General features: G+C 43.1%; 1 protein-coding gene across 3 annotated transcripts; it reads right to left on the bottom strand.

Annotated features, from left to right (window-relative positions):
* Positions 1-73,980: 73,980 nt before the first annotated feature.
* RADX (RPA1 related single stranded DNA binding protein, X-linked) lies at positions 73,981-135,839 on the bottom strand. 3 transcript variants are annotated; one of them, XM_056539189.1, is made up of 14 exons: positions 133,481-135,839; positions 124,632-124,774; positions 123,288-123,480; positions 109,818-109,926; positions 102,874-102,965; positions 102,285-102,407; positions 96,545-96,652; positions 95,765-95,932; positions 93,015-93,151; positions 92,215-92,399; positions 87,819-87,907; positions 83,827-84,108; positions 79,524-79,673; positions 73,981-75,445 (listed from the first exon to the last, which is right to left on the bottom strand). In XM_056539189.1, the coding sequence occupies exons 1-14, from the start codon at positions 134,031-134,033 to the stop codon at positions 75,312-75,314; spliced, it is 2,466 nt and encodes an 821-aa protein (XP_056395164.1). In that variant the 5' UTR covers positions 134,034-135,839; the 3' UTR covers positions 73,981-75,311. The 3 variants fall into 3 exon arrangements, with proteins under 3 accessions (XP_056395164.1, XP_056395163.1, XP_056395162.1); XM_056539188.1 differs by having other exon boundaries at positions 92,215-92,417; positions 93,015-93,148; XM_056539187.1 differs by having other exon boundaries at positions 92,215-92,417; positions 133,481-135,836.
* Positions 135,840-144,179: the final 8,340 nt, after the last annotated feature.

Below are 144,179 nucleotides of genomic sequence, written 5' to 3'. Positions count from 1 at the left end.
TATATATATATACGACAGTGGTGATAAGATTGTGAACATTAATACAAGAAATCACTTTCATACTGTCCAATAATTTATCGGTTGCACTGCAAATTTATTTAAAAGTGAGCTTTAGTACTAGCCAGTTGTCACTAGGTGGCACTGTTGTCTCAGCTTCTTCTGTTGTCTGTTTATTTCCATGTATATATTGTATATGGGCTTGTAAGAAAATGAGTGTAAAGATTACTTAGTAAAGAAACCTTGATTTGTAGTATATTTTTTAATTTAATCCCTGTCACATACGCGGCCCTTTACATAAATTGCTTTCTTCTGCAATGTGTATTAATTACCATGAAGTTGGCAGCAGGAAGTCTCATTTCTAGAGCTTTATTTAGATGCCATTGCTGCATGCAGTGACCCTATCCTGACACTATGGGCTCGGTAACCAGAGAGAACTACACAAAATAACAAGTCCATTACAGACTGAAACTTTTTGATGGATCTAGTAATGAAAGAACAGGGTTGTATGAGGCATTTGATTAACTATAAGAAATACATTACCCGGCATATCACATAAACATTACTGTATATGTATGCATTCCATAGTAGCCTAGAATAAGGGGATAATTGATACCAGGCCTCCAAAGGAATTGGGTTATAATGGTGGTTGGAAGACATCAGGCATAACATGGAAATGAGGTTTTGTTGATTTGTGGATTTCAATAAAGCTGCAGGGATTTTAATGATTTGGTCAGTAATGGAAGATCCCAGGGTGTCTTTCAGCAGTAAGTGAGCAGCTGCACGGACCTGGAGTTTAATGCATCCAATATGTTTCCTCTGTCCGGCCAGAAGTGGTAAGCTTGGTATTTTGATATAAAGGTAATGCATTAGGGTAAATGCACACTAGACAGATTTACTGCAGGTTTTGTGTGTGAAAAATCTCTTGGCAAATCGGCAGCAGGTTACAGTCCCAAAAAAGTAGGTGAGATTTTCGAAATCTCATCTGTATGCAGCAGAAATTTTCCTGACTGAAATTGACCTATGGTGTGGATTTTAACCCTATTCCAGTGGAGTTACGGCATTGAGGAAGCATTTGCCTGGGCTCAATTGCTGAGCCTACGCCATAATCAGCGGGCATCAGCTGCTGTCTGCAGCCAATATCTGTTGGTAATGACGGACAGCAGAGATCACTAGGATGCCAGTCAATAGCGATCGCAACATCTAAACTGTCTGGAAGTACGTTATTGCTGGTTCAGTGTACCGACCGGCACCCTGGTTGCCAAGCAGTTATCATGGCAGCTCGAGGCCTCTGCTAGGCCTTTGTGCCTGCCCTGCTGATACAGACTGTCTATTGCAGGCTGTACCAGCAGAGTGCAGACAACATACACTGCTCAAAAAAATAACGGGAACACTAAGATAACACATCCTAGATCTGAATGAATGAACTAATCATATGAAATACTTTCGTCTTTACATAGTTGAATGTGCTGACAACAATATCACACAAAAATTATCAATGCAATTCAAATGTATCAACCCATGGAGGTCTGGATATGGAGTCACACTCAAAATCAAAGTGGAAAACCACACTACAGGCTGATCCAACTTTGATGTAATGTCCTTAAAACAAGTCAAAATGAGGCACAGTAGTGTGTGTGGCCTCCACATGCCCGTATGATCTCTCTACAATGCCTAGGCATGCTCCTGATGAGGTGGCGGATGGTCTCCTGAGGTATGTCCTCCCAGATCTGGACTAAAGCATCCACCAACTCCTGGACAGTCTGTGGGGCAACGTGGCTTTGGTGGATGGAGTGAGACATCATGTCCCAGATGTGCTCAATCGGATTCAGGTCTGGGGAACGGGCGGGCCAGTCCATAGCATCAATGCCTTCCTGTTGCAGGAACTGCTGACACACTCCAGACACATGAGGTCTAGCATTGTCTTGCATTAGGAGCAACCCAGGGCCAACCACACCAGCATATGGTCTCACAAGGGGTCTGAGGATCTCATCTTGGTACCTAATGGCAGTCAGGCTACCTCTGGCAAGCACATGGAGGGCTGTGTGGCCCCCCCCCAAAGAAATGCCACCCCACACCATTACTAACCCAGCGCCAAACCGGACATGCTGGAGGATGTTGCAGGCAGCAGAATGTTCTCCACGGCGTCTCCAGACTCTGACACGTCTGTCACATGTGCTCAGTGTGAACCTGCTTCCATCTGTGAAGAGCACAGGGTGCCAGTGGCGAATTTGCCAATCTTGGTGTTCTCTGGCAAATGCCAAATGTCCTGCACAGTGGGCTGTAAGCACAACCACCACCTGTGGACGTCGGGCCCTCATAACACCCTCATGGAGTCTATTTCTGACCGTTTCAGTGGACACATGCATATTTGTGGCCTGCTGGAGGTCATTTTGCAGGGCTCTGGCAGTGCTCTTCTGTGCGGACATTCTGACATGTGAACATAGCCTTATAAAACCCCAATGTCCATAATGATGCATTCCCCATAATGCTTCGTCCAAACGGTGTGTAAACCAATGGTCCTGCAGTGACAACAATGCTCGATTTGATGGATTTTTTACTGTGCAATTTATTTTCAATCATTTGCTTATCTCCAGCTAATAATATTCCCAAATTGTGAATACTCTGAGACATTTAATGGTGAATCATGTGTTGGACTTAAAGGGGTGTTCCAGGAATTTTTATTATTTGACTATGCTTCAGGGGCTGTAAAGTTGGTGTAGTTCATAATATAGTGTCTGTACCTGTGTGTTACGGTTTTCCCTCAATTCTTCTGTGATTTTCAGCCCAATATTTATTTTTACCAGCATACAAAATGACTGTTGTCTCAGATTTTTCCCAGGTTGCAATGTGGCCGAGACCTGACTCACTAGTCATCTGATGACAGGGAGCCTGTCTGCTTCAATGGGTGGAGCGATCACTTGGTGGGAGAGAGATCAATCTGCAACTAATGCAACAACTGTAGGCACCCTGATTGAAAACCACAGGTCTTTTGAATGGATGCAGCTGATTTATGTTTCAATGGGTTGGGTGGCTGATGTGTGGGAGGGAGGAAAAGGGAATTGTGTGATTTGTAGTAAGAAAAAAAGTCAAACAGGAAATACCAGTTCACAAAAAGCTAGCCACAGTGTTATGGTAATCACACAACATAGCCATTTAGCCCAAAGGCAAGCGCAGATCCTTCCTAAGAATGTCCATTACTGTCTGCCAGGTACGTACTAAAATTACCTTATGGTAGATAACCCCTTTAAGTTACCTTCTTTTAATTATTGTTACCTTCTTTTAATTATTGTTTTTCCCATCTCATTAGATAAACATTTATTGCACTCCCCCTGCAACTCCTCCTGTCAGCTCTGTGCCGAAGTGCAGGAACATCTAAAAATATAATTTACAAAAAAGAGCTATTCCAGTATTTGAGACACAAATGCTTTTTTGGACATCACACATAACCTTCCTATATGCAGTTTGCACTCATTGCCCCGGAAGCTGGCTAGGAGCAGTGAGTCAGTTGTAGTTCAGCTACAATTTATAGCCTATGTTTTGCACATGAATTGCCTTCTTGGACTGTGTCTTCCTTTTTATAACATGTATTAGATACACAGCATCATGTTGACTCCCTTCACTTATTCAAGCTACTCTTTAACCCAGTGTTTCCCAACCAGTGTGCCTCCAGCTGTTGCAAAACTAAATCTTGCAGTACCAATTGTACTCCGTAATGACACCTTTCATTTTGCAACAGAATAATTATAAATGTGGGGGAAAATTAAAAAGAAAACGCAATTTTACAAATTTTAGAGTTTTCGCTTTTATACAGTGCACTCTACAGTAAAACGGCAATCTTTCTTTAAATTGAACCAGGATAAAATTTATAACCAGGTTTACATGTTTGTCTGTTACTCGACTACTTTTAAAAATAGTTAAACTTTTTGGAAGAAAATCAGTATGCTTAAAACTGTCCTATTCAGGTCCCTATGACTTTCTTATTTTTCCATAAACAGGGTTGTAAGAGGTTTCATTTATTTGCACCATCATTTCTTAATCCCTTTTTGTTCCATAGATTTTCTGGGATTTCTTGCAACCATATTGTTAACAACTTTTTACTACTTTTTTTCAAATGTTATAATTCCTACAGGAGTCTATTTATAGTAAACTTTTGATTGCTATTACTGTTCAATGATATGCACAACCATAGCCATAGCCATAGTCAAAATGGGGCTCAGTAGTGTGTGTGTGGCCTGAACGTGCCCGTATGACCTCCCTACAATGCCTGGGCCTGGGCTCCTGGACAGTCTGTGGTGGATGGAGCGAGACATGATGTCCCAGATGTGCTCAATCGGATTCAGGTCTGGGGAACGGGTGGGCGAGTCCATAGAATCAATGCCTTCCTCTTGCAGGAACTGCTGACACACTCCAGCCACATGAGGTCTAGCATTGTCTTGCATTAGGAGGAAACCAGGGCCAGCCACACCAGCATATGGTCTCACAAGGAGTCTGAAAATCTCATCTTGGTACTTAATGGCAGTCAGGCTACCTCTGGCAAGCACATAGAGGGCTGTGCAGCCCCCCAAAGAAATGCCACCCCACACCATTACTGACCCACAGCCAAACCAGTTATGCTGGAGGATGTTGCAGGCAGCAGAACATTCTCCACGGCGTCTCCAGACTCTGTCACGTCTGTCACATGTGCTCAGTGTGAACCTGCTTTCATCTGTGAAGAGCACAGGGCACAGTGGCGAATTTGGCAATCTTGGTGTTCTCTGGCAAATGCCAAATGTCCTGCACGGTGTTGGGCTGTAAGCAACACCCCCACCTGTGAACGTCGGGCCCTCATACCACCTTAATGGAGTCTATTTCTAACCATTTGAGGGAAAACATGCACATTTATGGCCTGCTGGAGGTCATTTTGCATAGCCAGAGTACTGATCACAAATATGAGTGATCTACCTGTATAGACTGCCAAAAGGCAGACCATAAAATGTGGCCGTGGAGCAGGTGAGTGGGGCTCCGGACGCCGCCTCTCTCACTGCGGGTGGTCCAATGAGTCTCAGCATATACCGAAACTGCTTTAGGTACTGTGATCAGTTTGTATACATTTTTTCCTAGAGAGCATTGTCTGGCCTGTGAGGCTAAGTTCACATCACTGCTCAGCTCTGTCTTGTTCAGGGTTTGTTGGTGGCAAACAAAGGAGCCGAACGGACCCTTTGCACAACGGACACCTCTGTGTCCTGAAGGATCCCATTGAATAGAATTTGGTTTGTTGAGTGCCCGCTATTTAAGAGGAGATGAGCAGAGAAAATACTGGATATACAGTATTTTTTCTTTGCTCAACTCCCATCTTTTTGCGATGCAGCTCCTTTTAACGGAGATCAGCCATAATGTGAATAAATCCTAAGACTTTCAATGCCAGCTGTTGGTCTCTGCAAGGAGAAACAGTACACCCCATTGGCTAAAAGGCCTAGAAACATGACTTGAGTCATCAGCCAAGCTAGACGCCAATCGGTAACCAGTACTGTATTGTAGTAGTTGCTTATTATTACAGAGTAGGGTTCTGGTTGGACAAATGTGATTCTGCTTGAAAGGAATGCATTGCATTTTACTGGATCTCTGCAAGAAACAAAGCTATAATATACGTTCTGACCTCCATAAGTGAGGTCAGGTATGCAGTGGTGTAAATACTGTCTCCTGTACTAAATGACCTTCTTTATTTTACTACAGCAATAAACAGTCTCTACCAGATTTAGAGAGAAGAGCTTTTGTATGCGGATCACCACCCAGCTTAATATTGAACATTTGGCAATATGTGTCATATGAAATGTTCCAAATACTTGAAAAAAAAAAAAAAAAAACATTTTAAATCCCATTGTATTAAAAGTAAGTTGCATAATCCTTTAACATCCACCAAAGCAAACAGCCCCAGGCTGATAGGGATTAACTATCAGTGATGACTTTATAAAAAGGACTATATTTATAGCAATGTAATTACTGATAGAGGAATATACAGCGAGCTATGGGGAGACAGCTTTATGGTTTACAATGTGTTCTATCTGAGTTACGCTATTGTACTTCTAATAGTGTCTCAACTTCCTTAAGAAAATCAGTTGCAGTTTATAATGCGAATAGCTTGACTTTGTGGCAAATAATGCAATACAAACATTATTGCTGCCAAATGCAGACATTCAGATATCAGAGACTGAATATACACTGCTCAAAAAAATAAAGAGAACACTAAGATAACACATCCTAGATCTGAATGAATGAATTACTCGTATGAAATATTTTCATCTTTACATAGTTGAATGTGCTGACAACAAAATCACACAAAAATTATCAATGCAAATCAAATTTATCAACTCATGGAGGTCTGGATATGGATATAAAAGAAAAAACTTCGCACACCACTTCTCACGGTGAAGTAGATTTAGATTTTATTAGCAATCCAATAGTTAAACAGTATGACGTTTCGGTCCTACCTGGACCTTCATCAGATCTATAAATTATACAAACAAAAGATATCAAAAAAGGGGGAAAAAGAGGTAAACAGAATACCTAGTAACATGATGGTTAAGGAAAAAAAAGGAAAACATAATTGTACAGTAATATCCAAGTGCAGGCCGACTCGAATCCAATCAATCTCTGCAGTAACTACTGGGATCATTAGTTTACAAAGAACTGGTACCTCATCATACAGTGACAAGTCTCATAGGATCTAAAATGCAACTTAGGACATGACAAAGCTGTGGATAGGATCAAGTATCCGTACTAAAGGTGAATGAAGCACCATAAACAGGGCATGTCATAGGTATATGGGGTCTGGATATGGAGTCACACTCAAAATCAATGTGGAAGACCACACTACAGGCTGATCCAACTTTGATGTAATGTCCTTAAAACAAGTCAAAATGAGGCTCAGTAGTGTGTGTGTGGCCTCCACATGCCCGTATGACCTCTCTACAATGCCTGGGCATGCTCCTGATGAGGTGGCTTCTGGACAGTCTGTGGTGGATGGAGCGAGACATGATGTCCCAGATGTGCTCAACCGGATTCAGGTCTGGGAAATGGGCGTGCCAGTCCATAGCATCAATGCCTTCCTCTTGCAGGAACTGCTGACACACTCCAGCCACATGAGGTCTAGCATTGTCTTGCATTAGGAGGAAACCAGGGCCAGCCGCACCAGAATATGGTCTCACAAGGGGTCTGAAAATCTCATCTTGGTACTTAATGGCAGACTACCTCTGGCAAACACATAGAGGGCTGCAAAGAAATGCCACCCCACACCATTACTGACCCACCGCCAAACCAGTCATGCTGGAGGATGTTGCAGGCAGCAGAATATTCTCCACGGCGTCTCCAGACTGTGTCACGTCTGTCACATGTGCTCAGTGTGAACCTGCTTTCATCTGTGAAGAGCACAGGGCACAGTGGCGAATTTGGCAATCTTGGTGTTCTCTGGCAAATGCCAAATGTCCTGCACGGTGTTGGGCTGTAAGCAACACCCCCACCTGTGGACGTCGGGCCCTCATACCACCCTCATGGAGTCTATTTCTAACCATTTGAGTGAAAACATGCACATTGATGGCCTGCTGGAGGTAATTTTGCAGGGCTTTGGCAGTGCTCCTCCTGCTCCTCCTTGCACAAAGGCGGAGGTAGCGATCCTGCTGCTGGGTTGTTGCCCTCCTACGGCCTCCTCCACATCTCCTGGTAGCACCTCCATGCTCTGGACACTACTCTGACAGACACAGCAAACTTTCTTGCCAGAGCTCACATTGTTGTGCCATCCTGGATGAGCTGCAGTACCTGAGCAACGTGTGTGGGTAGTAGACTCCGTCTCATGCTACCACTAGAGTTAGAGTGAAAGCACAGCCAGCATTCAAAAGTGACAAAAACATCAGCCAGGAAGCATAGGAACCGAGAAGTGGTGTGTGGTCACCACCTACAGAACCACTCCTTTATTGGGGATGTCTTGCTAATTGCCTTTAATTTCCACCTGTTGTCTGTTCCATTTGCACAACAGCATGTGAAATTGATTGTCAATCAATGTTGCTTGCTGAGAGGACAGGATTGACTTGTAGTTACATTGTGTTGTTTAAGTGTTCCCTTTATTTTTTTGAGCAGTGTATATAGTAAGCACAGTTGAGAAAAGACATTGCAAGGTCGAAGATGTGGATGAAGGGAAGAGGTAGAGGTCCATATTCATACAACCTTGTGAAGCATGAGCCAGTTTGCCCTTCATGATCAGGGGTAATCAGAGGGCAACACCTTGGCACTTTTTTTTTTTAGCAGGAAAGCCTCAGTGTGCATGCAGTTAATTTCCATGTTCTTCCTCCTATCAGCTTTTCAGATGCTGTGATCCCCTTATATACACAGCAGCGTTGGGTTCCACTTTTGCCCACACTGAAAAAGAGTCCAATCTTTTCCACTTGGCCATAAGGAAACCTAGAAACTCATTGGCCAGCGACACATTAACCTCTCAAGGACCCAGGGCGTATGGATACGCCCTCACAACCTGGGCCTTAAGGACCCAGGGCGTATCCATATGCCCTGGCGTTTTCCGGTCTCTGCCGCTGGCCGGGCAGAGATCGGAACCGGATGCCTGCTGAAATGCTTCAGCAGGCATCCTGGGCAAACGCCGAGGGGGGCCATGTAGGCCCCCATGTCGGCGATCGCCGCAAATCACAAGGGAAATCGCCCTTGTGATCTGCGGCGATACCGGGCTGATCGGGTCTCTGGGACCCGACCGCCCGGTAATTTCGCATGATCCCGGCTGTCACAGACAGCCAGGACCATGCTAACGTATAAGAGCGAGGTGGCAAGCCTGCCACCTCCTCCGATCCCCTGCGATCCGTCGGTTAGTTAACCGACCAATTGCAGGGGGGGGCGTTACTTGCTCCCGTCCTGCCCGGCCCCTGGAAGTCCGGAGAGGACGGGAGGAAGACCGGAGGACGCGGCGGGGGACGGGGGAGTGCTGGGGACCAGGCCCCGGTACTTTACTTACCTCATCCCTAAAGACACGGATCCTGGCGAAGAAGGCGGCGGCGGCGACAGGGGAGTTGATCTTCAGCCGCGGTCGGGCCCTTTACAGCAATGCACGTCGCCGTAAAGCGACATGCATTGCTGTAATGGGACCCTGTAAACTACAACTCCCAGCATGCCCAGACAGCCCTTGGCGTCTGGGCATGCTGGGAGTTGCAGTTTTGCAATATCTGGAGGTCCACAGTTTTGGGACCACTGTGCCCTTCCAGATGTTGCAAAACTACACATCCTCAGCATGCCCTTACTGTCCAGGCATGCTGGGAGTTGTAGTTCTGTAACATCTGGCCCTTCAGATGTTGCAGAACTACAACTCCCAGCATGCCTGGACAGTAAGGGCATACTGGGAGTTGTAGTTTTGCAACATCTGGAAAGGCACAGATTGGGAACCACTGTATTAGTGGTCTGCAAACTGTAGTCCTCCAGGTGTTGCAAAACTACAACTCCAACCATGCTGGGAGTTGTAGTTCGGCAACATCTGGCTCTATAGATGTTGCCGAACTACTACTTCCAGCATGCCTGAGAATGTTTGGGAGTAGTGGTTTTGCAACAACTGGAGGCACACTGGTTGGGAAACATTGTCTGTTTCCTAACTCAGTGTTTCCCAACCCGTGTGCCTCCAGCTGTTGCAAAACTATAACTACCAGCATGCACTGATAGACTGTGCATGCTGGGAGTTGTAGTTTTGCAACAGCTGGAGGTCCCCCCCCCCCCCCTGTGAATGTACAGGGTACATTCACATGGGCAGGGGCTTACAGTGAGTAAGATCAGGCTGCAAGTTTGCGATGCAGCAAATTTTGCGCGGCAGCTCAAACTCGCAGCGGGAAACTGGCTGTAACCCCCGCCCATGTGACTGTACCCTAAAAACACTACACTAACACAAAATAAAATAAAAAGTAAAAAACACTACATATACACATACCCCATACACAGCCCCCCTCCCCAATAAAAATGGAAAAAAAACTTCTGGTACGCCACTGTTTCCAAAGTGGATCCTCCAGCTGTTGCAAAACAACAAATCCCAGTACTGCTGGACAGCCGTTGACTGTCCAGGCATGCTGGGAGTTTTGCAACAGCTGGAGGCACCCTGTTTGGGAAATCACTGGCGTAGAATACCCCTATGTCCACCCCTATGCAAATCCCTAATTCAGGCCTCAAATGCGCATGGCGCTCTCACTTTAGGGTCACATATGGGGTATCGCCGTACTCATATGGGGTATTGCCTAACAAATTTTGGGGGGCTTTTTCTCCTTTCACCCCTTGTGAAAATGTGAAGTTGGGGTATACACCAGCATGTTAGTGTAAAAAAATAAATTGTTTACACTAACATGCTGGTGTTGCCCTATACTTTTCATTTTGACAAGAGGTAAAAGGGAAAAAAGCCCCCCAAAATTTGTAATGCAATTTCTCCCGACTACGGAGATACCCCATATGTGGGCGCAAAGTGCTCTGGGGGTGCACAACAAGGCCCAGAAGGGAGAGTGCGCCATGTACACTTGAGGTGATTTGTACAGGGGTGGCTGATTGTTACAGCGGTTTTGACAAACGCAAAAAAAACAAAACCCCACATGTGACCCCATTTCGGAAACTACACCCCTCACGGAATGTAATGAGGGGTGCAGTGAGAATTTACACCCCACTGGTGTCTGACAGATCTTTGGAACAGTGGGCTGTGCAAATTAAAAATTTCGTACAGCCCACTGTTCCAAAGATCTGACAGACACCAGTGGGGGTAAATGCTCACTGTACCCCTTGTTACGTTCCTCAAGGGGTCTAGTTTCCAAAATGGTATGCCATGAGGGTTTTTTTTGCTTTTCTGGCCCCAAATGCGACATGCCCCCCGAGCAAAATTTTCTCTCAAAAAGCCAAATATGACTCCTTCTCTTCTGAGCATTGTAGTTCGCCCGTAGTGCACTTCAGGTCAACTTATGGGGTACCTCCATACTCATAAGAAATGGGGTTTCAAATTTTGTGGGGTATCTTTTGCTATTAACCCTTGCAAAAATGTGAAATTTGGTGGGAAACACCCATTTTAGTGAATTTTTCTTTTTTCTTTTTTACGTATGCAAAAGTCGTGAAACCCCTGTGGGGTATTAAGGCTCACTTTATTCCTTGTTATGTTCCTCAAGGGGTCTAGTTTCCAAAATGGTATGCCATGTGGGGTTTTTTTGCTCTCCTGGCACCATAGGGGCTTCCTAAATGCGACATGTCCCCGAGCAAAATTTGCTCTCAAAAAGCCAAATGTGACTCCTTCTCTTCTGAGCATTGTAGTTCGCCCGTAGTGCACTACAGGCCAATTTATGTGGTACCTTCATACTCAGAAGAGATGGAGTTACAAATTTTGGGGGGTATTTTCTGCTATTAACCCTTGCAAAAATGCGACATTTGGGGGGAAACACACATTTTAGTGAAATTTTATTAAATTTTTTTACATATGCAAAAGTCGTGAAACACATGTGGGGTATTAAGGCTCACTTAATTCCTTGTTACGTTCCTCAAGGGGTCTTGTTTCCAAAATGGTATGGCATGTGTTTTTTTTTTGTTGTTCTGGCACCATAGGGGCTCCCTAAATGCAACATACCAAATGCAAAAACCATTTCAGAAAAACGTACTCTCCAAAATCCCCTTGTCGCTCCTTCGGTTCTGAGCCCTCTACTGCGCCCGCCGAACACTTTACATAGACATATGAGGTATCTGCTTACTCGAAAGAAATTGGGCTACAAATATAAGTATACATTTTCTCCTTTTACCCCTCGTAAAAATTCAACAATTGGGTCTACAAGAACATGCGAGTGTAAAAAATGAAGATTGTGAATTTTCTCCTTCACTTTCCTGCTATTCTTGTGAAACACCTAAAGGGTTAAAAGGCTGACCGAATATCATTTTGAATACTTTGGAGAGTGCAGTTTTTATAATGGGGTCATTTGTGGGGTATTTCTAAGATGAAGACCCTTCAAATCCACTTCAAACCTGAACTGGTCCCTGAAAAATAGTGAGTTTGTAAATTTTGTGAAAAATTGGAAAATTGCTGCTGAACTTTAAAGCCCTCTGGTGTCTTCCAAAAGTAAAAACTTGGCAATTTTATCCACATCCACACACATTTAGATTTGGCACATGGCCTATACAACAATGTCTGTGGAAAGCATAATATCTATACTCCTGATAAGGGGCACTATTACTGTGGGGATGCACTCCATGGGAATGTTTACTTTGTTAAAACTCAACATAGGTGGCACTATTACTGTGTGGAGTAAATAACTCAATCAAACATCTTTGGAGAAACCTGAAAATGGCTTCCACCGACAGTCCCCATTCAAGCTAACAGAGCTTGAGACTGTCTCCCGAGAGAATGGCAGAAAATCCCTAAATCCAGGTGTGTAAACTTTGTGGCATCATACACCGGAGGCAGTAAAAACTGCTAAAGATGCTTCAACTAAGTACTGAGTAAAAAGACTGAATACGTATGTCCATCAAAAATTTTAGTTTTTCTTTTTTAATAACTATGCATACATTTCTAAAATTCTGTTTTTAATTGTCAGTAAAGATTGATGTGGTCCTAACATAAAGGGAAACTCACAGCCGATTTATCTGCCTAAAACCCAATACACAGGGTTATATTAGGAGTGAACTAAAGTACAAAAAAGTATCACTTACCCAAATCTACGGTCTGGTTCCAGAGATACCCATTGTATTAGCGTCCATTGATCATAGCCGGCTTATCAGAATGAAGGCAGGACCTGCCATACCCTAGCAATGGAGGTTATTACAATGGATATCTCCAGAACAGGACCACGGATCAGAGTAAGTGATACCTTGTTGGAATCTGGTTTACCTTTACTTTAACTCTGTGTATTGGGTGTAGTGCTGGTGAAATCTCCCTTTAACCAAATGTGAAAAAAAAAAGAGTCTAAAGACTTTCCAAATATCTCCACAATGATTAGGGCGGTCTGTATGTAACTAGAGGACCCATATTACAGTGCTCTGAAGATTCAAGCAGGTATGTCTCTGCACGCCAGCATGGTTAATAAGAAATGTGTCGCCTGGACTGGTTACCAGAGGGAGCTGACAAAGAGAGGAGGAACAAGAAGTGTTTGGATACAAACATTTAGGGTGAAGCCATGCAAGTTTCTCGCCCCATACAGCCAAAATAACACCTACATAAGGTGGACATGGTGTTCAGCTAGGTTAGCAGGTGCAGGATTTTGCAGGTAACCTACAGTTATACCTAGAGCCCTGCATGGCCATTAACACGGTTGCTATAAGCTCTGTGGTTTTGCAAATAAGTTTCAGCACTGAAGCGTGTAAAACTATGAATGCAGATCTGAACTTTAATATAGCCTGTAACTCAGGACCAATAAAAAATAAGAAATACAATGTATTTATATTGTAATATAGATTTATTCTACATGTAAGTTGCAGATATTTGTCAAGCACAAAGCTTAGTAATGAAGAATGATATGCAGTACAGTAGAATCTCCCAATCGTGGACACTCAAGGGAAAAAAAAATAAAACTGTCCCCTATTGGGGAAAAAGGCTCCAAAATCTGACTGAATACTGTACTGTAGTCACTTTAGAGTGTAACTACATAAAAACATGATAAAAAGCAAAAGCTTATCACCCCCTGTACCATTTCATCCCCTCTCTTGTTCCCTTTAATGCTAATTCATTCCTCCCCCTTAACCCCTTAAGGACTCAGCCCATTTGGACCTTAAGGACTAAGACAATTTTAATTTAACGTTTTTGTTTTTTCCTCCTCCCCTTCAAAAAATCATAACTCTTTTATATTTTCATCCACAGACTAGCATGAGGGCTTGTTTTTTGCGTGACCAGTTGTCCGTTGTAATGCCATCACTCATTTTACCATAAAATGTATGGCGCAACCCAAAAAATACCATTTGTGTGGGGAAATGAAAAAGAAAACCGCAATTTTTCCAATTTTGGAAGGTTTTGTTTTCACGCCGTACAATTAATGGTAAAAATGACATGTGTTATTTATTCTTTGGATCAATACAATTAAAATGATACCCATGATTATATACTTTTCTATTACTGTTGCGCTTAAAAAAAATCGCAAACTTTTAAACTTTTTAGTACTTTTAAAATCCCCCTATTTTGAAGACTTATAACTTTTTCATTTTTCCGTATGAGCGGCGGTATGAGAGCTCATTTTTTGCGCCGTGATCTGTACTTTTTATTAATACCCTATTTGCTTATACAAAACTTTTATTAAATTTTTCTTAATTTTTTTTGAATAAAATGTTATAAAAAAGCAGCTATTTTGGCCTTTTTTTTTTACGTTCACGCCGTTCACCGTATGGGATCATTTACATTTTTTTTTTATAGTTCAGATATTTACACACGCGGCGATACCAAATATGTATATAAAATAATTTTTTTTACACTTTTTGGGGGTAAAATAGGGAAAATGGGACAATTTACGTTTTTATTGGGGGAGGGGGTTTTTCAAATTTGTTTTACTTAATTTTTTTTACTTTTTTACTTTTATTTTTACACTCTTATAGTCCCCATAGGGGACTATTTATAGCAACCATTCGATTGCTAATGCTGTTCAGTGCTATGTATAGGACACAGCACTGATCAGCATTATTGGTCATCTTCTGCTCTGGTCTGCGGGAAGGCAGATCAGAGCAGAAGACTCCCGGAAGGCAGTGGAGGCAGGTGAGGGGACCTCCGCCTGCCGTGCAGGATGATCGGATCGCCGCGGCAGCGCTGCGGGCGAACCGATCATCCTGTTAAGTGACCGCAATGCTGCAAATGCCGTGATCTGTATTGATCACGGCATCTGAGGGGTTAATGGCAGACATCCGCGGGATCGCGGGTGTCCGCCATTACCGGCGGGTCCCTGGCTGCGATCCACAACCGGGACCTGCCACGCATGATGCCGGCATCGCTCCGATGCCCGCGGTTATGCTCAGGACGTAAATGTACGTCCTGGTGCGTTAAGTACCACATCACCAGGACATACATTTACGTCCTGCGTCGTTAAGGGGTTAAACCCCCTGTGCCACTTTATTTCAACTTTGCCCTGTGCCAAATCATCCCCCCTTACCCCCTGTGCCAAATAATTTCCCCTTAATCCCTCCCTGTGCCACTTAATTCCCCTTTTATTACCCTCTGTGGAAATTCATCACCCCCTCCTTACCACCACCTATGCCATTTCATTTCCCCTTTGATCCCCGTGCCATTTCATCCCCCTTGTGCCATTTCATTCCCCCTGTGCCATTTCATTCCCCCTGTGCCATTTCATTCCTCATCTATTACCTGTGCCACTTTATTCCTCCTGTGCCAAATCACACCCCTCCCCCCCTTATGCCAAATTCATTTTCCCCTTCCCTCCTCCCACTGTTGTTCTTCTTACCTGGCCAGCAGGCTCAGGTGCAGGGGGTCTCAGCAGGTTTGACATTCTCTTGATGGCTTTTGCGCTGCACTCACTGCGGCAACTGCAGCTGCGGACACTGACGAATAACGCTGACAGCCTCTCAGTGAGTGTAGCACAGAGGAAGTGGGGAGAATGGCAAACCCCCTGAGAGCCCCTGCACCTAAGCCTGCTGGCCAGGTAAGAAGAACAACAGGGAAAGAAGAGAAGGGGAAAAGTGATGTAGCACAAGGGGTAAGGGGGGGCATGATCTGGCACAAGGCACAGGAGGAATGAAGTGGCACAGGGGTGGTTAGGAGGGGGTGATGAATTTGCACAGAGGGTAATGAAAAGGGGAATGAAATGGCATGGGGCAATCAAGGGGAAATTATGTGGCACAGGAGGGTAATAAAGGGGGGATGATTTGGCACAGGGGGAATAAAGTGGCACATGGGGATCAGGGGGGGGGGGGGAATTATGTGGCCGGCGGACGTACAGAAGCAGGAGACAACTGTTAAAACAGAGGTCTTCTGCTTCTGTGCTATGGCTGCTGCAGGGGGGTGCAGTGGTGCCACTTACTGGGGTATTGGCTGTACCGCCCTGACAGTGGCACTGTGTACAAGGTAGGGCTGGCACATAAGCCTGGTTGGCCCATAATGGGAGTGTTTTGTCCCCTATTAGGAGTGTCCCCTATTCAAAGGGTGCAAATGTATTATATCTTATGGGACGCGGGGGATAATAAACTGTCCACTATTGGGAGGTGTCCCCTATTGGTTGGTGTTCAATAAAGGAGATTTTACTGTATCCAGCAGGGACAGCTGCAGTCTATTGAGCCACATATGAGAGTGGATGTTACGTCTGTAATAAGAAGATGTCGTGCAGGTAAAGGTTTGAGATCCTGACTATTTATTGCCTCCCAATATCTTGCTCTGTTATGTAAAGCCAGTAAATGCCTCTGCTGCTTGGAAGCCAATGCATGCGCTCACACTAACATTTACAAAGATCTTGGTGTATGATGATATTCTATTTGTGAGATTTTGATATGGTCACAAGGGTGCAAGGATGAAAAGAATCCATTGTGACATGTACTGTGGCCGAGGCTCCAGTGAGGCAAGCAAACGTTGTGCATTAGTGAAAACAAGCCATGTTGTGTTTTATTCCATATCCCCAAGACATAAGGTCACCCCGTAGCATTCAAGGCTTTCAGCAACCTTCCTCTGGACACTTCTGTCATGTTCGTAGCATAGAAATGCATTTGTTTTTTTTCATAAGCACTGAAAGTTTAAAACTAGTGGAAAAGTTAGACATGCTTATAATAGACAGATTAACCTTCTCAACATGTTTGGCCTATATTCGACAAGAAAAGGGGATGCTTTTTTGCAGAAGGTGGGTTCTCTGGATATAGAATAAGAGTGCTGTTCTTTGGCCTTATGTGGAAGCATTATGCCATAAATAGGAACGTTCCTTCAATTTACACTTATTGTATTTGGAACCCACAACAGGCATATTTGTTTAAAGTGTACCTGTCATTTACAAAAACTTTTATATAATGTAGATAACAACATTATATGTATAATTGTAACATACATTAGTTAAGAAGTGTGTATTTTTTCGGTGAAAAAAAAATGCTGTCCCTGCAGCTATTGCATGTGTGTCTCTGTGGTGTCAGCGGGGGGGCAATGCAGGGAAGATGTTATAACCCAATGGGCAGATGTTATTAAGCCCTTCTTGTCGTGATGCCAGGGCGTGGTTTAGCCTTAACCACCCAAAAGTAATACCGCTGGTCCTGGGCTAGATACGGGGGCAATGAAGACACCGATGCCAAGTTACAGACAACGGTAGCTTTACTGAGGATAGACAGATGACACAGTCTATGCAGTACAGCCAATTTCCCAAGGAGGTGACCAGTGACACAGGGGGACCTCGCAGGCTTGCTGGGACTATCAGTATGTAGAGACATTTTAGTGCAGGGCACAGTGACTATATAGCAGAATTGACTTGACTGACTAACAATTGACATGAAGATGACTTTGAGCCTACTTGTGCTGACTTGTGGCTGCAGACTTTAGGCTTGAGGCCTCCAATGCTCTGGACACACAGACTGAGACAACTGCACTGGACCTCAGCAGTAGCAAGAATGCTGGAAGAGAGCTAAGAAAGATATTGCAGCCCCTCCCCTGGTTGTATAGGGGGGCTGTGCAAGGAGCCCATAGGTCACTTGGGGGTCACCTGGTCACTGGAGCCCTCTGGGTAACAATCATGTGGTACAAACATTAAAGCAACAGTACATTAACTCCTAAACGATGCAGGAAGTATATTTACATCCTGCGCCGGCTTCCGCGATATAACGCGGGGTCACACGGTGACCCCGTTTCATATCGGGTCGGTCTCATCGGCCATTAACGACCGGGACCCGCGGCTAATACCGGACATCACCGATCGTGGTGATGCCCGGTATTAACCGTTCAGACGCGGCGATCAAAGTTGACCGCCATGTCTGAAGTGAAACTGAAGGCATCCCGGCAGCTCAGTTGGGCCGTTTGGGACTGCTGCGGTGAAATCGCTGCATCCCGAACAGCTTGCAGGACACAAGGAGGATCTCCACCTGCCTCCTGCGTGTATGATCGCCGAATGACTGTTCCGTGCCTGTATAAAAATATATTGTTAATGAAACCACACGGTCAATGGCGTACAGGTAAAAAAATTCAAAAGTCCAAAATAGCGTATTTTTGATCACTTTTTATACCATAAAAAATTAATAAAAAGCAATCAAAAATTCCGATCAAAACTTTAATTTTTACCAAAAAATGCACTGCGTAGAAACGGAAGCCCTCAAAAGTTACAAAATTGTGTTTTTTCTTCAATTTTGTCGCACAAGGATTTTTTTTTCCTTTTCGCTGTGGATTTTTGGGTAAAAGGATTAATGTCACTGCAAAGTAGAATTGCTGGCGCAAAAAAAGAAGCCATAATATGGATTTTAAGGTGGAAAATTGAAAGGGTTATGATTTTTAAAAGCTAAGGAGGAAAAAACTAATGTGCAAAAACTGAAAATCACTGAGTTCTTAAGGGGTTAAATGAGGCAAACCTATATACATAATGGGGGGGGGGGTATGCTGCAGGGGTGCCCTGGGGACATGCAGAGACTCTGCCTGAAAGGGCAGGAGGACAGTACCAAGCCATATCATCCCATAATGGTACATTTCAAACTCCTGCACTTGAATAAAGTCGCCCTCAACGCCCAGTCCAGCAGGGCAGAGGAGCGAAATGGCCACAGGGGCCGCATGCAGTCCTGGAGCATTACACACAATGTCCACATCCAGGCTGAACTTTAGTATGACCAATGAAATTAAAGAGTTAGGAACATGACACTAGACTATAACACACTTCATGCAACTGTTGACAAAATATAAGACTGGGCTGCCGGAGGCTTTTTATCCAATGCCTTGACTACTGCGGTCCCTTGGCACAACACACTTCTCCCCAGAACATTAGATATATAATTTAGACTAGACATTTCTAACATTTGTTACCTTTGACTGTTTGATACGTGCATAGCAGGTTACAGGTATAACTTCTGGCCAGGAAAGCATCCTGAGCACGAGGACACAAGAGAAAATACATTAGACATATGACAATTTATAGAGACATTAGTGTGGACTGTTTTATGGTTAGTGCTGCAGCCTTAGTGAAATGACGGATATGTGTATATATATGTACTCAGTTACTCTATGTGTGATACAAACAGTTACGTGACACTTAATATTTGTATCTTGCTGGCAATTGGCCCTGTGTAGACCTTTGGGACCTATGCAGCACCACTTCTTGTGAATCAGGAATACTTCCCTCTTCGGGAGCTCTTGTCATGACTGGAATTGTAGGGGATTCTTGGTGATCAAATTCCAGAGTTGGACTATCAGGACTCGGGCAGGCTGGCAAAGACACTGGAGACCTGGAAACCGGAATGTAGACTGGTGCCAATGGTGACAGAAATGGAGCTGGTGAGGTGACTAGGGTTGGTTGCACCAGAACCTGGGATGGCACGACACAGAAGACTGCAGGTTCGCTGGGAGAGAACATGGGGACATCCATGAATGGGTGGATCCCCTCTCCTGGCACGTACTCCCTTGCAGGTCTGACAGCTGGTGGAGGATGTACAGGAGGTTCAGGCAGGTCTTCCTTTAGACATAACTTTATTTGGTTATGGTGGACGACTTACGGCTCATACCCAGTTTTCTGGATCTCGTACACATCAGAGTCTGGATAGGGTATGACCGTTATTGTGTATGGCTCCATTTCCCAGATGGAATCCAGCTTGTGGGACCTTGGAAATTTCCGCAGCCGGACCTTGTCACCTAACTGAAAGGGTTTGGCGGAGGCATGACGGTTATAGTCTTGCTGTTGCCCATCTTTTTATTGACAATCTCTTTTGCTTCCTGGATTCTTCTTTGATGGTCAGAGACCCACTCCATGAAAGCTTGTGGCGAGTTATTGAAGGGAGCTTGAAGTCCAAATGTTCGGTCCTTCGGCAGCTGCCCATGGCGCCCATCATCAGGTAGAAAGGGGTGTATCCTGTGGAACAATTTCCAGCAACTTGGGCAACAATCGAGGCCACTCTTCGTGTTTTGACACAGACGCTGCTTGCAGCATGTGGATAAAAACTTGATTGATACGCTCACAGAGCCTGTTTCCTTGAGGTTGGTAAGCAGTAGTCCGGAGATTCTTACAGGCATGGAACTAACACAGCTAATGGAAGAGTTGGGCCGCGAAGGATGTTCCTCGGTCCAAGGGTTTGCACCCAATTGGAATAGAACATCTGAGCCGCTGTTTTGGCTGTAAGGTCTTTGACAGGCACTACGACAACCCACTTAGAGTAGTGATCCACCATGGTGAGAGCATATGTGTACCCAGACCAGGTAGGAGACAACTTGACATGGCCTAGCGCGACCAACTGGTTAGGCCTTTCACTCTGGATGGAATGGAGGGGTGCTCCTGTGTCATTCTGCACGTTCTTTGTGATGTTGCAGACTGCACACTCATTGCACCATTTCTCGATGTCGCACCGCATCCCAATCCAGTAGAACCTTTGTCTGACAGTAGCCTTGGTCTTGTGGACTCCAAAGTGTCCTGACTGATCATGGTATGTGTTGAGGACCATCGCCGCATCCCTTCAGGGAACCAGAATCTGATGAAGTCGATCCCCAGAGACTGGATCCAAAGAATTTTGGTACAACAGCCCCTTGTCGCTTCCTCTGTCACCACAGACGCTTCAACTCATAGTCACACTGGGCCCGGCGTAGATGGGTTGGTACCTTTTTCATCAGAAGATAGTCCAACAGATCCCCCATGACTCGACTTTCGCCTTGTAGAGTCTTCCAAGTATATAGGTCTTCTTGGACCTTCTCAGATCTGGGTTCACCATTCTCTAGGGTGGTCACAACATTCTGACTCCCAAACTTCCGGTAAAATAGGGGCATCTCCATGTCTTCCCACTCATCTTCGACAGGTGGTCCTTTGCCGGGGGTCATCCGAGACAGTACATCGGTGTTGACATTTGATTTTCCACTTCTGTACTTGATGGTGAAGTTGTAGTTGGCCAATCTGGAGGCCCACGCTTCTCGATGGCACCCAATTTGGCAGTATTCAGATGGGCCAACGGGTTATTATCCGTGTAGAAAGTGAATGGTATGGTAGTCCTTAAACTTTTCATTCACGGCCAATACAAGGGCGAGGAGTTCTAGCTTGCAGGAGCTGTACTTTGCATTGTTCTTCTCTGCTCCTCACAGGTTACGACTTGCATAGGCTATCACTCACTCTTGCCTTTCTTGGACTTGGAATCACATACTATAGACCAATTTGGAACACACACTGACTAAATGAACATAACTTTATACCGCTGTCAGTTTTTAGTTTTTGGTTTGGTTCATAACTGCTTACTGTGCTTCGCTGTATAACTGTCTTCAAGCTTATACATTGTAAAAATTCTATAAAAATTATAAAAAAATAAAAAAAACTGGCATCAGTATACAATTGGAACGGCTGACTGTAATCTGGATACGCCAGGATAGGTGGTTCTGTCAACAGGTGTTTATGAGCTCGGAATACTGTCTCTTGCTCTTCGGCCCATTCAACAGGTAGTCTTTCACTGTAGTTCTCCTTGGTCGCACCCCTGAGAAGAGCTGTGAGGGGTTCTGCAATCTGAGCAAAGTGGGGAATAAAGCGGCGGTAGTAGCTGGAAAATCCCAGGAAGCTCCTGACATCTTTCACCGTGCATGGGGTTGGCCAGTTCTTGACAATCTCTACCTTTTCAGGATTAGGCTGGACTCCCTTAGAGCTGAAAACATGACCTAGGTAGTGTACCTGAGGTTTAAGCAGATGACACTTTGACGGTTTGATCTTCAGCCCATACTTGATCAGTCTCATGGGTGTCACAAAGGTGGTCTTCTCTCGGTCCTCCATGGCCATAGGCACTTGCCAATATCCGCTGATTAAGTCCAGAGTGGAGAAGTTAGCAGCCAAACTGAGGGCTGTAAGTGACTCTTCAATTCTGGGTAGAGGATAAGCAACTTTGTGGGTGACAATGTTCAACTTCCTGTGGTTGACACAAAAGCGAATAGTTCCATCTTTCTTCTTGACCAACACGAGGGGGCGCCGCCCAGGGACTCTGACTCTCTTGAATGACATCTGCCTCTTTCATGTCGGCCAGCATCTTCTTGACAGTCTGATACATGCCTGGCGCAACCTGACGGTGTCTTTATTTAATAGGTGGCCTGTTGCCGGTTAGAATTCTGTGCTGAATCATAGACATGCGCCCAAAGTCCATGGGGTGTTTGCTGAAAGCCTCTTGGTATCATCTAGCAATGTTGCCGACTCCCTTTACTTGATCCCTTGGGGTAGTCTCATCTCCTACTTGGAGTTGCGCCCTCCAGGACTCAGGAGTACTTGAACCAGATTCTTCAGCTACTTGGGCCACACAGTGTTAGGCCACCTTGCGTTCTGTTAGGATGTCCCTTGACTCTAGAAGATACAGCTGGGCAACTGGGGTGTACTTAAGTAACACAATAGCAGCGTCAGACAGATTGACTAACCATACGGGGACTCTCCCTTTGGTAATCGTGACAAGGCTTCTTGCAGCTTGTACAAGGGGATGATCTTCCAGCTGCATAGGCTCCAGCAGGGCTTGATAGTCCTTGTTCCTTACTCCAGGATGTGCATGGCACCAGATGATTGTCTCTGTGTTGGGTTGTAGGGTCACCGACCTGATATCTTGGATTCGTACTCTGCAGATTTCACCTTGTTGGTTGGCAAACTTCTGCTCCACCTGCAGAACTTTCAAGTGGTGCTGTGCAGCCCGCTGGCCTGAGGGAGACATGTATGGGAGAGAGGCCTGCAAGGAATCTACAATTTCAGAGAAACAGTTTTTCAGGATATTGATCCCCAGTATAAACTCAGCAGACCCTTTATCAGACACATTAGTTACAATCTCTCCCTGCCCTCTAAGTACATGCTTCCCCAACTGGATGGTTGGCTCCCAATATTCATGTCTGTGTATTGGTTTCCCGTTACCTGCCACTATTCTAAGATCAACATCATGGGGTTCACACAAAAAAATTTCATTCCAGTGTGTATAGAATTTTTTTTTAGGTATAGTAGACACTTGAAACCCTGTTATCTATCAGCGCCTCCAACTGTACACCTTCTACAACAATCTTTACATGGGGGCAGGAGGTGACATAAAGTGAAAGTCCTGACTTAGGTCGTTTGGGGTTTGAACCTGATGACCTGATGGCCGGTCCGAGTCCTCAGGGGAAACCCGTTTAAATCCCAACACTGCATTTTCCAATGTCCCGGTTTATTGCAATAGGTGCAAAAGGGCCTTTGAGTCCCTGAGGGCCTATTAGGTGGAGGATTGCGGGGATTAAAATTGCGGGGAGCAGGAGCAGGTTTTCTAGGCATGGGTGGTTCAAGGTCAGGTGTAACGGCCCGGGCGGCAAGCTCCTTCACCGCCTTAGTCAATTGTTCAATGTCCTGCTTAACACTGTAATTCTGAGGCTGTAGTAACTGGCAAGGTAGGTGGCACTGGTGTGGGGGCCGGTGATGGTGCCGGTATGGGCCTAGCTACCGCACCTAGTGGCTCTGGGACAGATGAGCAAACTTCCTCTGACTCAGTCCCAATGACTTGATTAGCCAGTCTCTTAAAAGCGGGGAAGGACAGACTGGGATTTTGGACTGCTAACATTCTCAACTGGGCTTTGTCCCACTTATTATGAGCCCCATCAATAAATCTATCCATAAATACCTTGTTGCCCTGCTCGGGAGTTATGCTATCTAGTTTTGACCAGTCCCTAGGGCATTCTGTAGGGCTACGACATAAGCTTTTAAAGCCTCACCTCGCTTTTGTCACCTCTCATACAATCAGAGAGACGTACCTCTGATGGCAAATGTGACTAAAATACCTGGAAGAGTCCTTCAAAGATCTGCTCTACAGTCGCCTTCTCGGAGGCAGGCCAGGTGCAGACTTCCTCCAGTGCTGGTCCCTGTAGTTGTCCTGTGAGCAACTGCACCTGTTGATTAGAAGGGAAAGAATAAAGGACAAACAAACTCTGGATCTTCTCCTTGAAATCACTCAGGGTGAAGGGTCTCCATTATAGGTAGGGAGGACAGAGTTCCCCATGAATACCAGTGCTGATGCTGGAACACCCAGGTTGTTCATGTGAACTGCAGGCAGGCCTGGCAGCATTCTGGCCACTGGGGCAACAGCTTATCCTGCTGCTGGAGATGAAGGGGCACTGTTGTTTGGTTGATCTGGAGGGCTGGGTGATGACATCTTGCAGACTTTTTTGAGTGCACTGTCACTTTAAGATGCTTGGCAATATGCTGCAGCGACTTAGCCTTGACTGACTGGAACCCCCTGAGTGGCGCTCCCCCACTATGTGGCAAATACCCAATAATGCTACTGGGCACTAGGGGGTTAATGTGACTCGTCACCGGTACTGGAGAGTTGCTGAGGGAGATTGTTGGTTTATGCAGAGTCTGCGCTGCAGTGGGTGCTTGATTATAAACCGCAGAGCCGGACAAAGCTGCCAGAACCTCCAATATGGCTGCGTCCAGGGGACTTCCTGTTTTGGTCTGGTCGGGAAAGTCTTCCCCTGTGCAACACATGGCAGATCCTTAGTTCCTCCTCGCAACACTGAAGAGGTGTCACCACTGGGGACTGACCGGGCTCAGCTGCGACTGTTCGCGCGCGAGGGAGATGCCAGGCCAGATTAACTCTTTCAGGTACTGACTTCTCACACTGCACAGTGACGCTTAACAGTCTTTGTCGCTAATAAATACTTTGAAATGACAACAGTTCCATACACTTTTCTGGCCCAGATTCTGTCGCAACGGCACGCGACTATTACAGACAGTCTCGGACACAGTTCAGACTAGGGGGGAGGACTTGTGGCTTGTGGTAAATGGCGCACATCCATATGCTGTTCATAGGATGCCAAAAAGTTGTCAGCAGGGGTGCAATGTAGGGTAGCTGTTATAGCCCTAGGGGCAGATGTTATTAACCCCTTCTTGTTGTGGCGCCAGGGCGTGGTTTAGCCTTACCCACCCAAAGGTTATACCGCTGGTCCTGGGCTAGGCACAGGGGCAATGAAGACACTGACGCCAAGTTACAGACAATGGTAGCTTTACTGAGGATAGACAGATGACACAGTCTATGCAGTACAGCCAATATCCCAAGGAGGTGACCAGTGGGACCTGGAAGGCTTGCTGGGACTTGCAGTATGTAAGGACACTTTAATGCATGCCACAGTGACTATATAGAAGACTTGACTTGACTGACTTGACAATTGACATGAAGATGACTTTGAGCTTACTTGAGCTGACTTGTGGCTGCAGACTTTAGGCTTGAGGCCTCCAATGCTCTGGACACACTCTCTGAGACGACTACTCTGGACCTCAGCAGGAATAGCAAGAATGCTGGAAGAGAGCTAAGAGAGAGATTGCAGCTCCTCCCTTGGTTTTATAGGGGGGCTGTGCAAGGAGCCCATGGGTCACTTGGGGTGTTACCTGGTCACTGGAGCCCTCTGGGTAACAATCATGTGGTACAAACACTAAATGGGAACTGTCAGCTACAAACATTTTTGATATGTTGTAAAGCATTGCAATTGCTTTCATTAGAAAATGAGCCGTGCCAGGGAGCGGAGTCTAAGGTGCCGCTGATTTTCACCAGAAAGCAAAGCGCCACAAAGCTGCATGGACTTGCTGTGGCAGGCGGCACCCAGGTCGCTACCCCTGGCAAAACTTGTCCACACAGGTAGCTGGGAGGTGGCGTGGCACAGAAGGAGACTGGCCAGACGTGGCAAGATGGCAGTAGGTCAGGGCAGGAACACAGGTGCAGGATAGGAAGTTAGCAAGGAACAGGTACACAGTAACAGAGACACAGAACTTTCACAATGGCCATAAACAGCCAAAGATCCGGCAGGGAACCAAGGGAGGAGCTGATATTTAAGGACCAGGGTGCAGGTTTAGACACTTGACTAAATGAGCACTGGCCCTTTAAGAGTGAGAGCTCCAGCGCACGCACGCCCTAGGAGGCGGGTGCACGCGCATCGGGGCTGCAAGGACAGGGAGGTGAGTGATGGGCTGGGATTTGCATGCGGCTTGTCCTGCAATGCGAATCCCAGCCCCGCCGGCAACGGACAGAGCGCTCACGGCCAGCATGTCTGGAAGGAGCACGGGTGTTACAGTCCTCTCCCCCCCCCCCTTTGGTCTCCTCCTCTTCTTTGGAACTCAAAAAGTTCCCCACTACATTAGACCAATGGGTTTCTGGAATGGGCAAAGGCTGTAAGGGACTTGCAGGCTTCTGTCATGGAGTCTTCCGTCTTCTAAGGTGACCAACTGGCAAGGAAGAATGTCCCCAATTCAAAACTTTACATCTGAGTTTAACAGGCACAGAAGATAACACAGAGGAAAGAAGACAGTAATCTTGGAAATATTGTCCCCAACAAGTGATTTCACCAGATTTCCAGTCAAATTGTGGAGTATGACGTTGAAGCCAAGGAAGACCAAGAAGAAGCTCCGAAGTACGTGGTAGCACATAGAACTCAATTTTTTCCTTATGCAAATTTCCTACTTGCATGACGAAGGGTACTGTGCGAAATTGCACCTTACAGTTCCGATTTTTTCCATTAACAGAAGAGATGTAGAAGGGCTTGGCAAGACGAGACACTGGAAGATGGACCTGGGAGGCACCAATAAAGTTACCACCGGAATCGGAGTCCAAAAAGGGTAGAAGCAATAAAAGAGGACTTGGCAGAGGAAAATACTTGAACAGGGGTGGTCAAGCGAGGAGAGGTAATATTAATATCTAAGGAAGCCACTCCTACTTGTCCAAGTTGAAATCGTTCTCCCGGACGTGGAGGACACATAGAACAGTCTTTGAGAAAGTGCTCCGGACTGTCACAATATAGGCACAAATTCTCATTGCGTCGACGGTATTTTTTCCTGCGGCGTTAAGTGAAAACGGTCCACTTCCATAGCCTCTATGGCAAGAGGCAAAGTAGACCGTAGAGGTGAATGTTGGAACACGGGTGCCAGACGAGGTAATTGCCGTTTTGGGGCAGGTTCTTTTTCCAAAGGAAGTTCTTCCTGCCTCTCGGCAAAACGCACATCTATTCGAGTGGCTAAATGGATAAGTTCACTCAGGTTAGTCGGAGAATCTTGTGCAGCGAGAGCATCCTTGATTCGAGAGGAAAGTCCTTTTTTAAAGTTAGCACACGAGGCCTCATCGTTCCAAGAAAGTTCAGAGGCAAGAGTGCAGAACTGAACCTCGTAGCAACCAACGGAGAAGTTCCCTTGGCAGAGGTTCAGTATAGCCGTCTAGGCAGAGGAGGCTTGCGCGGGTTCTTCAAATGCATTGAGGAATTCTACAAGGAAGGCTGACAGGTTCAAGGAGACCGGATATCTATGATCCCAGAGAGGAGTAGCCCAGGCCAAAGCTTTTCCAGACAGTAGACTGAACACAAACGCCATTTTAGCATGCTCCGTCTGGAACATATCCGCCATAAGATGAAGATGGATAAAACACTGTGTCAGAAAGCCTCTACACAGCTTGGGATCTCCGTCATACTTAGAAGGCCAGGACAAATGAAGCTTGGTCCCAGGAGAAGCTGCAGACACAGGAGGAGGCTCAGGAACAGGTGGCTGCTGTTGTTGTTGCTGCTTGCTGTTGCACCATGGCAGTGAGTAGATTCAGTTGTTGCGCCTGAAGATCCGAGACATCTGGCAAAGGCACCCCAGTGGGATCCATGGCCGGATCTTACTGTTATGGCCACGGTAGGTGGTGGATCCTCTGGGCCTGTGTTGATGATGACGTGAGCCGTGCCAGGGAGCGGAGTCTAAGGTGCCGCTGGTTTTCACCGGAGCCCGCTGCAAAGCAGGATGGACTTTATGCGGCAGGCGGTACCAGGTCGCTACTCCTGACGCGACTCATCCTCTCAGGTAGCCGGTAGGTGGCGTGGCACAGGAGACAGGCCGGACGTGGCAAGATGGAAGCAGATCAGGGCAGGGACACAGGTGCAGGGTAGGAAGGTACCAAGGAATTCAGGCATTCAGACTAGTGAGCTAAATTCAAAGTGTAATAAAAAATAAAAATAAAGATGCTAGCCATATAAACATTAGATGTACAAGGTCAGGATTAGATTCTGAGTGATATATTAAATTTTATTTATTTTTTGTTGGATCTGGGTACACTTTAAATCAACAGTATATTAAATGAGGCAAACCTATATATATAATGGGGGTATGCTGCAGAGGAGTCGGGGACAGGCAGGGAATCTGCATGACAGGGTAGTCACTGAGGACAATACGAGGCCACATCATTCCGTAGTGGGACATCACATCTCTATGCAGAGACAAAATACAGGAAGTGAGGGTGGGATAAGCAGGGCCTGCTTGTCCTCGGTGTACAGAATCCTTCTTGTCCTCAGTGTACAGAGCCCTGCTTGTTATTAGTGCACAGAGTCCTGCTTGTCCTCAGTGTACAGAGCCCTGTTTGTCCTCAGTATACAGAGCCCTGCTTGTCCTCAGTGCACAGAGCCCTGTTTGTCCTCAGTGTACAGAGCCCTGCTTGTCCTCAGTGTACAGAGCCCTGTTTGTCCTCAGTGTACAGAGCCCTGCTTGTCCTCAGTGTACAGAGCCCTGCTTGTCCTCAGTGTACAGAGCCCTGCTTGTCCTCAGTGTACAGAGCCCTGCTTGTCCTCAGTGTACAGAGCCCTGCTTGTCCTCAGTGTACAGAGCCCTGCTTGTCCTCAGTGTACAAAGCCCTGCTTGTCCTCAGTGTACAGAGGTATGCTTGTTATTAGTGCACAGAGCCCTTCTTGTCTCAATCACACTTTGCACAGAGACACATAGGCAATAGCTGCAGAGACAAGTGAGCATGTTTTCCACGCTAAAATATACACATTTTTTAACCAATGTATATGACACATATCCATATAATGTTATCCTCTACACAGGGGCGTAGGAAGCCCAAAAAATATGGGGGGGATAGCATTGAGATGTCGAAAAAGGAGGAGCCATAAAGGAGAGGGACTAAAGGGGAGGGACTAAAAGGGGAGGGACTAAATGGGGCAGGTCAATACAGGCTCCTCATCACAGGTACCTTCAGGAAGCAGTGAATTCAAGGGATAGGGATCTGTCAGGGCTGTGGGAGGTAGGCTGTGTGTGAGGTCAGGACGAGGGGTTAGTGTAGGCACTATTGACATCATTTTCATATACCCGGTATATTGTTATATAATTGCACAAATCTAACAGCAGCCATAGGAAAGCTGAGTGAAAAATATTATTGCAGCCATATTTTTTCCACCCAGCTTTCCTAGGCTTCAAAATAGCCACGTTTGCCTACATATGCGGTAACACCTAAAATATAATTACACAAATCTAACAGCAGCCATAGGAAAGCAAAGTGAAAAATATTATTGCAGCCATATTTTTTCCACCCAGCTTTCCTAGGCTTCAAAACAGCCAAGTTTGCCTACATATGCGGTAACACCTAAAATATAATTGCACAAATCTAACAGCAGCCATAGGAAAGCTGAGTGAAAAATACTATTGCAGCCATATTTTTTCCACCCAGCTTTCCTAGGCTTCAAAACAGCCAAGTTTGCCTACATATGCGGTAACACCTAAAATATAATTGCACAAATCTAACAGCAGCCATAGGAAAGCTGAGTGAAAAATACTATTGCAGACATATTTTTTCCACCCAGCTTTCCTAGGCTTCAAAACAGCCAAGTTTGCCTACGTATGTGGTAACACCTAAAATATAATTGCACAAATCTAACAGCAGCCATAGGAAAGCTGAGTGAAAAATACTATTGCACCCATATTTTTTCCACCCAGCTTTCCTAGGCTTCAAAACAGCCAAGTTTGCCTACATATGCGTTAACACCTAAAATATAATTGCACAAATCTAACAGCAGCCATAGGAAAGCTGAGTGAAAAATATTATTGCAGCCATATTTTTTCCACCCAGCTTTCCTAGACTGTCTTCAGAACAGCAAAGTTTGCCTAAATATGTGGTAATATATATATATATATATATATATATATATATATATATATATATATATATATAGGCAATGTTTGCTGTATTGAAGTCTAGGAAAGCTGGGTGAAAAAAATATGGCTGCAATTATATTTCTCACAGGAATCCTACTAGGAAAGCTGAGTGATTCCTGTGAGAAATATAATTGCAGCCATATTTTTTCCACCCAGCTTTCCTAGACTTCAATACAGCAAACATTGCCTAAATATATATTACCACATATTTAGGCAAACTTTGCTGTTCTGAAGACAGTCTAGGAAAGCTGGGTGAAAAAAACTATGGCTGCAATTATATTTCTCACAGGAATCACTCATCTTTCCTAGTAGGATTCCTGTGAGAAATATAATTGCAGCCATATTTTTTTCACCCAGCTTTCCTAGACTTCAATACAGCAAACATTGCCTAAATATATATTACCACATATTTAGGCAAACTTTGCTGTTCTGAAGACAGTCTAGGAAAGCTGGGTGAAAAAAACTATGGCTGCAATTATATTTCTCACAGGAATCACTCAGCTTTCCTAGTAGGATTCCTGTGAGAAATATAATTGCAGCCATATTTTTTTCACCCAGCTTTCCTAGACTTCAATACAGCAAACATTGCCTAAATATATATTACCACATATTTAGGCAAACTTTGCTGTTCTGAAGACAGTCAAGGAAAGCTGGGTGAAAAAAATATGGCTGCAATTATATTTCTCATAGGAATCATCATTCACTCAGCTTTCCTCAGATTAAGCTGGAGCAGCAGGAGCTACCTTGCAGGCGACCGTCTTGGTGAAGGGCTCTTTTCCAACTGCGACACAGCTCTTCTTTGGCGGGCAAATAGAGCTACGCTACAGTACGTAACTGCGCACAGGCACGTCGCCTCACTCATCCCCCAGAATTCATTACTTTCTTAAAGGGAAAGTAATGAATTAATACGTGCAGGCCGCAGGCATCAGCGGGGCCTGCCGAAGAATACAGGTAGTAGTATTTAAAATTTTCTTACCGGACTGACACAAACACAGTAGTAGTAGCGGCGGCGGGCAGCGGGCGGCGAGCGGGGGGGGGGGGATGAAGCCATTATCTGACCACCACCCCCCCCCCCCCCCCCCCGGTTCCTACGCCCCTGCCTCTACATTTATATAAAACATTTTGTATTATTTAATAACAGGTACACTTTAACTTTCAAATATCTATATGATGTTTCAGGCAGCATGAAAGTGAAGATAGGATTCAGTAGATACAGTTCTCCCTTGTTTCAAATATGTCTGGTTCTCGCATAGCTGTGGTTTCCATTCCTGGTGCACAGATATGGCACCAAGTGGCTTCTGGTAAATAATAAATATCCAGCACTCCCTTGGATAAAATGTCTTTATTAGACTTATTCCAGCAATGATTTACTTACATTACATTGCTTTTATATGGCAGCAGTCCAATAAAAACATTTTATTCAAAGGACAGAAGAGAACAGGATAGTTTGTAAAGCAATCTTCAGTGAATATTTAAGAGAAGTGTCAACATTCTTAGAATTTCTCAGATGCTGTACTGCTGGCCATACATGTATCAATCCGCCTGTGACCAGTGATCTAATATTTTCCAATACTGTTTGTTGAAGGAGTGTACATTTTAAGATGTGTTAAGGTTTGTTACAGTTTGTTATTGCATACAGTATTTTAAGGATATCCCATAACCTTTTGATCATTGTAAGGTCCAATCACTGCAACCTTCATGGGGCTTTAAGAATAGTAGAGCAAAAAGAGCTCCTATTTCTTTGCATAGCACCAAATAAAATGAACCCTAAGGGTATGTTTACACAGAGTATTTGGAGCAGAATTGAAAAGGAATAATTTTGGTCAGGAAAATCTTTATTTTTGCCATTTTCTCATGCAGAATTTCCGCACTGAAGCCGCGGCTTCAACCTGAAGAATGAACGTTCAATCCTCAGGCGGAATAGAATTCAGCGTCAGAATTCTGCTAGCAGAAATTCCTCAGTGTGAACAGGGGCGGATACAGAGTCTAGTTTCGGGAGGGGCACTGTCAGAGTATTGGTGGACAGAAAATAAGGTGTACACAGCATAAGCCCCCCCACAATAAGTATGCAGCATATGTCCCCCACATAAAGTACACAGCACAAGTCCCCAACATTAAGTACGCAGCATAAGTCCCCCACAATAAATGAGTACTCCAGGATAAGAAAATGTGTCCCCTAACCTAACGATAGGGGATAAGTTTCAGATGGCAGGGGATCCGACTGCTGGGATCCCCTGTGATCTCCTGTACGGGGCCCTGGCTCTCTGGTCAAATAGTGCGTGTCGACCACCACAAGAAGCAGTGGCCGACACGCCCTCTCAATGCAGCGCTGTGGCAGAGCCAGAGATTGCCAAATGCTGTGCTCCGGCTCTCCCACAGAATTGTATTGAGTGGGCATGTCATCCACCGCTTTGTGCGGGGGTCAACACACCCCCTTCCTGTGGACTGTAGGGGCCTTCCCCCACATTAGGTAGGCAGCATAGTTCCCCATATTAGGTAGGCAGCATAGCTCCCCCACATAAGGTTGGCAGCAGAGTTCCCCCACATTAGGTAGGCATCGTAGTTCCCCCACATTAGGTAGGTGGCATAGTTCCCCACATTAGGTAGGCAGCATAGTTCCCCCAAATTAGGTAGGCAGTATAGTTCTCCCACATTAGGTTGGCAGCATAGTTCCCCCACATTAGGTTGGCAGTATAGTTCCCCAGCATTAGGTTGGCAGCATAGTTCCCCAGCATTATAGTGGCAGCATAGTTGTCCCACATTAGGTAGGCAGCATAGTTCTCTCACATTAGGTAGGCAGTGGCACTAACAGACATGGCTGGAGGCTGTGTGTACTGCTCCTACAGGCCATAGCAGTAGTTCCCGGGACCGGAGGAGCAGTGGTCGAAGCACCGAAGCTGACGTGGTATGGATGGTAACTTACCATCCATGCGTTCTCCTTCCCGCTGCTCCTATGGGCGCATGGCATGGGACGGCATGCTTGCGCTACCTCCCGAAAGCCCCTGCATTTTTAATGTTAACGCAAAATTATGTTATTTTATTATTTCCAAAATATTGTAGTGTGGCTGTGACTTGTAATCTCTTGATTGAGGACATGATGCATTTTTGTTATCTCTTAAGCTAGGTTCATGTCATGTGTGGCACGGATTCATCGGGAAAATGTCAAAATGACATGCTGACGTATGCCTGCTCAGACAGGCATGGGCCTTATTTATTTCAAATTATTTCTGCCAGTGCCAACGTCCAGGTTGCTTCAAGTTTTGACTCGGTGCAGTCCGAGACAAAGCTTGGATACGTTGGGAAAATGACTCATAACATAGTCACTAGCTGAGTACACTCAGGCCATTAAAATGAATAGGGCCCGTGACTGTCCGAGCAGGGATACGTGGGCATATCATTTTGACATATTCCCAATGTATTCGGCAAGCCAAGAGGTCCTGGAAGAGCTGTTCACCTGTAGATTCAGCTGATTACATCACAACCACACATAGAAGAAATATCTTGGTATCTTGAGAAAAAAAAATTCTCTGGCCCAGTCCAGTAAAGCTGCTAGAATCCAGTTGGACATTAAGTTATTTATGGTGATCATGTGATGAAATAAGTATGGATTTTCCCTTTTTTTTATGAACTTGGGAATTATATACATTGTCATATCTATTTATTTATAACTTTTTAATTTTATTTGCAGTTTATATTGACCTTCCTCATCTTTTAGATTATGTGTGCACTGTGTAATGGAATCATGTGGGCACAGTATAGGAGTATCTGGGTATAAATAATTGGGCTGTACACCATTACAGACCCTAAGATATCCCATTTCCAAATTTGCTTTTGTTTGGTTAAATCCTTAAAAACAGTATTTTTTTGTGCCACATTCAGACCCTAGAATAGTACAAATGAGACTTTATTGATTTGGAATCTTAGTGTTGCTTGTTTCTCTCTCTTTATATATATCATACTAATATCCATAATAAAAGCCACCTGCAATCATAAGGACAGCTGGAGTAAGAACAAAGGTTACTCCATAAGCCTGCAAAGCACCATTTAGACATGATATCTTTTGTCATCATTGTAATTAGACATGCCCTTGTCTGAGAGTATATTTGTTTTGCTGTAATGTTAAATTGTCTGTAGTCCCTGTCTAACTAAATATACCTACATTATTGCATTGTTCTTTTATGTAGCACTCTGCATAGTCTATTTACTTTATTAACTCTTATTGTAGAGTGATGCTAGGATGATGCACTATGTCAGATACAGTAGATGTTTCACAGGAATTCCAATTTGTAGAGTAGTCATGCCGAGGGGTTTTCAGGCTAAGGCTACAAAGTTGGCTGCAGCTGATTGATGGGAGTGGATTATATTTCACCAACAGCAGAGCTGGCCAGAGTTCATTTCCTATGCAAACTAACTAACACAGGAAACTGCGCTACTCACATTATCTTGGAAAATCTTTACAGAAGGCTTTCATGAATTTCTTTAAATGAAGTAACTGGTCACCAATAAATGAAGCCACCACCTGGTGAACATCCACCATTGATTCAACAGAAACCTTGTTCATCATAGATCACCAGAGAATGAAAGACAAATGAGGTGGGAATCCATCACTAAAGTAAAAACATATACTTTATTTAGTCCATTAAAAACACATTTCAAGTTGATGTGGCTCTTAGTCATCACTATGACTAAGAGCCACATCGGCTTAAAACGTGTCAGACCCAGGAACCACCTTAGCACCGTTTTAATGAGCTAAATATAGAGTAGTAACCCATACGGAGAGCTGGTATAAATCCTTTTTTCTTTACTTAGGATCTGCTAAGGAGCTGTTAACTTGCAACTTGGAACAATTCTTGTGGGAAGATTTCGATGTGTTTCACTATAACAATTGAACTGTAGGAAGGCGGGAATTATGGGGGAAGGGTTTTCCATAAAATAGCCATTTTCTCTGTTTGAGCAAAATTTTATTTAACCCCTGGATATTGCAAAACTTTGCAATTCTTTTCTTAAGTGGATCTTCGCAGAGCCAGAGACATAGCAATAGCTCATTGGAAAGGTTGCATCCTACTTTTAATACAACTCCAAGCTCTGCATAGCGCCTCTGCAGATCCTGGTGAATTCAAAGTCACTACCTATTATAGAATTTTTTTAATAGAATTTTTCACATTTATCCTGCATCATGAATGTGTAAATGTGAAACATTAGCATGGTCCCAGAACAATGTGGTCACACAGTCCCAATAAAATTCTTTTTTCCTGGACTGGAACCACAGTCCACTCTATAGGCCACGGAACAGCCAATCTTCTACAATGTGCAGGCCACTACCCAGAAAAGCTCACCCAGTCCTCACTATGGCTTCCCATGGGGCTGAACATGTTATATAGTCAACATAATTTTACTCACTCAATTTCTCCTAGGACTTAAGATGTCACATAGTCTCTCTGAGGAGGCCTCTCACCAGAGTAAAGGTCTAACACAGCCTAGCACTACACAGGACAATTTTCTCAGCCCACTCACAGACTTAACTCTGCATGACAACACTCAGACCTGCTTCACTGTACTGTTCTGGCATTTCTACAACCATGGGTCCCAAATAGAGCTTTAGTTGATCACCACACAGCCTTTACACAGATATATTGTCACCTATTCCTGCTTCCAGACATGTTACATTTTAAAAGTGGGAAAGCCGAGTCCTAATGGTTACATAGTCACTCCCTGAAGATTAGTAGTCACCTAACATGGCCTAACTGCATTCTCCTCTTCCTGGCTTCAAAACGCAGTCTACAAGTCTACACAGGAATAGGGCCTCAAGGGAATAAGTACTAGCTAACCTGCATTGAATAATTGACTTGCTTTGAGGTCAATGCTAGCAATGTCAGATGCAAATTCTGACCCGCGACAAAAAAATTCATCAAAAATCTTCACGTCGCACTACCAGAGTCTTATCCAGACATATTATAGATGACAGATTTTCAGTTCATCATATACTATGTATATCGGCCTATTTCTTTGAGAGGACCACGCCATAGAAGACCTATTTAAATGCATTTTTGGGTGATTATCTCTAAGAGGTTTCACTGTGATTTGAAAGTACAAAAAGTTGGGAGGAAGCAGCTGAACTTCCTTAATTGCCTTTTGATCAGACAAGGCATATTACATGATATCCTAAGATTGCGTTCTTTGAATGATGCAGGTTTTAGAGGCCACAGGGAAAATGAAATGTAAAAAGTCAGTCATGAGAAAACACATCTTGTTATGTTAGCAGTGCATGGGTTAAAAACCTTTACAAACTTTCATATCTTGGAAACCGTCACCATCTTTCAGTGTCTTCCTGCACTGGAATTAAACGTCTTTAATAAGCACTTGTCAGCGAACAATAGAAGGGAGTTAATTTGCATTTGCAAAACCAATTGCGATACACAGAGCTGTGCAACAATTCCAGGTCACAGAGCTGCTTCTCACAACTACAAGTATTTGTTTTAGATGGCTCACTGAGAACAATAGCATGACACCCAGCATTATTCAGTGTATCATTAATGCAGACATAAACCGGTGCTGACAAGTCACAGCAGACAGAAAAATAGCATTCTTCAAAGAGTTAATAAGCACTTGCTTACCATAGTGAACCATTGCAATGGTCTGATTGCCAGAGCTGGGGGGAGCATTGTAGATAACCACTGCATGTGCACCTTTACTGGCAGCCAGGAGGATCTTTTCTGAGAACGTACAATTCCCTCTTTCAATAAGAGCAATCCAAGGTTTTGATGTGACGGAAAACTTGGTACTCGGATCACATCCTTGTAGGTTAGGTGATATGGGGATGCCCACAACTCCTTGGGCATCACTTAAAGGTGAGTTGAGCCCAAACAAGCCACATTCACAGTACATGTTTACAGTAGTATTTTGCAGGGGATGGAAGTATGAGAAGTTAACATAGGCATTTGCCTCCACTGTGTCCCCAGCTTTTGCATTTAGCAGAATACCTATGTTCAGGAGCCAGTACAACCTTGATTCTGTCTTTCCAATCATTTCTTCATCTGTTTCGTGCAAAGATATTTCATATAATAAGTGCTAAGTGATCGGCTTCTGTCCTTTCCGGGTGATCTTCTCTGGCAGGCTGGAGTTTCACTTCTGTAAAGGTAACTGACACCACTTCAAGCAACATAAACCTGGGAGGCGTCATTCTCCATTTCACCTGCCTTATCAAATAAACCCTTGACCAGTACAACAAGCTGGGCTGATTTTTAAAGTAAACTAGCTGTGTACCTGGCGCTGCCCAGTTTTTTCTTCCTAATCCTTATTGGGGAGGAAAATCAACAAAGGAGAAAGCTTTTGACTTCATATCCCATCCTCCTTATATTATATCCCAACCCCATATCCCATCCCCATATCCTGTCCTCATTTCTTGACCTCATATCCTATCCTCATATCTTGTGCTTATATCCTGTCCTCATATCCCAACCTCATATGCTGTCCTCATATCCCGTCCTCATATCTTGTCCGCATATCCCGTCCTCATATCCTGTCTTCATATCCCATCCTCATATCCCGACCTCATACCCGATCTCATATCCCAACCTCATATCCCGTCCTTATGTCCCATCCTCATATCCTGTCTTCAGGTGAGACTGACTTGTGATGAAGATATTGTAAGCTGAAGATAGAAGGGGACGTGGCTAGTTGGGACTGGGCGTAATTTGAAAGCCAAACCGATACGCAAAAAAGGGTAGAGAATAAAAGGGGTGGGGCTTAAACAGTGGCATGTCTTTGTGAGATGGGGTGTGTGTATCTATTCTATTTTTTATGCTTTAGTTAGCTACATCACCTCTTCATCCATTTATAAGGTTATATCATTGCCAGAGACATTTGTCCGATAACATGCATGCAAAACATTAAAATATATGAGAGCGACATTTTACATTCAGTGTAAGGAAATAGTAGACACAAAGGCGTAGGTTGGGAAGGGGGTGGCAGGACATATGCTGCAGGTACTGGGAGCCACATGGGCACAAAGAGCTAGCAGTACCTCCGACTAGAGATGATCGAATTTTTTAAAAATTTGATTCGGCCGATTTGCCAAATTTTCTGAAAAAATTTGGTTTGGGCTGAAATTTATCCGCAGCAAATCGCTATTAAAAACGGCTATTTCTGGCCTACAGAGGGCCTCAATAGGGGTGTAGAACACTTTGCTTTGTACTAACACGCATAGAGAGTGTGCCGTTTTACATGATAATTACAGGCATCGCTATTTGAATCACTGCCACAAAGCATCTGGATGTGGCAACAGGGAGACAATATGGAGTCAAAATTGAAGAGAGTAAATAGATTTTTTTAATGTAATTTTTATTTTATTTAATTTGAATTTGTTTACATTTTTTGAGTATCCATTCTGGTGAGCATCGAGGCGAGCTACCACCTGTTCCAGCCCGTGCCTCTCAGGGCCCCTGCCCCCCTCCCACTGTCTTACTCTTTGTGGACCTTGAAATGCTTAATATAATCAGTTATGGTTCATTGTGATCGCTCCAACCTGTTTCATTGGATTCTTGTGGTAATTCCACAGCTACAATATGACGTAGATGACTATAGGGCCTCAGTCTTGAAAAGATTACATCGATTTGTTGAAATTGAAATTTAAGATTTTGAAATTGAAATTGAATATTACACTCCCAAGTTGTAATGTCCCGGGCCCGGCGTTTACTTTGAATAAATAGTGTGGTTACAAAGAACCAAATCTAACAAGGAGTCACATGGCGGCACAATGACAGAGCTGGAGGTGGCATCAATATGAGGAGACCATATAGTGGCTGAATAACACAGTCTGGAGTTGGTGGCAGCCATGTGAAGGACAGCGTGACACTGCCGTGCCCTGCACACATGGTATGCTGAAGGGACACTGAGACTTGTCTGTGCAGTGGAGGCTGAGGACACGGTGGAGGATGAAGAGGTGGAGTCGCACACTGTCAAAGGTCCAACGGCCTGAGAGCGTGGAGGAGGAAGCGGCGTGACCTGTCCAAGTTGGTGTTGTGGCTGTGCAGGAACCACATTCACCCAGTGTCCTGGCACTTCTCTGCCTGACATACTTAGTGCGTATATGAGGGGAGTACAATACGCTTCACTGCACTTAAACAGTATTTGTCTAGAAAGGCAGCAGGTGTGTACTTTTGGCTGTCCTTTGACAGTATCTAGGCCCTTTGACAGATTATCCGGTACAAAATAGTACACTACTTAGATGAAGGTATGTGGTATGCACATATGAGGGTAGAAAAATGAACTACAGTATGCTTAAAAAAGAATTGGAGTAAAATACCAGCCGGTGATTACTTTTGCCTGGTCTTTCACAGTATCTAGGCCCTTGACAGATTAACCGGTACAAAATAGTACACTACTTAGATGTATGTATGTGGTATGGACTTATGAGGGCAGAAAAATGCACTACAGTACGCTAAAAAAAGTATTGGAGTAAAACAACAGCCGGTATTTACATTTGCCTGGACTTTCACAGTAACTAGGCCTTTGACAGATTAACAGGTACAACATAGTACACTACTTAGATGTAGGTATGTGGTATGCACTTATGAGGGCAGAAAAATGCGCTACAGTACGCTTAAAAACATATTTTTGCACAACACCAGCAGTACACAACAATGCTGCAGCGCACAGTCGCTGTGTACTAAACCCAAAATGTTACTCTCTCAAAGACTATTAGGAATGGACTGCTGGGTATTCTATCATCTACAGACTAGTATAACCAGCAGACCATTTGTTGTGGAAAAAAGACAGAGTTGCGCTAAAAATGTATTCCTCCCTCCTCTGTTAAGGTTTCTCCAGCTGAGCCAGCTTGTTCAAATGTATGAGGCAACACACAGCTCTTTGACCCTTTCTGTAATACAATTCTGAAGAAAGTGACTGGCAGATTAATTGCTGCAATAAAAATTTTCTGTGAAAAAGACACTGCTCTCTGTCCACCGGAACGCTGACGTGACTAGGAGGTGAAACGCTGCTGGAAAAAGCTTTTCTGTGTAACACACAAAGCGCTGTGTGTCCTATCTCTCTGCAGTGAAAGGATGAAATGACTAGCTGGAATATGGCTGCCGATTATATAGGGCTGTGACATCACAGGGGTGACTAGCTGCTGATAGGCTACATCCTGCATGTGATTCAGGGTCATCCCACCTTCTCCCCATCCCACCTTGCCTTCTAACCTTCCCAGTGTTCCTTGCCCCATGAACTGACATGTGGATCCGCCATTTTAGATGCCCTGAAGCCTGGACTGCACTAAATGGAGTTTAATGAAGCGATTTGTGCAATAGAATCGCGGCGATATTCGCATTTGCTGCAAATCTAATTTTTCATGAAATTCGGAACAAATTCGGATTTGTCACATTCGATTCGCTCATCTCTACCTCTGACATATATACACACACGCTTTGTTTTTAATTCATATATTAGTTTTAAATTGGTACCAAATAATGAAACAATATACAAGTCGTGGTCCAATATATTGTAAAGTTCAGAGCCAGATAGCTAGCTTCAGGGGCAATATAGTAAAGTAAGTGTATGAATGCACATCTATATCTCAGGTCTAATTAAAACAGAATGACTTTGGTCCCTCCAAAGACTTAGGTGGTATGAACAAGTGTTAATAGTAAAGTTTTATTTTAATAGCACTATAGGTACTCACTATTTAAGCCAGAGACTCAATTTGCAAAGCAAAGGAGAGTGGTTAGAATTTATTTATGGGCACTGGCAGGACAGAGCATGAGCACTCATATTGTGGTAGGTAGGCTTATAGGACTCCAAACACTTTTGGTGCTCCCCTCAAAGAGAAACTTTGTCTGTCCTGATGAGAGAGAAGAACCCCAAAATAGCGGTCTACAAATGAGCACCTCTTCCATCTCAGAGAGGGTGTGTCTTGGCTAATATTCTGCAGTAGAGTTTTAAAGCTAAAAAATTACCTATTGTTTAAATCAAGATTTTAGACTAAACATATTTTTTGGTGAGGTTTTGTGAATTTTCCATTTTGGTATCTATATTTCAGAATAAACCTGAAATCTTGTAGTTTTCATTCTGACTACTAAGTTTAAAATGAAGACTTCCTATTTAGTACAGCTCACTTTTCAGTGGTTTCCTCCTTATTATCAAAGACAGGAGTACAGTTAATCATGACACTAGTGTAAAACTGGCTGTTGGCAGATGCCAGTGTGCAGTGTGTCCCGCTGCTTTCCTCGGCCAAGCTGTGTTACCTTGGCTCCTTCTCCCGGCTACACTTTCCAGACATCATCCTCAGTACTCTCGCAGGTGGCGACAGTTTTGGGTGCACCCCATAGGGGCTGCATGTGCACAAAGGCTGTTTCTTTAAGGGTCTGCACACAGCCTTGATTTCTGTCCTCCTCCAGTCCCTGCCAGGCACCACCATATGATAGCACTTCTCCCTTTCTATGGTGCCTGAGCAGTAATGAAGTTTTATTTCTACTAAGGGTATCTGCTGCTGTTTTGATCTACTGTTTTTCTGTATTCCTGAACCAAGTCTGTCACCTGACTCTTTCTAATACCATCTAATGCCTCTCTAATACCATCTCTGGTGTCAGCTCGCCCCTCCTACATGTATCCCCGATGGTTGACACCGGGGCTTCTTGGCCTGCCAGGCAAGCTGCCAGAAGTGACCTGGTGTTTTACCAGCAGCTGAAGTCCAGCTTTCACATCCTGGAGAGGGGTAAAGGGTGAAAACCAGGGGACTCCACTCCTAAGTTTGTCCCAAAGCCAAACTGGTATGTGCACAAATGCTATGTTCCTAAAGGGCTGAAACCAGTTTAAGCCTGTTTAGTCAGTCTAGTCCAGCTAGGGATAGTCCTGGCAGGCCATGTAAGGAGAGGCCTTGTCCAGTGTTTTCCTTCCAGCAAAGCCTGCTGTGAAGCAAGATATCTGCCAGAGAATCTACTTCCAGTTGCTAAAGTCTAATCTGAGATACCTCTAGGTTGGTCCCGTCATCACAATATTTCCAGTCCATGCCGAGAGGGCATCATCTCTACTATTCTGTACCTGTTCAGTGGGGCAGTGGGAAGAGAAGAGCTTAGCTAAGCACTTTTTCTCAGATCATTCTTACAAACAAGCTTAAAAAGGAAGCAGCGTATGGCACATGCTTGATTGCCACTAAGAGCAGGCAGTTTGTCTAAAGGGAGGATCAATATGCATAAAGAGGGTTTTACTGTGAGGATGCTGGATGGACATCACGGTTCATATGGGGCTTGGGAACACCCTAAGTGCGCCAAGCTACTTAATTTGCAAAAACACAAAATGGGAATAACACAAAAAAGAAGCCATGAATCGGTTAACAGTAAAGAGCATTTTCATCAGCATCACCAACACTACAAACCTTTACCAACAGGATAGTGCAGGTGATGCTGATGACAGATTCCCTTTAAATGACAGTAACACTTTAATTTTAGAAGGCAAATCAGTTTCCCATAACATATGGGAATTTCCCAGCCCTGTAAACTGTTAGGATAGGTGAAATCTTATTGATACCTGAACTATATATATATATATATATATATATATATATATATATATATATTGTTATGATTCGGCTAGCTGGATGTGGATCCTCTGTGCCAGCGAGGGATTGGCGTGGACCGTGTCGGTGGACCGGTTCTAGGGTTGCTACTGGTTTTCACCAGAGCCCGCCGCAAAGCGGGATGGTCTTGCAGCGGCGGTAGCAACCAGGTCGTATCCACGGCAACGGTTCAACCTCGCTGACTGCTGAGAAGGCGTGGGACAGAAGGACTAGGCAGAAGCAAGGTCAGACGTAGCAGAAGGTCGGGGCAGGCGGCAAGGTTCATAGTCAATAGTAATAGCAAGAGGTCAGGAACACAGTAATGGTAAACAGAGTAGTAGCTTTCTCTAGGCACTAAGGCAACAAGATCCGGCAAGGAAGAGCAGGGGAAGTGAGGTAATATAGCCAGGGAGCAGGTGGAAGCTAATTAGGCTGATTGGGCCAGGCACCAATCATTGGTGCACTGGCCCTTTAAATCTCAGAGAGCTGGAGCGTGCGCGCCCTAGAGAGCGGAGCCGCACGCGCCAGAACATGACAGCCGGGGATCGGGACAGGTGAGTGACTTGGGATGCGATTCGCGAGCGGGCGCGTCCCGCTATGCGAATCGCATCCCCGCCGGCAATGTCAGTGCAGCGCTCCCGGTCAGCGGGTCTGACCGGGGCGCTGCAGGGAGAGAAACGCTGCGAGCGCTTCGGGGAGGAGCAGGGACCTGGAGCGCTCGGCGTAAAATATATTGACATTCTTGTGTATTGTAAATATAAGCAGACTGCGAACATTTTGCGAGGGAGCCCTGTGCTGCTGATGCAAATATGGTAAAACAGATTTACCTGATCTAAATCTATACATTCATACATCCCTTTCAGCACAACATAACAAAATTGACATATTAAGGCAGTCTTTTCTCTACAACTTTACAAAGCCTTATCCTAAGTAAATGCTCCTTTTCAAGGTCTTAAGGATGCATTCACACAAGCGTATTTTCTTTCAAACTCGCAGCGTGTTTCTTGCTGTGAGTTTAAAAGAGGCGGGCACTCCGCACCAGATTTTTGGCAGCGGAATCTCCGCTGTTGAAAATCAGCCGCAGACCCTCTTCGTTTCAATAGGGCCTGTGGCGGATTTTCTGCAGTGGAGATTCCGCTGCCGAAAATTTGCCATGAAAAGCCCGCCCCTTTCAAACTCACAGCGGTATACACGCTGTGAGTTTGAAAAAAAACACCCTCGTATGAACACACCATCAAGGCCAGCATTAGTTTTGCTCCACTGAAAGATGGATTGTTTTGCAACTCTTATTATGTTATCAATTTCTTCTAATCAATATAGCAGCCTAATCTATTGTAAATGACTCAGACTATGGAGAATACTACAAGATATAGCTTCAGTCCATCTCCTTTTCTCCTTGTTAGCTTTTATGCACAGGTAGAATGTGTGTCCTATCTTCAGCAGCACTTCGAAAAAGGATAAACAAGGAAGAACTGGGTGGGAGGGATATGAGAGCTGACTGGAGGGATCTGATAACTGATGATGTATTGAGTAAGATCAAAACCAGTGTGGCAAAAGATTAGTACAGTTGCCCATAGAAACCAATAAGATTGCTATTTCATAAAAAAAAAAAAATACTCAGAAATATGAAGCAATTTAATTGGTTGCTATGAGCAACTTCAGCACTCTTGCTCTACACTGGTTTTGATTAATCGCCTCTATAGCTTACTGACATCCTGTATATACATTAAAGCATGTCATTTTTGGGCTGACAGACTTGAAATCACATAACATAGTAATGAAATGTATGAATGCAACTGAGCTGGGATGAAACAAATGACACTGCAGAATTACTGGTGGTGAATTAGCATTATATGGGCATTAAAATAAAAAACAGAGTTCTTCTTTACATGTTTCAGAATGACAATAACCTCATTAGTAATTTCTTTTATGTGAAGAGAAAAGGGAATTTGGGCATTTGCCAGGCCTCAATCTATCATAAGACAGCATTTAAAATGGTAACGGTTTCCAGTGGGACAGGGTGTTAGCAGAGGAAGTCTCAGGTTGATACAAACACGTAAATAAAGGATAACATAGTGGATTATTATTTAAAAAAATACAGTTGTAGTTCGAAAAAGAGGCCATTAGGTGGCAAGACACTACCAAGAGATCACTGAAACTTGTGAGATGATAACAGAGACAATGTCCCACTGCAGATACAGCAAAGAAAGGATAACACTCCCATAAGTAAAATAGCTGGCACAGCACTAGCCAAGAACACTCGGTCAGAGAAGCAGTAACATTATTGCCATAAGGCTGTTTAACAGGAAATAACCATTGAAGCTACTTATCTTTTGGCGTGAGATTTGGGTGGATTTAGAAATGCATGCTAAAAAATGAATGCAGCAATGATAAATATGAATCAGAAAACTCTGCATTATTTATAGGATCTACAGTCCAGTTAGAACCTGCAAAAGAAAATATATGTTAGTCAGTCTGCTCATCTACCTGTCCTAACAGTGGAAAAACAAAAAAGGGGGCAGAGTTTGTGACATCACCGTCAATGAAATGTTCTATAAACCTGTTCTATAAACCTACAGGTTGTTCTAAATTCTTAGGAAATATGCTGCATCCCTTCTTATTTGATGATCACAGATAACCAAGATAACCCCTTAGGCTGTGTCACAGATTCTGTTCAAATAACCAGACAAGAATGTAGGGCCTACTGGGATAATGTTATGAGTAATGATGAGGGTAGTAGTTGTAAAATGTATTTCACATGGCCAAGTTGTATAACCCAATGTTCTTTGGTGAGCACAACCTTTTTTTCTAACGAAGCTGTTCCCATACACAGAGCCCAATATTTATAGTCTCTTGTACACAAACCTAGGCAGTACAGCTTTATTGTGTAAGGTGAATGGTGATTCTAGTTACTGTCCCATAAATGTATGCTGTTTTCGCTAATACACTTATGGACAAATAAATCTTAAAGGGGAACTCCGCTGCTAAACATCTTATCCCCTATCCAAAGGACAGGGGATAAGATATGTGATCATGGGGGTCCTGCTGCTGGAGCACCCCACGATCTCTCGCATAGCCCAGTTTACTAAACAAAAAACGGTCTCCTGCGGCAGTGGTCGTGATGTTGCGGTCCCACGCCCCCTCCATTCATGTCTATCCATTCTACCTTGTATAAGCTCGGCCACTTGTCTACACTGATGGGAAGCAATTGAGGCAACTTGTGCTGGGCTATCACAAAAATCATAACAAGTAGTATTTTCTTGTCCAGTAAATTTCAGCATGTTACATTTGGCACAAATTTACATTAAACTTTATCAAGGTTTCTCAGCTCAGATGTGACACCAGGTACAACAATTAAAAATAATCAGTTAGTTTTCATTTATGCCTGAATAGGACCACAACGGTAGATAGCTGCCAGTTGATCCATCAAATTCTAACCCTGACACCCCAGTATATTGCATATTAATTCAATATAGTAAAACAAATTAACAGCACCAGAACTGATGTTGCTCATCCCTGAGGAAACAATAGGATTGAAATGGGTAGGACAGGATGATTTTTTTTCTGCCAATACTAATGACAGATCAGTCAACCAATTATTAGTTTAAGTAAAAATTGTATGTGCCCTAATAAATTCCAAGTGATGGCGCTAGTTGGGCCAGAAGCACATGTAAAAAATATATTTACGAAGCTATTGTTTTCGGTATGAATGTATGTATGTGGGGCTTAGCCAGGATAAAGAATTGCAATCAGAAACAATGTACGGTAGTTTGACAATCTAATTTACAGTGGATTAATTGGAGATGTGTTACCTGGACATATCTACTGTGTACTAAGGGGGCTATGCAGATTGCCTTTGCTCGGCTTTAGGAAGTGATTACCTAATTTATTGCTTTTCTATTAAAAATAACTAACACAGTAAACCTGTGAACCTGGCTTGAAATAAATATTGAGATAATTTTCTTAGATAAATATGGCAAACGGACCCCTGGCTGTTTTTATCCTGATTATGAATTCTTCTGTAGACCTAGAAATAAGAAGTCCTACAATAAACAAAAATGTATCCCGTAGTTAATCATTACAACAAACACCGCAGGAAGCCGGCAAGAAAATCCATGTCTAAATCTCCTTCCCGACCATATAGCTTGATTCCTGGTACATCGATATTAAACTGCGTTACCTGCTGTTCGCTTATATATTTATACAATCTGCAGCATTGACTGTGGCTCTTTAAATAAATCAAATAAATTACATTCAACCACGTTATACCTGTTACAGAGAATGAAATTGTATTATTAAGGCAACAAAAAGTTGTAAAATTCTGAACAAAGATTGACAGATGCCCAGACAATGTGCTGCTATTAGGCTGTTTGTAGTTACACAAAATACTTATATTAGGGAATTACAGAACTGGCAACTTATCATTAAAGAGAACCAGTCAGCTCTCCCAAGATATATATTATAATAACTTGTATTCTCTATGAAATATACATTTTGTAGCATCTTTTCTTAAAGGGGTACTCCACTGGAAAACATCTTATCCCCTATCCTATAAGTAATTACCTAATTTATTGCTTTTCTATAAAAAATATCTAACACGGTAAACCTGTGAACCTGGCTTGAAATAAATAGTCTAAACAGTCTGATCATGGGCGATCTCCAGGCCGGCAGTGGCGGTGCCCTGAACATGGAGGCTTGGAGCTTATGTGTTGGTGATGTCACACCACGCTATGCCCCCTTAATTCATGTCTATGGGATTGGGTGTGACTGCGAGTATGTAGCCATCACGCCTCCTCCCATAGATATGAATGGAGGGGGTGTGGTGGCTGCAGTCGCCAGTCATCCAGCACGGAGCTGAGTTCACTCCGTGCACTGGATGACTGGGGTGCCACAACGTAGATCGTGGGGGTTCCTTGGATAGGGGTTAAGATGTTTTCCGGCAGAGTACCCCTTTAAATCTCTACATTGTGCTCTTTACTCTGCAATTACCCTTGGAATTGTATCACAAATTAACAAATCCTGTCTAAGGGGTATTCCCATTTAAACATACGCACAGAATATGCCATAAATGTCTAATAGATGGAGGTCCAACCCCTAACACACCTGTTGCAAGAATGAGGGTCTCTCAGCTCTGTCTGGCTTGCTTATGGTGGCTGAGAAGCCGTAAACAGCCAATCAGGCTGTTTCACGCATTTTACAGAACTTTTATAAAAGCTAATAAACAATGTACACAATTACCATTGACATATAAGAAACAATGAGGCTTACTGTGCTACATTGTTGATACAACTCCAAATTCTTTTATGGGGGATGGGGGTGTAAAGAAAGCCTTTAAATGACACGTTCAAATAAATGTAAAGAGAGAGAAAACTATTAAGAATAATTGATCCCTGTATAATTTTAGGACTCTTTCCACTGAACAAGTAATATATAACCGAATAGTTCTGCAGTTATTTTACAGAATGTAACCGTCCTTGACGCGTACGCTAATAAACATATGCATTTTTAGCAGAAATTAAAAAAGGATAATAAAAGTTTTGTGCAGCTAGCATGAATGGATGACATAAAACCGTCGCTGAGCAGCACTATGCTGAGCTAATACAGTTTAACTTTAGATTTTGTCCATTAAATAGAAGTATGTTAAACTAGAGCTGACCATAAAAGAGATCAGAGCTGTGCGGTTGGAGTTATTATGCTGACACAGTACTGTTTTAATCCTTGTGATACATTAACATCAAAATGAACTAAAAATTAGCATCCATGTCAAGATCCTCCAGCAGCAACTATGGCCAGCGATACCTTTTATGATCAATGCTGTACACTGGGTTTATTTCAGCAAATTTAGCAAAGATATGGGAATGCTAACATTAAAGTGTAGCCATCATTACAAAGAATAAAAATCACACTGACTCCTTAGGGGACTGGAGATGTACAGTATATATATATATATATATATATATATATATATATGTACTGCAGTCAGAGAAAAATTTGTTTTTTATTTACATACATTCACTCACTGGCCGTTTTACTAGGTACAACTTGCCAGAACTTGGTTGGACCCCTTCATTCTTAAAGGGGTACTCCGCCCCTAGACACCTTATCCCCTATTCAAAGGATAGGAGATAAGATGTCTGATTGTTGGGGTCCCACCGCTGGTGACGCCCGCGATCTCGGCTGCGGCAGACATCCGGTGCTTGGGACATCACGGCCATGCCCCCTCAATGCAAGTCTATGGGAGGGGGCGTGACGGCCGTCATGTTCCCTCCCATGGACTTGTATTGAGGGTGTGTGGCTGTGATGTAACGAGCCTCTGGCGCTGCCCCCTATGCGCTAACCAAACGCCAGGTGCAGCAGGGAGATCGTTAGGGGATAATATGTCTAGGGGCGGAGTACCCCTTTAATGTAATATTTTCTACAAGGTTCCGGAAACTTTCCTCAGAGATTTTGGCCGATATGGGCATGATGACATTACACAGTAGCTTCAAATTTGTTAGATGCACATCCATGAGGCTAGGTTTCCACAGTTTTTTTCTGGCCTTTTTTGGAGAACTGCCACTGCAGTTTTTGAGACATAGCCTGAAGTGTATTCAATAGGAATGAGAAATATAAAGCAAGGACTTCCCACTTGATCCACTTCTAACTTTGGTTGAAAAACTGCAGTGGCAGTTTTCCCAAAAACACCAGGAAGAAACCTGTGTGGAAACCTAGCCTGATGAAAATTTCCCAAATGTGATCTATTGGATTAAGATCTGGTGAATGTGGAGGCCTTTTGAGTACAGGGAACTCATTGTCATGTCCATGGTCAAGGAATCAGTTTGCGATGATGTGAGCTTTTTGACATGGGGCATTATTCTGCTGGAAGTAGCCATCCGAAGATGGGTCCACTGTGATCAGAAAGGGATGGACATGGTCAGCAACAACACTCAGGTAGACTGCCATGTTTAAACAATGCTCAATTGCCAGCCAGGGACAAAAAAATAAACAATTGTAGCCTCAGTTTTCTGTTCTCAGCTGACAGGGGTTGCATCCAGTGTGTTACTGTAGCCCATCTGTTTGAAGGTTGGACATGTTGTGCATTCAGAGATGGTAATCTGCATACCTTGGTTGTAATGAATGGATATTTAAAGTGTACCTGTCATAGTGCAAAAAGAAAAAAAGATAAAAAGTGATATGTTACTCAGGATTCAATCCTGATCATATGCATATAATTTTTATGTGTCTCGGACCTATATATCCAGAGATATAAGCATTTATCTGCTGGGGAGTTACTTTTTCATTGTGCAGGCTGGAGGGGGCGTGTCAGTCTGTCTCCCTCACAGGAGCAAGCCTGTGCAGTCAGCCAATCAGTACTCTCTAATCTGTAACCCGTTCCTCTCTGGTTTTATGCTGTGTCATGTGTCAGAGGAAGATACTTGGAGCTTGCCTGCAGTAATCAGAAGACATTATGGTGAATTCATAACAGGATAAAATGTATAAATATAAGAATAGATCTTTATAAAATTTGTGCAAGGATTTTTTTTAGATAAAAGTACAGCATTTTTATGAATACATGTTCTATCTGTTTTATCTTCTCCTAGTAAAGCTGGATGCTAATCAGCATAGCTGTCACTATGTGTGTCATTCTTCTTTCACAGAATCCTGAATGTCCGATCAACTTCTTTGTCATTCAGGAGTCCGAGAAAGCTTTGACTATTTCAGCATTCTGGGAGTTGTAGTTTAGTAACAACTGAAGCTGCAATGTTTGTAAATAACTGTGTTAGAGCAGTGTTGCCTCCAGCTGTTTTAAAACTACAGCTCCCAGCATGTCCACACATCCTTTATCTGTAGTTTTGCATACACAATAGAAATCTCCTATACTGGATACCGGTATGCTTTACAGCTGGTATCCAGTATGCTGTAAAATCTAGACTAGTCTGTCTGGCTAAAAGACAGGCAACCTCTAGTGGTGGCTATTTTGAGCTTGAGTTTCAGGTGAAAATTTAAAAAAAAATTTAACAGGTGTATATTGTGAAATGTCATATTATAATGAGTCCTGCAATATATGAAAAGTTTTTAACAATGACAGTGCCTCTTTAAGTTACTGATACGTCATCCAGAATCAGACTGTCCATTTTCCACTGACATCATCAAGGCATTTTAAACCACATGTCATTCAATGGATTTTTTTTAATTTTTTTGGGACCATTTTCTGTAAACCCTAGAGATGGTTGTGCATGAAAACCCCAGCAGATCAGCAGTTTATAAAATACTCAGACCAGCCTGCCTGGAACCAACAACCATGCCACATTCAAAGTCACTTAAATACCCTTTCTTCCCCATCCTGATGCTCAGTTTGAACTTTGAAATAGGAATAGAAAAACAGAGCAAAAAAAAATAAAAAATGCGCCCTGTCTGTCTCCAGGTTGGGTGTGGTTCTGCAGCTAAGTTCCATTCAAGTGAATGGACCCAAGTTGTAATACCACACACAACCTGGGGACAGACATGGAGCTGTTTTTGTAAGAAATTGGCTTTGTTTTTGCATTCCTGGATAACCCTTTTAAAGGGGTACTCCACTGGCCAGCCTTCCGGCTGCATTTGGAACTAATGTTCCGAACTATGTGAGTGCACTGCGGGGGTCAGACACGACCTCCTCGTGATGTCAGGCCATGTCCCCTCAATGCAAGTCTATAGAAGGGGGCGTGACGGCCATTACACCCCTCCCATAGACTTGTATTGGGGGGGTATGGCCTGATGTCGCGTGGGGGCGTGGCTGACCCCCGCAGCACGCGCACAGCATTCGGAACTAAATGTCCTGAACTCAGCCAGAAGGCTGGCCAGTGGAATACCCCGTATACATGCCTAAATGAATCAAGGTAATAAGGAAAGAAATCAATGCTGCACTCACTCGTATAGTAGATAGTAGACCTCTGGATAGTTCTGTAAACGATCAGTCAGCAGGAATGAATTCAATCCATGGAGCGGGGAGTAGAGAGACGCAGCTCTCCTGTGCGGGGGGGGGGGGGGGGCATAACACTGAGACTAGTTTTGCGTCTGATGATGCTTCTTCCTGTCAGCTTTACCAAACGTACTAAATGAATCATGTTGCTGACATGTGATTGGCTGATTAGATATTTGTATAGAAAAATTGAACAGGTGTACCTAATAGTGACCAGTGTGTGTGTATATACAGTATTCCACATAAGACCCACACCTCTTACATTTTTGTAAATATATATTTTCATGCGACAACACTGAAGAAATAAAATTCTGCTACAATGTAAAGTAGTGAGTGTACCGCCTGTACAACAGTGTTTAATATTGTGTCCCCACAAAAGAACTCAGCACACAAAAATAAATGTCTGAACTTTGGCAACAAAAGTGAGTGCACCCCTAGGTGAAAATGTCCAAACTAGGCCCAAAGTGTCAATATTTTGTGAGCCACCATTATTTTACAGCACTACCTTAAAAAAGTACTTCAGTGCAGAAAAAGTTATCCCCTATCCAAAGGATAGGAGCTAAGTTTTAGATTGCAGGGAGGTCCAACCCCCCTAGATCTCCTGCATGGCACCCTCGCAGTCCCCAGGAAGGGACCGTGTCGATCCCCGCACAAAGCGATGGGCAACACGTCCCCTACATGTATCTCTATCAGAAAGTCGGAGATACCTGAACACTGCCGGGTTGCTGTGCAGGACATCGAAAGGGGTCCCAGTGGTGGGACCCCCTGTGATCTAAAACTCATTCCCTATCCTTTGGATAGGGGGATAAGTTTAACTGCACTGGCATACTCCTTTATGCTTCCTGGACATGGAGATCATCAGAGTTGCACAGGTTGTCACAGGAGTCCTCTTCCACTCCCCGATCACTAAGCTTGTGGATAATAGAGACAATTTAGGATTGGAGACATGCGTGGCAGTCCACCACCTTTATCTTCAGCTTCATTTTGCATGGTAGTGGTCGTCTTGGAGGGGCGTTTAGGGTCATTAACATGAAGGAATACTGGCCTGTGGCCCAGTCTCTGAAGAGGAGATCATACTCTGCCTCAGTATGTCACAGTACATTTTGGCATTTATGGTATCCTCAATGAACTGTAGCCCCCCCCCAGTGCCAGAAGACCTTATGCAGCCCCAGACCATGGCACTCCCACTACCACCCTCAACTGTAGGCAATCAATGTAAGGAGAAAAAAAGCGGAGGTAGCGCCAGGTGGGGGTAGCGTTTCCCTTGCCGGTGATGGTAGCTTGGTATGCAGGCCAGCAGCGTGAGGACGGAGCCCAAGGGAGAGTCCGTAGGTAATGCAGAGGTATAGGAGAAAAAGCTGCGATGGTGCTCCCAAGGAAGTAACCCGAAGTCGTGGGTATTGGTGAAAAATAATTAATTTATTTTTACAGCATAAGAAATCAAAGAAAATAATAAAATAAAGCAAGACGCATTTCGAGAGTCACAGCTCCCTTTCTCAATTGCAGCTGATTGCTGAATTGAGAAAGGGAGCTGTGACTCCGAAACACGTCTTGCTTTATTTTATTATTTTCTTTGATTTCTTATGTTGTAAAAATAAATTAATTATTTTTTACCAATACCCACGACTTCGGGTTACTTCCTTGGGAGCACAAACTGTAGGCAAGACACACTTGCCTTTGTACTCCTCATCTGGTTACCAACAAACACACTAAACATCATTTAAACCAACAAGTTTATATTGGTCTCATCGGACCACAGGGTATGATAACCATAATCCATGTCCTTAGTCTGCTTGTCTTCAGCAAACTGTTTATGGGCTATCTTTAGAAGAGGCTTCCTTGTGTGAGAACAGTCACGCAGACCAATTTGCAATTTGATGCAGTGTGTGGCGTATTGTCTGAGCACTGACAGTCTGACTCCACACACCCTCAATACTGGCAGCAACAATACGTATTTTCCCAAAGACAACTTTGGGATATGATGCTGAGCATGTGCACTCAACTTCTTGAGTCGACCATAGCAAGACCTATTTCAAGTGGAACCTGTCCTGTGAAACCACTGTATGGTCTTATCGCAGCACAGTTTCAGGGACTTGGCAATGTTTACGTCAAGCTACAATATTTTTTTTTTTAGATTATCAGAGAGTTGTTTGCCATGAAGTTGACCAGTATTAGAGAGTGTGAAAGAAATAACACCTGCTCCACATTTCCATCTAAGACCTTGTAGCACTAACAAGGCACATACAGAGAATAGATGAAGAGACGGCACTGCTTAGAATCACTTAGTATTTTCAGGTGTGGAGTCGATCAGGGCTAGATGAACAGTCTTACTATCCAATGTGTGAGTTGGTAGGGGTGCTAGGATATATTGTATAGCAACAAATCAATGAACTAGGCAATGAAGACTTGAAAAAACATCCGCATTCACCGCGGGGTACACAACTCCATAATTATTCAGACCGGGACCGACCGGGGACTTCGGCAGCAGACATGCATGGCACTAACAAGTCACATGACACCTGGGAGGATAAATGGCTAATTGGGACCACTCACTTTTGTTGCCAAGGTTTAGACATTATTGGCTGAGTGTCATTATTTTGAGGGGACACAACATTAACCTGTTTGGGACCAAAGGTGTACAGGTATGCCCTTGGCGTTTCCGTTCACCGCCGCACACCGAGCGGTGCTCTGAACGGGATGGCTGCTGATATCTATCAGCAGCCATCCCAGCATATCGCCTTTTACCCCTTGTAAAAATAAAAAAACTGGGTCTACAAGAACATGAGAGTGTAAAAAATGAAGATTTTGAATTTTCTCCTTCACTTTGCTGCTATTCCTGTGAAACACCTAAAGGGCTAACAAACTTTCTGAATGTCATTTTGAATACTTTGAGGGGTGCAATTTTTATAATGGGGTCATTTATGGGGTATTTCTAATATGAAGGCCCCACAAATCCACTTCAAACTGAATTGGTCCCTGAAAATTTAAAATTTTGTAAATTTCGTGGAAAAATTTTAAAATTGCTGCTAAACTTTGAAGCCCTCTGAGGTCTTCAAAAAATAAAAACATGTCAACTTTATGATGCGAACTCAATTATTAGGGGGACAGACAGGGCAATCTGTCACAAAGACCGGGATCGCCGAACAGTGTGTTGTCTGCCTGGCGCACGAGTTCGGCACATCGCGGATCGGGTTGACAGGTTGCTGGGCGGGGCTGGAGAGGACCCAGCAGTCATGGTACATATTGGCACCAATGACAAAGTAAGAGGTAGGTGGAGTGTCCTTAAAAATGATTTCAGGGACTTAGGCCGCAAGCTTAAGGCAAGGACCTCCAAGGTAGTATTTTCTGAAATACTACCAGTACCACGAGCCACACCAGAGAGGCAGCGGGAGATCAGGGAGGTAAACAAGTGGCTCAGAAGCTGGTGTAGGAAGGAAGGGTTTGGGTTCATGGAGAACTGGGCTGACTTCGCTGTCGGTTACCGGCTCTACCGTAGGGACGGGCTGCACCTCAATGGGGAGGGTGCAGCTTTGCTTGGGGAGAAGATGGCTAGAAGGGTGGAGGAGTGTTTAAACTAGGGACTTGGGGGGAGGGAACCTACAGCAAAGAGGGGGAAGATAGTGTAGATAGAGAGGTGGGAATTATAAATGTACCTGGGGGTGGAGCGGAGGGAGGGGTTAGAATAGTTAATAGGAATAGGCTTCATAGGAAAATAAAACTTACACCCTTGAATCCCATTAACCCCAATAACATAAAGGATGGAAATGTAAAGTGTATGTTCACAAATGCCAGAAGCCTAGCAAATAAAATTGGGGAGCTTGAGGCCTTGATACTGGAGGAACATATTGATATAGTTGGGGTCACTGAGACATGGCTGGACTCCTCGCATGACTGGGCTGTCAATCTGCAGGGGTTTACATTGTTTCGCAAGGATAGAATGAACAGAAAAGGTGGTGGAGTCTGTCTGTATGTAAGAAGTGGTATGAAAGTCAGTGTGAACGATTCCATAGTGTGTGATGATTTTGAGGAGGTGGAATCACTGTGGGTAGAATTACAAAAGGAGGGAAATACTGAAAATATTATATTTTGGGTAATCTACAGACCCCCTAATATCACTGAAGAGATAGAAGTTCGGCTTCATAAACAAATAGAGAGGGCTGCCCGGCAGGTACAGTGGTAATAATGGGAGATTTTAACTATCCAGATATAGATTGGGGTCCGGGGTTGGCTAAAACTACAAAGGGGCGACAATTCCTAAATTTATTGCAGGATAATTTTATGGGCCAGTTTGTGGAGGACCCAACAAGAAGTGATGCCTTGTTGGATCTGATCATTTCCAACAACGCAGAGCTGGTTGGTAATGTAACTGTGCGGGAAAACCTTGGTAATAGCGACCACAATATAGTTACTTTTGACTTAAAATGTAGAAAACAAAGACAGGCGGGGAAGGCAAGAACATGTAACTTTAAAAAGGCAAACTTCCCTGGGCTGAGGGCTGCACTACAGGACATAGACTGGGGGGAGGTGTTCTCAAATACTGATACAGAAGGTAAATGGGACATCTTTAAATCAACTCTAAATAACTATACAGCTAAATATATACCAAAGGGGAACAAATATAAACGATTAAAACTAAATCCTACATGGCTGACAAATGATGTTAAAAGAGCAATAAACAACAAAAAAATAGCCTTCAAAAAATACAAATCTGATGGGTCAGCGATAACATTTAAACAGTACAAAGAGCTTAATAAAATCTGTAAAAATGTAATAAAAACAGCAATAATTCAAAACGAGAGACAGGTGGCCAAAGAAAGCAAAACTAATCCTAAATATTTTTTTAGATATATAAATGCAAAAAAAACAAGGACAGCATGTAGGACCCCTTAATAATGATAATGGGGAGGTTGTCACAGGCGATCAAGAGAAGGCGGAGCTACTGAATGGGTTCTTTAGTTCTGTATACACTATGGAAAAAGGAGCTGACATTGGCCAGGTCAGTGCTGGTAACACATCATGTAATGTACTGAACTGGCTTAATGTAGAGATGGTACAAGGCAAGTTAAGTGATATAAATGTAAGAAAATCTCCAGGGCCAGATGGATTGCACCCAAGAGTTCTTAGAGAGGTAAGTTCAGTAATATCTGTACCCCTGTTCATGATATTTAGAGATTCTCTGGTGTCTGGTATTGTGCCAAGGGACTGGCGCAAGGCGAATGTGGTGCCAATCTTCAAAAAGGGCTCTAGGTCTTCCCCAGGAAACTATAGACCGGTAAGTTTAACGTGCATTGTGGGTAAATTGTTTGAAGGACTTATAAGGGATTACATACAGGAATACATAGGGGATAATTGTATTATAAGTGATAACCAGCATGGGTTTACTAAGGATAGAAGCTGTCAAACCAATCTAATTTGCTTTTATGAAGAGGTGAGTAGAAGCCTTGACAGAGGAATGGCTGTGGATATAGTGTTTCTGGATTTTGCTAAAGCATTTGATACTGTCCCTCATAGACGTCTGACAGGTAAGTTAAGGTCTTTGGGTTTGGAAATTTTAGTTTGTAACTGGATTGAACACTGGCTCATGGATCGTACCCAGAGAGTGGTGGTCAATGATTCGTACTCTGATTGGTCCCCGGTTATTAGTGGTGTACCCCAAGGTTCAGTACTGGGACCGCTGTTGTTTAATTTATTTATCAATGATATAGAGGATGGTATTAACAGCTCTGTTTCTATCTTTGCAGATGACACCAAGCTTTGTAGCACAGTACAGTCTATAGAGGATGTGCATAAGTTACAAGATGACTTGGATAGACTAAGTGTCTGGGCATCCACTTGGCAAATGAGGTTCAATGTGGATAAATGTAAAGTTATGCATCTGGGTACTAATAACATGCATGCATCGTATGTCTTAGGGGGGATTAAACTGGCAGAGTCACTGGTAGAGAAGGATCTGGGTGTACTTGTAGATCACAGACTACAGAATAGCATGCAATGTCAGGCTGCTGCTTCCAAAGCCGGCAGGATATTGTCATGTATCAAAAGAGGCATGGACTCAAGGGACAGGGACATAATACTCCCCCTTTATAAAGCATTGGTACGGCCTCACCTGGAATATGCTGTTCAGTTTTGGGCACCTGTCCATAAAAGGGACACTGCGGAGTTGGAAAGGGTGCAGAGACGCGCGACTAAACTAATATGGGGCATGGAACATCTTAGCTATGAGGAGCGATTAAAGGAGTTACAATTGTTTAGTCTTGAGAAGAGACGTTTAAGGGGGATATGATAAACGTATATAAGTATATTAATGGCCCATACAAAAAATATGGAGAAAAACTGTTCCAGGTTAAATCCCCCCAAAGGACGAGGGGGCACTCTCTCCGTCTGGAGAAGAAAAAGTTTAGTCTAAAGGGGCGACACGCCTTCTTTACCGTGAGGACTGTGAATTTATGGAACGGTCTACCTCAGGAACTGGTCACAGCAGGAACAATTAACAGCTTTAAAACAGGATTAGATACATTCCTGGAACAAAATAACATTAATGCTTATGAAGAAATATAAAATCCCATCCCTTCCCCAATATCGCGCCACACCCCTACCCCTTAATTCCCTGGTTGAACTTGATGGACATGTCTTTTTTCGACCGTACTAACTATGTAACTATGAACATAAAGTAGACATATGTTTGCATGAAACTTTACATGAAATTTTGGATTTTTTTCACGAAGAAATGTCACGAAAAAATCTCAGAATCAAATTCATAAAGTAAAAACATCTCAGAGTTATTAATGCTTAAAGTGATAGTGGTCAGATATGAAAAATAAATAAATAAAAAGCTCTGGTCCTTAAGGTCAAAATGGACTTGGTCCTTAAGGGGTTAAGCACTGTTAAGGTTTGTTCACACAGTGGAATTTCTATGCAGAATTCTGCAGAATAATTTCATAGAAATTCTGCTGCAGCAGAGTCCCACTGATTTCAATGGGATTCTGCTGCACTGTATACACTGCAGATGTTTCTGCCACGGAAATTCAGATTCCGGAATCCAAAATAAATAAATAGATGTGTATTATTCTTTCTGCGAATTACGCAAGAAAGGCCATAGTGCCCGCTGGGGGAAGAAAATAAATAAATAAGATATAGATCCAGATCTTTCTCTACAGACACATTTTCACCCTATTGCTTGACTTTTCAAAGGGTACATTTTCTCCCTCTATAGCATGCAGTGTCAAAGGCACTAGGTGCAGCTTTCTCACCATTCTCCTGTTACTTCATATTCTTAGGAATCTGAGACTTCAGCTTTCCAGAGAGCCTGCAGACATGAAAGGGGAACTACAGGTTGCTGGCAGGTAAATAATATGACATTTAATAAAAGGATATGTTACACAGATCCATATTTACAGACACAAATATATTATATATATATATATATATATATATATATATATATATATCCCCTTAAGGACGCAGCCCTTTTTCACCTTAAGGACTGAGCCCTTTTTCTCAATTCTGACCACCATAATTTTACGCATTAATAACTCTAAAACGCTTTTACCAATTATTCTGATTCTGAGATTGTTTTTTCGTGACATATTCTACTTTATTTTGGTGGTAAATTTTTCGCATTACTTGCATCCTTTTTTGGTGAAAAATCCCAAAATTTCATGAAAATTTTGCATTTTTCTAACTTTGAAGCTCTCTAATTGTAAGGAAAATGGATATTCCAAATACATTATGTATATTTTTCTTCACAAATACAATAAGTCTACTTTATCTTGGCATCATAAAATGGACATATTTTTACTTTTTGAAAAAATTAGAGGGCTTCAAAGTAGAGCAGCAATTTTCAAAAATTTCATGAAAATTGCAAAATCTGAAGGGACAGATGTTACAGAACAACAACTCCCAGCATGCCTGGGCAGTCTAGGCATGCTGAGAGTTGTAGTTTGGCAACATCTGGAGGGCTACCATTTGGGCACCACTGTAACAGACGCCCTAAGTCCTTAAGGACCCGGGATGCAGGGCGTATGCATACGCCCCACGTCCTAAACAGGATATATATATATATATATATATATATATATATATACACACACACACACACACACACACACACACACACACTATGGGGGAAATGTATCAAATATTTTACCTGTTTTGTGTTAAAAATTTTGCACAAGCTGTTTTTTTTTTTTTTTTTTTGTGTCTTTTTCTGCATACATTCCGGTGGAGCATTTCCTCTAGATGTGTAGGTTTTCATGTACCTGGGAGTGATCATATTTAGTATGCACAAATTAACTGCGTACATTTCATTAACCTGCAGAAATCTTGTGCAATGACCATATTTTAAACGCAAATATAAGCCATCTTATCTTGGACTGCACTTAGCAAGATGCTCTAAAACATGGATTCAAAGGAGATTACTATGCTTCTGCCACCAGTCAGATCATCTCTGGGATACTTAAAACCTTTCAATGTACCTTTTAAAAACAATGCAGTGTTTATGGACGCTTGTGATCCCCCTTCACCCGCAGTCTAACCCCATACACTGGGATAATACACCGGGATAAATACACTGGGTTATAGTGCGGGTGAAATACTTCCTGGCACAGTTCATATTTCCAACTGTGTAAAATTCAAACTCCCTGCTGTTCTCGATGAGAGCAGGAGATTGCACCTGTGTAGTATAACCATGGTGACCATACAGCTAAGACTATACCACTGTATGTGCAGGGAGGGAGAAGGAGGTACAGCTGTAAGGTTCATGTTTATGTGTGATTGTGTGTATGCAGCAGGGTTGAGTGTGTGAGTGTGTATGTAGCAGAGCTGAGTGTGTGTATGCAGCAGGAGTTGAGTGTGTTATGTGTGTATGTAGCAGAGCTGAGTGTGTTGTGCGTGAATATGTGTATGTAGCAGAGCTGAGTGTGTGAATGTGTGTCTGTAGCAGAGCTGAGTGAGTGAATGTGTGTATGCAGCAGAGTTGAGTGTGTGTGTGTATATGTAGCAGAACCGAGTGTGTGTGTGTGTGTGTATGCAGCAGAGCTGAGTGTGTGTATGCAGCAGAGTTGAGTGTGTGAGTGTAGCAGAGTTGAGTGTGTGTATATGTAGTAAAACCGAGTGTGTGTGTGTGTGAGTGTAGCAGAGTTGAGTGTGTGAGTGTAGCAGAGTTGAGTGTGTGTGTGTATGTAGCAGAGCTGAGTGTGTGAATGTGTAGCAGAGCTGTGTGTGTGAATGTGTATATGTAGCAGAGCTGAGTGTGTATATGTAGAAGAGCCGAGTGTGTGTGTGTGTGTATATGTAGCAGAGCTGAGTGGTTGTGTGTATATGTAGCAGAGCTGAGTGTGTGCACATGTAGCAGAGCTGAGTGTGTGAATGTGTATATGTAGCAGAGTTGAGTGTGTGAATTTGTGTATGTAGCAGAGATGAGTGTGTGTGTGTATATGTAGCAGGGCTGAGTGTGTGTATATGTAGCAGGGCTGAGTGTGTGTGTGTATATGTAGCAGAGCTGAGTGTGTATATGCAGCAGAGCTGAGTCTGTGTGTATGTGTAGCAGGGCTGAGTGTGTGTGTGTATATGTAGCAGAGCTGAGTGAGTGTATATATGTAGCAGAGCTGAGTGTGTATGTAGCAGAGCTGAGTGTGTGTGTATATGTAGCAGGGCTGAGTGTGTGTGTATATGTAGAAGGGCTGAGTGTGTGTGTGTATATGTAGCAGAGCCAAGTGTGTATGTAGCAAAGCTGAGTGTGTATGTAGAAGAGCTGAGTGTGGGAGTGTGTATGTAGAAGAGCTGAGTGTGTGAATGTGTGTATGCAGCAGCAGAGTTGAGAGTGTGTGTATATGCAGCAGAGCTGAGTATGTGAGCGAGTATATGTAGCAGAGCCGAGTGTGTGTATATGTAGCAGAGCTGAGTGTGTGTGAGTGTATGTAGCAGAGTTGAGTGTGTGTGTGTGTGTATATAGCAGAGCTGAGTGGGATCAGGTGTATGTAGCAGAGTTGAGTGTGTGCATGGTCATGCTTACACATAATCACACTCTGCTGCATACCCATTTCTGCTACCAGGGTGCCTCCAGCTTTTGAAAAACTGCAACTCCCAGCATGCCAAGTTTTGCAACACTTGGAGGCATTCTGGTTGGTAAACACTGATAGAGGTAAGGGGACAAATTGATCAGCAAAATTACATATTTTTTAAACCCAGACATTCTGGGGGAGATTCTCAAAAACTACTGTAATTTCTGTTCCAGCGATATTATTTACATCTTTTTTTTTTCTCCTCACATTTTCAAAGGTCTCATTTGCTGCTTTGAAAATTCTGCGCCACCTTTTTTTTTTGTACCAAAATATTTTTTGGGTTGCAGCCATATTGTATTTTTTTTTTGCACCAAAATTGTCAATTTTTGTGCCAAAATTTTCGATTTTTGCGTCAACTTTTACATCCAAGAAAATTCCGGTGGAAACAACTCAAAATATTCAATGGTTACTAGTGCCAAGACAAGTGATAACTGTATAAATAAAATATTTCTTAGCTTAACCCCTAGGGGACCAAGCCCATTTTGACCTTAAGGACTGGAGCATTTTTTGCAATTCAGACCACTGTCACTTTAGTATTTAGGGATGCTTGTACTTATGAATTTGATTCCGAGATTGTTTTTTCGTGACATATTCTACTTTATGTTAATGGTAAATTTACGTCGTTTCTTGGTGAAAATTTTTTAAATTTAGCTTTTTTTTTTTTACTTTTAAACTCTCTGCTTATAAGGAAAATGGACATCCCAAATAAATTATACATGGATTCACATAAACAATATGTCTACTTTATGCTTAGATCATAAAGTTGACATGGTTTTACTTTTGGAAGACATTAGAGGGCTTCAAAGTATAGCAGCAATTTTCAAATTTTTCACCAAATTTTCTAAATTGGTATTTTTCAGGGACCAGTACAGTTTTGAAGTGGATTTGAAAGGCCTTCATATTAGAAATACCCCATAAATTACCCCATTATAAAAACTGCACCCCTCAAAGTATTCAAAATGACATTCAGAAAGTTTGTTAACCCTTTAGGTGTTTCACAGTTAGCAGCAAAGTGAAGGAGAAAATTCTAAATAATTTTTATTTTTTTTTTTTATTTTTTTTTTTACAGCAGCATGTTCTTGTAGAGCCAGTTTTTGAATTTTTACAAGTGGTAAAAAGGAGAGAAATCCCCATAAAATTTGTAACCCAACTTCTTACAAGTAAGAAAATACCTCATATGTGGATGTAAAGTGCTCTCTGGGCGCAGTAGAGGGCTCAGAAGGGAAGGAGCGACCATGGGATTTTGGAGAGTGAGTTTTTCTGAAATGGTTTTTGGTGGGCATGCCACATTTAGGAAGCCCCTATGGTGCCAGAACAGCAAAAAAAAAAACAAAAAAAAAACACATGGCATACTATTTTGGAAACCACCCCTCAAGGAACGTAATAAGGGGTACAGTGAGCCATAAAGGAGATTTCCGATGCTCACTTTTCTTATTGTATCCGTTCCGGGCTGCAAAAAAAAAAAAGAAAATAAGCTTTCTCTTGCCTGCCTACGCTCCCCTGATGCTCCGTTACAGGCGTTTGGTCCCCGGGCTGTATTCTTCTTACTTCCTGTTAGCCCGGGACGTCACACGGAGCTTCAGCCTATCACTGGCCGAGGTGGGACATCGCTGCAGACGGTGATAGGTTGAAGCTCCGTGTGACGTGTCGGGGGAGCCTAGGCAGGCAAGAGAAAATTTGTTTTATTTTATCCGTTCCGGGCGGAAAAATAAAAGAAGAAAAGTGAGCACCGGACATCTCCTTTAACACCCCACAGGTGTTTGACAACTTTTGGTTAAATTTGGATGTGTAAATGAATTTTTTTTCTTCACTAAAATGCAGTTTTTTCCCCAAATTTTACATGTTTACAAGACTAATAGGAGAAAATGCCCCCAAAAATCTGTAATCCCATCTCTTCTGAGTATGGAAATAACCCATGTGTGGACATCAAGTGCATTGCGGGCGCACTACAATGCTCAGAAGAGAAGGAGTCATATTTGGCTTTTGGAAAGCAAATTTTGCTGAAATGGTTTTTGGGGGGCATGTCGCATTTAGGAAGCCCCTATGGTGCCAGAACAGCAAAAAAAAAAAAAAAAAAAAAAAAAAAAAAACATGGCATGCTATTTTGGAGACTACACCCCTCAAGGAACGTAACAAGGCATACAGTGAACCTTAACAACCCACAGGTGTTTGACAAATTTCCACAAAGTTTGGATGTGAAAATGAAAAATGAGATTTTTTTTCACTAAAATGCGAGTGTTAACCAAAATTAGGGGTAATAGGAGAAAAAGCACGCCAACATTTTTAACCCTGTTTCTTCTGAGTATGGAAATACCCCATATGTGGATGTAAAGTGCTCTGCAAGCAAACTTCAATGCTCAGAAGTTAAGGAGCGCTATTGGGCTTTTGGAGAGAGAATTTGTTTGGAATGGAAGTCGGGGGGCCATGTGCATTTACAAAGCCCCCCATGGTGCCAGAACAGTGCCCCCCCCCCCCCCCCACACACATATTATTCCTTTTTGGAAACTAAACCCCATCATAGAGGAAATGGGGTTACAAATTATGGGGGGCCTTTTTCCTATTACCTGTTGTGAAAATGAAAAATTTGGGATAACAACAGTGTTTTGGTGGAAAAAAAAAATAAAAAAAAAATTATTTTCACATCCAACTTTAACGAAAATTCTTCATGTGGGTGGTGTTTTTTTTTTTCTATTTGCATTTATGTCAGAACCACTGTAACAAATCAGCCACCCCTGAGCAAATCACCTCAAATGTAAATGGCGCTCTCACTTCTGACCCATGTTGTGCGCCCACAGAGCATTTTACGTCCACATAAGGGGTATTTCCGTATTTGGGAGAAATTGCGTCTTTTTTCCTTTTACTTCTTATGAAAATGAAGTATGGGGGCAACACCAGCATGTTAGTGGAAACTTTTTATTTTTTTTATTTTTATTTTTTACAATAACATGCTGGAGTACACCCCAACTTTACATTTTCATAAGGGGTAAAAGGAGAAAAAGCCATTTGTTAAGCAATTTTTCCCAGAGTACAGAAATACTGTGCCCCTACCTGCCTCCTCGCTGTCCAATCGCCGAATGACTGCTCAGTGCCTGAGATCCAGGCATGAGCAGTCAAGCGGCAGAATCATCGATCACTGGTTTCCTATAAGACCTATAACACTAAAAAAAAAAAAGTGAAAAAAAAAAAGTGAATGAATATCATTTAACCCCTCCTCTATTAAAAGTTTGAATCACCCCCCTTTTCGCATAAAAAAAAAACAAAACAGTGTAAATAAAAATAAACATATATGGTATCACCGCGTACGGAAATGTCCGAATTATAAAAATATATCGTTAATTAAACCGCTCGGTCAATGGCGTACACGCAAAAAAATTCCAAAGTCCAAAATAGTGCATTTTTGGTCACTTTTTATATCATTTAAAAATGAATATAAAGCGATCAATAAGTTCTATCAATGCAAAAATGGTACCGTTAAAAACTTCAGATCACGGCGCAAAAAATGAGACCTCATACCGCCCCATACACAGAAAAATAAAAAAGTTATAGGGGTCAGAAGATGACAATTTTAAACGTATTAATTTTCCTGCATGTAGTTATGATTTTTTCCAGAAGTACGACAAAATCAAACCTATATAAGTAGGGTATCATTTTAACCGTATGGACCTACAGAATAAAGATAAGGTGTCATTTTTACCGAAAAATGTACTACGTAGAAACGGAAGCCCCCAAAAGTTACAAAACAACGTTTTTTTTTTCAATTTTGTCGCACAATGATTTTTTTTTTCCGTTTCACCTTAGATTTTTGGGCAAAATGACTAACGTCATTACAAAGTAAAATTGGTGGCGCAAAAAATAAGCAATTATATGGATTTTTAGGTGCAAAATTGAAAGATTTATGATTTTTTAAAGGCAAGGAGCAAAAAACGAAAATGCAAAAACGGAAAACCCGTCCTTAAGGGGTTAAAAAAAAAACCCTTAACCCCATATCTGACTGTGATGGCACAGTCAGATATATAACTCATCTCTGACTGTGCCATCATATCGTGAGCGGTGAAAGGCAGGTAAAAAAAATAAAAAATAGCAATTGGTCCATTTCTAAGCCACACACTATCTTTTTTGCCCCCCGCTTGGGTGAGGCTGAGGTCTCAGATTTATTACAGAAATAGCACAGCAGCACAGAGTATTTCTAGAGGGAACTGTAGTGGGGCAGACTGTCTGCTTCGCTATAGTTCCTGCCAGAAATACTCTGCGCTGCTGGGAAGCCTACTCCATCTTCTACCTGCCTTTCACCGCCCCCTACATGATGGTACAGTCAGAGATATAATTTATATTTCACATATAACACATAAGTCAGACTGTGCCATCATGTAGGGAGCGGTGAAAGGCAGGTAGAAGATACATGCAACTATACAATTCACAAGCCACCCACCTGGCCAGGCTACCCTGTTTTGGGTCCATGCAGCTGTTGACTGAGAAGGCCGGCAGAGAGATCAGGGCACTTCTTAGTGAGGGCTCTGTACACCGTGGACAAGCGGGGCCCTGTACACTCAGGACAAGCAAGGTTCTGTACCTGAGGACAAGCAGGGCAGACACACTGAGGACAAACGAGGCTCTGTACACTGAGGACAGGCAGGGCGGGCACAACGGACTTCGGCGGCAGAAGCAGGGAACCCCGATGCGGCCACGCTTAGATTTGTGGTTCACGTCACCATGGGGCATGACTTAAGCGCCTTTCCCAGGAAGCTGCTGCTGCTGCTACAGTGGCTGTCTAAGCGCGGAATGTCATTAATAGCTCCGGGCCCGGCCATTCAAAAAAAAATAATTTTTTTTTATTATATATATATATATATATATATATATATATATATATATATATATATATATATATATATAATCCCAAAATAAAGCAGCACTACTTATCCAGTCCAACCAAAAAATTGGTGCCAGCGTCCCAAAGGACTTGATCAGAGTCCATCCAAGATAAAAACCAGATACAGGCGCAGCACTCCAACAAAATAAGTGATTTAATGTCTCATGTCAGCATTACAACGTTTCAGCTCCTCCTGGAGCCTTTTTCAAGCATGAAGCATGCTTGAAAAAGGCTCCAGGAGGAGCTGAAACGTTGTAATGCTGACATGAGACATTAAATCACTTATTTTGTTGGAGTGCTGCGCCTGTATCTGGTTTTTATATATATATATACACACACACACACATATACATTATATATATATATATATATATATATATATATATATATATATATGTATATATGTATGTGTATATATATATATATATATATATATATATATATATATATATATATATATACACACACACACATACACACACACACGTTCCTTTAAAGATTTCACATCTTTCAGTCTTCATGTGAGGGTGCCATGTTGTTGTCCAATCGTCATCGCTGACGTTCATGTATGGGCGCGGCAGATTTTTCCCCCCTGCCCCAGAGTTATCATTTTCTCCTCCCCCGTTATGAATATTCACATGGGCTATTTTATCCTGCTCCCTGATTTGCTGTTTGTACGCCCTATTCTGTCCCACCTCTTTGGCTTTTTGCCCAATCATATAGTCTTCACGGCGGCGTGCATTTTTTTTTTTTTTTTTTTTTTTACATGGCTGTTGCATGTGCAATCAGGTGTTAGTCTGTGCGCATGCGTCCTGGAGCATCGCGTTGGATTGGACCTGATCCCTGATTGGACGCTGCACCACGAAAAGGAGAGCTCCTGATTGGATGCCGCACAAAGTGAATAACGGCCGCTGCGAGAAGCCAGAAACTAACACGTTGCTAAGGCCAAACAATAAGGCCAAAAATAATTTTCTCGGAGGATCCATTGGAGGACACAGACCGTGGATGTATGCTGCGGTCTCTAGGAGGTGTGACACTATGGTAATAAAAAAAAAAAAAAGTCAGCTCCTCCCAGCAGGATATACCCACCTCCAGGCCCTGAGCTAATCAGTTTTAGTTCCAGAGCAATAGGAGAGGACCGACAGGTCAAAGATGACCCAAACTGTCCAAAAAAAGGGTGGGAGCTGTGTCCCCCAATGGATCCTCCGAGAAAGAGATTTTACGGTAAGTAAATAAAAAATCTCCTTTTCTCTATCGGCTCCATTGGGGACACAGACCGTGGGACGTACCAAAGCCGTCAGGCAGACTGCCGTTCCACTGCCGCCTGCAACACTTTACGGCCCAGACTAGCATCAGCCGATGCAAAGGTATGAACCCGGTAGAACCTCAAGAAAGTGTGCAAAGACGACCCGGTAGCCGCCTTGCAAATCTGCAAGGCCGAGGCTCTGTTCTGGAGAGCCCAGGATGCCCCCCAACAGAATGGGTAGAAAGAGTCACAACCCTGAAGGGAGGAATCTTCCCTTTACAGCGATAGGCTTCCGAAAAGGCAGACTGAATCCACCGAGAAATGGTGGCCATGGAAGCAGGTTGTCCCTTACGACGACCTTCCGTGAGGACGAAAAAGGAATCACACTGACTAAACAAAGTAGAAATAGAGAGATAGGACCTAACAGCCCGAACCACATCCAGTTTGTGGAGAAAATGATCCTTAGGATGAGAAGGAGCGGGACAAAAAGACAGGAGGATAATGTCCTCATTGAGATGAAAAGCCGAAACCACCTTAGGCAAAAAAGGAAGGATCTGGCCGGAAAACAACCTTGTCCTGGTGGACCACAAGAAACTGAGAACGGCAGGGAGAGCCGCCAATTCAGACACCCTCCGGATGGAGGTGATAGCAACAAGAAACGCCACCTTCCAAGAAAGGAGGCGCAGAGACACCTCTCTAAGGGGCTCAAAGGGAGCACCCTGGAGGGCACTCAGAACCAGATTCAAGTCCCAAGGGGGAGAGAGTGACCAGTAAGGAGGGACAGCATGCACCACTCCTTGAAGGAAGGTCCGGACATGAGAATTAGAAGCCAGAGGACGCTGGAAAAGAAAAGGCCGAAACCTGACCCTTAAGGGAACTGAGAGACAACCTCAGTTCCAAACCCGACTGCAAAAAGGAGAGAAGACTGGGAACCGAGAAAGTCGCAGGAGACAGGACCTGAGCTTCACACCAGCGAAAATAAGACCAAGTACGGTGGTAAATTTTTGCCGAGGAGGGCTCACGAGCCCTGAGCATGGTGTGAATGACTTGGGAAGAGAAACCGCGGGCGTCAAATGCAGCGACTGTAAAGTGGGGTGGCAAAGAGGACCCTGTGAGAGCAGGTCCGGACGAAGCAGAAGGCGCAGCGGAGCGTCGGCCAGGAGCCTGACTACGCTGGTGTACCACGACCTTCAGGGCCAATCTGGAGCTACCAGAATTTCGTAAATGTCCTCCGCTTTGAGCTTCCTCAGAACTCTGGGAAGGAGCGGAAGGGGAGGGAACAGGTAGAGTAGGGTAGGGTAGGGCAAACCCCGCCCAAGGAACACTAGGGCATCCACGGCTAGAGCCTGAGGGTCCCGGGACTTGGACACAAAAAGAAGGATCTTCCGATTGTGCCGAGACGCGAAGAGGTCCGCGTCTGGAATGCCCCAGAGGTCGCAGACCCCCGGAATGTGAATCGCCCAAATGGTCGGAACCTTGCTTTCCGCCCAGATGAGAATCTTTGTCACCTCGGCCATGGCTGCCGAGCTGAGAGTGCCGCCATGGCGATTTATGTACGCCACGGCCGAGGCATTGTCCGACTGGACGTGGACGGGACCGAAGCCGAGACTACCAATGAAAAAGACAAAGAAGAATCGCCCGTAGTTCCAATATGTTTATCGGAAGAAGGGCTTCCCGGGGAGACCAGAGTCCCTGAACCGTACAATCCCTGAACACACCGCCCCAGCCTGACTGGCATCCGTTGTAACTAGCTGCCAGTGAAGGGGAAGAAATGACCCCCCCCCCCCCCCTGAAGAAGAAGGGGGGAGCGGAGCAACCAGAGCAGAGACTGCCAGAGCCTGTGAGCGAGAACAATCATGCGATCGAGGGACAGAGGAGATCTGTCCCATCGAGAGAGAATCGCCAGCTGAAGAGGGCGGTAATGAAACTGGGCAAAGGGTACGATGGCCCCACCATCTGACCCAGGACTTTCATACAAGTGCGGATGGAAACTGGGACCTGAGCCCGAAGGGAGCGGACTCCTGACATAAGAGTCAGACGTTTGTCTGGCAGAACGCAAATTCGGGCAGAGGCTGTGTTGAAGTGAAGTCCCAAGAAGATCAGAGACTGGGTGGGAGAGAGGACCGACTTGTCTCGGTTGACCATCCACTCAAAGCGATCCAGAGTGTGAAGAGTGACATCCACATTCTCCAGAGTCTGGGCTCTGGTGGGAGCCTTGATGAGAAGGTCGTCCAGGTAGGGTATCACCGAGACTCCCCTCTATCAAGATCCTTGCGCCAGTGATGGCCCTGTTGAGGTCAAGACCCGAGGAGCCTTGGCCAGGCCAAAAGGGGAGCGCTACGAATTGAAAATGCCCCTCCGGAAACGCAAAGTGGAGATAAAGATGATGGGCTGGAAATATTGGCACATGGAGGTAGGCATCCACCGAATTCGATTCGGTAACCGTTGGACACGACGTCCCTGACCCAGGAGTCCTGAATGTGTGTGGTCCACATGTCTCGAAAAAGTAAGAGACGACCTCCCGCCCGAGAAAAAACTGCGGGTGGGGGCTTCACTTCATGCGGAAGTGGGTTTGCGGTTGCCTGATTTGGCTGCAAACCGGCCGGAACGGTTGGTGTCCGACTTCCAAGACGGGCGCGCCTGGAATGAGGGAGCCTTCTTGTCCCGCGAAGGCGCCTGCACAGACCCCTTGCTGGGGCCAAGGGTCCGAAAGGAAGAGGACTTATTGCCTTATTGCCTCAAAATAATGCGCGCTCCACTTCCCAAAGGAACTCTTACCCCCCGTCGCCTCAGAGATAAACTCGTCAAGGCACTTGCCGAAAAGATGGCCACCCATAAAAGGAGGCTCAGTGATAGACCTTTTGGAAGCGGCATCTGCATTCCAAGCCATGTAGAATGGCGGCGAGCAGCTAGGTGACCCACAGCAAAAGCAGAACAACGGGCTGACTGCATGGAAGCTGTGCACAGAAATTCCCCGGCTTTAGAGCATTGGAGAGCCAGAGCAGACAGATCCCTGACGGAGTTTTAGGCACCACTCCGATAGGGCCTTGCACGCCCATGTCAAGGCGAAGATGGGAAGAAGCGAAGAGCCAGCTGCTTCCGAGACAAACTTCGCTAAGGACTCCAACTTCTTGTCTGTGGAATCCTTGAAGGCAGCCGCATCTGCCAGTGGCAGTGTAGTAGCCTTAGAGATTCGGGAGATTGGTGGATCCACTGAAGGAGGGGAAACCACATTAGTGACAAGATCCTTGTCAAATGGATAACGTTGTTGAATGGTCTTTATTCCCGGGAACCTCTTGTCTGGATGTTTCCATGCAGATTCAAGAATGGCGTCAAAGTCAGCGTGAGAGCTGAACCTTTCAGGTGCTGGCTTAGCATGACAAAAGGATACTTCAGGAGTTACATCCGAAGATCCTGGGTCCTCTTAAGTGAAAGGTGTCTCTGATGGCTGCGACCAATGAGTTCACAGTTTCAACTGTGCCTGAGCGGTCCTCTGAGTCAGATGCCAATTCGGAAACCTCGTCAGTCAGTTCACCAGGAGAATGTGAACAAGTTGAGGCAGTCCTGGAGGGTGGTGACCCTGACCGGGTACACGGCTCTGGCGTAGCAGAGCGGCGACTCCGAGAACGTCCTCTGGAGGAGCGACGTTCGTGACCAGACGACGAGGGGGGGGGGGGGGTGTTAGCGCCCACGCCTATCTGAAGACTCAATGGAAGAGTCGGACGAGGCACCCCTAGTACGCTTGCGAGAGCGTGAAGTATGTGGGGAAGAGGAGCGGGCCCCCAGAGAGGGCCGGCGCAGGGCAGACCCCTTCAAGGCAGACGCCACTTCCCGGGAGGACTCAGCCACCGAACAGGAGACTAGAGTCAAGTCCGCCATATACTGGGGCAGAGAAGAAACCCAGGCTGGAGGGGGGGCCGAATCCACCAGAACCAAAAGGGCATCCGGGGGTACCAGGGGAGCAGGCAGAGCAAGTGGGCTCAGTAGAGCCAGGCATCTTAGCATTACAGTGATTACAGACAAAATAAGACACCAACATTCCGGTTTTCTGTTTAGAGGGAGGAACCGCTCTGGGTACGGACATAATGAGAAAAAGACAGGAACTTTCTCATCCTAGTCTGTGTCCCCTGGCAGCTGCAGTGAAGAGAACTCTGCTCCGTGCAGCTAGAGTGTAAAACGGGCCAGCCAATAGCCAGAGAGGGGCGTGCCTGAGGCAGAGGCACTAACTGATTGGCCCCTACTGAAATTCGCGCCCACGGCGCTGATTGGAGGCCACTTTGCGCCTCTAGGGAGCTCCGACAGCCCAGGGGGCGGGGCTATGAGAAGAGCGGAGAAGAAGCTGTAATGGCGCACGCTCCTTGTCCCGAGCGCACATGTCAACCGCATATGCGCTCGGCGGGAAGTGAGCGGGCAGACCAAAAACCGGCAGCGGCTGCCGGAGAAAACTAAAGTAAGCCGGCGCTCAGAGCGCCCGGCCAGAACGAGCACCGCGGCTGTCAGCCGCATATAAGGTGCCGCGGTCATAGCCGCACAGTAAACACCACACACACACACAGTGAAGCAGTAAAAACACATTCACACAGTGTAAAAACAGAATGCATGCCCCCTAAGATGCCACTGCTGGCCCAGGAATAAAAGTCAAGCCCCAGTATAAGCCAGCCCCATAAACCTAAAAAGGTGGGCCAAAAACTGAGGGTCTCCAGAGGTTGCAAGTCCGCACCTAAGGGAGAAAAGGGAAATGTACTTACCTCAGTCAGAAGAACTTACCTAATTGAGTCTTCCATGAAGTCTTCAGTCAGCTTTTTGTCGCCTGCATCACGCCTAGCTGCTATGCGCGAGCGAGGCGAGCAGGGGAATAGGGGGACCCGGACTCATGAGGTACCAACCCGGGCGCTGACCATTGGCGAGGGGGGTGGACAGCGCATATACGCAATGTCTGTGCCCCCTTACTCGCAATGGGGAAACAGGGAACCGGAGTCCCCGAGTCCCCACCTGAAAACAAGAAAAAGGAATAAAAAACTAGCACGTCCCTACATTAGGAAAACAATAAAATCAGAAGACCTGGTCTGGAGAATTCTAGACCATATCCACCTCCTGCAAGACACTAAGCTAAAACTAACTGATTAGCGCAGGGCCCGGAGGCGGGTATATCCTGCTGGAAGGAGCCAACTTTTTTAAATTACCATAGTGCCACACCTCCTAGAGACAGCAGCATACACCTACGGTCTGTGTCCCCCAATGGAGCCGATAGAGAAATTCACATTTAGAAGGCGGAACAGGCAAATAAGGTGGGCGGAAATGGGCGGTAACATTGTAATTTACAAGGTGGAACACGCAAATAAGGTGGGTGGAAATGTAAAAAAAAAAAAAAAAAAAGGGAAGAACACAAAGCTAAGTGGCTGGCAGTCAGACATTGCGGGCGGATGCTGAAAAAAAAAAAAAAAAAAAAAAAAAAAAAAAAAACAGCGCAAAGACAAATGGGAAAAGTAGTCCACGTAGCAAAGGAAAACAGGAAATGCAGCCATGTGGACAAGGGAGACGTGGGAGACCGGAGAGAATAAAAAATACTTTAAAACGCTGCAAAACAAACATGGAAATGGTCGCACAACAACATAAAACGTAAGTATGCCTAAAGGCCAAAAATTGAGCACCGGAGTTCCCCTTTAAGGTTGTTCTTTTCTGTCTAAGTGCTCTCTGACACGTGTCTCGGGAACCGTCCAGTTTAGAAGAGGTTTGCTATGGGGATTTGCTTCTAAACTGGGTGGTTCCCGAGACACGTGTCATCAGAGAGCACTTAGACAGAAAAGAACAACCTTAACTTCATAAGTGCTGAAAGGATTAAGATTTTTTAATAGAAGTGATTTACAAATCTGTTTAACTTTCTGGAGCCAGTTGATATATACAAAAGTTTTTTTCCTGGATAACCCCTTTAATGTTATATTTTTATAGTTTGGACATTTAATAGTTCTGAAATTGCACCCAATTTACCAATTTTAGGCTGGGTTTACATGACAATTTTCTCACTGAAAATAATCCAAAACTTCCATTGAGATCAATGGGGCTTCTATTCCTCAAGGATTTCCACATGGAAATGCTGCTTGGATTTGCCTTAAATGACTTGTGTGCCATGATTTTCATGGAAAAATAGAGAAAATTAATTGAGAAAATTCTGCCTTAAGCAGTTAATTTCTGTCCTGTGTCAAATCAGGGCCCACGTGTTAATTTATACGCTCAACTATTTGTAACAGTTTCCTTTTAGCGAGAAGGAAAAAGAATGACCATGAATCGTACATCTCTATGCCATTGTTTATTACCAGCAGTCTACAAACTCTTTATTAGGCTCATAAGTGAATAGAAAAAGATAAAAAAGACAGCATTTAATGTCAGAGATGAAATTCATATATATATATAAAAAAAATAAAAAAAATACATTAAATACATATAAATACAAAGGCAGCAGCATTTGGTAATGTAATAACATTTCAATTTATAGCAATACAGTGATTATATATATTTTTTAGTGTCTAATAAATACACACAAATATCCAAATGACAAGTTATGTTTTCTTTAAGGCCTAGTGTGAAAAGGCTATTCCAGCCTTTATTTAAAAGAAAAATAAATGTATATGCTGGGGGGAGAGGGATGTTTGGGGCTAATTGTTTGGAGGAGACATAGGGAGAAAAATTTAAAAAAATGACAGTCTGTCCAGCCCCCACACTATGTCTTTCCTTCCAAGACAAGTGCTTGTTGCAGGAGCTGACTGCCAAGCCAAGCACTGGCCAAGATGAAACGTGGATATCTAAAAAAAGAGAATGGACGAGTGCTCCATAGCGTATTACCACTGGGGAGCAATCCACACAAAAGGAAAGATGTGGGCCCTTACCGCAGATGGTTGTGTGGACTCACACACAACAATGGTATGCGTGGATAAGGTGAGCAGGGTCCCATCTGCAGCCCTCCTGACAATGTGATGAGGAAACGTGGATACGGCCAGTGATTGCTCCTGCTACAAGCACTTATTTTGGCAGCAGGAGGACAGAAGAAGAAGATGATCGAGGGATCAGAGGGAGGCAGAAGGGAGCTGAGGGGGACACGAGGCTAGTCAAGCATGCTAGACACATCTGTCTGCAGGTAGTGCGGCTCAGACAATATCAGTAAGCAAGTGCATAATTTCTTCAAGGCAATTTCCAGCTAATTTTATTTATTGCACAGTACCTTTATTCTTGAGATACCACAGAATGGCTAAGCATTGCCTTAAATGAAATTTCACTTTAATTATCGTGATGCACTTAAACCTTAAAAAGGTAGTAATAAATTACATCATAATTTACATATTTTAATACTGGAAAAAAAACTTTACTTTTTTAGAATATGCAACACACGTTGTGTGTTTGTGTATGCAGCCTACTGTCAGCTACATACTAAAAAAAAAATGATCTTTAAGAAACAAAAAACAAGAACATTTTAAATATATATTGAAAGACAGTATGAAATCATTGTTTAAAAACAATATTCTTAAATAGATCAAAAAATACCTTACAATAAAAAAGTCATTTATCGTGCCTTCAAATTGTCTGATAAATGACAAAGTGCATTAGAAAAAAATACAAATCCATGTAACACTGCAGAATTTAATCGGTACCGTCTACGGTCGGACTATACACTCTGTTTAAACAAACTTCCACTCTGTCTTCTCCTAGGTGACATACGTCCAAGATGCAGATGACATGTTTGTTCCTTTTTCTTGCATATTCCTCAAGCTCACCTGAAAATGAAGTGCAACTATTGAGTGTAACAGGTCAGTGATGAAAATCAAACAGCACACATGCATTTCCTAAATACTAATTAATTTTATTACTCAATGATACAGGGTGAATACAAACATATCCCCATGGAGATAAAGGATTCCACATAATTATTGGGTAGTAGTAAAATAAGGGTCTACAACATCAAATGACACTAGCACTGCACAGTCTACATATCAAATCAGAACACATTCTAGTTTTAGTTTGGAAGCATGCAGAATTGTAAATTCAGCTGTTGAGTAGTAGTAGTAATTATATTATTATTATTATTAATGATAACAAATAAGAATAATAATAGTAGACCGTGGTGTTCAAAATGCCGAAAATCAAGTGCCAGTAGCTCAGAGAAGCCGATCGGGACACCTGTGGCAAAATTACAGGGTCCCTATCAGCTAAGAGGACAGCGGTAAAGCCCTTACCTGCCTCCTCTTCGTCCTGTCGGCGCTGCAATGCTGCAGGAAGCCATGGCAGTGCCAATAGCACCGATCAGTGCTGTTCTTTAGAACAGCATTATTCATTGTTTGCAAGATTGCATGTCATAGTCCCCTATGGGGACTTAAAAAAAAAAAAAAAAAAAAAAGATTTGTGATTTTTTTTTTCTTTTTTATAAATGTGAATAAATGTGAATAAGTCCCTTCCCTAATAAAAGTTTGAATCACCACCCTTTTCTAATTTTGTAAATAAAATAATGTAAACAAAATAACAAAAACCATGCTGTATTACCGCATGCATAAATGTAAAATATATTGATAAACAGCATGATCAATGGCGTACAACATAAAATCTAAAATTGCATATTATTGGTCACTTTATATACCATATAAAATTCATAAAAGAATAAAAATAACGCCATCAAAACAAATATGGTAGGGATTAAAAGATACCCCGGCGCAAATAAAATTTGCCCTCATACATCCCGCATACAGAAAAATGAAAGTTATAGGGACCAGAAAAGTATGAAGTAAAGTAGTTTTAACCTTATTGACCCACAGAATAAAGAAAATTAACATTTTTTAAGTGTACAGTGTGAAAATGAAGCCCTCCAAAATTCGCCAAATTGCAGTTTTCTTTTCAGTTTTTTAACACAATTTTTTTTTGTTTTGCAATACATAAATATGGTAAAATTAGTGAATGACAAAGAACAATTGGTCACTCAAAAAAATAAAAAATAAAAATAAATTGCCTCATATGGATCTGCAAATACAATGAAAAAAAAAGCTATGGGGAAGATTTATCAAAACCTGTCCAGAGGAAAAATTGTTGAGTTTCCTTTAGCAACCAATCACATTGCTTCTTTCATTTTTGAAAAGGCCTATGATTAATGAAAGAAGTGATCTGATCGGTTGCTTTGGGCAAATGGACAACTTTCCCTCTGCAAGGGTTTTGATAAGTCTCCCCCTATGGCTCTTATAAGGTGAGGAGAAAAAATGAAAATGCAAAAATAAAATGAGGTGTCCTCAAGGCCAAAATGGGCTGTGTCCTTAAGGAGTTAACCTCTTAATGACCAAGAAAATTTTTATTTATACCATTTCAATTCTGTGTTAATTTTTTAACATTTATTCAACTTATAATGCATAGAACAGATTTATCTGGGATATGCTAGTAGAAGAAGAAGATCTTTCTCAGCAGGCCCCGAGGTCAAGACAACAGATTGGCTTCCTGCGATTGTATCGAGGGGGGCCGACCTGAACACCAATGATGTGATGTATTAAAGGGGTACTCCACTGGCCAGCGTTTGGAACATTTAGTTCCGAACGCTGTCTGTGCGTGCTGAGAGGTTCGACCACGCCCCCTCATGACGCAAGACCATGCCCCTCAATGCAAGTCTATGGGACTTGCATTGAGGGGCGTGGTCTGATGTCACAAGGGGGCGTGGACAACCCCTGCAGCACACACACTGCATTCGGAACTAAGTGTTCCAAACACTGGCCAGTGGAGTACTCCTTTAATGTTTAAATGCCTGACAAAGCGGATGAGCAAAATGGGATAGATGGCCTATGTGTATGAAGATGCTTATGCTGACTCATTAACAGATAGGTTGCATTTACTTTTTAGTATTCTGTGGGCTATTTGTCTTCTCTGTGCATTTGTATGCCTGACTGATGGAGGCCCGTTGTCAATCTGTTTGGGAGTTAGCCTATGCACCTTATGTATACATTTTCTTTTCTAATACAGTGTACGTTATTTATAATAGTGTACTTATTTCAGTGTTCTCATATACTGACATTATGACATTTTTTAAACTGTTCTGCAAATTTTGTATTTACCCGTATTTATCGGTGTATAACACGCACTTTTAAAACTTAAATTTAAGGCAAAAAGCCTGCCTGTGTGTTATACGCCGATAAATACGGGTAAATACAAAATTTGCAGAACAGTTTAAAAAATGGCATAAAAGTCAGTATGTGATAACATTGAAATAAGTACACTGGCACGGGCGGGGCTTCGGCACTTAACTGGCACTGATGTCAGTGCCGCTTATGAATATTCCTCCCCCCTCCCTCCAGTTAGGAGCGCAAAAGAGAGGGAGAACTATAGGGAAGATGAATATTCATAAGCGGCGCTGACGTCCGTACCAGTTAAGCGCCAAAGCCCTGCCCGTGCCAGTTACAGGAAGATTTCAACACATAATAAAACTGCAATTGCGGGAGAGCGGCGGCACAGATCCAGGTAAGGTAGGGCTAATTTTAATCAGCGTCTCCCGCACTATCCACCAGTACCTGTGGATAGTGCTGGAGAAAACAAGTGACAGTTTTACTTAAAATTTTTCTTACCTCCCTTATCATTCCCCCTTTTCCCTGCTTTTTATAGTTTTTTTTTTTTCCTTACCTGGCTGCGCTTTGGCAGGCCAGGTCAGGCGGTGGGGTCTTGCGGGCTGTGTAGTCAGTGAAACAGATGAGTGACGTCCGCTCCCGGCTTTTCTGCGCGGCATCAAAAACGTCACTTTTCATTTCCTGTAGTCGCCGCACTCCGAACTCTGACAAGCAATGGCTGCAGGAAATAAAAAGTGACATCTCTGATACCGCGCAGAGGAGCTGGCAGAGGACGTCACTCATCTGCTTCACTGACCGCAGCCCGCAAGACAGCCGAAGCGCAGCTATGAAAAGCAGGGAAAAGGGGGAATGATGAGGGAGGGGAAGAATAGCATAGGAGGAACATGATGTGGGGGATGATGAGACAGGGGGAAATGAAGAGGGGATGATGAGACAGGTTGGGGGGGATGATGACAGGGGGAAATTATGATGGGGGGAGGCACTAAAGGCTTAATGTCTGTATGGCTAGTGGTGGTCTATGACAGGGGGATATATTGAGACATGGGGGGTGGCGATGAGAGGGGTAAAAGTGGCACAGGGACTGATGTGGCACTGGGACTGATGTGGCACTGGAGGGGACAGGACCAAACTGAGGTGCAGAAGAAAAACGAAGTTGGGGGGGGGGGGGGGGGGGGGAGATGATGTGGCATTTAGTCCAATTCATATATTTAACATTTTATTCTTTTTACTTAAATTTCCCTGTTAAAATGAGGGTGCGTGTTATACGCCAGTAAATACGATGTGTCACTGATTAGTACACTGTACTTGGATGTTTATCTTGGGCCTTATTTTGTACTTCTGTATGCATGTTTTTGGCCCTCTTATTTCCATGTGCCCTTTATTTTCTCAGGAATTTAACTCCTTTTTAATTGTGTTTTATAGTAATTTTTGTATTTCAGTAAAGATTTGTTCTATTTTTGATGAACTTTTGACTCCAGTGCAACTTTTTAGGTGCCATATGCTTGGCACATAAGAGCATATTTACATGCAATACTAGGCCGAATTTTGTTGGTCTATCTGCCATTGCCAGTTTTGACAGAAGAATTTAAACATTTATTAGCAGTGGCCCTTACCTTGCTAAAAGAAGCTGCGTGCTGCCAGGTAAGGAGCAGGCTCGAGTTTCAAGCCCTCTCCATACTACCTTAACAGCTCCATGATGTAAGCAAACCTCATGGGTCGTTAAGGGGTTAAATAATTTCAAGACCAGAAGACACTAATTTCTCACCTTTAAGGGAATACCAATGGCAGTCTTGGATTTCTTCATTATTACTTGCTCCAGCAGATTGGAGAGGATTAGGCAGATTATTCACACCAAATACACTGAAGTTGTCAGACACTGGTAAAGATACATCTATTGCTATGTTCTGATTTATACCTGTTGAAGAGAGAAATGCAAAACCATCAATAATATAGCTTACTGGAGGGGAAGCCTAAAAGTTAAAATGGGCACTGTCAGATACAAAAACCATTTATATGTTCTACATCTTGGCAAAACATTAATCTTTCTAATATACTTCATAAGAAAGTTTTATTTCCTTTTTATAGAAATCATGGCTTATAAAATCATGGGCTGTCTGATAGCACAGGACAGAGAACAGAGGAGTCCTATCAGACAGGAGAAAGCACAGAGGAGTTCTATCAGACAGAGGAGTGCTTGCCCACCCTCACTTACTGGACTTTGTCCATGCCGGTGCTTTAGCTTGGGCAAAGCCATCATTTCTATAAGAAAAAAGTAAATAACATTTTCTTATGAAGTATATTAGAAAGATTAATGTTTTGCCAAGATGTACAACATCTTGGCAAAACATTTTTTTTTTTTTTACATATGAAAAGAGCAGTTGCACATGGTAAGATCTGGCAAGTATGGTGGGTGGGGAATCTATTTAAATGTTGATTTTAGGCATCACAACAACTGTTCTGGTACATTGTCTTGGGTTGTGTTTTCTATATTCCATAATTTAAATGCTGCAACAAGTTTGCATATTACTTGCCTCCAATTTGTTTTTCCTTTTTCAAGACAGTCAATGAATAATATTTCATGCTGCATCCCAAAGTATTGCTAGAACCTTGCCAGCAGATGGAATGGTATTTGATACCGGCTCATTTTTAATTTTGGCTGCAGTTAAAGTGAGGTTCTCATCTGTTTTTTTTCTTTTAACTTCTAGCAGAGCAAAACCTCCTCTCCCCTCCTGCATTCAGCAGGGAAGGCTCTTGCTCTCTGACTGACTTCAGACAAAGAATTTTCTGTTTTTGTGCAAGCTACTAGCAATTTGCAAGACTCATTGACACAGTATAGCTTGCACACAAGAAGAGAAGCCTGTGTCAGTGATTACGTTGACAAAGAGGGAGATTTATCAAACCCTGTGTAAAGGAAAAGTGGTGCAGTTGCCCTTAGCAACCTGATTGCATCTTTCCTTTTCAGAGGGTAGATTGGTTGCTATGAGCAACTGCACCTCTCTCTCTTTGCAAAGGTTTCAGTAATCTTCCTCCTAGGTTCCCAGCAGATAACAGCCCTGAGTATTGAGTGTGTGAGGTCAGCAGCCAGAGGTCCACTGCTTCAGAGTAAGGAGATTAAGGAAATTAATTATGAAGAATGTAATACTTATTTAAGCCTTTCAAAGAAAATAAAAGTTGATCACTGTACAAATTTCCAATGTTTTAATTGTTCTGAAATTTGAGGCACTCATGCCAGCGCACTATTCTGCACTAAAAAACGTATTGACTTGAAACATTTTATGTAAAGGTGCATTCACATCATGTTTTCTTCATACAGAATCCCACCGAATCCAGCTGGGAGATGTCAAAACTGGGTGCTCCCGTATCCCAGCCGGACCCGACCTGCATCTGATTCATTCGAATGAGACGACCGGTGTCAGATAGGGACATCAGTTGGCTTATTTTTGCCCTGTATCCAGGTTTTGTGGCCAGACTAAAAAACCGTAGCATACCACGGTTGTCAGTCCGGCCACAAAACAGGATCTAGAGCAAAAATGCATAAAATGCAGGCCTAGTCAGATAGTGACAAATGAAGGATATGCAGGCCAGGTCCAGCTGGGATACCGGAGCGCCAGGTTTTGACATCCCCAGCCGGATCCAGTGACCACATGAAGAAAACGTGGTGTGAATGCACCCTAAGTCGCTGAAGGATGAAATCATGTGGCACATTCAAAAGATGAGCATTATTGGTGCCATCTTTAGGTGAGGGCTGAAAATTTCACTCTGCCCTTGTATGAAAGGGTGGATTATAATACCGACTGCTAATATAGTTTCAAAGAGAAACTGCTACTATTAAATCACATACATAATCTGCTGTGGAAAATCCACAGTAGATTTGCTGCAAACAAACTGAAGTCAATGGGTAGCAACAAAATCTGAAACAGAAAATCTACAGTGCATTATAAATGTGTGAACGTACACTAAAAGAAGAGCATTTGAATGAATGGGTCACTACACAACCTCCAAATGGGTGTAATAACAGCAGGTATATTAGGATTTGTCAGCTAACTGACTGAGAAGAATCATTTGGCACTGTATCTATATAATGGATGGGAGGCAGAATATCATGATCCTTCTCAGCCACCAGTATAACTCCACTAAGGTATCACACTTCTACTAGACGATCACTGCATCACACAATGCTCATGCTGGCAGATGTTTAAAAATATAAAAATCAATCCTTATTATGTTCTGGTCACAGACGTTGTGCTCAGTGTTTACCAAAATGCTTAATGTAGGTGAACAAAGTGCAGTATGGATTTAACAGAACTGACATACAGATAATTCATGTATTTATAGATTTTGTATATTAAAGGACAACTGCAGCGGTATGACACTTATCCCCTATCCACAGGATAGGAGAGAAGTGTTTGATTGCGGGGGGGTCCGACAGCTGGGACCCTCCGCGATCTCCCTAACGGGGTGCCGCCATTAGCGCTCATGGTGAGCGCTAAGGCGCGTAGCGTCGACCTAGAGGTCGACGGTGACACCCCGTCTCCTCCCCGTCCCCATACAGTTCTATGGGGGAGACGGGGAAGCACGAACGCTGCCTCCCCGTCTCTCCCATAGAGATGTATGGAGGAGGCATGCCGGATGCAACGTCATGCTGCAGCCGGCACGCCCCCTGCACGGGACAGCCGCGGCCCTGTACAGGAGATCATAGGGGGTCCCAGCGGTCGGACCCCCCGCGATCAAACACTTATCCCCTATCCACATAAGTGTTAATCACGCTGCAGATGTCTTTAACCCCTTAAGGACACGTAAACGTATGTTCCGATGCACTGGGACTACAAAAGGTGCTTGCATCATGCATGGCAGGTAAGGCTATCAGCAGCCAGAGAACCACCGGTAATGGCAAACATCAGCAATCGCTGAAAAGTATTAGCAATCTATTGATTGCTATAAATAGTCCCCTATAGAGACATAAAATGTGTAAAAAATAAATACATAAATAAAAAAAATAAAAAAAGCTTAAAGAAATGTGAAAAAGCTTCTCCTCCAATAGAAAAGTAAGTTGACCCTTCCCCCCCCCCCCCCCCCCCATTTTTCCCTAAAAAGCATATATATATATATATTTGGTATTGCCATGTGCGTAAATGTCCGAACTATCAAAAGTAGTGCGGTGAATGGTGTAAAAAATAAAAATAAATAAAATAAATAAAAGCCCAAAATTGCTATGTTTTGGTCACATCACATTCCAAAAATAAATAAAATGCGATCAGATACTCACTTATACAGCACAAAAAAAAAAAAGCACTCATACAGCCCTGTATACAGAAACATAAGAAAGTTGTAGGTGGTCAAAATAGGGCAATTTTAAACATACTTATTTTGTGAAAAGAAAGTTTGAACTATTTTAAAAGCAGTACGTTAATAGAAAGTATTTAAATCATGGGTATCATGTTATTCGTATTGACCCACAGAATAAAGAAAACATGTAATTTTTACTGTAAAGTGTACACCGCAAAAACAAATCACTCCAAAATGTGCACAATTTCAGTTTTCTTTTTGATTTCCTCACACAAACTTTTTACGGGTTTGCCGTTGATTTTATGGTAAAATTAGTGATGTCACTACAATTGGTAATTAATAATAGTTATTAGTAATATGTTCAATTGGTCACGCAACAAAGCCCTCACATGGGTTGTGGATGGAAGTTATGTGGAGGGAGTTATGATTTTTAGAAGTCGAGGAGGAAAAAACGAAAACGCTAATTTTTAAATTGGCCTGGTCCTTAAGGCCAAAATGGGTTGTGTCCTTAAGGGGTTAAATGTTCTTAACTATAGCATCTTTAACACTTTTGCAACCCATGACAGTTCTAATCAATGTATAGAGCGGGCTTATTTCAGTAGCTGAGGGGCGCTGCTAATAGTTGGCATGCAGTATTCAACAGTGGCCGGCTGCTATGAACCCCTTAGATCACCGCTGTCAATGCAGCATCTAAAGGAACAATTAAATTATGTAGCGTGCACTGTGCAGTGGAATCCCATTGCCAGTTTTGGAGGGGAAATTAAAAAAAACAACCAAGTTACCAAGTATTGTCAGTTCGTAGTGGCCAAGCATGGTGGCACTGGTAAAGCTGGGGAGATCTCTTGTTAGGTCTGTCCATTTTGCTGGATGAAGGTTATATAGCTGCATCAGACCGTCTCTCTGCCTGTAGTTAAACTTTTGAGTCATGCTTTCTGGATATAATTTGCTATAGTATAGATGTTCCTTTACACTGAGCTTGACCTCAGACCACAGGGGATTCTCCCAGGATAATCTGTGATATGAGGTGTCATCACTTTCTGTAACCCAGCTTCCAGCCCTTTCATCTGCACATGTAAGAAAGGAATACATGACAAATGGTTAGACAGCAAATCTATTCTAAGACATTTTAAATAGGAAACCTCTTAGCTTATATACAAAAATGAGTGAAGAAGCAGTAGACATCTTGTGGGTGTGCAGATTTTTGAGCATCTTTAGGAACATTGGGGAAAATCTAAATGGGCATTGTCATTACAAAAACAAATGAAAACTTTTGATATGTCTCCTAAAACATTTCAGATTATTATTATTATTATATTTTTTATTTTTTTATTTTTTTTTATCAGTCAGGGTCCGAGTTTTCAGACCTCAACTGATCAGTAGAACATATCAGAAGAGGCTGCATACTTAGGGTGCATTCACATCACATTTTTGTAATACTGTTTTGTATTTGAAAAGCAAATACAACCATATTGCTTGCTGTACCCATTGCCTTTCCATCCACAAAAATTACACAAAAAGATGTAACGGTTTGTGAAAGTTTTTGTACTTTTGCCTTTTCACGTGCACAAAACCGTGGTCAACCATGGTTTTGTTCCCAGTTCTGTCCTGTTTTGTGATCTACAATGGTTTATATCACCTGTATACGGTTTATATAACACTGTAGTCAATACGAACACATTGAGCATCCATTTTATATGGTTTTATAAGCTTTTTTTCTATTTGGAAAAATTTACTGATACAAAAGCATATTGCAAAATTGTGACGTAAATGTAAGCTGAGGGTACATTTCTTTTCAAACTCGCAGCGTATTTCCTGCTGAGTTTGTTGGGATCTCCGCGGGCTATCCGCAGAATTTTGGCAGTGGAATCTTCGCCACAGACCCTATTGTCTTCAATGGGGTCTGCTGCAGATTTTATACTGACAAAAGTTTGCTGTGGATAGCTTGTGGAGACCCTGTCCCTTTTCAAACCGACAGCAGGAAAAACATTTTTGGACTACAATTTATATTTTATAAGCTGCAGGTACCATACTGCATATGAAGTAAAGGGGTTGTCTGACCTAAACACCTATCCTATAATTGTAAGATCACAAGGAAGTCTGACAGCTAGGACCCTTGCATTCTACAGAATGGGGTCCCAAGCCTTCTGACGGAACGGACAGTGGTCACGGGTATTCATTGCCACTTTATTCATTAGCACTTTGGAATGCGCCAGCAGCCATTGACCAGTTATTTCCAGCGGCTCTCAAAGATAAACTAATTGAGCAGCGGTGCGCAGGAAAACCAGCATGAAAAACTGTGTGGTTAAAATTATGCAGATTTAATACCGTATATACTCGAGTATAAGCAGAGTTTTTCAGCACGGAACCACTATCCCACCGGACGACCTCCTCACCGGACAGCCCTGCAGCACCGGACCAGCGCCGAGCGGAGGCGAGTACTGTACAGAACTAAAGGGGGTGAGAGGGGGCTGGATGATGTCGAAGGCCGCAGTGGTCTTCAACCTGCGGACCTCCGGAGGTTTCAAAACTACAACTCCCAGCAAGCCTGGACAGCCGATGGCTGCCCGGGCTTGCTGGGAGTTGTAGTTTTGAAACCTCTGGAGGTCCGCAGGTTGAAGACCACTGAGGGCGGATGATGACAAGAGGATGATGAAGGGGGGGTGTGGGATGATGACAAGAGGATGATGAAGGGGGTGTGTGGGATGATGAAGGGGGGTGGGGATGATGACAAGGGGATGATGAAGGGGGGTGGGGATGATGACAAGGGGATGATGACAGGTGATGATGATGAGGGTCTGGATGATGACAGGCGGTGATGATGATGAGGAGGATGTTAATGACGGGTCTGGATGATGACAGGGGGATGATGTATTTCCCACCCTAGGCTTATACTCGAGTCAATAACTTTTCCTGGGATTTTGGGTTGAAATTAGGGGTCTCGGCTTATACTCGGGTCGGCTTATACTCTAGTATATACGGTAAGTGTTTTGGTTTTTACCTTCCCTATTAACTTTAACTGGGGATATGAGCAACAAATCAGCAACATAAACTGACACACTGCTAAATTTAAAATCTGCATCACAGGTCAATTTTATGATGAAAGTGTATACTGTGTGTAGATTAAATTGTATGAAATCAGATCTACTATACTTTGCTGTTCTGTTTGAATCTCAGTGCAGAAAATCCACAGCAAAAACAGTCTAGTGTGCATTTTCCTAAAATGTGCCCTCCAGGTTCAATTAATGTTAGTTATTTTTTTTTAGGAACTATACATGCTGGATACATTTACAGAAAAATAAAATGCTTTTGATGTCTGGTGCAAAATGCCAAAGAGGTCTCCTTGCTCCACCTCCCATCCCTTATCCCTGCCTGATTGACAGTTATCTGGAAGCTGAGTCCACACTTTCAATAAAACAGGGAGGGGAGTAAGGAAGCACACAGTGTTTTTCAAGCAGTGTGACTCCAGCTGTTGCAAATCTACAAATCCCAGCATACCTGGACAGCCAATGGCTGTCTGGGCATGCTGAGAGTTGTAGTTTTGCAACAGCTGATTATTATTATTATTATATTTTTTATTTTTTTATTTTTTTTTATCAGTCAGGGTCCGAGTTTTCAGACCTCAACTGATCAGTAGAACATATCAGAAGAGGCTGCATACTTAGGGTGCATTCACATCACATTTTTGTAATACTGTTTTGTATTTGAAAAGCAAATACAACCATATTGCTTGCTGTACCCATTGCCTTTCCATCCACAAAAATTACACAAAAAGATGTAACGGTTTGTGAAAGTTTTTGTACTTTTGCCTTTTCACGTGCACAAAACCGTGGTCAACCATGGTTTTGTTCCCAGTTCTGTCCTGTTTTGTGATCTACAATGGTTTATATCACCTGTATACGGTTTATATAACACTGTAGTCAATACGAACACATTGAGCATCCATTTTATATGGTTTTATAAGCTTTTTTTCTATTTGGAAAAATTTACTGATACAAAAGCATATTGCAAAATTGTGACGTAAATGTAAGCTGAGGGTACATTTCTTTTCAAACTCGCAGCGTATTTCCTGCTGAGTTTGTTGGGATCTCCGCGGGCTATCCGCAGAATTTTGGCAGTGGAATCTTCGCCACAGACCCTATTGTCTTCAATGGGGTCTGCTGCAGATTTTATACTGACAAAAGTTTTGCAACAGCTGGTGATAACTCTTAAAGGGGTTCTCCAGTGAAAAACATTTTTTCAAATCAACTGGTGCCAGAAAGTTAAATAGATTTGTAAATTATTTCTATAAAAAAATCTTAATCCTTCCAGTACTTATTAGCTGCTGAATACTACAGAGGAAATTATTTTCTTTTTGGAACACAAAGCTCTCTGCTGACATACTGACCACAGTGCTCTCTGATGACATCTCTGTCCATTTTAGGAACTGTTCAGGGTAAGAGAAAATCCCCATAGATAACATATGCTTCTCAGGACAGTTCCTAAAATGGACAGAGATGTCAGCAGAGAGCTCCGTCTTCCAAAAAGAAAATAATTTCCTCTGTAGTATTCAGCAGCTAATAAGTACTGGAAGGATTAAGATTATTTTAATAGAAATAATTTATAAATCTGTTAACTTTCTGGCACCAGTTGATTTAAAAAAAAAAAAAAAAAAGTTTTCCGCCGTAGTACCCATTAAATCCTTAGCAGGTGTTTTTTGGACTGTGTTCCCCCATCCATGTTATGTCCAAAACTAAAACCTATACTAAATCTTTTCTTTGCTGCATAGACAAATTACCTTCAAAATTTGGTGACCCTTGAGACCTGGAGTTCACATCTCCGCCCAAGGGATGCATGACTGGAGCATTCTCTGGATCGGAAACTGTACTGGAAGAATAAGAAATACATTTAAAATAAGATATTTATATATTTTTATTTTCCAAGTAATACATTATAAGATATTATTACATTAAGATTCATTATGTACTAAATGAATATTCGTAGATGGCAATCAAAAAGAAGAGTATGGGGGGCAAACCTTGAAGCGCTTACAAAGTTGCTGTGAATAGGAATTGGCGTGTGTTCATGTCAGATCGCTTTAATCTACTTCAAAGTATCAACTTCTTTTACGTTATTAATTATTTTTTAATTGGCCCGAGATGAAACCGGAGCCTGTGAGGCCCAAATGACTACAGCTCTTAGGATTCTATCATGAAGCTTAATTGGCTTTGCAGAAAAGAAGACAGTGAAGAACCATTTTATCAATCATTGTAGTACAAGAGGGCTGTTGAAATAGCGGATGGTCAAAGCTTCTTCTTGACCTCTGCTTTTTTAATAGCTTTTCAACACAGGGTTTCCCTATTATTTAAGTGGATTTGGAGCAGAAATCAATTAATTTTGTAGGTCTTATTTTAGGGAAAAATGGTCAGAAATGTAAGGAAAATTATTATTTTTTTCCCCTCATGTGGGTAAATTTGTGCTGTGTATATATAACCCAAAAACGAAATCTTCTAATGCTCCTGTGCTCAGAAATGTCAAATAAATGTACATTCTGTAACATGACACTGCTATTCCACCGTGCAGCCTTTACAATTATATACCATACTTAAATATCTTTGACATAAAGGATTTAAAAAATATATATAAAAATTATATTATAATATTAATATATATATATATATATATATATATATATATATATCAGTGACCCTCCTTGGACATTGACTGAGCAGGCTCTTCAGGTGTTCAAATAATAATAAAAAGCTATGCTGAGGTGGGGCACCATGGGACAGCAACACAAGTGGATCAGGGCAAGTTACTCCCATTCATGTCTATGGGAGGGGGCGTTGCAGCCATTACGCCCCCTCCCATAGAACTGAATGGAGGGGGCATGGCGTGAAGTCCCATCCCCGTCTCGGAAGCCCGACGGTTTCTGAAACTGCAGACGCAGCTACGCATAGAATGCAGACTGCTGCAGGGAGATCACGGGGGGGGTCCCAGCTGCGGGCCCCCCGCGATCAGACATCTTATCCGCTATCCTTTCGATAGGGGATATGATGTTTTTGCCCGGAATACCCTTAAAATTTTTGTAAATTTTGAATATGTCAATTTTGAATTAAAAAAAATGGACATGCTGTAAACTAGGTCTGTGTCTACAGTATGTTGCCATCTTGAAAAGCTTGCATACTAGCACAGCTTCCTTCCTAAATTGATTTATCTTTATACAGCCCATAAGTGATCTCCTGAGCATGTGTTTAAAAACACAAGCTGAGAAGAGGGTGTTTCCCCAAACCTCCACTGTGCAAAGTGCCGTTTGTCTTTTCCTATCTATAGGATTATGATGGACAGACTGTGATTTACCTACTCCTCAGATTGAGTTGCTGTGTAATATAATCTCCCTTTCTGCTTGTAACTAACACCGAGAAGGCCATAGTCTGTAAAGTGATCCATTAGCCAAGAAGGCAAAGTCAGATCTATGTCAAAAGAAGCAGAACAGCCAGCTACATATAGGAGTTGCACAGACTCTACAGCAAACTGTTAGGACATTTTTAATATGGCTATATAGGGGGGAGAGTTAATTTAGTAATATGTATTTGGTTTAATATGAATTTAGCATGACAGGAACATATCAGTGCCTGAGCTTCTGATGCCAATGCATAATGCAATTGTGTCACACAAGATGTCTTATACTGGCGAAAATATGTTTGTAGAGGTGTCTATATTTTTTCATGGGCATTCCGTTACATGCTCAAGTCCCATTAATATGAACAGACTTAATGGGGTTTATGTGAGATATAATATTATAGGTCTATACTTTGAAAAGACCATAAATATAAAATCAGTACAGAGTACAGTGATCTGACTTTCAAGCCCCCCCCCCCAAAAAAAAAAACCAAAACGATCAGCTGACTGCTACAAGCGATAATCTTTGAAAAGAACATTAAAAAGGTAAGACTTTAGAATGGTTGAGGTAAGCAGTGAAGCCACTTCAACAGTCTGTGGGACAGATCAAATAAAAGAACAGCATTCACAATTGATAACGGGTAGTAAAGCTTAGAAAACAATTCATGTTATACCTAACTGTATAAAAACTGTTTAAAAAAAAAAAAAGGAGCTTGGCAACTTACCAACATAAAGCACTTAAAAAATGTCAAGTATATCTCATACCCCCCCTGACAAGTACAATATATCCACGTTGTGACCCAGTACAGGAGGTGTTACCCCATACCCTTTCTGTCCTGTCCGGCAGCTTCCCTTCAGTGTCCCCTGGGCTCCCTTGTACTTGTTTCCCTCCTGTACATATGATCTGCATTGTAAAGTATTATAAAATGTCTTGTTTCTTTAAGAGTTATACCATGTGATGTGTCATGTGATTGTTACTCAGGAGGTATCAGTGACCAGATGATCCCAAGAGTGACCTATGGGCTCCCTGCTAGTCTCCCCCATAGGTGGAGCTAGCTTCTCTCTCTTTTTTTCCCCCCTCTTTGGAGACAAGTCTTTGCTGAGGTCAGTTGTGCCTAGTGTGTGGCCTCAAAGTCAAGTCCTGCAGCAACCATCAAATGCAAGTAAGTTACAGTCATAGCTTTGCCAGTCTTCTGTCACGTCAGCGTGGCCAGCATTATATTGTCCAGTCCTACTACAAGTCCCAGCAAGCCCATAAGGTCTCTTAGTCACTGGACACCTCTGTGGCTGAACTGTATATACTTTGCCATATGTCCTCCTTTAGTAAAGCTACTGTTGTCCGGAACTTTGCGTCAGTCATTATTGCCCCCGTGCCTAGCCCAGGATCTAGTGGTACACCTTTGGGTGGCATAGAGGATAAACCACCCCCTGGCGTCACGAATACAAGGGGTTAATGCCATCTGCCCATAGGGTAACAACATCTGCCCGCATCACACCCTCTACCATATCCATATCATGAACAGCTACACTGTAATTTACCACTTCTGCTAAGAAAGGCACTCACTTGTTGAATTATGGAAGCAGTAAAACTTTTCCCTTGGTACCAGGGGAGAAGCATACAGAGTAGGGATCGACTGATTATTGGTTTGGCAGATATTCACGTTTTTGGACGTTATCGATAATTACCTTGCCGATAATCCGATAATGCCCCCACTGCACCACACCCCCCACCACGTCAAATCCCCCCCCCCCCCGGCCAGAGACAGCCGCCGCCGCTGCCCCATTGCCACCCCCATCCCCGGTTTTATAATTACCTGTTCCCGGGGTCCACGCTATTTCTGGCTCCTGCGGCGTCCTGTGTTACACCGTGCGCTGCGCAGCGCAATGACGAGTGACGTCCTCAACGCGACGTCCCCGTCAGGGTGCACAGTGACAACTCAGGAGGACGGCGCCGGAGCCAGAAGTAGCGCGAACCCGGACCCCGGGAACAGTTAATTATAAAACCGGGAATGGGGGAGGCAATGGGGCAGTGGCGGCGGTGGTCTCTGGCCGGGGCGGTGCGGTGGTGGTGATAGGTCTCAGGACAGGCAGGGGGAGAGAAGCGAGTGGCGGCAGCAGTCTCTGGCACCACAAAAGCCACTGCAGTTCATTGATTTAAAGCGCGGTGACACGGGGGGGGGGGGGGGGGGGGTGATGCGGTTTGGAATAAATAGCCGTTAACTTATACTGATATTCCGGTATAAGTTATCGGCCCTAACCTCCAAAGAGTATTGGTATCAGCCCTAAGAAAAAAAAAACACAATATCGGTCAATCCCTAATCCAGAGCCATATCTTTAGTGTTAATATGCTGCCTTACCTAGTAGTTCTAAAACACAACAGAGTTGTCATGTAATTCCCCACGCACTTCTGAACCAGTCTAAGCTGCAAAGCTAAAAAGAAAGGTGCAGGCAGCCTATTGTAAAAGCTCTATTGGTCAGCATGAAAAATAGAATATATAAAAGATATGAAAGTGAATAATAAAACCCCTGTAATACAGTAAGTTGCTCTGACAGGGAACAAACACCGTTGAATGTCATTCAGCATTTCTACACGTATAAATGCATTGTACTCATGCCTGTACAGCTGCATGCCATCATAAAATGTGCAGCTGTTTCCTGTGAATGGTGAAGATTTTTAAACACTGGAGTCAGATGCCAGCATGGGCCAAAATCCAAAGACAACACTGAAGAATAACAAATAATTGCCTCTCAGGAAAGAAGTGCACATTGCCAAGAGGAAGAGCCTCACTTACTGGCCTACTCCTGAGTCTGGCTTTTTCCTTCTCTTTATCAGGTTATAGGCTTTCGTCTGAGGTGTAAGCAGTTCTGCACATCTTTTTGAATGGCTTCCAGACTGGTCCGCTACTGCAGGGACCCTGCATGGGACTTGCTCCTCACAGCCGGGTTCCGTGCTTACGATATTCAGCACATTAGGTTTCTGAAAAGAGTCAAGTTCCTCATGTTGCAAAGACAAAAAATGTAGAGTCAGATTAAAAAGCAAATAAAGCAGTTAAAATATATTATCCATTAATATAAATATATATTAATGAGCATTTCCATCAATGAGGAAAGAAATCTTCAAGTGTTATACTTGAAAGCAAACTTGCTATATGCTAGCTTTATATATGGAAATTACACCTGACTACCCCTTTTACAGAAGAAACAAGGCGGCAACATTATTTTCACGTTTGAAATTCTCTCACTTTGATGCGTTCCGGTCATGATCTCTAGATATAGCTGAGAGAAGTGTGCAGCCATTTCCCTGGCTCATTGCGGGGGACTGGTCTCAATATAAGTGTATGGCGCCAGTCTCCTGTAAGGAGTCACACCAAGTGGTGGACATCTAGCATTTTTAGAGGCTAGATGTATAGCTCCAGGGGTTGGATACCATCCGATTAAAACTTCTGATTGGACCCGTGACATGTTTTCTAGATCACAGTAAAGCTGACTTTTCAATATTAACATAATCTGCGATGGGAACACAGCCACAAACAACTCATGATCATGAACTGGCTCATTAACTACATTTTCTAGTTACAGACAATATACTTACCATTTTCATTTTCGAGGTATTCTCAACAAATACACAAGCAGCAATGATACCCTGAACAGCAACACGCTTGTGTTCCCTGTAATGGAGCTGCTCAATCATTGCTTTTAGTTCCCTGATTGTGGTTAATATTTCTTCTGCTGAAAAATAAATAAAACATTTAATTTTCTATTTGGTAGTAGTTGCTATGAATTTTTTTATGTCAATTAGTAAATAAAACATTTCTTCTACTGAATTCAAGAAACTGAACTGCAAACAGTTTAAATAAATGCATGTGTAACATATCCCAGCCTTCGGTTGTGATGTGAATGGAGTAATTAGGGCTGGGCGGTATACCGGTTCATACCAAATACCACATTTTTTGGGCTGCACGATATGAATTTTCCCCCCATACCGCAATACCGGTTGGGCCCCTCCCCCTCGGGAATGTATTTTCAGCGCAGCGCTGCGCTGTCCCCACATTGGGGAACTAATCCTATGTGACCCGCCAGCGCTGTTCTGCTCCCCCCCCCCCCCAATTAATCATCAGCCCAGCGGGGCACTACTCACAGATGTCGCCTTCAAGCACTACCCTCCTCCTCTTTGTTGGGGGCCGCTGGCGCTGGAACTCACTGTACGCCAGTGGTCTCCTACCTGCGGACCTCCAGTTGTTGCAAATCTACAACTTCCAGCATGCCCGGACAGCCAAAGACATTATGTCTACTTTATGTTGGCATCATTTGTTAAATGTTGTTTTACTTTTTTAGGACGTTATGGGACTTAAAAAATTCCTGCCAAACTTCTAAATTATAGAGAATTTCAAAATCAGATCTTTTTAGCGACCAGTACAATTCTGAAGTAGATTTGAGGGGCCTGTATGTAAGAACCCCCTATAAATCACCCCTACACATAATCAAAATGACATTTGGGAAGTTTATTAACCCTTTAATTTTAAGCAAAGTAGAAGTGGAATTTTTATTTATTTATTTATTTATTTATTTTGACAAATATGCAATTTTGCTCCATTTTTTTCTGCAACACTGCGGGTGCTACAGGAAAATACAACTTCATATTTATTCCCCTAATTCTGACATATTTTGAAATGTCACATATGTGGCCCTTGTGTGCTACATGACACACACAGGCCTCAGACATGATGGAGCACCGTGCCGTGTGGATTTGGGGTCTTATTTTTTAGTTAGTGTTACCCTATTCTAAGATCTGTAATGTTTTAATTTTTTCACCAATGGAGATGTGCAAGGGCTTATGTTTTGCAGGATAAGTAGTGGGTTTGAATAGTACTATTTTGGGGTATGTGACATTTTGATGACTTATTACATTTTTAGTGAGGCGGAGTTACCAAAGCGCTGTAATTTTGGCAAGATTCTTATTTTTTTACGATATTCACCATACAGTATCAATGACATGGTAATTTTATTCTGCGATACCTAATTTATGTACTTTGATGGTTTATTACTTTTACACTATAAAAACTATTTTTGATTAAAAAAAATCTTGTTAGTGCATCACTATTTTCTGAGAGGTGTTTTTTTTGTTTTTGTTTTTTTTTTATACTGACAATGTTGTGCGATAGCTAACTTTTCCCGTGAGGAGTTGAAATTTTTAGTGGTACAATTTTGGGGTACATGGGACATTTTGATCACTTTTTATTTTAGTTTTACAGAGGAGGCATTGATATAAAACTATACATTTGTCGAAGCTTTTATAAATTTTTTTTTTTTACTACAATGTTAATCGTGCAGGTTGAATAATTAAATATTCTTATTGTCTGGGTTGTTAGGGACGCGGCTATACCAAATATGTGTATATCATTTTTGGGGGGAGGGAAAGGGAGATGGTGCATGTTTATTTTTATTTATTTATTATACATAAAATTGTTTATTTTTTATTTATTATTTAGTGTATTTATTTATTTTTTCCACTTTTTTTTTTTTTACTGTCCCACTAGGGGACTTGACACTTATAATACACAGCAGTACAGATCTGTGCTGCAGTGTATTATCCCTATCAAACAGCTGTCAGCGTTTCACTGATACACATACCAGATCAGACTTTGCCTCGCGCAGAGCCCCCCTGGCTACCAACGAGACCCCACAATTGCATCGCGGAGTCTCATTGGAGAACAGAGGGAGCTCCCTCCCTCTGTCACCAGCAATCAGTGCTGCGGTCACACATTATATATACATCCATTTGCAGGAAGGAGTTAAAGCATCACTCATTTGGAAAAAAAACTTTTGGCATGTTGTCCAGACATGTCAAAATCTTAGCTAGCACAAAGTCTCAGTCCTGAGTCCCACTGCACTCGTCACACTCCCCAGCTGTCACTCAATCCTGACTCATTCACCATAGACTAATGCAGTCGGCCAGAGCAGCTGTCTGGGGAGAGACTAGTGCTGCTGTGTACTGTACAGGATTATAACTCATGATCCCAGTGGGTCTAAGGACCCGATGCGATAAACTTTTGTCTAGACAACATGACAAAAATTTTACAAATAACACTTTAGGGAAAGCTTACCGGGAATAATATATATTCCCATGCACCACTCCTTTATTGCAGTGCTTGACATCGTAAAATCCATGTGTGTGCATGTGCTAAACCACCAACTGGTGTACTGAAGGCTAGATAAAACAAGGCTATACCAGATCAGTCATAGAGTGAGTATTCCCAAGTTATTAACGTATTATGCAGACTTTTCAGTAGTTATTTACATGCAAGCAATACAGTGTGAACAAGAGCGAATAAAACAACTAACTTTTTCTATCATTACAGAACTTGGCAAAGGTTGATGGTGTTGGTGGATAGGGATGATAGCCTCCAATTGTCATTTTCTTCCCAATTTCAGCTTCATGTTGAGTCTTCATCCATTTTATGTAGCTCTTTACTTTCTCATCACTTGTATATGGTTGCCCTTTATGATAACCTGAATATAAAAAAGTCACATCCATTAATTGTACCACACAAAACCAGTGAACGCCATTTTTATTGCATTTTTCTGTTATTCTGTCGTGGGCGGGAAGAGGAGGCGTCAATACAAAACATGTGCATTTTTACATTGTACTTGTACAAACTAAAACAAAGAGAGCCTGTCACTTAAAGTATGCTGCCCTTGCTGAAGGCAACATAACATAGCAACTATTACTGTGCACTGAAAGAAGCCTGCCAATCATTAGTGGGTGTGTGATGCCAGCTGCCCATTGGGCAGGGATAGAGGCCCCCCATGTATATCTATGACTCCTTATCCTACACTGCAGGATGGACGTTGGTTACTTCATCATGTAAGTTCTCAAAAACTACTATATGTATCAGAATAAACAAGGATAGCATAACTAAAGTGACACGTTCCACATTGGTGCTTGTTGGGGTTTTGTGTGTGTTTGTGGAGAAGTTATAGTATTTATTGTGACTAATTTGGCATATATAATTCTTATATTGATTTATCCAGTTATCTTTCACCTCAGCCGTTGTGGCTTAAAGTCTGCTGTTTATTACAACCATGTATTAACACAATTTTTTTTAGCAATTCATGACCTACCATTTATGAACACCTGACTTTCATTGGTAGTTGTAAGATAAGCTTTGTAGGAGCTGTCCTCTGGATATTCTTGCATAACACGCATTTGAGTGCACACCAAATAAGACACTAGCAAAAGACAAAAATAAAATTACATATAGTCACATGGTCCATATTCAGTCTGTCACTTTAGATAAAATCAATACAAGAAATGGATCCCCAAATGGTAACTGACCCAATGCTGATGCAGCAAAATACAAAGAAAACAGATGCGTTTATATGGATCAAAGGTTATACTTTAACATGGGAATTTTGGACAAACAATTCACAAACATGGTACATGATTAGAGCAATTTAAAAAAAATAAAAAAAAATAAAAATCACTAAAATTACCTATAAAGATTTCCAAGGATACTAGACCAGTGGACAAGAACCACATAGTGGGTGGCTAGGGTACATGGAAAGATACATATATATAATACGTGGATCAATAAATGATTTATTTGGCAAAAAGACACATCAGGAGATTACAAGGAGATAGTAGCATAAAATACACAGTAAAACAAAAGGGTGTCTTGATATAAAAGTGCAATGCATAAAGTGCAAAAATCTAAAATTTGCCTACTGGGCTATACAGACACTAAGGTGCTATAGCAAATTGTACTGTCCAACACTGGGATTGGTGCCGAGGTAGAAATATATATACAAAGGAACAAGTGAAGAAACACAGTAAGCAAGCATATATCAGTATAACAACATAGCAAAGAATACAACCGGGTGTGCGAGACCTAGCCAGCCACAGAACCCAACGTTTAGCTTCATGCTTCGACTGGGGTTGAAGCGAAACTCTGGGTCCTGTGGCTGGCTAGGTCTCACACACCCGGTTGCATTCTTTGCTAATATATATATTTGGTTCATGTCCACTGGACTAGTATCCTTGGAAATCTTTACAGATCATTTTTGTAATTTTAAATTGCTCTTATGTACCATGTTTGTGAATGGTTTGTCCAAAATTCCCATAATAAAGTATAACCTTTGATCCATATAAACACGTTTTCTTTGTATTTTACTTTAGATAAAATGTAGCATCATCTGGCAGATATTAAGATAACTGCCGTTTACGTAATATGCAAAGAGAAGATGCTCCCTCCTGACTGCAGTGCCTATCAGCTGGGCTGATGTTGCCCGGCTGGCTCTTTTGTTTTACTTTCGCCCGATTCTAGGCCACAGCCTAGTCCAGTACTTCGCTCCGTCCCTCCCCGTATTTGAGCGCTCTGGCGGGGCTCCCATCCTCCTCCTGCGGCCGGCCAATAGTCTTCCTGCGCGTGCACCAGGGGTCACTGATCAGCTCTGTGCATGCACTTTGGGGGGGGTCATCTTCTGTACTCTCCGCTCTTCCTCCAATGGGGTCCTTCCTGATGGTGGCCACTTCCTCTGGTCAGTGCAATTTCCTCCTCCCCTTCCTCATTCCTGCTCTGCGGGCCATATCGCTTTAGCTTCTGCACGCTTCATCTCCGGTCACAGGACAGCTTCAGCCTGCTTCTCAGCTCCCGGACACAGGTGAGCATGTTCCATTTTATTGCGGACTACTTTCTTGCTAGCATCTATGTCCGACTCCAGACCCAAACCTTCCCCCAGACCGGTGGCCGCAGCCTTCGTCATCTATAACTCTTGCGTGGGTTGCAAGACCAAAATGTCAGGTAGTTCCACTGAATCCACCCGTTCCGCCTGCTCCACCACATGCGCCATCCCTCCTGTGCATGCTTCTCAGGATGTCTCCTTTGAATGCGCTGTGACTGCCCCTCCCCCCAAAGTGGTTTTCTTCCCTTTCCCAGTTGATCTCCGACCTGGCAAGGGTTTCCAGATCAGTGGCTTCGGCCTTGGAGCGGTCTTCCCTTTGTACAACCTCCAGGGAGTCCCACTCAGTCTCTCCTGACCCCACCACTTTAGGCGCTCTCACAAGCCCCCTTAAGTGCTTCCTTCGGGCACTTTTCCAGAGTCACGTAATCGGGACAGACCTTCTTCCCGTAGATCATGCTCCTCTTCCGCAGCTCGCCGGCAATGCCCCCACTCTAGGGGACGCTCCCCCGGTTACCATCCCAGGTCCCCGACCACTCATTCTTGGTCTAACACGCCACAGTCTAAGTCTACCACCGCACGCTCCCACTCTCCATGGGAAGTATGGTGATGATGGGTCGGAATCCACCTCGGATGATGAGGACCACTATGCCGTGTCTGATATGGTGGACAGCTTGGTGTGAGCCATCAGAGACACTTTTCATCTGAAGGACCTAAGAACTTCGGATACTGATCCAGAAGTTTCTTTTCACCGCTCTCAGTGTTCCCAAGGCTTTCAGTTCTCATGCTGAATTTGACGCCTTGCTGGACGCGGCCTGGAAGCATACGGACAAACGATTCCAGGGAACCAAGAAGATTCATGCTCAGTTTCTCTTTCCTCCGGATCTGGTTTCCAAGCTGATCCTCCGGTTTAGCATCTGTCCAAGTCGACTACACTGCCTCTAGCGGATGCAGCATCCTTTAAGGCTCCGGTGGACAAGAAGATCAAGAACTTGGTGAAGTTTGCCTTTGAAGCGGCAGGTTTGTCCTCGTTACCTACCTTCCCTTCCGCCTGGGTATCCAAGGCCATCTCGGTTTGGGCTTCTCAGCTGCACCAAGGCATCCTGTCCAGCGCTCCTCAGGAGGACTTGGCGGATCTCGTTCGTCAACTCTTTCAGGCCGGGGACTTCCTTTGTTCAGCTGCTTTGGAGTCCGCATGATGTACGGCCTTTGCCTCAGGTAACTTGGTTACTATTCGTCACTCCATGTGGCTGAAGGCGTGGGATGCAGATGCTGCTTCGAAAAAATCTCTAAACTGAGTTGCGCTTCTCAGGTTCTTGGCTTTTTGGGAAACGGCTAGATGAGGTCATATCCAAAGCTATTGGGGAGGTAAAAGCTCTCTGCTGCCGCAGAACAAACCCTGCCGCTCTGACCCCCGTCGGAAGACTGCTTCCTTTCGGCCCTTTGCATCGGGTCATCCTCCCAAGCAGGCGCCCTCCCAGCACGCAAAGCCCCTTCCTTCAAGGCATGTCCTTCCTGGAAGCAAGATAACCGTACTGATATTACTTTTAAACCTTTGCCATCTAATTTAAAACAATGTCCTCTTGTGGTAGTTTTTCTTTTAAATATGCTCTCTTCCTTTACAGTGTTGATTCCCTTTATGTAATTTAAATGTCTCCATCAATGCCTGTGCCCGTTTAACCCCTTAAGGACGCAGGGCGTATCCATACGCCCTCATTTCCGAGTCCTTAAGAAGTCGGGGTAATGGGTACGCACGTGGGAATTTCGGTCCCTGCCGCTAGCCGGTCGGGGACCGGGATGCCTGCTGAAATCATTCAGCAGGCATCCCGGCACATCGCCCAGGGGGGTCCTGAGTCAATTCAGACTGGCGATATGCGGCGAATCCGGGTCATACGGGTCTCCAGTGACCCGGTAAACAAGGGGGATGTCCAAGACACCCCGGTCCCCCTGAAGGGATAGGAGTTGGGAGGCAGGGGTGCCACCCCTCCTATCCCTGCTATTGGTCGTTCAGAAGCGACCGACCAATAGCAGATCGGGGGCAGGGGGGTTAAAGTTTGATTCCCCCGTTCTGCCCACCCACAGTAGTCCGGGCAGAACGGGGGAACCGATGGTGATCGGCACCGGAGGTCCACTTACCATCGGCGGAGTCGACGATCGGCGGCGGGGATCGGCGATGAAGTGCGGCTGGCTCCCTGGTGCGGCGTGCTGATGACTACGGAAGCTGGTGAGTTGCCTAGCAACATCTGGAGGGCTACAGTTTGGAGACCACTATACAGTGTTCTCTTAACTGTAGCCCTCCAGATGTTGCAAAACTAACTTCCAGCATGCCCAAACAGCAAACTGCCATCTCGCCATGCTGGGAATTGTAGTTGCGTACCTCCAGCTGTTTTATAACTACATCTCCCAGCATGCCCTTTGGCGATCCGTACATGCTGGGAGTTGTAGTTTTGCAACAGCTGGAGGCACACTGGTTGGAAAATACTGAGTTAGGTAACAGAACCTAACTGAAGGTTAGCTGAGAGAATTTGCTTGGAATAGAAGTCGGAGGCCATGAGCAATTACAAAGCCCCCCGTGGTGGCAGAACAGGAGGGCACCCCCCCACCCCACCCCACATGTGACCCCATTTTGTAATAAGAGGTGCAGTGAGCATTTACGCCTCACAGGTGTATGACAGATTTTTGGAAAAGTGGTCCGTGAAAATGAAAAAAACTGCATTTTGGTGAAAAAAATGTTTTCGTCCAACGCCTGTGGGGTGTTAAGGCTCACTGTACCCCTTGTTACATTCCTCGAGGGGTGTAGTTTCCAAAATAGTATGCCATGTGGTTTTTCTTTTGCTGTTCTGGCACCATATGGGCTTCCTAAATGCGACATGCCACCCAAAAACCATTTCAGCAAAATTTGCTTTCCAAAAGCCAAATGTGACTCCTTCTCTTCTGAGTTTTTTAGTGCGCCAGCAGAGCACTTGACGTCCATACATGGGGGAAAAAAATGCATTTTATTTTTTTTTTTTTTCTCATTTACACACTCTACTAACGAAAAGTTGTCAAACACCTGTGGGGTGTTAAGGCTCACTGTACCCCTTGTTACGTTCCTTGAGGGGGTGTAGTTTCCAAAATAGTATGCCATGTGTTTGTTTGTTTTTCTGTTCTGGCACCATAGGGGCTTCCTAAATGTGACATGCCCCACAAAAACCATTTCAGCAAAATTCACTCTCCAAAATCCCATTGTCGCTCCTTCTCTTCTGAGCCCTCTAGTGAACCCACAGAGCATTTTACATCCACATATGAAGTATTTCCTTACTCGAGAGAAATGGGGTTACAAATTTTGGCAGGGATTTCCCTCCTTTTACCCCTTGTAAAAATTCAAAAAAAAAAATGGCTCTGCAAGAACATGCGAGTGTAAAAAATGAAGATTTTGAATTTTCTCCACTTTGCTGCTATTCCTGTGAAACACCTAAAGGGTTAACACACTTACTGAATGTCATTTTGTACACTTTGAGAAGTGCAGTTTTTATAATGAGGTGATTTATGGGGTAATTCTAACATGAAACTGAACTCAAAACTGAACTGGTCCCTGAAAAATTTTCATGAAAAATTGGAAAAAAAAATTGTTGCTGAACTTTGAAGCCCTCTGATGTCTTCCAAAAGTAAAAACATGTCAACTTTATAATGCCAACATAGAGTAGACATATTGTATATGTGAATCAATAAATAAATTATTTGGAACATCCATTTTCCTTACAAGCAGAGAGTTTTAAATTAGAAAAATGCTAAATTTTCATAAAATTTTGGGATTTTTCACCAAGAAAGAATGCAAGTAACAATGAAAATTTACCACTATGTTAAAGTAGAATATGTCACAGAAAAAAGAAAAAAAATCTCGGAGTCAGAATAATCGGTAAAAGCATCCCAGAGTTATTAATGCATAAAGTGACCGTGGTCAGAATTGCAAAAAAGGGCTCAGTCCTCTGGAGAAAGAGTTGCGGGAAGTCCCATACGAGTCCATGAGACTCCGGCGCCTCTGTCTACAGATCCCAACAGTCTGCAAGTACGTCACAGGTTAGGAAGTAGCCCCAGGCATTTCCAGACATAACTTACTGCCAGAAGCACCATTAGAGGTACCTTTTAATATGTCTTAGTTATTACAAGAACATCAGGCAGCCGGGTTATTTTTCATACATACTTGGATAAATATTTTTAAATATATCCGGCTGAGAGGTTGCAAAAATTTCTAGTAGAAATGACTGGTCTGAAGTCCCATCAATCATTTTAACCCATCGATATATCCAGAAGTCTTCAAATTCATCTAATGGAATGACACAAAACAATTACATAAATTACTACTAAATTTAGCACTGCGGACAGAACTATTTTAGAACTGAAATGCTTAAATTTGTGACATAACTTAATTCTGATTTTACATGAACAAGTTAAGTTAACACTCTAGATTTAACCTGCTAGAATAATGGAAGCAGGTAACTGGTTACTCAGGTATTTTTAGTCCGAGCTATAAATATACTTTGGGATGCTTGTTTATGGTTCTTTGAAACATTCTAAATATTCTTCTATGCCCACATAGATTTAGATACATGCCTATTTCCTACTGGATTCTGTTTTATGAAAACATCTGCACTATTCCATCAAGAAAATAAAACAGAAGCCACCTTAACAGTGGCCAAAATGACACAGTCTTGGCCTCTGTCAGGTCAGGGTGGTGTAATCTACATTTTATGTATTTTAAAGCAAGAACATGCCTAATACCTCAGACTTACCTCTTTTTCGTAGTCTTTCACATCTTCCAACATAAATTACAAGTCCTATAACGTCACAGATTCTGTTCTGAGGTAGGTCACTGAATTCTAATCTAAAAGTCATAAGACAATGGTCTGTTAAAAAAAAATAATTTGTAAAACAAGACGCTTTACCGTTCCGGTCACATCACTTTCTTCTACTATGGGACAGATTATTACATGCTTTTGACCTCTTTTGCTGCATAGGAATTGAAGACCCCAAATTTCTTTGAGGTGAGAGAAATGGGGGTGCTCCGAAGTTCTCCTGCCATACTAGGGGGAACTCTATACTGCTTTCAACCTTTTCCTCTGTGTTTCTATTGATTCATCCATCAGTATATCATGAGGTGCTTTTTTATTTAAAATTTTTATTTATATTAGATCAACAATTTTCAAATTTTACGATAAGAAAAATCGAGCATGATTAAATTTAAAGGAGTAGTCCAGTCCCGAAAAACGTATCCCCTATCCCAAGGATAGGGGGATAAGTTTCAGATCGCGGGGGGTACAACCGCTGGGGCCTCCCGAGATCTCCTGTACGGAGCCCCGGCAGCCCACGGGAAGGGGGTGTGTTGACCACCGCATGAAGTGGCAGCTGACACGCCCCCTTAATACAACTCTATGGCAGAGCCGGAGCGCTGCCTTTGGCAATCTCCGGCTCTGCCATAGTGCTGTATTGAGGGGGCGTGTCAGCCGGCGCTTCGTGCGGTGGTCAACACACCCCCTTCCCGCAGGCTGCCGGAGCTGTACGGGGCCCCGTACAGGAGATCGCGGGGGGCCCCAGCAACTGTACCCCCCGCGATCTGAAACTTATCCCCTATCCTTTTCGGGACTGGACTACTCCTTTAATCTATGTTTAGTATCACAGGAAATTTGTGGTATCCGAGTGTAGGACAGCGACTTAACCACCCCTGCCCCTACCTTTTTTGCTGAAATGGGAGAATCCAGATAAATTACTATTTTGCCTGCATGCCCCACCTGTTCCAGCAGAATAATTGCCAGTTTTCCTAACAAATTGTAGTATAGAATGCATAACTTGATTAACCCCATTAGGCTTCTGAAGATGTATTCACACTTAGCAGTCATATGGCAGTCCTTCACTTCTAGACATCAAGTTATCCTGAGAAATCATGAATCAGCTAATCATGTGTCAGCTATGAAAGTTTCCGCTACAGTTAGATGCAACTGAAGTTAACATTGTGTTTGGGCAAGCTGCCATAACAGAAGATAGCCCAATCTGACTGCCTTTTGGGCGTTCTACTGAAATACAAGTCACAGGATGAGGATGTGGCTAGCTTTACATTCCTAGAAACGGCTTAAATTTAAATCCTATGAACTCCGTATTTCTCGGAACAGACCATTTTTTCTGTTGTGTTATCTCTGTCTCAATCTGCTCTTCTAAAAACAGCAAAGACTCTCTAGAATACCCTAATATTTATATATTTTAACGCAGAATTATTAGTATAAGCCCCTATCCCCATGATAGAGGATACATGTCTGATTACAGGAGGTGTTTCAGACTGTCGGGACCCCCACGACAATGGAACTCTGGAGAGTGAGTGGGAAGGCGCTATTCATAGTCTGCACTGCTGCTCCATTCAATCTTTAGCACTCTCATAGACAATGGGAGTGCTAAAGATTGAATGGGACTCAGACCATTTTCAGCTTAAGGACTCAAAACAATCTTTGTTTTTGCATTTTCGTTTTCTCTTCCTCATTTCTAAAAAATCATAACGCGTTCAATTTTGGAACTAAAGGGCTTGTTTTTTGCGTCACCAATTGTACTTTGCAATGACATTACTTATAACAATCTGCGGCGAAAAAAAAATTGCGGGGTGAAATTAAAAAAAAAATGCAATTTTGCTAATTTTTAGGGCTTTCGGTTCTACGCAGTGCAGTTTTCGGTACAAATTACACATTATCTTTATTCTGTAGGTCCATACGGTAACAGGGATACCCAATTTACGTAGGATTTATTTTACTACTTTAAAAATAATTATAACTACATGAACCAAAATTAGAATGTTTAAAATTGTCATCTTCTGACCCCTAGAACTTATTTTTGTGCGAATGGGGCTATATGAGGGCTTCTTTTTTGCGCCGTGGCCTGTAGTTTTTATCGGTACCCTTTTTGTTTTGGGACTTTTTGATCGTTTTTCATTAATATTTTTATGAAATATAAAGTGACAAAAAATTAACTATTTTGGACTTTGCTATTTTTTTTTCTAAACGTGTACGCCATCGACCGTGCGATTTAGCTAACCTTATATTTTAATAGTTTGGACATTTACGCACGTGGCGGTACCAAATATATATATTATTACATTTTATTTAAAAAAATAGGAAAAGGGGGACAATTTAAACTTTTATTGGGGGCTTATTCACATGTACTTTTTTTTTACCACTTTTTACTTTTTTTATCCACTTAGGGGGGTATACTATGCAATCTTCTGATTGCACACATTGTTCAATGCTATGCCATTGCACAGCATTGATCAGTTTTACCGGCGCTCTGCTGCTCTAGCCTGGCATGGAGCAGCAGATCTCCGATCTGTCGAAGACGTGGCAGGTGAGGACCCTCCTGTCGTCCAGTAAGCTGATCGGGAAATTGCGATTCTGTCACAATAGTCCCGATCAGCTCCGCTGAGCTGCCAGTATAGTTTAACTTTCAGTTTAGACGCCGCAATAAACTTTGATCGCGGAGTCTAAAGGGTTAATGCCGGGCATCGGCCCATGGGTCCTGGCTGCCCGTAGCAACCGGGACCCATGGGGTTTAACCCGTTGTCTGCAGGACGTTGACACAGGATGTAGAGGTATGCCCCCGAGTCCTTAAGGACTCGGGGGTGTACCCGTACGCCCTGCATCCTTAAAGGGTTAAAAGGAGTTGTCTGGTGAAAAATAACTTATCCTCTATGCAAGGATAGGGGATAAGTTATAGCTCCCGGGGGGTCCGTGCACTGGGACTCCCCGTGATCTCCTGCACGGGGTCCCGGCAGTCGGCTGGTAGGGGGCATGCAAACCCCCAACACTGAGCACTGGCCGACACGCCACGTGGAGGGGGTGTGCTGGCCGAGGCTTCCTGCGGGAGTCGGACGTCAACTTCTGGGTCCCAGCAGGACCCCCAGGGATCTATAACCTATCCCCTATCCTTGGATATGGGATAAGTTATTTTTCACTAGACTACTCTTAACTAAGGCAAGATAACCAAGGAAAGATAGAGGACACCTGGCACTGCCCATGCTGTGGAGCATCTCTCAATATAATCAATTGAGACCTATGGCAAAAAATAAGGAGGTGTGGAAAATATAGCGGTTATGTTACACCTACAAGAGACTTTGAAAAGCATAACACTTTGCAGAAAAGAATAAAGATTGGATTAAATGCAGTGGCTTATATCCAGTCTCGTCTCAAACACAGCCCAATATATAGAGCTAACCAATCTGCAGGTTGTAGAATTTCTAACTAATTTCTAGAGCACATAGCTGAGGCACAGGATTGGACATGTTAAAATTCAGGTGACTGACCCTTTTGAAAATGCTTTAAAAAAGGTAACTGGGATAGTCCTATTTACTCTAGATTGTCTTATACAAACTACTTTAAGGGTGCGTTCACACATACAGGATCCTGCGCAGATTTGATGCACGGGATTTGTAACTGCAGATTAGAAGCTGTGCTCAGTCATTTAGTTTACATTGAAATCTGCGGCAGAAAAGTCTGTGCATCAAATCTGCGTACGTGTGAACGTACCCTAAAAAAGGAGTACACCGCAATTTTTTTTTTTTATAAATAAACTGTGTCAGAAAGTTAAAACAGATTTGTAAATTACTTCTATTAAAAAAAATCTTAATCCTTCCAGTACTTAGCTGCTATTTACTACAGAGGAAGTTTTTTTATTTTATTTTTTTTTATTTATTATTTCCTTTGTTTGACCACAGTGCTCTCTGCTGACACCTCTGTCCATGTCAGGAACTGTCCAGAGCAGGAGAGGTTGGCTATGGGGATTTGCTCCTACTCTGGACAGTTCCTAAAATGTCAGCAGAGAGCACTGTGGTCAGACAGAAAAGCATTTAAAAAAGAAAAGAACTTTCTGTGGAGCATACAGCAGCTGATAAGTACTGGAAGGGTTAAGATTTTTAAATAGAAGTAATTTAGAAATCTGTAACTTTCTGGCACCAGTTAAAAAATAAAAAAATAAAATAGATGTTTTTCAGCGGGGTACCCCTTTAACATGTTATTTCTAATGCATGGCTTTATTTCTATGTTCGATTCTGTATGATCTGAAACTGTTGTCTTTAACTGTATGCTTCTAAAAAGAAGCAGATAAAAAAAAAAAAAAAAAAAAAAAAAAAATTGTTATATTCCTGAGGATCCAATGTGGACCTATGCAAATATTTCTCCTCTACAGACTTATGACCAGATCAAAAGGTCACCTTTACCCTGGTCATAAATCAGCTTAGAAGTTTGTTTATGAGAGAGGAGAAAGGGGATGGAAAGAGACCAGTCAAGATAGCTGATTGGCTTTAGAACACAGTCAGGTCCATAAATATTGGGACATCGACACAATTCTAACATTCTTGGCTCTATACACCACCACAATGGATTTGAAATGAAACCAACAAGATGTGCTTTAACTGCAGATTGTCAGCTTTAATTTGAGGGTATTTATATATCAGGTGAACGGTGTAGGAATTACAAAAGTTTGCATATGTGCCTCCCACTTGTTAAGGGACCAAAAAGTTATGGGACAGAATAATAATCATGAATCAAACTTTCACTTAATACTTTGTTGCAAATCCTTTGTAGTCAATTACAGCCTGAAGTCTGGAACACATTGCTGGGTTTCATCCCTGGTGATGCTCTTCCAGGCCTCTACTGTATCTGTCTTCAGTTCCTGCTTGTTCTTGGGGCATTTTCTCTTCAGTTTTGTCTTCAGCAAGTGAACTGCTGCTCAATTGGATTCAGGTCAGGGGATTGACTTGGCCATTGCATAACATTCCACTTCTTTCCAAACTTGTTGGTTGCTTTTGCAGTACGCTTTGGGTCATTGTCCATCTGCACTCTGAAGCGCCGTCCAATGAGTTCTGAAGCATTTTGCTGAATATGAGCAAATAATATTGATCAAAATGGTCTCCTCTGTCCATAGGATGTTGTTCCAGAACTGAGAAGGCTTTTTTAGATTTCATTTGGCAAACTCTAATCTGGCCTTCCTGTTTTTGAGCTAATGGTTTACATCTTGTAGTGAACCCTCTGTATTCACTCTGGTGAAATCTTCTCTTGATTGTTGACTTTGACACACATACACCTACCTCCCTGAGAGTGTTCTTCATCTGGACAACTGTTGTGAAGGGGTTCTCTTCACCAGGGAAAGAACTCTTCGCTCATCCACCAGTTTTCCTTTGTCTTCTGGTGTTGCTGAGCTCACCAGTGCATTCCTTCTATTTAAGACTGTTCCAAACAGTTGTTTTGGCTATCTCTCTAATGGGTTTGTGTTGTTTTGTTAGCCTAATGATGGCTTGCTTCACTGATAGTGACAGCTCTTTGGGTCACATCTTGAGTGCTGACCGCAACAGATTCCAAATGCATATAGAACACTTGAAATGAACTCTGGACCTTTTATCTGCTCGTTGTAATTGGGATAATGAGGGAATAACACACACCTGACCATGGAACAGCTGAGAAGCCAATTGTCCCATTACTTTTGGTCCCTTAACAAGTGGGATGCACATATGCAAACTGTTGTAATTCCTACACTGTTCACCTGATTTGGATGTAAATATCCTCAAATTAAACCTGACAATCTGGAGTTAAAGGGATATTCCAGGATTTTTTTTTTATTTGACTATGCTACAGGGGTTGTAAAGTTAGTGTAGTTAATAATATAGTGTCTGTACCTGTGTATGACTGTTTTCGAACAATTCTTCTGTGATTTTCACTCCAATATTTATTTTACCAGCATACAAAATTACTGTTTCAGATTTTTCCCAGGTTGCAATGCGGCCGAAACCTGACTCACTAGTCAGCTGATGAAAGGGAGCCTGTCTACTTCAATGGGTGGAGCGATCACTTGGTGGGAGAGATCAAGCTGCAACTAATGCAACAGCTGTAGGCACCCTGATTGAAAACCACAGATCTTTTGAATGGATGCAGCTCATTTATGTTTCAATGGGTGGAGTGGCTGATGTGTGGGAGGGAGGAAAATGGAATTGTGGCATTTGTAGTTTAAAATCAATAAATAAAAAAGTAAAACAGGAAATACCAGTTCGCAAAAAGCTAGCCCCAGTATTATGGTAATCTCACAACATAGCCATTTAGCCCCAAGACAAGCGCATATCCTTCCGAAGCAAGTCCATTACTGCCTGCCAGGTACGTACTAAAATCACCTTGTGGTGGATAACACCTTTAAAGCACATCTTGTTCGTTTCATTTCAAATCCATTGTGGTGTGTATAGAGCCAAAAATGTTAGATTTGTGTCCTAATATTTATGGACCTGACTGTAGCAGGAGGCTGTAGAAGTGAAACAGAATCATTTTTATTTTTTTTTTATAAAAAGATATTGGTGGTGGGGGATTTATTAACACCTGTGTAGAGGAAGAGTGGTGCAGTTGCTCATAGCAACCAAAGGATTGTCTCCATTTTTAAAAAGGCCTCTGAAAAATGAAAGACACAATCTGATTGTTATAGGATACTGCACCACTCATCCTGTATACAGGTTTTGATAAATCTCCCCCACAGAGAAAATGTTTTTTGTACTATATTTTTGTGATTCTAGCAAAAAATAAAAAATAAAAAATAATTCTAAAAACCACTAAGGTTTTGCATAACTGACAAACAACTGTAGGTACCGGAAAAAAGGAAAACACATCTAAGTAGAACACATCAAGAATAAAAAGGGGATTCACAATGGTAAAAACGGATAACTCATTACCTTGTGGCAAACTGATATTTCACAGCTGGCAGATTCCACTCAGGCTTCACATTACTTTCAGGCAGAATGGTAATTTTGGATGGAGGATCTCTGGCATTCAAGCTTATTTCTGAGAAAAAAAAATGGTTTTGTTAAAAATATTCTGTACAGTTATATAATGTGTGGATTTCTGACTGATCTGTGAAAAAGTCTATGACTATTTATAGCATAACACATTCAATGGCCATAAACAACTTGGGGGGAGAAAGTCCTGTAGCAGAACTTCAGACGAGGAATTTGATTCTGCCAAAAGACTGAACACTGTATGGCAGTGTTCCCCAAACAGGGTGCCCTCAGCTGTTGCAAAACTCCCAGCATGCCTGGACAGTCAATGGCTGTCCGGCAATACTTGGAGTTAATCTGCAACAGCTCGAGGCTCCGTTTTGGAAACAGTGACGTACAAGACGTTTGAAATTTTTATTTTGGGGGGCAATGTTAGGGTGTGTATATGTAGTGGTTTTGTTACACTTTATTTCGTGTAAGTTTAGTGTAGTGTTTTTAGGGTACATTCATACAGGTGGGGGTTTACAGCGAGTTTCCCGCTGGGAGTTTCAGCTGCCGCAGCTCAATCTTAGCCCGGGTTGCTCGCTGTAAACCGCCGCCCGTGTTAGTGTACCCTGTACATTCACTTGGGGGGAGGGCAAACCTTCAGCTGTTGCAAAACTACAACTCCCAGCATGCACTGACAGACCATGCATTCTGGGAGTTTTAGTTATGCAACAGCTGGAGGAACACTGGTTGGGAAACACTGAGTTAGGAAACAGTGTTTCTCCAACTAGTGTGCCACCAGTTGTTGCAAAACTACAATTCCCAGCATGCCCGGACAGCCAAAGGGCATGCTGTGAGTTGTAGTTTTGCAACAGCTGGAGGAGAACAGTTTGAAAACCACTATGTGGTCTCCAGATGTTGCAAAACTTTAACTCCAAGCATTCCCAGATTGCCCGGGCATGCTGAGAGTTGTAGTTCTGCAACACCTGGCCCAACTACAATGCTCATTATGCCTGGACTGTCTGGGCATGCTGGGAGTTGTAGTTTTGCAACATCTGGAAGTACAGTTTGGAGACCACTATACAGTGGTTTCAAAACTGTAGCCCTCCAGATGTTGCAGAACTACAACTCCCAGCATGCCCAGACAGCCTTTGGCTGTCTGGCAATGCTGGGAGTTGTAGTAGTGAAACAGCAAGGCAGCAGTGAAGATCACTTACCAGATCTTCACTGTTGCCTGTCTCCTCGGCCTACATTCTGCTGCTGCCGGTCCTCCATGCCGCCGGTTCCCCCCGCTGCCTACCACTGGCTCCCTTTTCCACACCATCCGGTAACAGTCGCCGTCATCTGTCCCCCGCTCTGCTCGGCATATCGCAGGGGAAAGGAGGTGGTGGCACCCCTGCCACCTCGCTCCTATCCTTAACCCCTTCATGACACAGGGTTTTTCCATTTTTGCACTTTCGTTTTTTCCTCCTTACCTTTAAAAAACCATAACTCTTTAAATTTTTCACCTAAAAATCCATATGATGGCTTATTTTTTGCGCCACCAATTCTACTTTGTAATGACATCAGTCATTTTACCCAAAAATCTAAAGAGAAACGGAAATAATAATTGTGTAACAAAATTGAAGAAAAAACACAATTATGTAAATTTTGGGGGCTTCCGTTTCTACGCAGTACATTTTTTGGTAAAAATTACACTCTTTATTCTGTAGGTCCATATGGTTAAAATGATACCCTACTTATATAGGTTTGTTTTTATTGTACTTCTGGAAAAAACCATAACTACATGCAGGAAAATGTATACGTTTACAATTGTCATCTTCTGACCCCTATAACTTTTTTATTTTTCTGCGTATGGGACGGTATGAGGGCTAATTTTTTGCGTCGTAATCTGAAGTTTTTAGCAGTACCATTTTTGTAATGATCGGACTTTTTGATCGCTTTTTATTCATTTTTTCATGATATAAAAAGTGACCAAAAATAAGCTTTTTTGGATTTGGATTTTTTTTGCGTGTACGCCATTGACCGCATCGTTTAATTAATGATATATTTTTATAATTCGGACATTTCCGCACACGAAGATACCACATGTTTATTTTTATTTACACAATTTTTTTTTTTTTTTTAAATAGGAAAAGAGGGGTGATTCAAACTTTTATTAGGGAAGGGGTTAAATGATCTTTATTCACTTTTTTTTTTGCAATGTTATAGCTTCCATAGGGACCTATAACACTGCACACACTGATCTTTTACATTGATCACTGGTTTCTCATAGGAAACCAGTGATCAATGATTCTGCCGCTTGACTGCTCATGCTTGGATCTCAGGCACTGAGCAGTCATTCGGCGATCGGACAGCATGGAGGCAGGTAGGGATCCTCCGGCTGTCATGTAAGCTGTTCGGGATGCCGCGATTTTGCCGCGGCGATCCCGAGCAGCTCCCTGAGCTAACCGGGATTAGTTTACTTTCACTTTAGACGCTAATAGCTAATTGGCTAATAGCGCGCGCGGGAGTGATCGCAGTGGCGCGCGCTATTAACCCTTTAGACGCGGCGTTCAAAGTTGAATGCCGCGTCTAAAGGGTTAATAGCGCGCGGCACTACGATCACTCCCGCGCGCGCTATTAGCCACGGGTCCCGGCCGTTGCTAGGGAAGGGGTTAAGGATGATCGGGGTTGTCTCTGACAACTGGAAGTAACTTTTTGGTGGCAGAAAGTTAAACAAATTTGTAAATTAAAAAACTATGTAGATGTGTGCAGCTCACAACTATTACGCACCGAGGTCAAACAGGGCAAGCAACTATACCTTAATTGCTAAAAAAGGAAAACCAAAAAAATGTAATGTAGCCCGGACCTTCTAGGTGAGTATAAAATGGATATACGAGGATCGTGGTTCAATAATAATTATCATTTATTTATAAAAATAAGATTTCACCACTTCTCACAGGGCCCTTGTGAGAAGAACATACATAATAAAAGGCAACCTAACAATGTATTAGGCAATAATATTAAAATTATACACTTGGCATAGAGTAATAGAATAAAATAGCAGAGTAAGATCTGTACCATACAAATATATTAGAAATACATTAGAAAGTTGCTCTTCTAGATGTTTAGGGTAAATATGTCCCTTTTTAGATACAGTAGCAAACAGTCTGTATTATTAGAGATTGTTACCGGTCTGTAAATTGTAGCTCAGGCGGTGAATATTACTCCCGTAATAGCTGGGTGTCCGTGGTGTGCACAGTTCACTGTGCGGTGCTTCCAATTGTGAGCCTGGTCCAGTAGGGTCTGAGCGTGGTGGCAGTCGCTGTCGGATAAGGCGCTGGCAGGCGCCAAAGATCGTGATGGTGTCCGGGGACTGCTGGCGCTGGCGTGCGCTAGAGTTGGTATTCCTCACCGCTTCATTGGTTGGTAAACAGGACCAAATACTGGAGGGCTGGAAGTTCACCTCGTGGTGCCGGCGTCTGACGTCAGAGCCGGGATGGCTACACCAGGATAATTGCACCGGGATAATTGCACCGGGATGGATCTGAACTGCTGGACCGGGTAGGTAGCAGAATAAGAGCGTAAATGATGGTACAGTTCATGAAGTGTAACTGGCCATAGAATTTGGGCACAGTTCAAGTACTGCTATGCCAGTAGATAACGACTAGACGCGTTTCAGGGTTGTATAATATAACCCTTTCCTCAGTAGTCAAGACTGAGGAAAGGGTTATATTATACAACCCTGAAACGCGTCTAGTCGTTATCTACTGGCATAGCAGTACTTGAACTGTGCCCAAATTCTATGGCCAGTTACACTTCATGAACTGTACCATCATTTACGCTCTTATTCTGCTACCTACCCGGTCCAGCAGTTCAGATCCATCCCGGTGCAATTATCCTGGTGTAGCCATCCCGGCTCTGACGTCAGACGCCGGCACCACGAGGTGAACTTCCAGCCCTCCAGTATTTGGTCCTGTTTACCAACCAATGAAGCGGTGAGGAATACCAACTCTAGCGCACGCCAGCGCCAGCAGTCCCCGGACACCATCACGATCTTTGGCGCCTGCCAGCGCCTTATCCGACAGCGACTGCCACCACGCTCAGACCCTACTGGACCAGGCTCACAATTGGAAGCACCGCACAGTGAACTGTGCACACCACGGACACCCAGCTATTACGGGAGTAATATTCACCGCCTGAGCTACAATTTACAGACCGGTAACAATCTCTAATAATACAGACTGTTTGCTACTGTATCTAAAAAGGGACATATTTACCCTAAACATCTAGAAGAGCAACTTTCTAATGTATTTCTAATATATTTGTATGGTACAGATCTTACTCTGCTATTTTATTCTATTACTCTATGCCAAGTGTATAATTTTAATATTATTGCCTAATACATTGTTAGGTTGCCTTTTATTATGTATGTTCTTCTCACAAGGGCCCTGTGAGAAGTGGTGAAATCTTATTTTTATAAATAAATGATAATTATTATTGAACCACGATCCTCGTATATCCATTTTATACTCACCTAGAAGGTCCGGGCTACATTACATTTTTTTAAATTTGTAAATTATTCCTATTTAAAAATCTTAATCCTTCCAGTACTTATCGGCTGCTGTATACTACAGAGGAAGCTGAGTTGTTCTTTCCAGTCTGACCACGGTGCTCTCTGACACCTGTCAGTGTCAGGAACTATCCAGAGTAGGATGTAGGATAGAGTAGGAGGTTTGCTATGGGGATTTGCTTCTGCTTTGGACAGTTCCTGACTTGGACAGAGATGTCAGCAGAGAGAAAATCCTGTGAAACACAGCTGTTCAGTGTGAGAAGCGTGCGGGTGTGTCCCTGTTTGAGCTCTCCAGGACTTCCAAGAAGACTACAGAGGCAGGTGTTCTAACAGCTTTTCCCAGGAGAGTGGCAGACTCCGGGGGAGAGCCTCCCCTGCATGGAGCCCTGGAAATCTCGAGCCTCCCCTGCATGGAGCCCTGGAAATCTCGAGCCTCCACTCCCCGTTCTTCCAGGCTGGTGGGGGTTGGAGAGAAAACTGCAACAGCCATTGTCCCGGCCGGAGGAAGAAAATCTGATGCAGGCTCTGATTCCATGGCGACGGGTGCCAACCAGAGATCTGGAGGAAGCAAGGCATGGAGGAAAAGAGTGGAGATGTGGGCAGAGAGAGGGCCCAAGGAGTCGAGCGATACATCCTGCTCCCGCATGGCCGCACGCTATGCGGAATATGACCAGTGCGGTAAGGAGCTGAGGATGGCCAGGGAGGATCTACGTGTGGCTCAGAATCTGGTGAGCACGGGGTCCAAAAAGAACAGGCCAGAGCTAAGAAAGAGGATCACAGCACTGAAAAGCGAGATTGTGAAGCTGGAGGAGAGACGAGATCCTGGAGGGAAGCGGTCTTTTCCAGGAAAAGCTGATTAATGAAGACCGGTTTGCCGCCACGAAATCCCCAGGTAAGGTGGATGATGGGGAGAGTAGTGGCGGTGAAGAAAAAGTGAGGATGGTGGTGATGAGGAAAAGGATGAGAAGGTGGAGGAAGACGCTGTGCCTGTGGCTGCTCCCTGTGACACCCAGGACAGCTATATTGAACCGGCCCAGGTGGCTCTTCCTTCAAGTGAGAGCGAGGAGGATGATGTGGAGAGTGAGGCTGGGGGATTGCTAAGGGCGATAGTCATGCAGGAGTCCCCAGCCCACCTCCAGCATTTCACCTTTGGTGATGATCTCTGTGATGATGTGGCAGTTAAGAGGAAAAAGCAAAAAGACACAAGAATCTGTGCAGTATGTGTTTGTTCCTTTAACGCAGTCTGGGCCAGCTGCAAAGCTGGTTCAGGCTGCTGGGCCCCCCAGACTGCCAGACTCAGTTTCTGTGGTGGAACGGAGCCAGCATGGGGGATACAGCATGGAGTCAGGAAAGGCTGTTGACGCAATAGATGTGAAGCCCACCCATCCTGCCGGTAGGGAGGGGCAGGATGGGCTCATGGTGGGCAGTGGCGAGGCAAGCTATGCTGCCGTGTGCTCGGGTGGGCGGTTCCCCGAGTGCCGCGGGCATTGCTGACGCTGCAGGGCACTCCCCTGTGAGGGGGGGGGGGGGGGAAGTGTCCGGGTACTGGTGGCAGAGAGCGGTGGGTTCATGTGCTCGGCGGGCAGTCCACCGAGTACTGTGTATTCTGCGGGCGCTGCGGGGCACTCCTCTGTGAGGGGAGGGGGGGGGGGGGAGGAGTGTCCGGGCGCCAGGATCAGCCGCAGAGCCCATGAAGCCGGCAAACTAAGTCCAGTCACTGTGGGAGGAGCTGGGGTGCGCTCGGAGGGGCAGCCCCAGACTTCGGAAATCACATCACCCATGGAGAAGGAGCCATTAGCGTCGACCCCAGCAGCTAAGCCAGAACAGAAAATCTATTTAAAGCCAGCAACACTACAAGTCCCAGCCAGCCCAGAATTTGTTAGGCAGGATGCTATGAGTGCAAGATGTGAGAATGATAGGTGTAGTAGTGTTGTGGATGAGAGGAGTGTAGGTGGGAGTGTCAGTGGAATGAATGTTGGTGGTAGGGTAGTAGTAGAGGTATGAATGGGAAGTCTAGCATGAAAGGAAATAAAGATGATGAGAGTAGTGATGAGAGTAGTGGTGTGAATGGTGGTATTAATGGTTCTGGGTCTAGGTGTGTGTCTGGTCCGGCTGCCCCCCCGGTAGTGACTGCTCCTAGGAGATATACCAATGTCACTGCCGGGGGTTCAGGGGGGTCCCCGTCTCCATCCGGCTCTGGAGGCCACTTGCAACAGCGCCTCCTGGAGGCTCTACGCAGGGGCGACAGGTCGATCCAGGTAGAGGGAAGGGGTGAGGTCGATTGTCTTTCTGGATAGAGAGGCACAGTGTGGGGGCTTTCCGAGAGCAGAATGGGGAGGTGGTCTGGTCCCTCCCGAGACCCGGGCAGGACAATAACCGTAGGAATGTGGTCCATCTGATTTGGAGGGGCGAGGATGCGTGTCCACCTCGCGCTAAAGTGGTTGAGCTCCTCCTTCAGATGGAATTCAGGGCGAGTGACCTCTTTGCCCTAATTCACCCCTATGGTTCGTCTCAGTTTGACGTCAGTTTTGTTCGGCCAGAGGGTCTTGAACTCTTCTGGTCAAACTACGAAGTGGCGAAGAACGAGCCTGGCTGGCGGGATTTCTCCGTAAAGGCGATTTCCCGTCAGAACTCCGTCAAGAAAGTGACCGTTTTGACCCGTAACGAGTCGCTTTCTTGTTATGACATCATGACCTGGCTCAGTCGGTATGGGGATGTGACGGACATGCCCAAGAAAAACTTTGATGAGCACGGGATCTGGTCCGGGGCCTGGACGTTTTCCGTCAAACTCAAAACGTTCAGGGAGTACGGTTGCCCACATTCCGTCAGCCGCCTTCCTTGGACGTGATAGGATTCAGGTCTTCTATCAGGGGCAACCTAAGGTCTGTCACAGGTGTGGCAGCCCCACCCACTTTAGCGCAGCCTGTACTGTGCAGGTCTGCGCTTTGTGTGGTGGGGTGGGTCATCTGGCCGCATCCTGTCGGCAGATCCGGTGCCACCTGTGTGGTGTCCTCGGGCACCCTTTTAGCCGTTGTCCTAGCGCCTTCACCCGTGCAGCGGACACTCCGGCCGAGGAGAGCTGTGAAGTTGCCTTGGCTGAGGAGGGTACAGGCAGGGATGGGGGCGCAACAGGGCTAGTGAGGAGGAAAAAGGGCCCCGCCAAACTAAGGCGGGAGGAAAATCGTAGAAGGAGTAGGGAGCTGAAGAGTGCCCAGGTGGCGGGGGTAGCTTCAGCCCCTGCTCCTGAAGCTGGCCCTGTAACTGCTGAAGCCCTGGAGGAGAACGTGCTAGATGAGGAGATCGGGAGACTTCACAGAGAGGAAGGCAATATGGCCGACCCTTCCGATTCCTCCCACTATGAAAGTGTGGATGAGGATAGTGGGGAGAGGCCCAAACAGAAAGACAAGGGCAAAAGGAAAGGGAGAAAGAAGAGGTCAGAGCCCTCTGTTCCTTGTACTGCGGGCCAGATCCAAAACGGAAGCCTGACTGCCCCCCCTCTGATTGACCTGTCAAACGGTACCTCGTCCTCGATACCATCTCCTCCCCCCTCCTTGGAGGGGGAAGGTGAGGGCGGGGTGCCTCGGGAGAAAGCGCCTCTGGGGGGAACTGGGCCCTGTCCTGTCGAGGCATCTTCCTCGGAGGGCAGGGGTAGACCGGGGCCGGACGGAGACTGGGACCTTATGGACCAATCAGAGTCGAAAAAAGATGTAAGAGTGGTCCTGCCCTCTCGTCGTCTTCGGGGGATGAGGGGGCGAAAAAGAAGGGGAAAAAGAAATAAGGGGTGAGGCCATCTAATTCAATCACCCTGTATGGCGGCACTCACCCCATTGACCCTGGCATCTATTAACTGTGCCAGCATTAAGTCGGATACGGCTAGATTTGCAGCCTTTGATTTTCTCGGCCGCGTTGAAGCCGGCATTTTCTTTTTACAGGAGACCAGGTTGTCAAATCTAGCCTCTCTGGTAAAAGCCAGAAGAGAGTGGAGGCGTGGGCCCTCCCACTGGTCTCTTGCGTCTGAGCCGTATAGTGGGGTGGCGGTCCTTTTTACCGTTCCTGTTGAATGCCAACGGGTTATTGAATTAGAAATGGGGAGGTGCCTGATCTTAGATGTTTTCATGAAGGGACAAGAGCTCCGGCTCATTAACATCTATGCCCCGCAAACTAAGCTTTCTTTATGAGGATTAAGCCCTTTCTTTTTACGGGTCAGCAAGTGATCTTTGGAGGGGACTTCAATAATGTCATAAGGGTCCCAAGATAGGAGAGGCTCCAATGGTCCGCTGACTTGCGATAGTGTGGCACTGATTAGCATAGCTAGAGAAGCTCGCCTGGAGGATGCCCACATCCGGAGCCCCTCGGGCCACGCGGATTTCACCTATCATCAAGGTAGTCGCAGGTCTAGGATAGATAGGTTTTATTTAAAGGAGGAATCCGTCTCTTCCGCAGTGCCCGTGGTTGAGGTGGAGTTCTCCGATCACTGTATGATTTTGTTTTCCCTGAATGTTTCAGAGACCCCCCGGATGGGAAAAGGTTATTGGAAGCTGAATTCGTCCCTCCTGGAGGAAGCAGAGATAAGACAGTCCTTTGAGGATTTTCTTCAGTCAGGTACCTTTACTGGACCTATGTAGTAGACCTATGTAAGTCAGAGTGGTGGGAGATATTCAAGAAGCGGGTTGCGGGGTTCTTCCGCCAGCTCTCGAGCCTCAGGTATCTGAACAGGTATCCCCTGTATCAGGGTCTGAGGAGGAAACTCGAACTTCTCGTCTCGACTGGAGGTAGCCGAGAGGATATCTCCAGAGTGAAGTCCTTGCTGATAAGGTGTCAGTACGATAGGCACGCATCTTTGGTTTTTGAGAGGGATTACGGGAGGTATCGCTCGCCCGACCCTTACAGAAACTATAAGATGTCAGTGAGTAGTAAAGTAATTTCAGGACTGATTGATAGTACGGGATCTCTGAATCGGTCCAGATCAGGGATCTTGGAGATAGTCAGATCCTTCTACTCTCACTTCTTGGGAAGGAAGGATCTGGATGTGATGTCTGGTTTCCTGGCTGAAACCATTCCTGAGCCAGGGGTAGACCCCCTCTCTTGGCGTTTTGGCAGAAGAGATCAGGGAAGAGGAAGTGAGACTGGCGATCAAGGGGCTACAAAATTCCTCTGTAGTATTCAGCAGCTAATAAGTACTGGAAGGGTTAAGATTTTTTAATAGAAGTATTTTACAAATCTGTTTAACTTTCTGGCACCAGTTGACATAAAAAAAAATATAAAAAATAAATTAAGTTTTCAACCGCAGTACCCCTTTAACCTTCACTATATAACAAGCTACCAAGTAGACTTCAAGGTTGACTCTTTTCGGGCAAGATTTTTTTCTCTACAGTGACAACAGAAACCCACTGCACAGGATGCAGGAACCCCATTTCCTTACATGGGAAGAGGACCATCATTTTATTTCAGTGTGGAACATCATGAGAAAAAAAACCTTTTAAATATAATATAAATGTAATTACCGTATATACTCGAGTATAAGCAGAGTTTTTCAGCACGATTTTTCGTGCTGAAAACGCCCCCCCCCTCAGCTTATACTCGAGTGAACCGCCTGTCAATCCCTTTATCAGTGGTCTTCAACCTGCGGACCTCCAGATGTTGCAAAACTACAACTTCCAGCAAGCCCGGACAGCCATCGGCTGTCTGGGCATGCTGGGTGTTGTAGTTTTGAAACCTCTGGAGGTCCGCAGCGGGCCATCTATGCTGCAGGGACCATCCAGTGGGGATGGCAAGTCGTTGCGGGCTGTCCATTTTCACCGGGGGGCCTCTTCTCCGTGCTTTGGGCCCGGCCCCGGAGTAGTGACTTTGCCTTGACGACGACACACAGGGACATTCATGCGCAACGTCCCTGTGCTTAGTCGTCAAGGCAACGTCACTAGTCCCTGCAGCATAGATAAGATAAAGAGGCAAAAAAAAATGGAGGACAGCGCCTCGTGTAATTCCGATATTACTTGTTACAGCAAATGGTCAGGTAGTGCGCTCACCTTAGGTTCATGCATGTAACCCCTCCGTGTTGAGGTAGTGGTAGAAATTCCGGAGCTGCAGCCTGCGGGTTACGGCCGATGTCCTCGCGGGGGTCGGCAGAATTCTTAGAACAGGATATGGATTTGAAGAAAAAGGAAGACCATCTTTGTCGGCGCTGTTCGGATGGTGCAATAACGTGGAGAATGCCCAAAGTATTATGTAACAATATTTTATTGAAACACATAAATATGGGGGTAGAACATGGACAATGTCCATGCTCTACCCCCATATGTAGGCGTTTCAATAAAATATTGTTACATAATACTTTGGGCATTCTCCACGTCATTGCACCATCCGAGCAGCGCTGACAAAGATGGTCTTCCTTTTTCTTCAAATCCATATCCTGTTCTGCAGCATAGATGGCCCGGACCAGCTCACCCTAACTTCCCGCCGAGGGGAGGCGAGTACAAAACAAAGGGGGGGCTGGATGATGACTAAGGCCGCAGTGGTCTTCAACCTGCAGACCTACAGAGGTTACAAAACTACAACTCCCAGCATGCCTGGACAGCCGATGGCTGTCCTGGCATGCTGGGAGTTGTAGTTTTGCAACATCTGGAGGTCCGCAGGTTGAAGACCACTGATGAAGGGATTTACAGGCGGTGATGATGAAGGGGGGGGGGGGGATGATGACGGGGGACTGGATGATTACATGGGGGGGGGGATGATTTATTTCCTACCCTAGGCTTATAGTCGAGTCAATAACTTTTCCTGGGTTTTTGGGGTAAAATTAGGGGCCTCGGCTTATATTCGGGTCGGCTTATACTCGAGTATATACGGTAATCATGATCTTTCTCACAAGGACATGCTCAATTGAATCCGCATAAACAGGTAGTTTACCATCTGACTATATCATGTAAATAACAACCCTTTAGTGTCATGCTAAACACTAATAAATGTGTGCTGTCCATTAGAAAGTAATGGACAACAAGCAAAAATGAATAAATATTTACACCGAAGTGCTTGTCTTTTTTTCTCAGGACCATAAATCATAATCACAACCGAGACAAAGCCTAGAAACAAGGTGAACGTGTTCAGATGCTGTCACTGTTTTACTAGACACGTTTATTGGATTAGTGAATGTGGCATGCTCAGGTAACAGCACAATGGTATCAAAGATGGCTTACAGAATATTTAACTTCTATGTCTATAGGAATCTGCTATTTCAGGCATAAGAGTCCGATGCAGAGCCCACTACACAATATCTCTGGAAAAGATGAAATATGGAGGAAATAAAGAATAATAGACAGGAGCACTTATTAAGGCAAATCTGGAAAGCACATGTTCAGTTTTTATTAATAAATAATCCAATAATAGAAGGAGAGACTGCTCAAAAATGCGGATTAGTTAGCAGAAAATATGAGTTCAGACAGTTTTAGGCGATAGATCATATTAGCCGCATAGTGAGGCGTCTCACCCTTGCAGTTCGCAGTCAGCCCCTTCCCTGTAATAAGGCCCTTAACTCATCCATCAGTCTATGACAAGTAATTTGCTTAGTTCATGCAGGGAGACAGAAACAAATCCTATCTACTTGTCAACAGGCGATAGTTCACGAGCAGAGGATTGTGGGGGAGGGACTTCAGAATTAGCAGAGCATCTGAACAGCAAAATGGTGTGACCCCATGAAAATATATGCTGCTCATGGAATTATGATATTAACCAAGTACGTGTCTCCTGGAAACATGGCTAATTTTTTATTTATATATTTTTGAAGAACAAAAAGCTGTAAATTGTGTAAAAGTTAGGACATAATCTAGTGGTGGCCTAGAAATACAGAACAAAATCAGAGAGGGTTCTATGTTGTCTTCTGGCTTTACAAAAGCACTGAGCATGCGTAGTGGATGGTGTAGGACGCTCTAGCTTATCAATCACACCTCTATTAGCAGTGTTTTCCATCCAGCGTGCCTCCAGCTGTTGCAAAACTACAACTCCCAGCATGCTTGGACAGCCTGCCCGGGCATTCTAGGAGTTGCAGTTTTACAACAGCTGGAGGAACGCTGGTTGGAAAACATTGCTCTATATACAGCAACGACACCATGACTAGCTGCTAACCCAGATGACTAGTAACAGGCCATTAGAATACAGCATGTGCTGCATTAAAAGCTAATTTGCTTAACCTACAAGGATTTTCTCTGCAGCACACTGTAGGGCACATTATAATGAGGAGGCAAAGTGTACGGCTGGTGGGTTTATAATGTTTTTTTTTTTTTGCCGATTTACATCTTTAAAACAGCCCCAGAAACAAAATCATAATAGATTTAGTTCACAATGGTACTGTGCTGCATGGTGGCCATTGCGTTGTGTCTGTGTGGTGGCGAGGCCCAGAGCCTAGGGGCTTGATCAGGCAGCATTAGGGCCGCTTTGCCACTGGCCCGTTCCCCCTATGGGCACTGATGTAGCTGCGGTCACCACCCAGCATTGTGCCATTTTATGCTAGGGACCCGCTATACACAGGTGACCATGAAGCGGTTAGCGGGCTTACACCTTATGATCAAGACGTACACCAAAACCTGTTTGTTTTATACTAATTATTTATATATATATATATATATATATATATATATATATATATATATATATATATATATATAAATATGTGTGTATGCAGTAAGACAGACATGTCTATGGCTAGCTAAATCTGCTCTACAAGGGAGGTAGAGTGACCAGAGGCTGCCTGACACCTATAGTGCCACTTACTAGGGATTCATATAGTCATAAAAAATGCCAACGAAAATGGATAACTATGTTTTTGGCAGTTTTTACATTGCATCACACTATACTGACAGTCAATTGAAGCATACCACAACTTGGCAGAAATACATTACCAAGGGAAGGCAGTCTCTTCACCTGCGGGTTCCCTGGAGTTGGACGTGTTCTGTAGACATAACTCTTCTTTACAGCATACTGCTGCAGTAAGACTACATTGCCAACCTGGAGCGTATTGTACCATTCTGGACAGATAAAATTCCAAAGTACAAGAGACATCATACCAGAGTGATCGGCAACTTCAAAATAAGCCTAGAAATACAGAAAAAAATATATATATTTTAATGAATATATATATATATATATATATATATATATATATATATATATATATATATATATATATATATACACACACACACAATAATATTTTAGTTAAATATTATTTATATATATATATATATATATATATATATATATATATATATATATATATATATATATATATATATATATATATATATAAACCTACAATCATGTAAACACATTAGCTTTCAAATTCTTTTAGAAGTAGTCAATATAAGTAAACCTAGCAAGGATAATAAATCTAAAACTTTCTAGACATTTCGATGGGTGCTAGAAAGATCCCCATTCAGTGCACAACTTGCAGAAGCTATATTATACATGACCTAGGATGTTATCTCAGACAACATGTATTAGATTGCGGCAGCAAGTACAATCATCTTTAATTCAGCTATTATGCTGCAATGAGGTTTACTACATGCTGGTACACAGGAGCCATTAAAAGGAATTACGGTACCTCTCAATAAATAAACTGATCACAAAGTTCTCCACTGCACACCCCCAGCAACATTTAGCAGCAAATAGGCACAACATTATGGCTGGATATAGTCAAATGATATCTATCTTAAGGGGTTGCAGCACATATGTATACCCTAGATCAGTGTTTCCCAACCAGAGCGTCTCCAGCTGTTGCAGAACTACAACTCCCAGCATGCCCGGACAGCCGTTGGCTGTCCGGGCATGCTGGGAGTCGTAGTTCTGCAACAGCTGGAGGCACCCTGGTGGGGAAACACTGACCCTAGATAGAGGTTGCCAATCTCTTCCAGAAAATACAGGCAGGGATCTACAATTCCACAGCTTGGCAACCCACCATATGCTCTGGAAACTTATAAAAGAAATGTTATCTGGTCGTACATGCACTGCTATACTTTCTATATTGAGAATGCAATGGCACATTAGCACTCTGTATAGCCAGTCATTGAGGAGATATACAAGATAACTGTCTAAACTGAACTAATACTATCATTGTGGAAATGGATTGTAGTAAGTGTTGTGGATTAACATCTGGTGCTTCTTTTTATTATAGGAAAGGTTTTAATATTCTATTATGATCTATGTTTTGTAACTCTTTACAAAGTTGCATTACGATCTCTATTTACTTGGTAAGGGTAGTCAAATTTCTTCTCTGCTTTGCCAAAATATCGGAGTCTGCCTTTGTGCATGACCCGTACAAGGAGGGGAGGTAAGGTGACTTTTGACAGCCCGATCATCTCCAGCTTCTGTAGTGAGCAGACTTTGCCGACTATAAGGAAACAGAAAATGTGAGATTAGTCATAAACCAACAAATGCTTCACACAATGGCCTGATTCTCCAAACCAGAGGAAACGGCATCAGCTGTCAGGCCTTCTAGAGATTATCACAATGATACACAGGCAGCAGCAACTAAAACCATATGGAACCCCATGTATTGGCCAATCATCCAATCCAAGATGGTGCATAAGACACAATTCACATTGCTCAATATTTTAGTAAGGTAGTTGTAAACTTTGCTAAAGGAAGAAAGAAAGTCCAAAATACTGTATATAAGGAGAGCATCAGTAAGCTAGAAGTCCTTTGTACTTTCAGACCAAAAGAGAATACAGAAAGTGCTGTATGGGTCAAAAACGTTGTGGCCTGATGTTAGCAGGGAGTCAATAGGACCCACATGACATTTCTTCTGTTGACGTTTTAAAGTGGTACTGCGCCCCTAGACATCTTATCCCCTATCCAAAGGGGTTCCAGCAGCGGGACCCCCGCAATCTCTCCTGCAGCCGTTTTGTATCTAATAGTGCCCATTTAACTTAAAAGGGGTATTCCAGGATCTAAGCTTTTATCCCATTGTCTGATCGTGGGGGGCCCGTCGCTGGGACCCCCCCTAATCTACCTGCAGCACCCGCATTGTATGCAGGGCTGCGTCTCCAGTGTCAGAAACTTCCGGGTTTCCGAGACTGGAGACATGAGGTAACATCACACCACCAGCCTCCCCCACCCCCGTGACATCACGCCCCCCCCCCCCCCCCCTCCCCACGATCAGACATTGTATTCCCTATGCTCTGGATAGGGGATAACAGCTTAGATTCCGGAATAATCCTTTAAAAGAAATCTGACAGCTGGTTCACCCACACTGGGTTATAGTGCAGATGAACTTAGTTAAAGTATGTATTACTTACTCCAATCTGTTGGCTGTCTGGGCATGCTGGGAGTTGTAGTTTGGTAACAATTGGAGACACACTGTTTGGAAAATATTGCTATATGTCTACAACAGGACCATTGATCAGAGTGAGTTATACATCATTTTACTCAGGTTCGTCCGCACTGTATTATATTTAGTGTGGGTGAACCAGCTGTCAGCTTCACTTCCTCCTCTACAAACCCTTGCGTTTCTGTAAAATAAATTCAGATGCCGCAGATTAAAAAAAAAAAAAAAAAAAAAAGGGTCAATCTTTGCAAGGAAGAATTCCATTGCTTCTGGTTTAGATTTGGTCAGATCTCATCCAGTTTTCTACTACTGTATGGCACTACAGAATTTCTGTCTGTAAAATCGGGATGACAAAAAAAAATAAAAAAATAAAAATAAAAAAAAAAACACATTTTGGATTTTTCAGAAAATATGCAGCAAATGTCTAACAAAACTAGGCACATTGTTTCCTCATCACCTTCTAAAAATCATAACACTTTCAATTTTGCACCTAACATTTCATATTATGGCTTATTTTTGGCGCCACCAATTCTACTTTGCAGTGACATTAGTCATTTTACCAAAAAATCCACGGCGAAACGAAAAAATAAAAAAATCATTGTGTGACAAAATTGAAGAAAATAAATTTCATTTTGTAACTTTTGGGGACTTCAGTTTCTACACTGTGCATTTTTTGCTGAAAATTACATCTCATCTTTATTCTGTATGTCCACTTCTTAAAAAAATAAAATAAAAAAAATCACAACTACATGCAGGAAAATGTATACGTTTAAAACAGTCATTTTCTAACCCCTATAACTTTTTTTTTTATTTTTCCGCTTAAGGGGCGGTATGAGGGCTCATTTTTTGCCCTGTGATCTGAAGTTTTAATCGGTACCATTTTTATTGATCGGACTTTTTGATCGCTTTTTATTTATTTTTTTATGATATAAAAAGTGACCAAAAATACACAATTTTGGACTTTGGAATTTTTTTTGTGTGTACGCCATTGACCGTGTAGTTTAATTAACAATATATTTTTATAATTCAGACATTTCCGCACGCGGCGATACCACGTTTATTTTTATTTACACAGCTTTTTTTTATTTTAAATGGGAAAAGGGGGCGATTCTTACTTTTATTAGGGAAGGGGTTAAATGATCTTGATTAACTTTTTTTGATTTTAATAAATTATTTGCAGTGTTATAGCCTGTGTTATTTATGCTAAATTTATCAAAGTATGTGCGGCGTTTTGATAAATTTGGAGCACATCAAGGCAAAAACATTGCAAAAAAAAATAAAATTATATATTATATATTATATTTTTTTTATTTTTTTATTTTTTTTATTATTAAAAAAAGGCTGTGAAGTGGCTGAACAGACACATATTGATAAATCTCCCCCATTGTATTTAACATGATTATTATGCTGCAGATATGGACACGGCTACATTGAGGAAATATTTTGTTGACTATATGTTGTTTTAACAAGCTTTGTAGTTAAAATCTACATAATAGTCTTCGTAACTTTGGACATATACTTTCTTTTAAGAATCTTGAGTTTTCTCAAAGTGAAAGTAAAAATTCAGTTTTTTTTTTCCTTGGAATCTATTTTTGGTTGGAAAAAAAAGAAAAGCCTAAAATAGCAACACCATTGCACTTTTATGCACCAACCTCCCAAGATGTTAAGGGGCCCTCTAAACCTTTGTTTCCAAGACTGATGGGGTCTCAGGGGGTCAGCCTCCACAACCACAATGTAATGTCATATACTAGGGGACCAGGAGGGGAATTCATAAAGCTATTTAGAACTTTTTTTTTGTCTAAAATTGTCGCACAAAAAGTCTTAGATCACTTCCCATGTGACTTTTGATCATATTTGAAAGTGAACCACCATTTGCAGTACTTTAGACTAGTTTTATGCAGCGGGCACTAATTCATTGTGTGCGACTTTTCTCTGAAAGTCACAAAAAAGTCGCAGCGGCCATCTTTTAGACACAAACCCACACTCATTTACTTCAGCCCTGTGAAGCAGTCTAAATGGGTACCATAGGTATAGGAGCCATTAAATTCATCAAGTGGCGTGCGACTTGATGAATTTGGCGCAGCAAGGTAACATCAAACGCGCCCTTTCTGCTCTAAAATAGTACACATACTAGACAACAATTGATGAATTCCCCTCCATATGTATTTTATTTTGGCCTCAAGCTGATGACACACTTTGTCTTCATTCATTTAGGGCGAGTTCACATGCCCTTTTTTTGCGGGTTTTCTGCTGCGTATTTGAAATGGTGCGGGCTCTACTCGGCTATCCGAAGCAGATTTTCAACGGAGGAATTTACGCTGCGGAAAAACCGCCGCAAGCCCCATTGAAGTCAGTAGGGACTGCGGCGGATTTTCCGCAGCGTAAATTCCGCCGCGGACAATCTGCTATGGACAGCCGAGAAGAGCCTGCCCCTTTCAAATACGCAGCGGAAAACCTGCAAAAACAGAGCGTGTGAACGCACCCTTAGAGCGACTGAACTGATAATCCAGAAACTTCAAAATATTCTCCTGCTGAAGGGGAAGCCCCTGTAGTCATAGTGCGAGTATAAAAGGTATCCCGCACCCCGTACTGACAACGCTCCCTATGTGAAATTAACAAATAATAGATTACTAAGCACTTCACTTGTGTGTTTTGGACCCTGATGGCTGGAGTTCTGTTGGTATATACTGGTCTGCAGGTTATAGATCACCACTTTGTAGTCAATCTGTTAAAGTGACTGCATATTGTTGGCATCACTTAAGGGGATTGAGCAGGGACACACAGCACTGCGGTCCTCAGGGTAAGTTTAGTAGGGCATGCATCGCTTGTGCATTTGGGCATCACTGATCATAAAGTGAGAGAAAACAACATTAACGCACAAACGAATGAAAAAAAAAAAATCTAAAAAATTTGGTCAGATAAGAACTTTCAGAGAAAACAACTTTTTTTTTTTAAGTGAACTTAATTCAACTGCAATAAATAAAAATTGTACAGAATAATAAACATGCTCATGTATGTGCCAAGTTTTCCAAAAAGTCACAAAACATTGATAAATGGAATTTATTCCGATTTGAGTAATTTACTCCTGAATATTGTACCAAGGGGACTATAAAAAATTACATAAAATGTTTAAATAAAAAAATAAATAAATCTTAAATAGGTAATCTGTACATTGTATTTATAACAACAAAAATGTAAACAACATTACTACATTATATAATATAGATTACAGCGTACAAGTGGTCAGCATTAAAAAAAAGTTTTTTTTTTAAAAATAATATTTTATAGTCTCAGCGATCTTATAGCGACAAAATCGAGACCGTTAGAATCTGGGCACCAGAGGCTACAAAAAAATAAATAAATAAATACATAAAAAACAACTCCTTTTATACTGACCACTGGTAATCCGTAATATATTACAACCGATCCATCTAGCTTCAGTAATATACAGTATGTAACCTTTGGTTGCCTACCCTTTGTGTTAACATGTTAACATAATAGATCTCTCTATTTTTAGATTGCTCACAGACTTTGCATAATTTTTTTGCACCAATGTCAGGTGACCGACATTAGTAAATATGTCCTAGACACATTCCCAGTTCTCACCTATTCAGACGTACATCGGAAAAGGAGAGCATAAAATATGAAGAATTTGATGCATAATGTTGACTATATTTAACCTGTTTTTCCCCCCTCAAAAAGTACCGTACTTTACAACAGATCGAAAATTTGGCACCAAAGAAAAGCAGATTTTGCACTTCTCTTGCCCAATTCATAAAAGTGGGCGTGGTTTATCTGGTGTAATTTACGTCACATTTTTCAAACCATTTGCGCTTTTTTTTGCCACATAAAAGGTGTTAAAAATGTTGGTACTACGTAAGTGTACTAAATTAATAATGTACCACATCTGAGAAAGTGACACGCGGAAAAACAGAACAGGCAAACGGTCAAATGGCTTCAAACAAACCCCTTTTGGATTATGCTATAATATATATATATATATATATATATATATATATATATATATATATATATATATATATATATATATATATATATATATATAGTGTGTATATGTGCTGAAACTGAAAAAGAAAAACAAAACACCATTGTGTAACTTTTGGGGGCTTCCATTTCTATGCATTGCATTTGTCGGTAAAAATGACATGTTATCTTTAGTCTCTAGGTCCATTTGATTACAATGATACCCAAATTATTTATGTTTTGTTTTATTTTACTACTTTAAAAAAAAAAAAAAATTATAACTTTTTGTACGAAAACTTAACATTTTCCAGCTACAGAGATATATGAGGGCTCTTTTTTTTTGTGCCGTGGTCTGTTTTTATTGATACCATTTTTGTTTTGTTGGGGTGCAGGTTTTATGTTTACGCCTTTGACTGTGCAGTTCTTCAAACATTTACACATGCAGCAATACCACATTTGTTTTTGATTTAGTTTACATTTTATTAATAATGGGAAAAGGGGGTAGGTTTACATTAACAAAAAAATAAATAAATAAATAAAAACTTTCACTATTCTTTGGTCCCATAGGGGAATATTACATGCAACCACTGAACAATGCTGTTCCTTAGAACATCATTGATCAGTGTTATCAGCGCTCTATTACTACAGCCTGCCATGAAGGATTAACACCAGATATCTGTCAAATTTCCAATTCCCGGCATCAGCCACAGAACCAACCAGCTATAATGCACTCTTCATAGTTCGGGAGCAGGACATAAGTTTACACCCTGCATCATTAACCCTTTAACGACGCAGGACGTATATTTACGTCCTGCACCAGCTCCCGCGATATGAAATCATACCGATCAAAACTTCAGATCACGGCGCAAAAAATGAGCCCTCATACCGCCCTGTTCGTGGAAAAATAAAAAAAGTTATAGTGGTCAGAAGATGACATTTTTAAACTTATAAATTTTCCTGCATGTAGTTATGATTTTTTCCAGAAGTACGAAAAAATCCAACCTATATAAGTAGGGTATAATTTTAACTGTATGGACCTACAGAATAATGATAAGGTGTCCTTTTTACCGAAATATGCACTGCGTAGAAACGGAAGCCCCCAAAAGTTACAAAATGGCGTTTTTTCTTCGATTTTGTCGCACAATTATTTTTTTTTTCGTTTCCTCGTGAATTTTTGGGTAAAATGACTGATGTCACTGCAAAGTAGAATTGGCGACGCAAAAAATAAGCCATAATATGGATTTTTAGGTGGAAAATTGAAAGGGTTATGAATTTTAAAAGGTAAGGAGGAAAAAACGAAAGTGCAAATACGGAAAAACCCCTGAGTCCTTAAGGAGTTAAAATGGTACTCCGGTGGAAATTGTTTTTTTTTTCCCCCCCAAATCAACTGGTGTCAGAAAGTTAAACAGATTTGTAAATTAATTCTATTTAAAAAAATCGTAATTCTTCCAGTACTTATTAGCTGCTGAATACTACAGAGGAAATTCTTTTCTTTTGGGAACACAGTGCTCTCTGCTGACATCACAAGCACGGTGCTCTCTGCTGACATCTCTGTCCATTTTAGGAACTGTCCAGAGCTTCATATGTTTGCTATGGGGATTTTCTCCTACTCTGGACAGTTCTTAAAATGGACAGAGATGTCAGCAGAGAGCACTGTGCTTGTGATGTCAGCAGAGAGCTCTGTGTTCCAAAAAAAAAAGAATTTCCTCTGTAATATCCAGCAGCTAATAAGTACTGGAAGGGTTAAGATTTTTTAATAGAATTAATTTACAAATCTGTTTTACTTTCTGGCACCAGTTGATTTAAATAAAGTTTTCCACCAGAGTACCCCTTTAAAGGTGTTATGGGTAGGGTCACACATGCCATTATTTGCTGTGTATTTTCCTAATCATTGAAGTCAATGGGTAGCAAAAGCAGATGCAGAAAATATACAGCAAAATATGGCACATGTGACCCTACCCTTTAGGTTCAGAAAATCCCTTCCAAATCTAGGAAACCCCCATAGAATTGGATTAATCACAGAGACCTATAGTAACAAATAGGGATATATAGTTTAGCATGTTCCCTTGGAAGCTTTTGCGCAGCGCCTTATCAAGTATGCCTGCCACCAGATCAGGGGAGCAGCTTGGTGGTCGTGTACACATGCCCCACGCGTGACATCGGGGATTACCGGTGACTACACTGCTCCATTGTCTTGCAGTCACATTACATGGCCCCTGTTCATAGCAGGACATGATGCAATGCTTTGGCCACAGATGAGACCGTGAGATTGAATGGAAAGCTGCCACGTGGAAGCATCATGTTCTCTCCCACAGTTCCGGAATAGAAATAAAAAGGAGGAAATAAAAAAAAATAATTATACATTTTCTATCCCTGGGCGTTTGTGGAAAAACTAATGATAAATCCCCCCCCACCCCATTGACCCAAGTGTAACAGTGGCCTTACACAAATAATGCACTATAGCTGTAATATAAATTGTAGAATTACTGTGGTTCCTACAAGTCGTGCAAATGGGGGAGGAAAATAAATAAATAAATAAATAAATAAATAAATAAATAAAAAGTTCGTGTATTATTTCTTTGGCCAGGTTCACATTGCCATTGTGCTTTTGTCCCATTCATTTTTTTTTTTTGTTCTTTTTTTTGGGCAGCTAACAGTTTAACACCAGGTCCCGATGGATCTCACTGACTTGAACGTGGTCTGTCAGGAATCCAGGATTTTACCGGAGTTCAGCAGAAAAGGAAAAATAAATAAATAAATAAAAAAAATATAAAAAAAAACACACAACATTTTATTTTCAAATTTTTCTGCCATTTACCAAAACACAACGGCAATGTGAACGAGCCCCAACAGTCAGAGGCTATTACACTGGTACCAAATTTTTCTTTTTTGTCCCAGAAATAGAAATGCATGTGTCTACACCGACTTCCAACAAAAAGATTGGGTGCGTGAGTCTGCGTTTCACTGGTTTTTGTTTATTTTTTCTAGTTATTTATTTGCTGTGCAGTAAAGTTTTGTAGTAATAGTCTGCACTATTGTGTCCAGCAAGGAAATAAAAAAAAAGTTGCTTTTGCGTTAATATTTCACATCCTTATGAACATATGGCAGAATCAGTTTAACCCTTATCAAGTGTTTAGAAAACATGACAGTGTAAATAAACAGTGTGAACTCAGCCTTACTTAACCATTGTATGACCTGGTAGATCAGACTAAATCAGGGTTTCACAAGCAGGGTTCCTCCAGCTGTTGCAAAACTACAGCTCCCAGCAGGCCCGGACAGCCTTTGGCTGTCCGGGCCTGCTGGGAGCTGTAGTTTTGCAACAGCTGGAGGCCCCTTACTTATGAAACACTACACTACCTCTAGTGTGAACAGTGTCTAACCATTGTATTCCTATCCTATAGTCAGTTCCGTGTCGCCAGTGTGAACACCACTATAAAAAGGCACATTAAATCCACTGGCTCACTTTTTGGTGGCCGGACTATTGCAGTATGACCCAATGTATGGGGGCAGTCACACACAATGGAGAGAATTGTTAAAAGTTTTCTGGAACTTTTTACCCCATATCAAGACAAACCCTGTACATCACAGCAGCCCCAACAATTATACCAGGGAACTAAAGTCAGTGTTCCCCCAACTTGTGATCTCCAGCTGTCACAGAACTACAACTCCCAGCATGTCCTGACAGGCAGTGGAGAGCCACTCAGGGTAGTCTAGTAATCAATAACTATTCTCAATGCTGGCATTGCTGTCTATGACGTCACCAGCAGCCGTGACATCACATCTCACCGTCCACAGTGACGTCATGCCCCGGCCCTCGCCTCCTCCATATGTCACCGTACGGGTCCTCGTTGTTCCACAGCGGCAGGTAGTGCTTCCTGTCCCCGGAGAGAGGGCTATCCGGTCCCGTCCTGGTGTGCCTATCCTCGGGGGTCTGCTCGTGGTCCCCCAGCTCCAGCTCCTCCACACACACCAGCCCGCTGCCCAGCTTCTTCTCCAGGTAGCGGTACGAGCAGCGGAGGACGAGCACCGAGCGCCCACAGCGCAACCTGTTCTCCCGCACCAGGTGCCCGAGCTCCGGGGACAGCAGCCAGGTGTCCTGCTCCGCTCCGTCCCATAGGGTGACATCATAACTATAGCCGGAGCTGTCCCCCAGGTATCGCTGCACTGCCAGCACTGTTACCGGCACCGGCTCCCGCACCGCCACCCGCAGCCTCACGGTCAGCTGTTCCCGGGTGCGCTGCAGCCAGGAGCCCGAGGCCTGCCCGGCCGGTGGACTTGGGGACCGCCTGGTGGAAGGGCCGGGGCTCCCCTCATCGAACTCGGAGAGCGGGTCGTGCATGTCCTCCCTGCCCCGTACACATAAAGCTGAGTGATGAAGCAGCCAGCCTGGAACGGCCGCAATCCGCTCCGCCGAGTGACGTACACTGGCTACATTTGAAAATAGTACGGAAAATGGATGGGCCAAACAGCGCTCAGCCCTGGGTGACAGACACCTGCAGATTGTGCTGCGAAGGAGGAGAGCTCGTGTGGGGCGGGCCAAACATCTCCCTGCACCCAGATACTAGACAGACGTCATCAATAACAGATACAGGACATGGTGCCGGAATATAATGTATAGGAACTGGCGTGACGTCATGGACAATGCACTTTATATTCCTCAATCTGTGGTTTTCATGCTGTTGTAAGACTACAACTCCCAGCATGCCCTGATAACCGTCAGCACCTAGCCCAATGTTTCCCATCCAAGTTGCAAAACTACAACTCCCAGCATGCCCTCGTGGTGGCCTGATACAGGAGTTGCTCCACTGTACCCTAGCTGCCCTGTCAGGCAGACTCCATCCAGTCATCCCTAAGACCCCTTGCACCTGTTCCTGTACTTCTTTGCCTATGTAATGCTGTGTATTGTATATAAAAAGTGTTATGCCTTTAAGAACAGTTGACATGTGACTAACCCGTTGTCATGTGATTGAAACCCAGTGAGGTATGAGTGACCATGTGACCTAAGGATGATCTATGGGACCCCTCAGAGTCTCCCCCATATAAGCCCTGGGTGGAGCCTCTGCTCTCTCTCTTGTATGCCAAGTTGTAGTGAGGTCAAGTCCTAGTTGTGTGTATTCGGAGACCAGAGGAGGCCTGAAGTCAGTCAAGCAGCCACAGACTCTTGAGTCCATAGTCCCACAGGTCAAGTCAAAGCCTGGTAAGCTACAGAAGGGATGAAGTCAGTCATAGTCTGTCTGGCCTGCATCCAAATTGTCCAAGTCCACTACAAGTCCCAGAAAGCCTTAAGGTCTCTGAAGTCACTGGTCACCTCTGTGGACCTAGCCAAGATGTATAGACTGTTACACCTGCCTGACTCAGTAAAGCTGCCGTTGTTCCGTAACTTGGCGTCTGAGTCATTATTTACCCCGGTGCCTAGCCAAGGATCCAGCAATATTCCTTCGGATAGTGTAGAGGATAAAACACACTCTGGCGTCACGAACACAAAGGGTTAATCCCATCTGCCCCTAGGGTAATTCTGTCCGCCCTCATCGCACCCTCACCTCAACTTTTGGCATCCTACGAACAGGATACGGGTGTGCGCCTTATGCCTAAAGTACCCCCCCTGTCTGAACTGTGTCCAGTATAGCAGTGTAAAATTCGCATGCCGATGGAAACAAAGTTTGCACCAGAAAGTGTACGGGACTTTGTCAGTAAAAATTGTTTAATCTGAGGCACTTGTGAAAAAGAGGGGGAGGTGAAGAAAAGACTGTTATCTGCCATTGTGAACTGTATAGATTCTGTACTTGAAAGAGTTAATCTGCTCCAGTTTTTCCTGCGGTCGCAGCTCCGCCCACGTCAGTCCCCAGCGGTGACGCCTCTTCAATCAAGCGAGGAGGAACCATAGGGCCGCCCTGTGTTGCACAGGGGAAGATTTTGCTGACCAGACCTAGACAGGAAGTTCCCCGGGCGCAGCCATCTTGGAGGTCCCGGCTGCTGCGCCCATCTCTGGCAGTCATTTGCAAAGCGATGCTGTATCATAGGCTCCACAACCACCACTGATCATCAGTATCAAGTTTCCAGTGCCCGAATCTGTCATTACTGTCAAGTTACTGGTTGCAAGACTGTTTATTTTGCAGGTACCCTGTGATAAACAGTCTTGCGACCAGACAGACTTGCGAACAGTAACTTCACAATAATGACAGAATGGGGTGTGTTCCTGATGAAGTGCTGCAGCGGTTCTGGTGTGACTGATGGGGGTATTGCTGCAGACACTCCCCCTCTATTTTGCAGGTACCCTGTGATAGAGGGGGAGTGTCCACTGCAATACCCCCATCAGTCAAACCAGAGCCGCTGCAGCACTTCATCAGTTCTCTTAAAGGGGAACACATTCCATTCTTCTTAAAACAACAGCGCACTCAAAAAGCTAGAAGATGTTGGAACCCAGCACAACAGATCAACCGGGCGCCAGCGCCCCTTCATCTCCAGCATCGAGGTCATCACCAGCTCGAAAAGCCAGGGTCCTGCACCCCCCCTGCCTCCAGCACGCATCAGGAGTCCTGGTGTTTCAACATCTGCACCAATATTCACGGGGAACTCTGTCCTTCCTACCTACAATATAGACCCCTTCACCCTGAGGGATTTCAAAGAGATGATACAGAGATCGTTTGTCTTTTACTCTTTTACTGAAACTGTTAAAGGAGAACTCCGGTATGGGTGGGAAAAAAATAACTTATCCCCTATCCTAAGCATAGGGGATAAGTGTTAGATCGCAGGGGGTCCGACAGCTGGGGCCCCCTGCGATCTCCTGTACGGGGACCCGGCTTGCTCCTGCTCAATGCAGGAGCCGAGCGTTTTCGACTACAGCCGAAGCTGCGTCCGACACGCCCCCTCCATACACTTCTATGGCAGGGCCGGAGTGCTGCCTTCAGCAATCTCTATATTATGCAATGTATAGGAAATAGATATATATGTGTAGGACCTTTCCCGGGTCACGTGATGTACAGTTGTAATGTGTAATTGCTTAAGGACCTTACTGGGTCATGTGATGTACCCAGAGTTCACTGGGTTCAGGACTTAGAGGTTTGCTGACCAATGAGCTTAATCCAGCCCCTTATTATATAAAGGGCTGTAGCCACTAAATTCACTCTCTTAGTTTCTGCTCTTATCTTCTGGACATGAAAGCAAGCACATATCAGCACAAATCTCAATTCATCTAGGCCAAAGCCTGAAAGAACCTGCAGCCACTAAACCGTGAGTTACCAAGCTCAATCTATCAAATCCTGTATGACTACTACCAGCTAAAAGATTATAATTAGTAGCACAGTGGCCTGCATCAAAGCACATTGCTTCAAAGTCGCAGCAAAACCTGTGAGGGACCTGCATTCCGGTTACCTCTTAAGAGACTGTTATGTATAGAGACTGTTGCATAAAATCTTCAAGTAAAGTTCTTCAGTTTATTCATAAAGTCTGTTGTGGACATTCCGTTACTTTCCCTGCCATTTCTGGGACGGTTGGCGGTAGGACCATTAACACTAAGGAAACTTCACCCTGGCGTCACAACATTCAAGGGTTAATACCACCAGACCCTGCACTTATATCAACGCAACACCCCAGACACCACAACTCTCCTGGTTCACCACACGTATATCGGTCAGAAACCCAGCATCGGTTTTCTGTTCACCCACACTATAACCCTTTGTACTGGGTTTTGTGTCGGTGAACTGGTGACTGTTTTCCTTTAAAGGGGTTATCCAGGAATAGAAAAACAGCTACGCTCTTTTAAAAGCCGCTCCCCATCTGTTCCCAGGTTTTGGTTTGTTTCTACAGCTCTGTTCCATTGAAGTGAATAAAGCCAAGTTGTAAAACCACACCCAACCTGGAGACAGACGGGAAGCTGTTTTTGAAAGAAATTAGCTGTGCTTTTCTATTCCTGAATAACCCCTTTAATAGCATCATACAAATGGCAGTGTACAGACATACATAGATCAATGTATATACAACATATAGTTAATAATAAATGAATAAATTAAGTTAATAAATAAATTATTGATCTGAAAAGGGGAAAAAAAAACATGTTTTGGGGGTGCTGTCACCCTGGGCATCAAATTATCTTCCTCATTATTGTTTACCCTTTGGTATGTTAATGAATTGCTATTGTACATGTTCTTCTATTGTGGTTGCCCATGATGGCCTTTTTTTTTTTTTTTTTTTTTTATATTAACGTTTTATAAATTTTATTCAAAGTACAAAGTTCAAGTAAAGTACAAAAACACCATCAATAAACAGGCATCGTAAGAAACGCGGTTGTCGATAGGGTACACACATATGATGCGTACCATCACTATATAAAGTCAGGTATTCAGTAACAAGACAGGAGGTTGAATACATTAAAGTGAATAGTTAAAGACATGACAATTCAAACATCAATTAGTCAACTCAAGGTACATGGTCCGAGCTTCTATGTGATCAGGGTAGGTACAATCAACAACAATGTGGTTGGTGTAAGCAACATATGGGAAGAAGAGGAGATGAGGACAGAAAGAAGGAGGAAGAAGAGACAGGAAAGGGTTCCAAAGGGACAGAAGGGAATGGGAACGAGGAAGACTACTAGGTTCGTAAGAAAGAGGTTGTAAGACTTACCCAGCGGGTCAGGAGGGCTTCAGCCCATGATGACCTTTATTCACTTATGTGCTGCAATGCTTAACTAAAGGCAAATGTTGAACATCTGTATGTGTTTTTAAAACTTTGTACATGTTTTTACTTTTTGAAGACATTATTGATCCCTGCCGGATCTTTGTTGCCTTTAGCCTAAGAGAAAGCATTCCTGTTATTGCCTTGCCATGTATCTGATCCTTTGCTCCGTGACCTGACCTTGCCGCCTGCCTACTTACCATTTGCTATGTTCCTGACTACGCTACTGTGCCGCCTGCCCTGACCTTCTGCTATCCTGACTACGAGCTGTCTTATCTCTTCTGTGCCTCGCATCTCCTCAGCTGCCTGTGTGGTCGAGCCTTGCCAGAGGTAGCGACCTGGGTGCCGCCTGCCGCAGCAAGTCCATCCTGCTTTGCGGTGGGCTCTGGTGAAAGCCAGCGACACCTTAGACTCCGCTCCCTGGTATGGTCCGAGTCATCTGCCACACAGGTCCAGCGGATCCACATCCACTTGGGCTCCTGTTTTTTGAAATGTGAGTGTTACACATAAATCACGCATTATAAAATATACATCCCTTAAAATGACATTCAAAACATTTGTTAACCTTTTTTTTCACAGGAATAGCAGCAAAGTGGAAAAGAAAAGTCAAAATTTTCATTTTCTTATATTCCAATTTTATTCAATTTTCTCTATAACACAGCAGCTATTAAAGGACATATCCCATGCAGAACTTTTTTGCCATTATGCCAAAGCTAGCAGTTTCTAAAACAATAAATTGGACTCACCTGCCGGAGGTCTCTCAGTGCCCTGGTATCGGTGCTTCAATCCTCCGCTGCAGTCTTCTTCATGGTTGCTTATGGTCAACGTGTCCCACTGCGGCTCAGCTAATCGCCGGGTGCAGCATTGATAAACATGAACTTGGAATCAGGTGAGTGCCTGGACCAGCCAGGAATCAGTAATACAGAAAAGAAAGTTGCCTTCCACCTCTTCTCCCGATCTCTCTCTATTCATAGAGGCAGGGAGCATAAGTGTATATATATATATATATATATTTTTTTTTTTTTAATATAGATTATTTAAAGACTTTAGAGATGTCTTTTAACCTTTACAGTCCTCTTCTATGAGAAAATTGCAGCTAAATAGGTGCCCTCGCTTCAATCCTAAAGAGCTGTTGCAATGCTGCACCCATACACCGTAGAAATGGCATAGCTGCATTGTCCTCACTCCTAGTGCTGTTCATCTCGAAATAGCAATACCAGATGCTGTACCTGATGCCAGAGATAGAGAGCATTGGATTTATCATCCGGTAAAGCTATTTAGAAATTCACAGCATCAGGAACAGCTTTCGGTAAGGTTTCAACACAGTTATTTTATTTTATTTTTTGGGGGGGGGGGGGGGGGGTTGGATAGATACCACTGCAGTTTTTGAGCCAAAGCCAGAAGTGTATACAAAAGAAATGGGAAATGTACAGAAAGGACGTATACTTCTCCTTTTTACTTGATCCACTTCTGACTTTGGCTCAAAAACTGCAGTGGCGTCTATCCAAAAAATGCCAGAAAAAAAACCTTTGTGGAAACCTAGCCTACTGCTACCCCTGTTCAGCTGAGTATTGGCATTATCAGGGGATGACAGAGCTATGCTTGCACTGCACCCAATGCTGTATATTTCTAAATTTACCGGATGCCATACCTGATGCTTTCTGTTTCTGACATTGGATACAACATCAGGAATCACTGTTTGGGGCTCGTTCCACGGTTGTTGTTCTCTGGTAAAAGGAGTTCCTTTACTCAGTCCGTTGGAAGGATGAGAGTTGAGTGGAGAAAAAAATACTGTATGTCCTATTTTTTTTTCCTCTGCTCAACGCCTGTAAAATACTGGAAACTCAACAGACCCCATTGAAGTCAATGAGATCTGTCAGGACCAGGCGCTGTCAGTTGTGCTCCGACTCTTTCAGGACAATGGCCTTGTGAACTTAGCCTTAGAGATAAACAGCACTGCCAGCAGGAAGCAGCAGTGCAGCAATGCTATTGCCTGTACCCAACTGCTGTGTAAGTTTGCAGCATAGCAATGGGGGATGGGGGGATGTTTAGCTGCAATTTTCTCACTGAGGGGTAACAGAGAGGTAATTAAATAAATTATAAAACACCTTTTTAAATATTATTGTCAATGAGAATATGGTATTTCATTGTGAATGTCTTCTCGCTTTAATGTGTATGTTACAATTGCATTGTTTATGTATAAAGATGTAATCAGTTACAAGCTTTAACTTTTTTAATAAGGGTTTAAAGGGGTATACCAGGAAAAACTTTTTTTTTATATATATCAACTGGCTCCAGAAAGTTAAACAGATTTGTAAATTACGTCAATAAAGAAAATCTCAATCTTTCTAATAATTATCAGCTGCTGAAGTTGAGTTGTTCTGTTCTGTCTGGCAACAGTGCTCTCTGCTGATATCTCTGCTTGTCTCGGGAACAGTTCAAAGTAGGAGAGGTTTGCTATAGGGATTTGCTTCTACTCTGGACAGTTCCCGAGACACGTGTCATCAGAGAGCACTTAGACCAAAAATAACAACTCAACTTCAGCAGCTCATAAGTACTGAAAGGATTAAGATTTTATATTAGAAGTAATTTACAAAGATGTTTAACTTTCTGGAGCCAGTTGAATTACGTATGGCATACACATAGCCCAATATTGGTAAACCCACACACTCACATCCTCCACAAAATGAAGGATCTGACTTAACTTTTCTATCAAACCTTGCTTGGTGCATTGAGAGGCTGCATACCGCACAGTCTGTTAGAAGCGATCACCATGCATATGCAGAATGACTTTCCACAATATGCAGCCATTGAATGTCATAAAGCCTAGGTTCTCCTTTAAATACTACATTACATGATAGATCTAGCTGAAACTAGCTTGAAAAGTTGGCCAACTTCAATGTAACAATTTATAATGCAATGTATTTTAAATGCAAATCAGGAAGCTTTCTAAACACCAGAGGTTGTTCCGCATTGTGAGCTCAATACAATTTTTTCTCAGTAGCCTGGACATTCTTAGGCTGGAGCTGATTTTTTGTAGCAGTAGTTTGTTATTATAGAACCTAACCCAATTATCTAGTGCTGGGTTTGGAAGTAGACAAAAAGAAAGATGAAATCTTTACTGTCAGACTCTATTAGCAAAACAATCTGTGCATTGTACAAGGCTTCAAGTCCACCTTAACTAATAGACGACACGCGTAAAACAAACAACAACAAAAACATATTTTTTGGACCACCAAAAACTTGAGGTGCCATAAAATTTTACTTTTATTATCACTGTCTAAAATTCACCTATACGTAAAAAAAATAGTGAATACCCCACCAAATGAAAAAAGTACAAAATGATATTAATATGTATCAAGATGCTGGGTAAAACTGTAGATGAAAGCTAAATTGTTTCCTAGTCTGATGCAGCAATTGCAATGCCTATGCAGACAAAGTATGTTTAATATGTCAACATCTAAACACCAAATGAGTATAACTCATAGATACAAGAAAGAAAAACAATCATTAATTTCTCTACCCCAACGCCTTTCTGTCCACAGCAACTGTTGGCATGTGGACTTCCTCAGGGAAAAGAAAGGGAAGTAACCATAACAGAATTGGTGAAAAAATATCTGTGATGCTCTCACAATGCATATATCTTGCTCAAATAATGCATGTATATGGATATATAGCACACCTATTCCATGAGACACCAAAAGGATAGCAATAATGCATCAATCAAGTGATATTAATGGATCAGAAAGAAGACACTATTAGTAGTGACCAAAAGAAGATCATTACAATGACCATAGAAATCGTCAGGTGGCATATTCAGAATATAATACTTATTTAACACTATTTTAAAGGCAGAAAAGGCAACCTTTGTCTGATATAAGCGGGGTTCAGTGAGGGTAAATTTCATTTTGAACATTAAGACAATTCCTGACCCTGGACAGTTCCTGACATGGACAGTGGTGTCATCAGAGAGCACTGTGGTCAGACAGAAAAGAACTATACAACTTCCCCTGGAGCATACAGCAGCTGATAAGTACTGGAAGGATTAAGATTTTTAAATAGAAGTAATTTATACATTTAGATTTTTCCACTGGAGTATCTCTTTAATGAATTCTCCTTATACTTGGGATGTCAAGCATTGATAATGTATTGAGAAACAGGCTTCACTCACTCAGGAGCACGGGATCCTCAGCACTTCTGGACACCAGCATGTGTAAAATACAAAAGCTTTATTTCTTTCTTCAATATAAAAACATGATAGGGGTACACATTTTACCACCATTTGTACCCCTATCATGTATTTATATTGAAGAAAGAAATAAAGCTTTTGTATTTTACACATGCTGGTGTCCAGAAGTGCGTAGGATCTCATGTTCTTGAGTGGGTGAAGCCTGTTTCTCTGTCTACCTTGTTTGCGGCAGCAATGCCCTGACAGCACCTGGACCAGCGGGGGATCGTGATTTGTGCATGGGAGTAGGTGAGCAAACTCTTTCTTCTTTTTTGTCATTGATATTGTATTTGTCATCCTGTGTGCCCTGATGCTAAATCCTTCTTATGGTTTCTTAACTTTTACGTAAAATGTATTCTACTTGTACCTTCATATATATCAGAAAGACCATTGGATTCTCAGGCTAGGGTCTTGACGGAACATCCCTTTACTATAAGTAAGTTACATTATATAAGGCTAGTAGGAAGGAAATCAGGTCCATTGGAGGGATTTATTATTGTCGTCTTTAGAAAGTGAGTTTTGAAGTACTTTTTTTCTTGCTTTGGTTTTGTCTATGTCCGACATATTTATTATATAAATAAATCATATATATCTATTGGGGGGGGGGGTGATAAATTTGGCGCACATAAGCAAAATACAAAAAATCACTTAAGAACACCATTTTGTATGATTCCTCTTCTTCTTCCACTTTTCTTCACTTATGTGTGACTTGTTAAAGTGCTTTCAAGGTCTGGGCTGGTGTAGATTTGCCGTGTTTTTGAGGGGCTTATGATTTTTTGTGCGAGATTCATACTTGATAAAATCCATTACCACTGAGAATGGAAAACTAAAATTGACTTTTGAAAGATTGATTGTAGCTTTTTGCTTACAAAAAAAAAGTGTGACATGTTATGCCCAAATATATATATATATATATATATATATATATATATATAAGCTCTAAAGAGAATAAGTCATCTTCCCCCATATCATTACGGAGGCTTTGCTATCATGGAAGAAGACACTTGGGAGGCATAAGCAGAGAATTGGAGAAATGAGGTCTAAATCAGAATATATATATATATATATATATATATATATATATATATATATATCATTGCTGTTATTTATTATTTATTTTTGTTTACACATTTTTCCACACATTCTCCACCTTGTTGTCAAACTACAAATAGGTCAGGATGGTTATAATAAAAAATAATCATGTGAACCATTCGAAAGCACGAAAATAGAAATACTTAAGGAGTGAACAAGGCAGCCGGTATCCAAAGGGAAGTGAACACATTATTTAGCTGTATTTATAAATGAAAAGGGGAATTTTGTGATCTCACCCGGCAATGTGATACAAGCATCCATCTCGGGGAATCACAGCTTATTTCTCCAGAGTCAATTAAAAAGTGAGTTCATAAACTGTACAGTGAGTCAGATCCCGCCAGGCATCCGGCTTGTGATAAAATCGCTGGGTGCTTACTCTACAGAAACATTTCTGCTATGGCAAACAGTCCGCAGACATGTCTTGGCGCCTTTGGGTGTTACCGTGTACCATGGTTTCTGCATGTTTGTTCTCTGAAGCTTTTGCAACATGTGTAA

The sequence above is a fragment of the Hyla sarda genome, chromosome 9 (assembly GCF_029499605.1).
Source record: "Hyla sarda isolate aHylSar1 chromosome 9, aHylSar1.hap1, whole genome shotgun sequence".
Taxonomy (NCBI): Eukaryota; Metazoa; Chordata; class Amphibia; order Anura; family Hylidae; genus Hyla; species Hyla sarda.
The sequence above is the reverse complement of the archived record's forward strand: the minus strand, read 5'-3'. Positions and strand labels throughout refer to the sequence as shown.

Coding starts and splice junctions, on each gene's coding strand:
- RADX (XM_056539187.1), bottom strand. CDS start 134,033: ATGCACGACCCGCTCTCCGAGTTCGATGAGGGGAGCCCCGGCCCTTCC. Junction 87,908..92,214: donor CCAGACTCAGGAGTAGGCCA/GTAAGTGAGGCT, acceptor TTATTCTTCCAG/TACAGTTTCCGATCCAGAGA. Junction 84,109..87,818: donor AGGGTCACCAAATTTTGAAG/GTAATTTGTCTA, acceptor TTACATGTGCAG/ATGAAAGGGCTGGAAGCTGG.